This window comes from Mustela putorius, unplaced genomic scaffold (assembly GCF_011764305.1).
Source record: "Mustela putorius furo isolate JIRA1106 unplaced genomic scaffold, ASM1176430v1.1 tig00000196_pilon_pilon_pilon, whole genome shotgun sequence".
NCBI classification, from domain to species: domain Eukaryota; kingdom Metazoa; phylum Chordata; class Mammalia; order Carnivora; family Mustelidae; genus Mustela; species Mustela putorius.
Window position 1 is genome coordinate 12,026,862 of NW_025421310.1, and position 106,678 is coordinate 12,133,539.

The 106,678-nt window shown below is 52.4% G+C and overlaps 1 protein-coding gene and 2 long non-coding RNA genes across 6 annotated transcripts; 2 read left to right on the forward strand and 1 right to left on the reverse strand.

The window, feature by feature from the left end:
- Window positions 1–5,467: 5,467 nt before the first annotated feature.
- Window positions 5,468–81,434, reverse strand: BICRA (BRD4 interacting chromatin remodeling complex associated protein). Of its 4 annotated transcripts, XM_045077097.1 has the most exons (16): window positions 81,038–81,434; window positions 80,190–80,398; window positions 29,904–30,004; window positions 28,672–28,717; window positions 28,543–28,585; window positions 26,612–26,677; window positions 22,792–24,780; window positions 22,044–22,220; window positions 11,808–12,440; window positions 11,447–11,627; window positions 11,026–11,135; window positions 10,097–10,158; window positions 8,707–8,855; window positions 8,437–8,531; window positions 8,094–8,196; window positions 5,468–7,538 (listed from the first exon to the last, which is right to left on the reverse strand). In XM_045077097.1, exons 4-16 carry the CDS (start codon window positions 28,710–28,712, stop codon window positions 6,451–6,453), a joined length of 4,737 nt encoding a protein of 1,578 aa, XP_044933032.1. In that variant the 5' UTR covers window positions 28,713–28,717; window positions 29,904–30,004; window positions 80,190–80,398; window positions 81,038–81,434; the 3' UTR covers window positions 5,468–6,450. The 4 variants fall into 4 exon arrangements, with proteins under 4 accessions (XP_044933032.1, XP_044933033.1, XP_044933035.1 ...); XM_045077098.1 differs by lacking the exon at window positions 80,190–80,398; XM_045077100.1 differs by lacking the exon at window positions 22,044–22,220.
- LOC123391177 lies at window positions 15,120–21,797 on the forward strand. The gene is made up of 3 exons (XR_006605817.1): window positions 15,120–15,467; window positions 17,360–17,495; window positions 20,679–21,797. It is a non-coding gene; the product is annotated as an uncharacterized LOC123391177 (long non-coding RNA).
- Window positions 63,363–65,096, forward strand: LOC123391178. The gene is made up of 2 exons (XR_006605818.1): window positions 63,363–63,599; window positions 64,274–65,096. It is a non-coding gene; the product is annotated as an uncharacterized LOC123391178 (long non-coding RNA).
- Window positions 81,435–106,678: the final 25,244 nt, after the last annotated feature.

The following is a 106,678-nucleotide window of genomic DNA, read 5'->3' on the forward strand; positions in this document are numbered from 1 at the left end:
AAAAAAAATCAGGTCTTATAATCCAGGTCTGGAGCTGAGTTTTCTCTCTCAGCATGGGAGTCAGAGCGTACAAAGCCTTGAGTCAAATCCCAGCCCTGCTACTTGCTTGCAAGAGAACGTCAGGGAAGAGATTTTGCCTCTCTGAGCCTCAGTTTCCCCATCCGTCTTGCTACACAGGACCATTTCCTTTGGGTCTTTGTTCAGATGGTGCCTCCTTTGTGAGTCCTACCCTGACCCGCCCCAACGCCCCCCACCCCAGTTCCTACTTCTTTTTCCTTCCTAGCACTTAGCACCATCAGCCAGAAGAGAGATGTTCCTTATTTTTACTTTTATTTTTACTTCTTTATGAGATTTTATTTTCATGTATTTATTTTCAGTGTGACTTATTTTGAATATTTCCCTACAGGAATGTCGGCTTCTCACAGGCAGTGGCTTGGGTCTGTTTTGTTTACTGTTGTCACCCCAGTGCCTAGAACAGGGTCCAGCATCCAGTAGGCACTCAGTTAAATAGTAATTGGCTGAATTCAGTAAGGTACATAATGGGGAGGGGGGTGCCTGGGTGGCTCAGTTGGTTAAGCATCTGTCTTCCTGGCTCAGTTTGTGATCCCAGGGTCCTGAGATCGAGCCCCCGCATCAGGCTCCCTGCTCAGCCCGGAGCCTGCTTCTCCCTCTCCCTCTGCCTGCCACTCTCCCTGCTTGTGCTCTCACTCTCTGTGTCAAATAAATAAATAAAATCTTTTTAAAAAAGGAGTCAACTGTATTCCATAAAGAGGTATATGAATATAATATATTTTATACATAATTATAATATATAATTATAATACATGATCACATATAATGCATAACAGAATATATATTATAAATATTTAATAACAGGCCTGAGTATAGTGGTGACTAACGTTATTATAGCCAAGAGCAAGGTCCTCTTCTAGAATCTTCCCATGGGGCACCTCCCTTCCCCCTCAGAGGCAACCCCTCAGATGAGTTTCGGGAGGGTCTGTGAATTTGGACAAGGAGAGAAAAATGACATCTGGATCTTTCACTGAGATTTCACGGTTTCCATCAACCATGAACAAAACAAAGCACAATGATATCAGGGGGACTTGTGTCACTGCCATGGGGGGGAGTGTGGCAGTTTTCACCACATCGTGGTTATTTTGGAGATTCCCAGTGATTGTTTACTCGCCGCTGATGAGACCACCACTAGCTCTTTCTAATTAGTGTCTTGATACAAGAGCTCTTATTACCGTGTCACAGATTCATGGTGGGGGGAGCAGGGGCTTTAAATACACTGACAGCTGGATCTCAGGATAATTGGCCCCCTTGTCAACTGCCCTGCCTCCTTTTATTTTTATTTTTATTAATATTTTATTTATTTGAGAGAGAGAGAGCCCATGAGTGAGGGGGGGGAGGGGCAGAGGGAGTGGGAGAAGCAGACTCCCTGCGGATGGGGGAACCTGATGCGGGCTCAACCCCAGGACCCTGAGATCATGACCTGAGCCCAGGGCAGAGGCTTAAAGGACTGAGCCACCCACGCACCCAGGACGATCCTGCCTCATTAAATAGGCTTTGAGCTCTCAGTTACTGTGGCTACTGTCTTGTGTCCCTGGGTCACTGATCTCTGAATCAGGGAGTCTCCGTGTGACAAGTCTCCCTGTGCTCTTACAGCCCCTGGAGCCCTCTTTCCAAGGCATAAGCTCACAGTTTTGTGGGTTTTTTTTTCCCCCCAGCTCTCTCCCTGCTCAGCTGTCAAAACCTGGTGGAGAAATTCTGGCATATTCTACAACACGAAACCTTGGGGACATCATGCCAAGTGGAATAAGCCAGTCACAAAAGAACAGATACTGTCTGATCCCACTGGGGAGGTGCTGAGAGCGTCAGAGCCATTGGGCCTGGATGCAGAATGGTGATGGGCAGGGCTCGAGGAGAGAGAGATGGGGTGTGTGGGGTTAGAGTTTCAAGTTCCGAGGTAAGCCAGTGGTGGTGTTTGCACAACGTGAAGGGAGCTACTTAATGCCACTGGGCAGTATACTCAGAAATGGTTAAAGTGGTCAGTTATATTATGTCGTGTGTATTCTCCCACAATCAAAGAAAAAAAAAACAAAACAGATGGAGCAGGTGGCCAGCCAGAAGTTAGGGATGAACTTTGGATGCTGTCAGTTTAGGGTTCCAATCCTGCTCTGTGCCCAGGTCTCTTTTTTCCCCAGATGCCTCAGCTACAGAAAAGGGGATGCCATACGCACCCACCCAGCTGCTTCTGGGATCTGGGAACAAGGGTCTATGAGGTTTGGTGTCCAGTTTGGTCTCCAGTGAGGGGTGGCTGGGGGTGTGTGGGGGGGTGGGAGGTGGGGTGGTTCTGGCTCCCTCGTTGCCCTCTCAGAAAGGCCTTGTTCTTGCCCCTCTCCCCTCACCTCCCTGGAAGCTGGGAGTGCAGAGGCCAAGATTATGGGCTTGCAGCCAGACCGCCTATGGTGCAGCCCAGCCTGCCACTGACTGCCCCGGGACCCCAGTTTCTTCATCTGCAAGATGGAGCTATCAGTCCCCACAAAAGGGGACTCTGGGAGGACCAGACAAAACATCCTGGGTGAAGGGCTTGAAAGAGCGTCCACGGTTAAGTGTTCTATAGCTAGTCATCGCTGATCCTCTGCTGGGGCTGCATGGAGTCAACCTTCCAGAACCAAGACCCCAAGCCTGGAGAAATCACCCGCAAGCTTTTTTGCGCAACCACGTGGGGTGTCCCGGAGCGCGCGGGGATCCAAGGATGTTAAGAACTGCGTTTTCGCGTGGGGTAGTAGATACAGAGCTAGGAAGGGGGACTGTCTCTCCCCCCACCCCACCCCGAGACCCTACATACCAGCTTGCCCGCCACCAACACTCCCAGGGCCTGCAGAGAAACTGGGAGCATCAACCTGGTCCAGCAGCGTCACTGGGCACCTGGACCTTAGCAGGGGCCTCTTGGGGGTGGGGTGGTGCTCCGGTTCCGCACTCGCCCCACCCCTTTCCCAAGCGGCCGCCAGAGGGCGCTCAGAAAACCGAGTCGGCTCCAGCCCTTGGCTTCGCACCTTCGAGGTGGTTCCCCCCCCACCTCCCCACATCACTCAGCAGAATCATCACCAAGAAGCACAGGGTCCCACACCACAGACCTGCTTTGCTCCCTCCCTCCCACTCTCACCCCCCAGCTTCCAGCCACGTTGGCCTCCTTGCTGTCCCTCAACGCTATAGACATTCTCCTGCCTCCTTCCCACCAAAATCTCCCAGTGGCTCCCTCCGTCACTTCATGTATGTCTCTGCTCACATGTCACCTCCTCAAAGAAGTCTTCCCTTCCCACCTGATCCCGGGTGCCTGAATGTGCAGTTACACAGGTTGTCCACTGCGCAAAGCACTCACTGAAGGGGTGAGAGGCGCCTGGAGTCCACCTCACATTCAGTCCTTCAAAACTCAGTGCCCAGGAGAAAGGGGAACTGCTTTCTAGTTCGCACAAAGGCGTTCTGGTTTGGGACTAGCCTCATCCATTCTTCTACCCCTTGTTATGAATTGTGTCCTCCCCCTCCCCCAAGGGGATGTGCTGATGTCCTAAACTCCTGTGCCTGTGAAGGAGATCTTATTTGGAAACAGGATCTCGGCAGATGTAAGCAAGTGAAGAGGAGAGTATATTGGAGTCCGGTAGGCTATTGTTCCACATGGTCTCTCTCTCTCTCTTTTTTTTTTTTTTAAAGATTTTATTTATTTATTTGACAGAGAGAGATCACAGTAGGAGAGAGGAAGGGAAGAGATCACAGAGAGAGGAAGGGAAGCAGGCCCCCTGCTGAGCAGAGAGCCCGATGTGGGACTCGATCCCAGGACCCTGAGATCATGACCTGAGCCGAAGGCAGCGGCTTAACCACCTGAGCCACCCAGGCGCCCCCTACATGGTCTCTTTTTAAGAAGAGACACCAGCGCCAACAAAGGATGTAGCCACAGACTAGGAACACCTGGAAAGTGGAAAGTCAAGGAAGGATCCCCCTGCAGCGTTTCTAGAGGGAACATGGTGCTCGTGGTGCCTCGATGTGGGATGTCCAGTCTCCAGAAGGGGGAAAAATAAATCTCTGTTCTTCTTCTTCTGCTTCTTCTTTTTTTTAAAGGTGTATTTATTTATTTAGAGAAGAGAGCAGGCACATGAAAAGGAGGGGTAGAAGGAGAGAGAATCTGAAGCAGATTCCCTCCTGTACGGAGTCCAAGGTGGGGCTTGATCTCATCACTCCACAAGCTGAAACCAAGAGTCGGCGGCTTAACCAATTGCGCCATCCAGGCACCCCAAATCTGTCCTTGGAGGCCACCCATTTCCAAGGGCAGCCACAGGAAACAGCCTGCTTTTCCTCCCTCCATCCCACGCTGTTCACACTCATAGGTGATCCTCATTCTTTGTGGATGCCCTATCTGTGAACTCATCTGCTTGTTAAAATTTATTTGTAACCCTCCCCAAACTCAAAGCACCTTCATGGACGTGTGCAGAGAGGCAAAAAATCTGGGTCACCCAACATGTGTGTTTCCAACTGAAGTTGAATAAAGCAACGCTCTACCTTCTGGTTTCTGCTCTCATGCCAAGAAGCGTCCTTTTCAAGGCCTGTTTCGCACTGTGGTTTCACCTTTTTGTGCTTTTGTTGGTGACTTCACTGTTTAAAATGCCCTTGTACTGAAACATTGTCCTGCGTGCCGAAGGGGGACAAAGCTGAGATGTGTCTTATATAGAACATAACTGTGCTGGGGGCACTTGGGTGGTTCGGTCTGTTAAGCCTTGGCCTTCGGCTCCAATCATGATCCAAGGTCCCAGGTTCCAGCCAAGAGTCAGGCTCCCTGCTCAGCGGGGAGTCTGCTTCTCCCTCTGCCTGCCTCTCCCCCTGCTTCTCTGACAAATTAATAAAATCTTAAAAAACACACACACACACACACACACACGTGTTAGATGAGCTTCGTTCAGGCATGAGTTATAGTCTGTTGGCCATGAGCCCAATGTGCACTAATCTAGAATATATTATTAAGGTGTCTTTACAGAAATACACACAACACAAGGTTATGTATGAAAACAACTTACAAAAATGTTGTGACTGGAGGTTTGTAGGAAGCTAGCCCTGTATTTCCTCCAGGAGCGGTATTTCAGTATTCTCCAATTCCGAGTTCACAGAGACCACAGAACCTTATAGGGGAATGCTGAGAACTCCCCATTTGGTCTCGATGTTTTCCATCTGGTTTCTCCACTAAGAAGTCAGCTCCCCTCGGGTAGGGACTTCCATCTGCCGTGTTCAGTGGCACCCATGAGCCCAGACCAGGGCCCAGCACCCCGAATATGTGTTTAACAAATAAGATGTGCAATGAACCCTCACAACCTCCGCCCCGCCCCCGCCCCTGCAGGTAGGGACCCAACCCCCAGACTTCAAACAACTCCCACCCCCTAAAGACCCAAAAGTAACTGGGCTGAGACGGAGTCAGTACAGTTTTAAAAAAAGGATCAGTTTTTAATTTACAAGAGTTCTAAATGTACAGAATTCTCCTTTAAAAAAATTGTTATACACAATAAATACAGTACAAAAAAATTTATCTTACAGTACTAGTTTTGTCTCCGAGATTTCAAAATCTGGCGCGGGTGGCTGGCGACAGGAAGAACAGAGGGAAGACTGGCTGGGGAGGGATGGCGGGGTGGGGAGGAAGACCCCGGTTTCCTGTTTTGGAGGTGCTCGGATTTCAGTCGAGGGGCCGGGAGGGTTCGAAATCTCACTCTCTCTCTCGCTCACTCGAGCACACACACAGGGACACGGGACACGGAACTGGACGCACACATGCGGATGGGACACAGGTGCCCGCGGGCACAGCCCTCCGAGGAGGGGGTCTGGGACGCTGGCTGACGCCCGCCCTTCCCTGCATTTCCTTTTACAGCCTGTGGGGGGCGGTAGGGAGAGGCTGAGCGAGGCTCACAAAGGACCCTCCAGGCTTTGAGCACCTTCGACGCCTCGATCTGTGCGGCCACACGGACAAGCCCAGTACCGGGACACGCGGGAGCAGTGGGAACGACCAGGTTACCCCCTTCCCTGGCAAACACACGTGTGTCCCCCCCCACCCCACCTTCCCCACGGAGGGGCGGAGTGTGGCAGGAAGCGGGAAGAAATAGGAAATGACACACCGGGATTACCCCCACCTTTGGCAGGGGTACATTTTACATTACAGCCTCCTCCCCTCAATCCACGACCCCCACCCAACAACCCGGCTGACGCAGGAAGTGGGGGAGGAGGCCTTTGTGACTCAAATAACTTAGGCAAGAAAAACTGTCAGGGGATCCCCGGCTCGCGTCCCCCACGAGGCTGAGGTCAGGCGCCCAGAGGCCTCCCTGCCCCCGGATGTCCGCGCGCAAACACACGCGCACAACTTGGGAGGTGTGTGTGTCGGGGGGAGACAAGGAAGCGAAGACCAGCCCGGTGTTATCTGTTCAACGTCCTGGCGCCGAGGCCACCGTTGTGACTGGAGGGCGGGTAGGCCTCTGGCCTGTGCAGGGGCGCCGGGGAGGCAGGCGAGACGGCTGTCGGGGCGGCGTGGGGATATGGGGGTGCAGGTGTCCGCCCCGGGGCCTGCTGGAGGTTCAGGATGCTGTCGATAGCGCTCTGGAGGTGTTCCGTGAGCGTGTCGTCCTGCGGGCTGTCGCTGGAGAAGCTGGCCTGGTCCACGTCGGGCGACTCGGACTTGCGCCGCTTGGCTGGGGGCGCCTCCCAGCCGGGGTCCCGGCTGCCGCTGCCCTGCCCGGCGCTGGCCGCGGGCTCCGGGGGCGCCCCCTTCAGCATGCGCTGGTACAGCTCGTCCTCCACCGCGGCCAGCTCGCGGATGAGCCCGCTGGTGGCCTCGTCCACTTTGGTGGGCAGCTGCGCGGGGCTGCTGCCCCGGGCCCTGACGCTCCCGGCCCCCTCCCCGGCCCCGCCACCCAGGGCCTCCACGTTCTCGCGGTACGTCTTCCGGAGGGGCAGCCGGGGACAGTGGGGGGCCTGGGCCACGGTGGGCTTGCGGTCAGTGGTGGCAGGCGGCGGGTGGTCCATTGTGCCGTTCATCTGGCTCGTGGCAGGGGGTGGCGCGGGCGGCCGGGGTGGGGGCTCCGCTGCCTTGAGGGCAGCAGGGGGCGGGGGCTGGTGCACGGGGTCCAGCGCGGTGTTGTGGACGACCTTGCTGAGCCCGGCTTCCTGCTTGATCTTGAGCTTGAGGCCGATGCGGCTGCGGGCCTCATAGGTCTTGATAGGAGGCCGGTTGCGGGAGGGCATGGGACCGTCCTCATCAGCATCCAAGGAGGAGGCAGCGGAGGAGGAGGAGGAGGACAGGGAGGAGGATGCCCGAGCCCAGGTCACCGAAGGGGAGCCACCCGCCCCACCGTGCCGAATCACCAGCTTGGTTGGCAGGTGCAGAGGCGGCTGGGTGGGGACCCCGGACACTGAGGATGGTGCTGGGCCGTGGCCAGGGAGCCGGTGTCCCTCGGAAGAGGCAGCGATGGGGAGGCCAAGAGAGCGCGAGGAAGACACATACTCGTCTGCAAAATGGAGGAGGGGGGCCGGGCAAAGAACAGCCACGGGGGCAGGGAAAGCATGAGACGCCTGGGGGAGCACAGCTAAGAGGAGCCCCGGCGTGATGGGCATCGACCATCTGCCAGGCCTGGGGCCAAGCCCTTGGCTCATCAGACTCTCAGGACGCTTTGCTGGGTACTGCTCTACTCAGCAATTCCCAACCCCCCGAACCTGCAAGCAGGAGCTCACGCCTCAGAAGGGCCCTTAAAACCTGCAAGCACCTCAGTCCTGACTCTAGTCCCCCGCTTTTCTGTCCCCCTGGGGGTGGTGGAATGTCCCAGCCAGGAGACAGCAGAATGGACACACAGGGATGGAGGAGAACCAACTCAGCTCTCTCCAGTCCCAGAGCCCAGAGGTCAGAGTAGACCTCTGCCACGGCAGGAAGGTGGGGGCACGGGTGTCGCCCAGTGGTGGAGAAAGGTCGGGCTCAGGTACCCGTCCTCCTGCACCCAGATCGAATTCCTCAGCGAGGCAGGAGCTGGGGACCCCTCTCCCACCCCTCCTTTCCCCTCTCCTCTCACCGGGCTTCTCCTTGGCCAGCTGTTTGTCCAAGGCAAGGGTGGTCTTCTCCTCCTGAATGAACATTCGGTCGATCATCACCATCTCCGCGGAGGGGCTCACCCTCTGAGGGGAAAGAGGGGCAGATCGGCGGGGGGAAGGAGGAAGGCGGGGAGGGCACATGGGCAACCCAGAAAGATGGGAGCGGATTCCGAGCTGTCCCTCTTGGGATCAGACTTGCACCAGCCTCCTTCCCTTCCTCCCGGAGCTTCGAGGAGCAGCCCCCGCAACCCTACCCAAATGGGCCCTGCGCAGGGCGAGGGGCGAGGGCAGGGTCTCCCAGGGAAGAAGGGGCCAGCGCCCTACCCGGGACTCCTCCAGGAGCAGGAGGCGGTATTTATTGAGCATGGCCTGGGTGCGTTTCAGCAGCTGCGTGGACACGGTCTCAAACTCCTCATCCACTGCGGAAGAATAGGAAAGGTCCCGAGGCACAGACACTGGAAAGTGTGGCTTATCCGGAGCTGAGGTCTAGCAGACGCACTGGGGTGGTGCAGCTGCTCCCCCACCCCCACCCCACGCTAGGGACCAGGGAGGGAGAGTCCTGGGGGAGTGAGGTGGACAGGGTGGAGGGCTCACCTTTGTGGTAGTCGCTGGGGGAGGGGAGTGCACCCTGGTAGACATGGTAGGGAAGGAGGCGATGCAGGGCGTCCTCAAAGGAGGGGAAGGCTGTCTTGTAGTCAGGGTGCAGGACGGAGCCCTGATGTTTGTGCAAATGTTCCAGGAAACTGGGGGGCAGGGTGGGGAGAAGTCACACACACACAGCTGGTGGTAAGGCCAGGAGAAACCAGACCCTGACCCCGACCACCCCCCGGGGCCCCAACACAGACAGCAGGGAAACGCGCTAATGTGGGCAGGACGTGCTCATTCTCTTCCATGGCCTCTGGCGACAACCCAAGGGACCAGGTGCTATCATCATCCCCACTCTGCAGATGGGGAAACTGAGGCCAGGCAGAGTGATGTTTCTCCACCCAAAACACAGAGTGGGGAGGAGGCGGAGCTGGGAGCGGGCAGAGCCGGAGGCCAGGATTTGAAACTCATCCTCCTCATGCTATACCCTCTCCCACCACCTGGGGTCAGCACGTCCTTATTCTGCCTCAAACGGGTCACCAACCCCAGGTAAGGTGGGAAGGACAAGGAACAGAGGGAGGAAAGAAGGGAGCTTGGTCCGCTGGGTGGTACAATCCAGTTCTCTCCCGGTCTGTTTTCTACCACATCGTGGGCAGTGAGTTACGTCTCTTTATTGTGTGATTCTCTCTCTCTCCCCCCAAATATGCTCATTTCCACCCTGAGCTGAAGACTGACCCGCACCACACCACTGGGGCCGGAACCCTGCCTTGTTTCCAGAACCCAGCAGGGCGCTGAGCATTTGCTAAACACTTGATGTGGAAGGAAAGCAGGAGAGGGAGAATGCAGGCAAGCACCCAACATGTACCCACTGCCCTCCCAGACCCCATCCATCCAGACACCCCTCTCTCCACCCCGCACCCAGCCAGCCAGCCAGCCAAGCACCTACCCCAGACCCCATCCATCCAGCCTGCATCCATCCATCTAGCCAAACACCTGTCAATCCGTTTATCCAAATCTACCCATTCAACCGCCCAATCACCCATCTATCCAAACACCCATCCGTCCACCCAAACACCCTTCTATCCAGCCATGCACCCTCCCCAGACCCCCTCCATCCATCTATCTAGCACCCACATTCGTCCATGCACCTTCCTGGACTCCCCTCCACATCCACTCCCCCAAACACCACCCATCTTACCACAGTCACAGGGGATCTGCACCTGTCACCCTATCGTCACTACTATCCTCACCTCACTCTCTAGAAGGGAAACTGGGGGTCTCTGAGGGAAATTATACTGCCCCAAAGCACACAGCTAACAAGAGGCGGCTCCCAGGCCTACCAGAAGGCGCAGTGGGGGGGGGGGGGGGGGGGGGCGGGGCGCACAGTGCTGCGACTCACCAGGCCTCTTTGCTAGGCTGCAGGGCCGGGGTTTTCTTCAGACTGCCCATCTTGCTCTCATACTGCGGGGCAGAGAGGTGAGTGAGAGGCAGAGCCGCAGAGAGGCCTTCCCTTGGCGCCCTGAGCCCCCTCCAACCCTGCCTGTGACCAACAGGAGAGCTGGCCCCCCTCTTCTATCCTGGGGTGGGGTCCTGGCCCCAGCTGCCGGAGGCACTGTCTGGCACACTTTGCCTGGCTCCATGGGGCTTGGCTTCCACCGGACTCTTGGTCTGGACACTGGGCAGGCTCCCTCCCTGCTCATCAGATCAAGGCCTTGGCTGATGGTCCAGCATCTGGCCCACCTGGCTGTCCAGGTTCCCTCTTTCTGCCCGACTCCACCTACCAGGCTGCTAGAGGGGATCTCACCCCGGAGGCTGCCGGCACTGGGTCCCTCTACCAGCTGTGCTCTTGTCTTTCTGCCTCCCCCTACCCACTTCCCTGCAGAAGGTCTCTGCCTCAGTTTCCCCCACACTGCTTTGTCCCCTCCATTCTGGGCCCCCCACCACGTGACTTCCCAGCCCTCCCCCCTCCCCCCGCACGGTCTAGGCTCTCACCACCTCCTTTCTCTTGCCTTTCTGGGCCAATGGTCTCCCCACGTCCCTCCTCCTCCAGCCTCAGGCTCTCCTTGCTCCTGCCCCCAATGATGGCCTCAGGGACCCAGGCGAGCCACTGCTCCTCTCATCACCCTGTGTCTTGGTGTCTGTGGGTCTCCATCTGTCTCGCTCTCTGGTATGCGCCCACCTGGGCTGTCCTAGTGTTTGACCCACTGCCCAGTTTGCTTTCTGATAGCCTTTCGGTTGGCCTGCTCCGCCCCGCTTGGCACGTCCCCAGCTCCCCTGTGACAATGCTCTGACCCTAGGTGCCCCACCCCCATGCTGGTGGCCTCTTACCTGCAGCCCGGAGGACTTCCCTGGCCCGGCGGCGGCGGCCTTGGCCACACTCAGGGTCGGGAGGCTGCTGGCAAAAGCTTTGCCCTCGGCAGGAAGCAGGGGAGGGAGGCCTGAGGGGTGGGTTTGGGGGCAGACAGGGCTCAGGGTCACTGGCACGAAGGCCCCTCCACAATGCGATCCCCAAGCCTACACCCCGCTCTCTTCTAGTCCTCTGGCCTCGGCAGTGCCGCTAGCCCTGAATTGAGTGCCCCCCTTGGATCTGAGGCGACAGCCCTTCCTCTTCCACCTTCCCTGTCCTGTGAGGTCTGGGGGAACCCCTCGGGCTCACGCACCCACAGCTCTGCCCCAGCCCATCCCCCTCCCCCTGCCCGCCCATCTTCAGGCCCCCCCACTTCTCCTGCATGGGCTACCTCTCCCCTACCTGCAGTGGCCATGGGTGCCGGGGCAGGGGGATGGCTGGGGGCGGTGGGGGTCCCAGATGGGGCCTGCCCGCTGACCAGCACAGAGGCAGTGGGGCTGGCGAGGGGCCCCAGGTTGGCGGAGGTCTGCGGGGCGGCGGGGGCCCCCCCGGCCTTGTTCTGGAGAATGATTCCGGACGGCACCTGAGGAGGGGGACAGGTGGTTGAGGGGTAGGGGGCACACACTAGGAGGGGCGGCGGCCAGGCACCAGGGCTGGGGACACAGAGACAGCTGGACAGCTGGAACGTGGGAGGGCCTCCCCACGGGACCAGGAGGGCAGGGCTGGCGGGGTAGGAGGAGGGCTGGTCCCCGCCTCCGATTACCTGGTGAAACCTCTCCAGAAGAGCCTTCGGCTGGGGCAGCGCCGGGAAGGGGGCAGTCACCATCTGGAAGGTCCGAGGAGGCGGTGGGGGGGGCACGGCGGGCTCAGGGACCAGGTGGAGGGTCGGAGGGGGCGTGGGGGACTTGTGGGGCCCCTGGCTGGGCGGGAACTGGAGCTGGAAGTCAGGGGGCGTAGGGGCTGGCAGCCTGGTGGCCGCATCCGTGGAGGCCGCGACAGAGGATGTGGAGGCGGGAGGGAGGTGGGGAGCTGGGGGCAGCGGCCCCTCAGGGGGTTGGGATGGGGGGCGCAAGGGGGGCTGGGGTGGGCCCGGGGCAGCAGGGGCTGGGGTGCTGGCAGGTGGGGGGACTCCCAGCTGGTTCTGGATAACAAAGATGCCAGGCAGAGTGGGGGGTGCCTGGGGCGGGGGGCAAGGGTGCAGGGTGGGCTCTGAGGGTGGGCGGGACAAGCTCTGGGGCTGGGAGGGAGGGCGGGAGTGGGGTCGAGAAGGGGGTCGGGAGGGAGGCCTGGCAGGATGTGGGGAGGGCAGGTGGGGGCTGTCTCCCAGAGGGGCCTGGTGAGGTAGTGACGGGGACGAGGAGGGGCCTGGGCCCTTCAGCGGAGCCGCTGCCGGGATCTGGGCAGGGGAGGGAGGTAGAGGGGAGGGGGCGGGGGTCAGAACCAACCTTGGCTCCCATTGCCCCAAGACACTGGGGACCCCAGCCACGCCCACCAGAAACCCTCCTTCTTAGTCACCCCTGTCTTGAGAGAAAGGACCCCGCCGCCATGGCTCTCCTTCCCACCTCTCGTTTCTGAACTCCCCACTTCGCCTTTCTACCTCTGCCCCCCAACCCCACCCCAGCCCCCATCTCTGCCTCACCCCTCCACCTGCCCCCGCCTCATCTCCAGACCTTTCCCTCTGCTCTCGCCCCCCTCCCCACGTGCCCCCCTCCTCCCCCACCCCCCAGATGAAGGGGGGCTCTGCAGGATTTGGGGGAGCAGCAGAGGAAGCGGTGGCGGCGGCAGGGGGCACCACACCAGCTGCCCAGCGGGGAGGCAGAGGGCTGGGGAGCACGAGCACAGCAGCGGAGGGGAAGGTGGTGGCTGGAGCGGGGGTGGGGGGGTAGCATCCCGGCCACCATCCCCATGGCGCCTGACTGTCCAGGTCCCCCCACCTCCCCCCCAAGAATGGACACCAGCACAGATGGAGCGGCTACAGAAGGCACGGGGCAGGGGTGGGGCCAGGTCCCCCTAAGTGTCCGTGACCTCTGCCTCCCTTTGCCTATGTGGCTATGGCTGCGACTGCAGGCCTCCCGGGTCCCCTGTGAGCATGCAGGTATGGGTATGTGTGTTTGTGTGTGATCAGACTCGCACAAGACATCCGGGCACTAGCCTGTGATCCGTCCCCTGTGACCTTGCTGAAAACACACCCTAGACCTGGCACCTCCGCGCTGCTCTCCCGCAGAGTCCCGACCTCAGCAGCCACAGTTGCCCCAGCGACTACCAGCCAGCTGAGTCCCTGACACAGGGTGGGTTGGGTACCTTTTGATGGTCGCCAAATCCATACCCCGGGGACAGAGGAGAAACTGAGGCCAGGGAGCCAAAATGGCTGGTCCCAAGGCTCCCTGAGTCCCAAGTCTCCCTCTCGACCTCCAAATTGTCCAAGGATGACTCAGGCTCACAGGCCCAAGGCCACCAAAGCTGCCACGCTCCAAAGCTGGGGCTCTTTACCGTGAGCCGACTCACGATACCAAGGTTACGACTTGCCTGATACTTCCAACACCCCGCCTGAGGCTGCCCTTGAATAACTCTGGCAATTCAGAACAAAAGCCCCCAAACCAATCCACCCACACGCATGCCCAAAGGCAGCCCCCTCTAAGATGAGATGGGAGGTGCCCTTGGCTCTCAGAAGGGCTGCGGAGGTTGTCGCCGGGACAGCACTCTGGTAGACCTGGTAACCCGCCTTCTAGGATCAGCAATGAGAAGCACCACGGGGCTCCTCCACTGTGGGAGCATTCAGAGTCAAGAACAGAGGAAAACAACAGGTTTCAGTAAGGGGAAAGAAGACAGCTGGCCACATCATGAAGCCCTGGGCAGCATATGGTGTGGAGAAAGAAACACACCCGAAAGTTAAGAGCAATTGGGAGAAAAACACATGACAGGATCACAGGACGACCGCTGACTTTAGGCTGTGCACAGTGGATAAGGGTATTGTCTCAGGACTGAATCGGCTGAATCTGATGATTGTGCCGTGGTCAACTAAGAGAATGTTCCTGTTTTCGAAGGTTGAGATGTTAAGGAGTAAAGGAGCAGAACGTCTGCAATTTATTCTCCAATGATTCTGAATAAAAATGTGTACGTATCGAGAGAACGGAAGAGAAAGTGAATTAGCCAGACACTGACGGTGGAAAAATCTGGGCAGCAGCCAGCTTCCAAGGCAGGATCCCCACCTCCTCATTATTCGGTCTCCCCCGCACGGTCCCCAGGTTGATTCCTGGGACCAACCGATTTCATGAAAGTGATTTGATACTACTTCCAAGATTGAGTTATAAAAAAGGTGGTAGATCATTTCCTTTGGGGAAACTGACTATGGAGCATGTTACAAGCTGCCCTTTGGAGAAGCCGGCGGAGGGAAGAGCTGAGGCATGTTTTCCAGCCCAGTCGAGCCTTCTGATGACCGCAGCCCTGGTTGAGTAGAACCTCACAAGGGATGACGAGGCAGCACCTGCCAGCTAAGCTGCTTCCAGACTCCTGATTCTTACAAGCTACATGAGAGAAGTTAATGTTTGCTGTTTAAGGTTGCTAAATTTGGGGGGAGGGTCATTTGTTACATGGCAACAGGTAACTAATATATGTGCGTATATTAGGTAACTAATATATGTGCGTAAAGAGTAAAGAACTCCTGTGAGTTCTCTGCACAGCGCTGCTGTTTGAAATTCTAAGTGTTTAAAAATAAAAACTGAAAAAAGTAAGCTCGCACTCATTAAAAGTATAGACTAATGCCCCTCTCCCCCAATCAGATCAAAATCCCAAATGATACACTGAGGGTAAACAGCTGCAATTCACAGCATACACAAAGCCCATTTTCATCATATATAAACAGTCTCCAGAAATCACTAAGAGTAACAACTGGTGAGAAAAAGTGGCCAAGGATATGATCAGACAGTGCAGTGAGAAGGAAACACAGAAGGCTTTGACAGTCCGAGAGACACTCCAGCCTCATTTGTAATATGAGTAATGCCCATTGAAAGCACCCTCTGGAACCTTCTTTACTCATTGCATTAGGAACAAACCATGTCTCATAAAGACACCCTCTTCTACCGCCTCTGAGGGTTACTGGCACAATTTGCCACAACTCCAGGACAAGGCAATTCAGCAGCAGCTGCACAAATTACAAGAAAACATTTGCTTTGATCCAGCAAACCTGCTTCCAGGAAATGATGCAACAGAAGCACGTGCATATGTAGGAAATGACGGGTCAGCAAGTTGTTTACTACAGCTGTGTGGGGAGGGACGGAGCCCGGACGTGGCTGGTGTGCATCTAAATAGCATTTATGGGGGAGAGAAGGACACCGCTCTAACAAGATCAAGGAAACTCTCCACCTGCTGACAAAGCTCGCACGCAATATGCTACCTTCTGGGCGGACAGAAATGGGAGAGAAAGGTAAACCCACTTTTACTCTAGGCTGTGCCTGCGCGAGGAACTGGAAAGATAGATGGCAGCTAAGTAACTTTTTCTGGAGGGGCAGGTGGGCTGGGAACATAGGCACAGCTTTGGGACACTTTCCCCTTTCTAAAAAAATTTTTAAAGATTTTACTTATTTATTTGACACAGAGAGAGAGAGAGAGTGTGTGTGAGAAAGAGCACAAGCAAGGGGAGAGGCAGGTAGAGGGAGAGGGAGTAGCAGGCTCCCTGCTGAGCAGAGAGCCCGATGTGGGACTCGATCCCAGGACCCGAGATCATGACCTGAGTCGAAGGCAGATGGCTTAACCAATCCCCTTACTTTAAAAAAATGCTTTTTGGAGCACCTGGGTGGCTAGTCCATGAAGTGTCCAACTCTTGATCTTGGCTCAGGTCATGATTTTAGGAGAGTCATGAGATCAAGTCCCATGTTGGGCTCCATGCTTAAGGTCCCCTCTCTCTTTCCCTCTGTCCCTCCTCCTGCTTGGGCTCTCTCTTTCTCTCTCAAAAAAACCCCAAAACTGCTTTTTGATGACTGAGTCATGTGAAGGTGATACCTAATTCTAAAAATTTTAAATGTTTTAAATGGCTGGGGAAAAAAAAAATTAGGCTAAAAGAAAACTTCAGGGGCACCTGGGTGGCTCAGTGGGTTAAGCCTCTGCTTTTGGCTCAAGTTATGATCTCAGGGTCCTGGGATCGAGCCCCACATTGGGCTCTCTGCTCAGCCAGGTGTTTGCTTCTCCCTCTTCCCCTCCCCCTGCTCATGCTCTCTCTCTCTCTCTCTCTCTCTGAAATAAAAATCTTTAAAAACAACAACAACAAAAAACTACCACACGAGGGAACTGTTCACCAGGAAATTCCAGCTGCCCAGCTAGAGCTGGCAAGATGTGTTCAGATTCATGCAGAATTCAACAGAAAGCGCAGAGGGGTGCTACCCAGCAGCCTGGCGGGGAGCAGAGTGCGTGCTGATCTGGGGCTGATGAAGCTTCTGGAAGAAGCCTGCACAGGCATAAACCCCAAGGAGGCGTGACAGGGTTCGCACTTTCCACAGACTGTCCGGGAAGCACTTATACCCTCTGAACCAGCCGTTCTGTTTTTAGAAATTTACCCACATGTACATGCAAAAGCCCGGGCACCCGAAGAGTCAGAGGAGGGTTATTTGTTGACACACACAGGAAACCACCTGGAGCGCTCTCCCTCAAGCAGGGAACCAAGTCAGTCAGTCACGGTGGGTCTGTGTAACGACAGTAAGATGGCAGCAAACTTTCCAACTCAAGCCGGTCTGGCCTGCCTGGTCTGTCATTTTGCATGATCCACAGGCTGAAAGCGGGTTTTACATTTTTAAATGCTGGGAGAGAGGGGCATCTGGGTGGCTCCATCGGTTAAGCACCCGACTCTGGATTTCAGCTCGGGGCATGATCTCAGGGTCGTGAGATTGAGCCCCGGATTGTGCTTTCCACTCAGCAGAAGTCTGCTTGAGTTTCTCTCTCTCCCTTTCCCTGGCTCTACCCCCATGTGCATTCTCTCTCCCTCTCTCTCTTTTAAATAAACAAATATATATTTTTTAATGGTGGAAAAGAAATCAAAAGACTAGATTGTGATTGGTGACAACGATATGAAATTCAAATTTCAGTGTCCATAAATAAGGTTTTATTGGTACAGGTCTGTGCTCACTGATGTGTGGTCTGGGGTGGCTTGCGTGCAAAGCCTAAAATGTTTACCCATGGCCCTTTGTAGTGTTTCTCTGGCTTCCTTTGGTTTGAGGCACTTTCAATGTGCCTGACCCTGTTCAAGCACCTTAACCTGTATTAGCTTATTTATTCCTCATGACGACGCTATAACCTAGATGCTGTTTTCCTCATCCTCATTTTCAGGGAAGAAAACTGAGGCACACAGAGGCAGGGGACTTGGCTAAGGTCACTGAGCCTCTAAGTGGCAGAGTTGGGATTTTGGAGTCCCAGTGCCTAATGACTACCCCGGACGGTGGCTTTCAAATCACATCTAGTGTCTGTGAGTAATGGCTCCTGGCATTTTGGTGGGTCACGACCAGCATTTAAGAACAGAGGGGGCGGGCACCTGGGTGGCTCAGTGGGTTAAAGCCTCTGCCTTCGGCTCAGGTCATGGTCTCAGGGTTCTGGGATCGAGCCCTACATAGGGCTCTCGCAGAGAGCCTGCTTCTTCCCTTCTCTCTCTGCCTGCCTATCTGCCTACTTGTGATCTCTGTCTGTCAAATAAATAAATAAAATCTTTAAAAAAAAAAAAAAAAAGAACAGAGGAGGGGTGCCTGGGTGGCTCAGTAGGCTAAACATCTGCCTTCAGCTCAGGTCAGGATCCTGGAGTCCCGAGATCAAGTCGTGCAATTGGGATTCCTGCTCAGCAGGAAGCCTGCTTCTCCCTCTGACCCTCCCCAGCTTGTTCTCTCTCTCTCTCATATAAATAAAATCTTTAAAAAATAATAAAAATAAGAACAGAGGAAACCAAATACAAAATATCAGCGTGCATTGCACACTGTATTATCCCATGGAAGCTGTTTTGGTGATATGCACATGTACATACGCATGCGTGCATCCCATGGGGTGCTGTCGAGTGGGATTCTCATGCAAGTCGGTGGTCCAAGAGATCTGGCCAATCAAACAAAGCGCAGTTCAAAAGAACGGGACAGTGTGCTTCTGCGTGTAAGGAGGGAGCACGTGCACACGCAGGCTGTCACGTCTGGCTGGATCCGAGCTCAGACGAGGGAGGTCTGTCATGTGCACAGGATGGCGGTGCCCCACCCAGGTGACTCCGTCTCTCAGGGACACCTGGCAATCTCCAGCGATCACCACGGCTGTCCCACCTGCAGCAGGACCGCTGCCGGCAATAAACGGTTGGAGGCTGAGGGGTGCTACCATGCTCAGGACAGCCCCCTGACAACACAGAACAACCCGGCCCCAAGTGTCCCTAGTGCCTGTGTGATAAGGACACGGTGGGGCTCCACAGGGAAATCCAAGGGGGTGGGGGTCTACAAGGGGGTGGGGAGGACCAGAAATTCCATGAACAGAAGACTCACTTTCCCTGTGTGCCCTTTGTCTGTAAACCCAAATTTTAAAACCACGTCTGGGTAACACTCTTTGAATCACAACAACAAAGCGTGTGTGTGTGTGTTTTAAGCCTACCGTAAGCCATACACAGCAGGCCTTAAGCCTCCTGAGTAGGACGGTCAGTGTTGCCTCCCTGAAAAGTCAGTCGGGGGCCCCCATCGAGGGCCAATTTCAAGAGCTGGGGATTGACGACAAAACCCATCCCTGGAGTGTGAGCCCCGAGAGGGCAGGGCTGCCTCCCCTGTACCTCTCTGCAAAAGGCTGGGTACAAAGCACGCACCAGGAGAACGGGGGCTGCATGAAGGACCCACCTCCAGTCTGGGAGCAGCTCTAGTGCATGCGCACGCACACAAGTTTGTACGTCGTTGGTATTTATGTGCATCTGTATTCTTTGTTTAATCCACTCACTCATCTGTCCACCTGTCCGTCTGTCCATCCATCCATCCATCGTTCATCTACCCTCCCCCACCCCCACCCCTCCATCCACTTGCTTCCCCAACACTCATCAAGAACTCCCCTCATGCAGCGCGGCATTGCAGGCGCGAAAGGGGCAGCAGGGTGACCACGTGTCTAGCCTGGCGCCGGCCCGCAAGGGGATGACCAGGATCAGCTCATGGGCACAGTTGACCTTTCCTCTTAAAGACCAGTAAAGAAGACAGCTTCTTTACTACTCTTACTGCAAATGCCAGGGATCTCTGCTCATCGAAACGCTGAGGACTCTGTGTAGAGCTGCTGTGAGGTTGGTGGCTCTACTCCCACGTGGCGGACAGGTAGACCAGGTCCCGGGAGCGTTTCATGCTGAGCAGAGCTGGGATTCGTGCTCAGGCCTGGCTTTCTTGAGACCTCAGCTGTTCTGGCCACTAACCATTCAGGTTTAAATCCAGGCCCTACCAGTGGGGTAACCTTGGGCAAGCTACTTAATCTCTGTGCCTCAGTTTCCTCATCTGTAAATTAAGGAGAATATCTTCCACCTGCCTGATGGGAGCTTTCAATGAGACAATGCTTGGAAAGGGTTTTGAATAGCACTTAAAACAGAAATGTTACGATGCACTTTAGTTTTTACCATGATGCACTTAGTTTTTACTGTGATGCCCTCCTCTTCATGCCTCCAATCCCTAAAGTAAGCTCCAGATTACGGCCCAAATCCTCCAGCATCCCTCCATCATTGCCGGGACCACCCTGGTCTTTGAAGCCCTGTCATCTTGACCCACGAGGGTCTCTGGACTTTTTTTTGCCCACTAAACCATTTTCCAATGAAAGCCAGAGGATCGCTGAAAATCGCTACCAGCCCATGCCATAGTCCAGCTGAAAGCCCTCCACTGGTTTGGCGACGAGGCACTGCCAACCTCTCTGATCTGGCCTCCCTCCACGCCCCTCCAGCCTACTTTCCATTCCTTGACAACCCAAGCTTGTCCTTGCCTCAGGGCCTTAACACATGCTATTGTCCCTCCCCACAATTTCTCTTCCTTGGAGCCTGGGCTTAAATACGCCCCCCCACCCCCGCAGTTCCTTCCCGTTTTCCCTAGAGTGGATTCCTCCCATGTCCCCCATGGGGACCCTGCTCCCTTCAATGCTTTCATCTCCTGGGCTCTTTCCCTACAGCTGACCCACATCTCCGAAAACACTCTCTCCCTTTGATTGCACTGCGGCATACTCAGCACGGAGCCTCACGTGTTGGGCGGACTCCTGTGAGTGTGCTTGATTTCATCAATAAATGATTTCCACCACTGATTTACCCAGTTCTACAACCCCCTGGTACAGCTGATTGTGGGAGGCTCAGGGAGGGGAAGCCGCTTGCCAGAGGGACCTCAGCCAGCACTGGACCCACTCTAGAGACGCTGCTTCCAACTTGAGTCACTCAAAGGCCAGGAGACTCCTGACCTCTTGTCCCTCCACTTCTGCTTCTTTCTCCTCCTGGAGGAGAGATGGTCTGAGGCCACCTTGGCCCCGTGTCCCTCTAGACTGTGTGAATCTGGACCAGATCCTGTTCTACCCCACAACAATAATAATGATAATAATAACAAGTATTTCTTGAGGCCTTACTCTGTGCTAGCATACGTTAACTCACTCACTCCTAATAGGCCTCTAAGAAAGTATTATTCCCATTTTCCAGATGAGGACGTCAAGGTCCAACAGTTATGGGGAATTGCTCCAGGTCAGCACAAGGCCAGACACATACTAAGTGCCCTCCTTCCCCAAAGAATCTGTTTAAGGAAACAAGAAACTGGTTGCTTAAGGTCACATGGCAAGCAACAGAACTGGACGGCGAAATCATGGCTGTTTAAAGCCAAAGCCCATGCTGCTTTCTGCCACCCTGACCTTGCTGAGGACATTCCCTCTTCTTCCTTTTACCTACCTCCTCTACCTATCCTTTCTAAAAGAGTATAAAATCCACCCCTGCAGAATAAAAGGGGCTCTCTCTAAACTATCATGTGCTTATGACTCTTATGAGACAAAGGCAAATTTTCCTAATATGTAAAGAGTTTCTACAAATCAACAAGAATAGGACCACTCACACCAAGTTTAAATTTGGCAAGGGGTATGGGCTGATGATTCCAGAGAAAACATAAACAGCTCCACATCTAAGAAAACCTGCCCCACCTCATTCACAGTAAAAGAAATGCAAATTAAAACAAAACAAGGAGCAGCTTTTCACCTTACAAGACCCGCTAACTTCAATACACCACCGAGGTTATGGAAGAACCGGCACAGGCAACAGACTACTGATCAAGGACAAACCCAGTGGTAACTCCCCAGAGAGCAATCTGCAGAGAGCAATCAACACTGCATGTGCAAATGGCCTCCGATGGACCCAGCACTTTCCTTTTCAAAAACAGTGACATATGTACAGTTATCCTCTGCGGCTTCACTCATCACAGCTAAAGACTGGAAGGGACTTAACCACCTGACAGCGGGAGTACCGTGCGGTCACACGGAAGAAGAAAGAAGGAAGTACCGTCTCCAAGATGCATCTTTCAATGATCAAAAGCACAGAGCTGCCTAGTATGTTACCACATTTGTAACAATGGGAGGGAAAGAATCGGTGCCATTCACCTTGTCCATGTGTATGTGTATGCATGTGCCCATGTGCAAGAAACCGCCCTCGGGGAAGGCAAGCAGCTGTGGTTCAGGAGAACGGGCTTTTCAGCAAGACCTCTGGTAGCTTTGGAGATAAGAGCCCTCTGAATGTCCTGCTTACCTGATATGATACGAAAATGAGAATTCTAGCAAACACCTGCCTGCCGTGTGTCCCTCTGCCTAGAGTGTGGGCTCCCCCCAGTGTGGCCTGGGTTCTAGGAGTCCATCACTGTCAGAAGACTCTCAGGAACTATCCGGGGAGCAAAGGAGCACCCTTCCCAAGCCAGCAAGACAGAGAGGCAAGGCAGGGCAGCCAGAGCGGGGAGGAGTGAGCAGGAGAAGGGGTCGCAGGGGCAAGGCTCTGTCTGAGCTGGGACAGAGGCTGCTGGGATTTGTCTACCTGGGGGGCCGGCGCTGGGGAAGCCTGGCTGTCGGGGGCCTGAGGGCCGAGGCCAGCTCCTTTGGCGATGGGGGTGCTCGGGGCTGGGTCTTGGGCGGGAGGCGGGGCGCTGACTATGACCGAGGCGGGCACGGAGAGGTGGGGGCCGTCTGCGGAGAGGGGCTGCTGGCTCCTCTCCTGAAACGGGGAGCCCGCACAGGGTCAGAAGGCCATCCTGTGGACCCGCGGCCTCCCCAGGATCCCAGCCTCCCCAAGGCTCCAGAGAGCAGAGTGGTGGGAACTGGGCTGAGGGGCACCGAGAGGCTGGGCACAGAGGGCAGGGTGGCCAGGAGCCCCGGGATCCAGGCACCAGGGAGGCCGCAACCCCAGCTCCTTTGGCCTGGGGCCCCGCCCATCTCCCAGCCTGCAGACACCCGCCCCATCTGTCTGTCTGTCTGTCCTTGTCTTGCCTGTTCTCTCTGTGATTCTTGTGCCCTCCAGCAAGAGGACGGATGATCAGTCTGTGAGCCAGTCGGGCCCCCTCTTTGCCTGTGTCAGTCCCTGTCACCCTTTGGCTTCCCCAAAGGGGACGCACGTACTGGGCACAGGGGTGCCACCTCGGAGATGCTCTTCAGACCCTGCCAGACCCTCCCCAGTTGCTGCCTCCACCACACATAGTTTCAGCTCCAGCTCTGGCCCCTCTCTGCAGCACACCCCCGTCCCCTGCCCGCCCCCACGCCAATGTCCCTGCCAGCCCATCCCCAGTTACCTGGGGCAGGAACATCTGCAGGGAGTCCTGAGTGAGGATGGCCGTGGTGGCGGCAGAGGGCGGCTGTCCCAGGACGATCTTCTCTGGGCTGGACGCCAGGCCTGGGCTGGGCTGGGGGGTGGTGGCCTGAGGCGGGGCGGCGGCCTGAGGGGTAGGGGCCTGCGGGGGCGGTGGCGGCGGCTGCTGCTGCTGCTGCTGCTGCTGCGCTGGTGGCTGCTGGAGGCCCAAAGGCAGAGGGGTGCTGACCGCCGGGGGTGCCTGGGGGGCTGTCTGCACCGCAAGAACAGGTGTGGCCTCCCCCGTGGCGGCAGGGGTGGCCGGCTGTACCAGCCCGTCGGGGGTGTTGAGCATGGCCACGGCACTGGGGGGCAGAGTGACGCCCTGGAGGACAGTCGTGGCGGCAGGGCCGGTGGGGGCCGGCTGGCTCTGCGTGGGCAGACTGCCCGCGGCCAGCGACACAGGCATCTGGAAGAGTGCTGGCTGGCCCACCTGGATGGGGGCAGCCGAGAGGATGTGGGCGGCACTGTGGGCCCCGGAGTGGGGGGCCAGCACGGGGCCCAGGCTCAGTGGCCCCGCCAGGTTCTGGTTGGTGAGAATGGGGTTTGCGATGAGCTGTCCGCCCGCGTGTGGGGCCGCGGCTGCCAGGATCTGCCCGCCAACGTTGGTGGGCAAGGCCGAGAGCGTCTGGGGGAGCTGGACGGCAGGCGCACCCGGCAGCAGGAACTGGTTCTGGCCCGGCAGCATGTGCTGCGCGGGGATGACGATGCTGCTGCCTTGATTCAAGAGGTGGACGCTCATGGGCTTGCTCAGGGCCCCGGGGGGCTGGGGCGGGGCGGCCCCGGTGGTGGTGGCAGGAGGCTGCTTGAAGACATTTGCCTGCAGCGCGGGTGCGGGGAAGCCCGACAGCACCACGTTCTGGCCGGCCTTTCCTGCTGCCATAAAAGTCAGGTTCTGGGGGGCCTTGGGCTGCTGTGGGAGGCCCCCCGCCTCGCCCTGGATGGTGAGCGTGGTGCCCGCTGGAGCGAAGGGCTTGGGTGTCAGCTGGTAGAGCTTGGGGGGCAGCACGCCAGCGGGCTTCGGCTGGATGGGTGTGGGCGTGCGATGCAGGATCACGTTGGGCGCTGGGACCAGCGGTGATGTGCCAAGGCCAGGGGCCACCGCCAGCGGTTGCCCCGAGGGCGCCCCGCCGGCCGCCGCCGTGGCTGCCCCTGCCCCTCCAAACACCGAGTTCCCGTTGAGCGTGGTGGCCACAGCTGTGGGGAGATTCTTCTGGATGACTAGGCCAGCCCCCTGGGGCGAGACGCCGGCAGACGCCAAGGTCACGGGCTCTGATGGGCCGGCTGCCGAGGCCAGATAGCCGCTGACAGGCACCTGCTTGGCGAGGAGTTGGGAAGTGGGCGGGTTGAGTGCCATGACAGGCTGGCCCACCACCTGGATGGGGGCCAGGCCAAGCGTGGCCGCCGTGGCGCCCCCGGGGCTGCCGTTGGGCAGACCCTGGAGGCCTGGGATGGGCTGCAGGGTCACGTTGCCCAGGCCCACGGGCTGCAGGAAGGGCTGGACACTCAAGGCCTTGTTGACCACATCCTGGGGTGGCACCAGGGCCTGGTGGGTCAGCACGGTGGGCGGGGCCTGCAGTCCCAATAGGTCCGGGCCGCCCGGGAACAGGGCCTGGGGCCCAGCGGCCACGGCAGCAGCCCCTCCAGCACCGGCCGGGCCGGCTCCACCATCCGCAGGCTGGAGGGTAGGCAGCTGGAAGGGACCCAGGTCCAGCTCGGCCTCAGCCTCAAGTGTCTGCTCAGTGATGTTGGCCTCTTGGAGGCTCTGCTGGAGGATGTCACAGGGCTGGTCGGCGCCGCCACCGCCCCCGCCACCGCCCCCTGCGGCCGGTGACCCCAGGATCGCATCCTCCAGGAAATCTAGGTCCACGCTGGGGGCCGGCTGCGTGGGCTCTGGGCTCAAGTGGTGGCCAGAAGCTTCTTGCACGTGGAGCTGGAGGCCGGGTAAGATGGGAAGGGAAGAGCGGAGGTTAGCGAGGGGCTGGCTCCGGGCACGGCTGAACCGACAGGACCTGCACTGCCCGAGCAGTACGGGCAGAGAGAATATTCCATCTGGAAGGGGCTGGACCTAGGTTCAAATCCCAGCTCCGCTGAGCCATACAACCTGGGCTCAGTCTGGCCTGTCGCCCTGTCTATACACATCCGTAGGACGGAATAAAGCCCATCCTTTAAAAAGCCAGAAGGGCCCATAATACTTAATCTGCAATTCCAAAGCAATTTGAGACTTGCAAATGTCAAATTTCAAAGCAATCTGAAAACTGCCAATGTCTTCCTAACTCTTCCAGAGTAAAACCTGACCAAAAGTGACGTAGTGCTCTTGGGGAAGGCTATGCTTTGTCCACATGACGGGACTCTTTTGGACCATGGGAAGGTGAGCGAGTGTGCTATGTGACACTCTGCATCACCTTCCTGGCATCTGGAAAATTCTGAATTCTGAAATGCGCCTGGCCCCAAGGGTTTCGGGTAAGAGACCACGGCTGTGTTAATGGCAGCCGCAGCTATCCCCATGAACTTGGTTTTGTGTGGGAGGCGCTGAGCTGGACCCGTCTTCAGGACCCCCACACTGCCCCAGATCGCGATCCAGGAGGAGCACAATCGATACGCGTGTGACCATTTGAGCAAATACCGCACGAGCGATAATTAATGCTTAGAGCACAGAACCCTCGCTGCTATTCGACCAGAGAACAGATCAAAACTTGGGAGTTTAAAAGGATGGGAGGTCAATCCCATGGAGGGCTGACCGCGGTACTTGACAGCCGCAGGTGTGCGAGAAACCCTCACCTAACATGACGATTATGCCTTCCATGTTGCCGTTGTCAGTAGCCAGCTCAGCGAGGCGGGCACTACCCCGTCCTCCTTTCCCAGACGGAAGGAGGGGGTGCTTGGGAGGAGGGGGTCCCTACGCAGTCCCCAACCCAGAACCAGGCGGTTCTGAGTTCTTCACCGCTAAATGGCCACAACCAAACCCACCTCCCAGGACGGGCGTGACATTTGCTGACCTCACATCAGGGAGAACCTGACCAAGGACTTTACAGGTGTTCATACTGTGAAAAATAAACTGTTCCGCATATATTTTTAGAGTTGTGGGCACTAAATAAAAAACACTGAAAGGGACTTGGCGGCACATAGTAAGTGTTCAGTGAATCCTAGTTACGGTGACCATGAGGGAGGGGGGAGAAGAGCTGGGGGGGCGGGGAGGTGGGAGAAAGGAGGTGGGGGGAGAGAAGGAAGAAGCAGCAGAAGGGAAGGCAGAGGGGGAAGGACAAGAGGCACAGGCAGGCATAGAGTAGGTGCTCAGTTAATGTCCACTGCTGTCCCCACTCTGGGCTCGGTCATCACCCCCGCCCCCACCTTGGTTTTCCAGATGGAGACGGAGGTCTGCATTACTTGATCCCCTTCCCCTAGGTCACACCCCACCGTGGCTAAGCAAGGACAGGCCCCCAGGCCCCCATACTCTCTGCTCCCGAGAACAGTGTCCCCCGGTGAGCCCCAGAGCTGGCACCTGCCCAACTCCCAGGACCCTCACCTCTTCTTGTGGGCAGAGCCAGACCATCCCACTGTGGCTCCCCTCTTGCCCCACACTGCTGTCAGTGACTGACCCCCCCATACCCCAACCCTCCACCTGGCAACATGCCCCAGGGGGACAATCATGGGTCCGTCCCTCTCACCATTAGGACCTCCCTCCCTCCCTCCTGCCACCACCAGGGGCAACTTGAGCCATGACCAAGAGCCTGGGGCCCTCCCAGAACCCCTGGGCCACTTACCCCAGGACCTTCATAGAAGGCACTTTGGGCTTCCCCGGGGTTATCCAGGAGGTCATCACCATCGAGCTGCAACAAGACCCGCCCCCACCCAAGGTCAACAGTCAGCCAGGCAGCCCGCAGGCCTTGCTCTAGAACAAAAACCAATTTAAAGTTACACTGCACCAAAGGAAAAAGACGGGGTCGGGGTGGGGGACAAAGAGTACGGGACATTGCCCCTCTGGAACAGAGGCCCCAAAGAATGGGGCTCAGCAGCATGTTCGAAACCCAAGAATCTTGCCTTCATGCCTTTGCCCAAGCCATGCCCTGTCTTCCCCCTTCATCTCTCCAGCAGAAGGTCTGTCAGGACCTGTCACTGTCACCGCCTCCTCCCAATAGCTACCTTTCCCCCCGACAAAGTCACTCCTTCCTCTGGGCGGCCCAAGTCACCGGCATGCCCCACCGTCCGGGCACCCAACATGCCACGCCACACTCATCTCCAGGAGGGCAGGGACCGGGCTGATTCCCAGGGACGTCTCTAGTGCCAGAACAGGGCCTGGCATCCACATGGATGCCTGCTGAATGTCTGTCTGTAGCAGAGCCTCCCTGGTTTCTCTCTACGTGGACGTCTCCCCAGAACCCGAGCCGGGCACAGCCAACAGCTTTCCTTGGGGAGCCTGCCCCAAACTCCCCACCTCTGGGGACCCAACTCACTCTGCAGCTCAGGCCCAAATCCAGGGGCCAACCTGCCACTCTCCTCCTTGACATCTCCACCACCAGCACATCTATCTGACTCTGCCCCTGGAGAGACCCCAGAGCCAGCGCCTGCCACCCCCTCCATGGCCTGCCCTCACCAGCCTCAGCCCACTGCACTTGCCCCCACTCCAAAAATCATCGACCACTTCTCCTTCTAAGATTCCGTTCACTTCCCGGGGAGTGTAGGCTGGCTTGGTGACCCACTTCTAGTGAGTACAAGGTGACAAAAGGGATGGTGTGTGACTTCAGAGACGAGATCATAAGAGGCACTGAGCTTCCTCCTGGCTCTCTCCTTTGGGTCCCTCACTCTGGAGGAAGCTGCCTGCCCTGTCATGAGGATGTTTGAGGATCCTGTGGAGAGGCCGCTGTGGTGAGGCCCCGAGGCCTTCAGCCCACAGCCGAGGGAAAGGACCATCGGAGAAGCATGGCCTCTGGCCCCATATGAGCCTTCAGATGATGGTGGCCCCAGACAACATCCTGACTGCAACCTCAGGACAGACCCCAAGCCAGAGGGACCCAGCTGAACCACTCCCTGAGCCCCGACCCTCAAAACTGGGAGAGCGCCAACAAGTTGTTATATGTCACTAAGTGCTGGGATAATTTGTTACGCGGCCCCAGATAACCAATACACCTCCTTGTGGCTCAGCACTTCCGCTCCACCCCACTTTGTTCCAGGCCCTGCATGTCCTGTGACTTCTGTTCATGACAGTCTCACCACTACTAGCCTCCCTTCTGTCTGGCCACACCAGTCTTCTTTCCACTCCTCAAATACGGCAAATTTTCCTGCATTTCTACCTGTTCCTCCCCTGCCCAGAGCACCATGGAGGCCTCCATCTGATCCTTCAAGGTCACGTTCAAGGTTACCTTCCTGCCCACGCTAACTAAAGAAGCCACCACCCCAGTCTCCCATTCGTTTTGTTTTAAACCATTTCCATTGTGTGGGCGACATTCTTATCTCTTATTCTGCACTGCAGGGTTCTGTCCGAGATCACCTTGAACAGTTACTGCTATATTTACTAAGGAAACGTATAGGGCGTGAGGGCAGGGATTTGTCATCTCTTCTGCTCTTTCCATAACCCAAGGGCCCAGCTCCCAGAAGGCATGAGGCAGATGTCTACTGAATCAGGGCACAGGTCTCTTAGCCCCCCAATTCCACAGTTCCCTAGCGCAGGAAGGCCCCTGCCTACCCCCGCACTCACCTTCTCGGATCCATGTAGGAAGTCATTGAGGGCCTGAGGGTCACTGAAAGACAGAAGGGGAGAGACACTGAGGAGGTGAGGGGTGGGGAAGCGGGGAGACAGGGAGGGCAGAGGGAGTCCGTTACTCACCAAATCACGTCTAGTAAGCATCTCCCATCCTCATCATCCATCGCCACTGAACCGGGGGCGGGGAGGGGGGCAGGAAGGGGGAGGGAGACAAGGTTAGATGTAGGCAGCATGTGCCAGGACCCTCCCTTCCAGGACAGCTCACTGGAACCAAGGTCTCTGGAAGGTCAGACTTTCTGTTCCCTTGAGCCTATGGGTGTGGCTGAGGCTGGTGACCAGCCAGAGCGAGCTGCCTTTCCCCTCTCCCCCCGTGTCTTCCCAGCATGTGATGCCCACAGTGAGGACATCCACCGAGACAGAATGAGCCCTGATCACACAAGCAGGCCTGTGCGGAGTGCTTCACACACCCATAAATAGGGCCCCAGAGCCTGTCATTCAGCTCCAAGCCAGCAGGGGGCAGAGCCAGGCCTTAAGCCTGAGTCTGGGCTGCCGGGCCTCCCTGGGACTGGGTCAGGCTCAGAGCAAGAGTGTGACAGGGGTCTGCCCTGCATACCAACGGTCCTAAATGGTTCAGGTCATCTCTGAACAGTACCTTGGAGAATCTGACAAAGGCAAAAGACCCTTCTGCCAAAAACATGCAGGTGGGCCAAAACTGTGACACACACTTTCCCAAGGGCCGTGGGACATACATGCACACCCCAGGGACCTTGGGTCAAAAAGCCCAGCCTAGAACATGCCATGCGAAGCTGGTGGGAACATCCCCCTGAACACACACACCAGTGACTCTCCCTTCCAGAGCTGGCCATGGGGACTGTCCCTGGAGGTCCTTCCCAGGCTCTGGCTGCACTTGGCAGTGGTGACAATAGGCTCTCTCTGGCTCCATATCCCAGCCCCACCTATGCTTCCTTCTTCCCGAGTTACCACCAGGTCTGTGACCTACAAGCCCTTCCCTTCCCGAACAGCCTAGGGCAGGGGTGGGGTGGGAGGGGAAGGCCCAGCCAGGGGACAGAGAGGCTAGACCTGCAAAGAATCCGGAAAAAATGGTAAAATGGGAGAAGATCCCACCTGCAGTTGGTAGGGAGGCAGGGGAACGGTCCAGATGACCCCGGGGGCCGAGACCAGAGGGGGAGGGACAGAAGAGTTTCTAAGCCAGTTTCTAAGTAAGGAAACCAGTTTCTAAGCCAGGCTCTGACAAGGAGTGTTCCTTCCTCCCCTGGGGGTCGCGGAGAGCCCAGGGAGGTACAAGTAGGGGCAAGTACCCCTCCGGGCACCAACTGGGACCCTTGGCCCGTTACCTGCGCTACAAACGAATCATGAAGGGAAGGAGGGGGTGTCCACTCCAGGTCTACGCGGGGCCCCCAGCTGGGGACTTGGGGAGTCTCCTTTTGGGGGCCAGCTGTGGAGAGAATAAGAGGCTATAAGAAAGTCCGTGACAAGAAGGATGGGGGAAGGGAGGGAGTGGGGAGCTCAGGACAGGGGCTGACCAGACCACGCGTGAGGAGGTAAGAAAAGAAGGGGTCACACTCAAGTTTAAGAGGAGGTGAGACGACACTACATGTGATCCCATGTGACACCCACACACAGAGCGCCGGGTAGAGCACTACACAGCCGTGTGTGCCCCGGCAATGTGGGACGTCCCATGACGTAATTTACTGACACCTGGACCTCATAAAACACAGTCAATTCTCGTTACCTGAGGCACTTGCATTCCGCACAGTTGCCGTGAGCACGTGGCTGTGGATTCTGGGTCCCTGATCCTGGGAGGGGGACACAGGGGGCCTCCTGCGAGCCTTTGCTCACATGCACATCAACGCAGCGATACACAGCCTCAGTCTACCGTGTCTCCGTTTATGGACACCTCATGTAATATAAACTGTTGGTTCGTTAACTCCAAACCCACCACCAACAGCTCCATGACTCAGGCCTGAAGGACGCTTCTCGAACACACGCGCTCCTTCAGAGGGCGTATCCCGGCCTTCCCGCACTTGGGGACACCAGGGAGCACTTCAGCCCTATGCTGGTAGCTGTTTTCAGCAGCAAACCCCCACAAAGAGCACAGACATGGAAAAACCACGGCACTCGACAATACGGGAGCTGAACCAAGACGGCAAAAAATAGCCTTGTTCCACCCCGGTGGGCACATGCGCTCAGGGCCACTCAAATTTTTCACAAGTCCCCCGGGGACCATGGAAATGCATCCATATCGATCTGCAAGTTACAGGTATTCTCGAGCAGGCAACTTCGCAAATACAGAATCACTGGTAACCACCATGATGATGGTGCCCGCCCACCACTGTTTTTTTGTGTGTGTGTGTTTTTTTAAGATTTCATTTGAGATAGAGTGAGTGAGCAGAGTGAGAGAGAGAGAGAGAACAGAAGCAGGGCCAGGACAGAAGGAGAAGCAGGCTCCCCCTTGATCAGGGAATCTGGCGTGGGGCTCAATCCCAGGATTCTGGGATCATGACCTGGGCTGAAGGCAGAAGCCCGACCACTGAGACACCCAGGCACCCGTCCAGCACTGGCTTTAAGTGTTCTACCTGTAGGAACCCATTTCACCTTCTCTAGATCCCTGTGAGGCTGGCACTTTGATGAGCCCTATTCTGCAGATGGGGAAACAGAGGCTCAGCACAGCGCTCAACACACCCAAGAGCCCTCAACTGGCAAAGGGGCCAGGCTGGGGTTTGAGCCAAGGCAGGCTTGTTCAAAGTCCCTGCCCTTAACCACTGTGCTGCGCAGAATCCTCTCATCATGCTGCTTCTCTCCAAAATCTAAAGCAAATATGGCAAAAATGTCAAGATTAGATGAAGCCGGGTGGCAGCCTTTGTTATCATTGCAAGAATGCTTGGAATAGTTCAGATTTGAAAAAGCGAGAGGAATGGGAGCACCCAGGGTTTCCCCTCTTGCTTGGCAGGCCCAGGCCCTGGAAAGATCTAGAAAGGATCTGCCATGGGATCCTGTCCCAGCTAGATTCCAGATGTACTGCCATGGCTTGAGGGTGTCCATGAGCTTGAGAGGTGGCTTTGCCTCAGCAGCCGGCTTTGTGTGGGGTCTTCCCTCCCCCCTGAACTGAGTTTCAGGTGCGGCCAGGCTCTGCAAACCTTAGGCCAGCAGAATTAGAGCTGGGAGTGGGTGCTTCCTGACCAGGACGCTCCACATGGAGTCTGTGGGTGAATGCCCACTGGGAGATTCCTGACGTCTCTGTGAGAATTTTTTTTATTTGTGTGCGTATATGTGTGCGTGCGTGTGTGTGTGCGCACGCATTTTAAAATTTCTTTATTTATTTGAGGGAGAGGGGCACAGAGAGAGCAAGTCCTCAGGCAGACTCCCCGCTGAGCATGGAGCCCGACTTGGGGCCTGATTTCACGGAGATCATGACCCGAGCCGAAAGCAGGAGTCGGCGCTCAGCTGTGCCACACAGGTGACCCCATTCGTGCATTTTCATTCCACTGAGGAACAGCAGAGAAATGAAGGGGGGGCTTTTAGGCAAGAGGGAAATGCTCTGCCTCACGATGGGGTGCCCGTTCCATGAGGGTTTAAAATGTCACAGCTCAGATCTGCACATTTAAGTTCAAAACATTTAAATCTGATCTTAAAAAGTTCTAAAAAAACCAAATTGTCACCATTAGGTGGTAGTGGGCAGGGAATTGGGGAGGGCCGGGTGTGGCAGGAAATTGATCATGGTTAAGACTGGGTGAGGGGCACCTGGGGGCTTCATGGTACCGTTTTTGTCAGTCTGTACATTCTGGAGAGTTTCCACAATAAAAAGAAAACAATATGTCAACAATCAGCAGGTCTGGTACCTCGGCCTCCCGTGTCTCCCATCAGGTTGATGCTAAGAGGTCCAGCATGAGAGGACAGGGCCTGGAGACTAGGGTTCAGGTCCCCACCCCACCAGGCATGGGCTATGGGACCCTGGGCAAGTGACTTCACCTCTCTGGGCCTCCCTATGTCCACTGGTCAAATGAGTGGAAGTGTAGTCCACATGGCAGCTGCTGGCATGGATTCCAGCCTTGACCTTGCTGTTTTGGGAGTTGGCTAGCCAGAAAAGGTCAGGGGCACAGTGGCCCCCAGCTTCTACCCTCTGCCTCCCTGACCCTTGTCTCATCCCCCCTGCCATGGTCTTCACACTGATCACACTGATTCCCAGGACCTATCCTGGATCTCAGAGGTTGGAAATTGGGAGAGGGGCCAGAGTTGCTACATTTGGAATAAATGCTTCAGATTCCAGCGCAGCTGGATGCCAGTGGCTCACGGTGGGTATCAGGTGCCCCCGGACTGATGAAAGTCCCTTGTGGGATGGCGGGGTGGTATCCCAGCCACCCCAGTGCCCACCCCTGCACTGCCACCTGCTAGCTGTGTGCCCTATGACCAGTTACTCAGACCTCCCCCCGCCTGCCTCAGTTTACCCACCTGGAAAATGCAGATAAAGGTACGTCCCCCCACCCCCCACCGTGGGACTGTTCCATAGGAACGCCATTAATCATCACACATGGTAAGTATTTTGTGCGTCAAATATCCCGCTGTAACAATTTCAACTGCCATTGTGAACATGATCTCATGGGGCAACCCTCAAAGCTTTCCGGCCCAAGCCGAGAAAAAAGTTGGGGAAACTTGGGGAAAAAAGTCCCCAAGCTTTGGCCTTGCCACCTGTTGCCAGGTGCCCCACTGTCACCCTGAGCACTTTTGGAAGGCTTTATATACCACCTGCTTTGGCCCTGGGTTGTGCACACGGTCCTACTTAAACCGCCAGAGACCACATCTCCTCGAATCCTTACAAGCCCGTTCTTACCCCCAATTCTCAGATGAGATAAATGAGGCTAAAAAGAATGGTTATAGAGAAGCCACGGCCAAACACAGTGGAGGAAACATGGCCACGTGGGGCTAAGGAGGTACCCTGCAGCCCTCAGTCCAGCAGGCAGAGGGAGGCTTGAAGGACACAAATGAAGCTGAAAGAGAGAATCTGAACGCTGCCTGGATATTTGACAATATTAAGAAATTGTGATTAAGATTCAAAGCGGACAGGGTGCCTAGGTGGCTCAGTCGGTTAGGCGGCTGCTCTTGGCTCAAGTCATGATTCCAGGGTCCTGGGATGGAGCCCCTGTGTTGGGCTCCTTGCTCAGCAGGGTGTCTGCTTCTCCCTCTCCTCCCTGTTCATGCTCTCTATTGCTAGCTCTCTTGCTATCTCTGGCTTTCTCTCTCAAATAAACAAATAAATAAAATCTTTAAAAAAAAATGATTCAAAGTGGAAGGGTGCCTGGGTGCTTCAGGCACCCCTCTCTTTTTTAAAGATTTTATTCATTTATTTGACAGAGAGAGACACAGCAAGAGAGGGAACACAAGCAGGGTATGTGGGAGAGGGAGAAGCAGGAGCCCTGCTGAGCAGAGAGCCTGATGCAGAGTTCGATCCCAGGACCCTGATATCATGACCTGAGCTAAAGGCAGATGCTTAACGACTTGAGCCACCCAGGTGCCCTGAAGCGTCCGACTCTTGATCTCAGCTCAGGTCTTGATCTCGGGGTCATGAGTTCAAGGACTAAAACAGGCTCCACTGAGAGCGTGGAGTCTACTTTAAAAAGAAAAGGTTGAGGGGCGCCTGGGTGGCTCAGTGGGTTAAGCCTCTGCCTTCGGCTCAGGTCATGATCCCAGGGGCCTGGGATCGAGTCCCACATAGGGCTCTCTGCTCAGCAGGGAGCCTGCTTCTCCTCATCTCTCTCTCTGTCTGTCTCTCTGCCTATTAAAAAAAAAAGAAAAAGAAAAAGAAAAGGTTGAAAGTGTAATAATGGCATCGTGTTATTGTTTTTCTTTTTCACTAGGGCCCTTACCCGGTAAAAACATACCCTGAGGGATGCCTGGGTGGCTCAGTGGGTTAAGCCTCTACCTTTGGCTCAGGTCATGATCTCAGGGTCCTGGGATCGAGCCCCGCATCAGGCTCTCTGCTCAGCAGGCAGCCTGCTTCCTCCTCTCTCTGCCTGCCTCTCTGCCTACTTGTGATCACTCTGTGTCAAATAAAAAAATAAAAAACCCTGAAATATTTAGGGATGAAATGGTAAAATGTCTGGGATTTTGCCCAAAAGAACCCAATTGTGGGTGTTCGGGGCAGGGGTGGGGGCGGGCACACAGACCCACGCGCTAACCAATACAGCTGACCCCAGCCACATGTGGCTACGTAAAAATTCAGGTTAATTCAATGGAACTGGGACAGAGGACTTCAATAAGACATTTCTCCAAAGAAGACAGACAGCCAGCCACAGGCATGTGAGAAGATGCTCAAGATGGTTTATCGTTAGGGCAATGCAGCTGGGACCACAGATATCAGCTCACACTCATTCCGATGGCTACTATCAAACACATACAAAGTAAAACCACCCCAGAAAACACACATTGCTGAGGATGTGTGGACACTGGAGCCCTCAGGCCCTGCTGGTGGGAATGCAGACTGGCGCAGCCGCTGTGGAAACTGGTCTGGCGGTCCCTCCAGTCAAAATACCACTACCTCATAATCCAGCAAGTCTGCTCTTGGGTATATACCCCTGCTGTCCCTCTCCCCAACAAGAACTGAAAAAGGAGGGTCTCGGGCAGATCTCAGGGCATCCCTTGTCACAGTAGCGTGCCCCACAATCGCCAAAAGGTGACAACAGCCCGTGCATCTGCAGACAGATGCACGGAGAAGCAAGACCGTGGTGCCGACTTACAGTATTATCCAGGAAGGACACCCAGACACAGACCCAACACAGATGACCCGGGAGACATCGCGCTGCCTGCAACGAGTCAGTAGACAAAGAGACCCACGCTACACCATCCGACGTGTACCGTGCACAGAGGCAGAAAGCGGAATGGTGGCCACCAGGGGCCAGGGAGAAGGGGGCATGGGGAGTTACTGTTTAGTGGGCGCGGACAAAGGGCAAAGGGTTCTGGAGGTGGACGGGGGCCGCGGCTGCACAACAGGGTGAGCGACCCAATTCCACTGAACTGTACACTGCACAGTGGCTGTAAGGTCGGGGGGTGCCCAGCTGACCCGGCGTCACGAGTTCGAGCCCCACAATGGCAGAGAGAAGACTTAGATACAATGTTAAAAAAAAAATGGCTAAGGTGGCCAATTTTACGTTATGCGTCTTTCACCACGATTAAAAAAAATAAGAAAAATTTTTGGGACGCCTGGGTGGCTCAGTTGGTTAAGCGGCTGCCTTCGGCTCGGGTCATGATCCCAGCGTCCTGGGATAGAGTCCCATATTGGGCTCCTTGCTCAGCAGGGAGCCTGCTTCTCCCTCTGCCTCTGCCTGCCATTCTGTCTGCCTGTGCTCACTCTCTCTCCCTCTCTCTCTGATAAATAAATAAATAAATCTTTAAAAAAAAAAAAAGAAAATTTTTAAAAAGGACAATGAGGAGTATCAGAGATTTTTTAAAATTCCCATAAGAGAGTTCAATGACTTTAAGATGTATCCTCAATCCTGCTTACCTCATTTTTAGTGGCTGGGGCAGCATGGATTGGGAACATTTCCATCATGGCAGCAAGCTCTCTCACTGGACAGAGCTGATCTGTAAGAGGGGCAGCAACTGAAAAGGGATGCAGGTGGCTGACGGACCGGAGGGGGGTCCCTGTACAGCTGTTCTCTCTACTTGGTGCACATTTGAAATTTTCCGCAATGAAAAATGCTTATTTTTTTTTTTAAAAAGAAAAAGACAATTTTTAATACCAAGTAGCGAACGTCTGTCTGATCACTTATTGTCTGTTTTGTTCTCTGCGGGACGCCCGTGCCTGCACGGGAGCAGCTCCGTAAATATTTGGGGAATGAAGAAATGAGCATACCGCTCTCAGACAAATCCATTCATTTGTTCACAGCAGCCTGGTGGTAAGGGCAGTTATGAAGTATGCACGGCATGTCCAGCCTGGGGGATACTCTAATGAGCAAAAGCACACTCAGTCCTTGGCCCTGGGTGGGGAGGGGAGTATGACCCGTGGTTCTCCATCAGGGGTGGCATTACATGCCCCTCTCCTCCACACACACATACCCGAAAGCTATTAAAAATAAAGGTGACTGGGGGCCATGGTTAGTGTGCAAACTGTCCACCTGGGAGTGGAGCGGAAGCTTTAAGAGCTGTCTCACAGCTCTGCCTGAGTCCCACAACAAAGGGGACAGACACATGGACCCATGAGGTTATGACACGAGCCTTTGCCACTGAAAGCCCTGGAGGAGTGGGGCTCCCTTGTTACTGCACAAACCCAGCCAGAGCCAACCGAGGCACCCCAAAGAGTCCGCACCGCCCCAATGCTTCCCTGGGATCGGCCCTCGTGCTGACGTCACACCCCTGACCCCTCCTGGTTGCATGAGGCGGGAGGGACGCTGCCTTGAGCATTACAGCTCAAGCAAGATGCAGGGACTCGGGGGGTCAGGACACTTGCCCCAAACCATACCGGTGGCCACAGTGGTGGTGGGGGTGGGGTGGGGGTGGATAGTCAAGATTCGAACTCAGACCCTGTGATGCTGAAGACCTCATTCCTCACCACCATGCTATAAAAAGCAGGACAAGCCGGGGCTGAAAACCACACGCCGCTCGCGAGAACAGCCCTGACGCAACAATGACAAAGTGTCCTTCCAGAAGATCGTGTGAGTGCCTCCTGCGCTGGGGAGGCGAGTGGAGTTCTGCATTGTCATCGGGAGGCAGGCACGCGCCAGATCGCCCGGCAGGACGCGGGAGTCAGAGTCTGGACTCCAGAAACAGGCTCCTTCAAACTGCCCAGCGAGGGTTTCTAAGCAACCCCTGTGGGGGACGGACAGACAACCAACACTCAAGTCCACAGCCGTCTCCTCCGCCGATGGGGACGGATAGGAAGAGAAACCCATGTGGCAAAGCCCAAGTGTTGTTTTCCAAGCCCCACTTCCCCAGCCCTCCCCTCCCTTACTCACAGAAGCCTGAAGCCTTGCAGGGTAACACTTGCCAATTCCGAGATGTAAACAAAGCCTGCTCTGAGTCAGTCTTTTTTTTTTTTTTTTTTTTTCCAAAGGACGGGTCACGCCTTGGAGGGTTGTGAAATCAAATGAGCAGGTTGTGACCAGGAGTTTTATTTTCCCCTCTTAATTAAATAGTATGGGGCAAAATGGAATGGGACTGCATAGAAAATATTAAAAGGCACCATCCGTGGTTAAGCGTTAAATATCAGTTTGTGAGATTGGTTTCAATTATGTGTGTCTGTATGTGGACGTATTTCCTACTGTGGATTGAGGTCCAAACGGCTTGAAAATAATTAGACTACACGAGGGGCACTCTTATCCCTTGTATCATGTGTTCATTTTCCTAAGCTTCCATGTAGACAGGGCAGCCACGGTTCTGCAACTAGGAAGAGCCAAAGGACACAGACCTGGGGAGAGTTTTTCTTCCAGAATATAAAGACAGAGCTCCTCTAGGGAGAAAATCCTCTGTTCTCCATTTCCAGCTTCTAGTACAGTTGAGAAGACTGGAGCGGTCGTGGCCATTTTGTAACAATGAGGCAATAAACCTAGGGCAGATAAGCCCACCAGCAGAGGATAGCCATTGGGAGGACAGAAGAAGGCTGGGTTCTTAACAACTCCTCATGCACTGCCTGCCTCCGGACTTCTTAATTCTTACAGCTCAAACCACTATTAGGTTTTCCATTATTTGCAGCCAGACCTGAGCCGACCACTTAGCTTGCATTTCTAGATATCTCTGCAAACCACTGCAAGGACTCTCTCTAGCTCCCACAGGTGGTCAAGGACAGTCCTCTGTGTGGGACTGACTGTGAGGGCTCAGCAACATGGAACATGGCTGGCAGAAAGGGGATCTGAAAAAGAGATCAGTCTGATCGCAAAAGCAGCCAGATAGTCTTCTCCCTGGTCCCATACTCTTTGCAGCAACTCCCCCTAAAGGATGGGCTCTGTCACCCACTCTTAGACGTCGGGCTGGCCTTCTGACTCACTTTGGCTAACAGAATGTGGCAGAAGTGATGGTGTGTCTTTCTGAGGCTATACCTCAAAAGACCCACCAGACTTCTGTTCTCTGCCCAGGTGCTGTGTGATGAAGCCTAGGCTAGCTCACCGGGTGACAACAGTCACATGCCCATCACCTCCCATCATCCCAGTAGACATCCAGTCAGGTTCCAGAAGCAGAGCCACCTCGCTCGCCTTCAACTGACCACAGACACCAAAGCAAGACTAAAAATACACAGCTGTACCCAGTCCAGATTCCAACCACCGGGAGCATGGCTTTAACAGTGAGACAAGCAGTCTTCCTGCTAAGTGGGGAGGCAGATGCGGGGCTCGATCCCAAGACCCAGAGACCATGACCTGAGCCAAAGGCAGACACTCAACTGACTGAAGCACTCAGGCGTCCGGTGGCTAATCTGTTAAGCAGCAATAGTTTGGGGGCTGTTTGTTGCGTAGCAGCAGCTAACTGATACAGCCCTCTCCAGAAATGAAGGACCAATCTTGGCCTCACACCTCTGACTCCACCTGAGTCTTATCCATTCACTCACCTCCCAAACCTCCCGGAGCCCTCTCCTCCTCTCCATGGCCACTATTCCTACTCACATCGAGACCCCCATCATTTTTCTTTTCATCTATTTATGCACCCAGCCTGTGCTAATATCCCGCTTGCCCACAACTGACTGCACCTGTGGTTAAAATACTCAAACACAGGGCGCCTGGGTGGCTCAGTGGGTTAAGCCTCTGCCTTCGGCTCAGGTCATGATCTCAGGGTCCTGGGATCGAGCTCCGCATCAGGCTCTCGGCTCGGTGGGGAGCCTGCTTCCTCCTTTCTCTCTGCCTGCCTCTCCACCTGCTTGTAATCTCTCTCTCTGTCAAATAAATAAATAAAACCTTTAAAAAATATACTCAGACATCTCCATTCTGAAATACCTCTAGGACCCAGCAACTGCAGTGTGACACCAGGCACCACCTAATCTGTGCTAATGGTCTACTGCTTGTTACGAATTTTAAATTTATTTTATTTTTATTTATTTTGAGAGAGAGAGTGAGTGGGGGTTTGGGGTGAAGGAAGAGAGAGAGAGACTCTGAAACAGGCTCCACACTCAGCACAGAGCCCTATGTGGGGCTCGATCCCACAACACTGGGATCATAACCTGAGTCAAGATCAAGGGTCAGACACTCAAACAACTGAGCTACCGGGTGCCTTGCTTGTTACAAATTTTAGATGTTACTATATTCATTCATTCATTCATTCATTCAGCACCTCCTATATTTCTGCCGGGCACCAACAGACTGGAGTGGGCAATGACAGCTCAAGTGCATCAGAAAAACATCAGTCAAACCACATACAAACTTCATCACCCTTCCTGCTCCATCACCCTCTTCACCACCAAAGCCAAGGTTTGCAGAGCACTTACGAAGTGGCTGGTGCTGATCTAAGCGTTCCATCTTCCTACATTTCATTCTCACAACAACTCTTGTACTAAGTGCCATGACCCTCGTGCCCATTTCACAGCTGACAAAACCGAGGCAGACAAAGGGGTTAGGTAACTTGCCCAAGGTCACTCAGCAGAATGGTAGAGCCAGGATGTGAACCCAGGCCAACGGGCTCCCAAGCTCGTGGGAACTATGCGAGAGTGCCAGGCTGACAAGGTGCTCTCACCCCAACCTCCAGGGGAACATTCCCTGCAGTGAACTTACACTGCCCCACCTCTTATGCCTTCTTCCCCTTACACTGTCCTGAAGCGCCATAGAAAACTCAGTTCATATCCCACACGGCCTGGTCCAACACTGAGTGATGAGTTCCTGCAGTGGACCTGACCTACCACAATGCCCAGATGCTGCCCTCTTCCGATTTTTCCCATGGCCTCTGTAGCACATTGAATAGTAGTTCACCCAAATGATAGGCCTATGACCCCAGAGCTGTGAATATGGTCTTCCCCATTTGAAAAAAAGGGTCTAGATGTATCCTGGGTATACAATATATATACACAAACAACCATGTACAGTTGCACAGGTTGTTCCCTATACAGAGGAATTAAGTCATGGGGATAAGTGCGGCCTCAAATGCAGCTGAGGCTCTGCTCACACCAGGAAGACCCAGAGAAGGGCAACATCCACCTGGAGAAAGGACTCTCTTCTAGTTCACACAAAGGAGACGAAGGGACTGTGCCCTCCCAGAGAAGGCACCTCTTTCAATTCCACTGGAAAGCTCAATAAGAGCTAGCTTGGCCCAGGCTATGTAGCCACTGGCATGCTGTGTCTATTTCAAAGTAAAAAAAGGAAAACAGGGAAAAAATGTTGATTCCTCGCCCACTCCCACCCCTCTGGGGAAGAGAGAGAAAAAGCAATTTGAAGAGCAATTAAAATCTACACCATCTTTATTTTCAGTGACCTTTAGAGTTCTAAAATCATTGAATTAGTTTAACAACATAAAAGCGTGCCCTATAAAACTTGGATTGCTCATAAAGCGACTGGTGTCTAGTTCCTAAAAGCCTAGTTTAACCAGGTAGTTACACACTAGAATGTTCTGCACCTCCCCCCACCCCCCACTTTCTACCATCCACCACTGTTCTAAATGCAGCTATAAAGCTGCGGGTTTGCCAAGAAAACCAGGTATCTCAAAAGGTTTTACATGTTCTCCTGAACACTGGTTTAAAAAAGAACAGAGGAAACTCCCAAGAAGGTGGGAAACAGGCAGTGGGGTGGGGGAAGGGAACAAAAGGAATAATTACACTGACCAGACACGGGGCCTCCTGTGGCATTGGTCAGCAGGGAAGGCTCCGAGGTCGGGACCAAGTGGAGCTCGGAGGAGCGAAAGGGAAACAAAAACTCCAACAACACTGCGCATGCTTTAGGCCACTGGGTCCTAAACTTGAACATGCACCAGAATCACCCGAAGGGCTTTTAAAGTAAGGACTGGGTTTTGTGCTCAGAAGGGCTGGGGCAGGGCCTGGGAATGTGCCTTTTGAACAACTTCCCAGGTGATGCAGATGCTGCTGGCCCAGGGACCACACTCAGGAGAATCTCTGTTCTAGAAACTTCTCTCTTCATTTTCCTCCCAGGGCTCTTGTTCTCATACTACACAAGCCACTGGTTCCTAGCCAATGACAAGGTTGCGTTTTGGGGCAATGGGCCTAAAGAGGTGGTGGCCCATTATCCAAAGCCACTCCCAGCCTGACTTCCTGGTCAACAGAACTTGCATTTGGTTTCATTCAGCAATGTACCCGCTCACGAGGATGAGTCACTACAAGCATAGGCCTTTGCCCTTTGGTCAGAAACATCCTTCCTCATCCTCTTTGCAGTTAAGTTGTAGACATGGGAAAGATTTTTACATTTGGATAAAGAGAGCCCTACATTGGGAAGACTATTTGCCCCTGCTCCTTCTTCTTCCTTAAAAAACTGACGTGAAGCATGATGTTAATGTCTGGTGCTGTGGCAGCTATTCTGTGCCCCAGAGGGAGGAGGTCAAAAGAGTCAGATCCCAGCAGCCTGGCAATCCTGAGCTGCCCCAAATCCCTAGAATGGCCTACTAGACACCTTGTTCCAGAAGAGAATGAAAAACCTGGCTTAATTTAAGTGAAACATACACCTACTCTATGACCTTAGTGAAAAGAATGTGTATGAAAGCATTTCCGCAAAAAATTTTCACACCAGCCATCTTTACCAGCCCCAGACTGCAAACAGCACAGATGTACACGGCCTGGTAAATGAAAAAACAAACCGTGTAACAGCCCACACAGTGGACAGTAAAAGGGACTACGCCACCGTTACCATACAGAAACACGGATGAATCCCAAACGCATCCTGATGGAGCAAAGGAAGCCAGACGAAGAAGACCACCCACAGTGTGATCCCGTCACGTGAAGTTCTGAATCAGTGACACCCGTGGGAAGAAATCAGAGCTGTGGTGGCCTCAAGGAGGCAGGCGGAGGGACAGAAGGAGGGGGACTCTTCCCCGATGGAAATGTGCTGGATCTGGATCTGGGTTAATGGTTACCTGAGTAAGATCTGTCAAAATTCATCACGCTGTGTACTGAAGATGTGTGCATTTGGTTGCATGTAAATTATATCCCAATAAAGCACAGCCAGGATATAAAGGAGGAAAAAAAAGGCCGTACAATCGATTCTTGTTATTCATGGTAGTTATGTTCTATAAAGTTACCACGATCGCTGAATTAGGGAATCCTGAACTATCGCTCCTGGGGGAAATCAGGGTTAGGTCCCTGTGAGCCTCTGGTCACATTTCCATCAGGCGATCAATACGTAACCTTGTTTTATGTGTGTTTCCGTTTAAATACACCATATTTAATAGATATTACTGACTGGGTCCCAAGGAACTCATGGCCCACAGCACTATAACTCACGTCTGAAAGAAGTTCGCCCTGCACATGTGTTTTCTACATGAGGCACTTTCCAACCTTCTCGCCCTAGGCGGGGGGGCATTTTTAAATGGGGAAATCACCACCACCCAGTGCACTGATGTGAAAAACAGGGCGCTAAAGGTTAGACCACAAAAAGGGCACTCGTTTGCAGTGTGGGAGCTGAAACAAGAAGGCAGACTGTTTTCTTTTTCGATCTGCACTAGGAATGGGCACACAGGAAGACTCGAAGTTTCCCCCCCACCGCTCTGTGCATGTGTGCAGACAACCAAGACAGTGCGGGGAGGACCGATGGCTGGTTTGCAAGAATGAATACAGAGCAAGGGGATGAATTCATGAATATGGCATCTTTAAATAATGAGGCTCTCCAGATACTAATGCATGTATCCCTTACTCACAACTTCACTTATGTACCAATCTCACTTCTGTATCCTGCAGGTACAACATGAGGTATGCAACCTTGTAAATGTCCCCGGCTGTTGTTTATAACAGCAAGATACTAGAAACAATCCACTGGCCATCAGTAGAAAACAGGTTGAACAAAAAACTACGATCTATCCAAACAGGGGAAGACATTTGTTAAAGAAGTGTTGTTTTTTTAAAATAGGAATATTATTTAAGCCATCGCCAGTCAGGTAAACTGTTACTTGTAGCCAAATGTGTACAGACCAAAAGCTACTACTCCACGGTAAAAGGAAGCGCTGGGATTTGAACCCAGATTTCATGGACACTGTGGCCTGGATGGTTTTCTGATGCCTGTCAAACCCCGGACGCCTGAGGATCTGCTGGCAGCGAGTTACTGTCCTCCCCTCCACCCTCCTGCAGTGAAACGCTTTTCTTCCTGGATTCGAGCACAGCTTTCTAATTGCTCATCAGAGCGGAGCTGTCTTCAGGAACCAGCTAAGCCCAGTGGCTCCGAGACACCACGCTTCCTCCTGTTTCTTAATAAATCTGCCATCCTTCCCTGGGTTTTGCAACCAGCACCGTCCGTGTAGAGATGCCCGTGAGTGCTGCCTGAAGTGCTGCGGGGGAGTCGCTCACTGCCTTCCTGCTTCCTCTCCAGTTCCTTCTAAACTCGGTTCCCCACTCAGTGGCCAAAAAAATGATTCCATTTTATTTAAGGTTGTGTCGTTTCCAGCAGCACCGGGGAGGCAGCAGCAAAGACAACAGACATCCCTGCTCTCCTGGAGGGGGCACTCTGCTGGCAGGAGTCAGACCACAGAACATAAGACATACAGCAGAGTGGGCAGTGGCAAGGATAGAGGCGAAAGGTGGTGGGGGAAGGGGGTAGGGAAGGAGGGGGATGCACTCTTAGTAGTGGTCAAGATAGCCTCACAGATAAGAGGAATTTGAGCATATGTGGAGAGAACAGAAGAAACGTGGACACGTGGGGAAAGGCATCCGAGGCAGAGGGTACAGCAGATGCAAAGGCCCTGGGGTGGAAATGCACCAGGGTGCTTGAGCAATGGTAAGGAGATGAAGAGGGGTCAAAGAGGCAAGTTCAAAGGCCAAACGATGGGGGGCCCGGTGGGCCAAGGTGAGGACCTGGACTTTTATTCTGAAGAAGCCCAAGAGATGGGAAGGCTCGAAACATGTGGGCCATGATCTGACTCAGGTTTTCACAGGATCCCTCTGGCTGCTGAGTGGAAAATGGATTTTAGAAAGTGAGGATGGGGCAGGCAGCCCAGAGGCGAGACGCTGGTGGTAGGGGAAGAAGTAAAAACTGGCCAGATTCTGGATCTGATTGTAAAGCAGCAGAGACTACAGATCCACGGGCTAGGGGTGGGGGGGGGGTGCAGGGAGAGAGCAGAATCCAGGACCCTGCAGAGTTTGAGAGGGATTGGAATAAACGGGATAATTGAGAGCAGCCATGTAGGACATGCAAACACAGCCTTATACAAGCTGCCTTGTTTGCTCTAGCACCTTCTTCGGTGAAGACATTTCTCTTAGGTATTCTGATGGTCCCAAAGCTAATAATTACCTGGGTTAACGCACCCTACCCAGGACAAGGGGTGTGTGTGTGTGAGAGAGAGAGAGCAAGAGAGAGAGCACGTGCATGCGTGCTTGGAGCCTCAGAGAGAGAAAGGGCTGCAGGGGAACACACAGGCCAGAGCTGCGCAGCCTTCCTCTCACAGAAATGCCTTTTGTATCTTGTTTCAGGATCTGTGCTCCACCCCAAATCTAAAGAGTTTCTAAGTTTACATCTGACTTTGAATCCGTAAACTATCTTGGGGTATAAATGGTAAAAATGGAAAATGGTAAAAATCCATTTTCCATGGTGTGAGGTAGGGATCCAAAATCATCTCTTTCTATACGGAGGACTACTTTTTTGGCACCAGCTCCATGTACTGTGTCCCCCCCTTACCCACTGGTCTAACCAGAGCCCACTGTGTCTCATGACGTGCTCACACATGCCTGCCTCTCGTCTTGGGCTCTCTGTTCTGTTCCATTGGTAGAACGTCAATTTCTATTTATTCCCTAACCTCAGAGATAAAACCGATTCAGCTGGACAGGTAATCGATATATGGATTGACACTGGGCAAAGGTGACAAGGTGTCAAAGATGACAAGTGAGGTGTCTCAGGGAAGGGCACAGGATCCCCAAAATGGACAGCGGGATGTCCTTTAGCCTGAGAATACACTCCAGACTAAGTTGACTTATATATCTTACACCACTGACCTTAAACTAATCCTCATAATAGAGATGGAAGGCACAAAAAAGGGCTCAAAAAGAGACCAAAAGATTAAAAATAAAGTATAGACACAAAAGCTCACATATCATATAATTCCATTTAAATGAAATTAGATGGAGGTGATGGTCACATAACGTGTATATGTGTACTTTATAATAAACAGATGACAGCAAAGAGCCTGGACTTTGCAAACCGACCTCTTGGGTTCAAATCCCACTTCCGCCACTTAACTGATGTGCTACCCTGGGTGAACTACAACAACCTCCTTGTGCCTCAGTTTGCTTCTCTGTAAAATCAGGTTCCAAGTTGCACCCCTCCCCAAAGAGTTGTGAGTACAGAAATGAGTCGACACGTGCAAATATATCTACATGTAGTCGAATGCTTACGATCTTCACAGCCAGGAGCAGAAAATCAAAAGTACTGTGCTCTCAGTCACAGAGATCAAGGTCAGTCACAGCGATCAAGGTCAGTCTCACCAGTCATAAATCAAGCTGACAGTGTGCAGTACCTTTAATATAACGTGAGGAGAAGTGTACTTCACCACTGTGGTCTTCCTTTCCCAAACCCTAACTGCCAGTCTAATCACGAGAAAAACATCAGACAAACCCCCAAGTGAGGCACAGTCTCCAAGATGATCGACCGGTACTACTCAAAACCAACAAGGTCATCAACAGTAAGGAAAGTCTGAGAAACTGTCACCGCCAACAGGAGCCTCAGGAAACATGATGATTAAATGCAGTGTGGTTTCCTGGACGGGATCCTGGAACAGGAGCATCAGGGGAAAACTAGGCAGATCTGAGTATGTTCTCCAGTTGTGTGATGGCAACGGACAGTGCTGGTTTCACGGTAACACCGTACGATGTGAACATTAGGGAAAGCGAGGCGCGGGCTACACGAAAGCTCTGCACACTTCTGCTGCTTTTCTGATCTAAAACTATTTGAAAATTAAGACTTTATTACAGAAATAAAAAACCTCAACGGTCTTCAACGAACCTGAAAGTGTTGGGGGCGCAGCTCTGGCCAACTTCCTGAGGCCTGAGCTGCACTTCTGAGGGTCCACTTGAATGAAGGTTCAGACACGCTGGGATGTGCCAGTCCAGCACAGCTCCAGAGCAAGGCGGGGCAGCCCTCTGCCTTCCTGTGTGGCCTTATCAGCTTCTGTCCCCTCTGTCCCCCTAACCCTGCCCTCTCATCCCCATATGGCAGTTAAAGGGCTCGCATCAGAACCCCAGTCAGTCTGCGCCCCTCCTCTGCTCAGAGCCCTTCCAGGGCTCCTGCCTTCCCCAGTAAATCTGCCCCTACTTCCTGTTGCTGTCTCTCACCCTCTGCCCCTCATCCATACCCTTCTGACCACACCAGGTGCATGCCTCCCACAGGACCTTTGCACGAGCTGCTTCCTGTCTGGTAGGCATTTGCCCTTACCTCCTTTTCTCTACTGTCATCCCATGAAGACTCAACCCAATTCTGTCTACAGCTACAATCCCTACCCACCCCCTGGGCATTTCCACCTCCTCGCTTTGCTCTCTCTCCTTCACAGCGCTGATTACTATCGGACATGTTGTAAATGTGATTTATCTTATCTGCTGTCTGTCTCCACCAGGAGGGGATGAATGCCGGGTCTGTTTTGTTCACTTTGTGTAAACTCTGACGGAATGACTGAGGGGGACCATTCTCAGTGACCACAGCAGACGCTGGAGAGTGTAGGCGCCTGATTCATCATTGACCAGGGCTGGGGGAGGGAGGGGGGTGGGGGGACCCATGCCTAGGCTGGCCAGAGACCCATGGGGCTGGGCTCAGAATGGAGGACTGGCTACTAGGATGGGAGGGAGGCCCGCGGCGCCCAGAAGAAACCTGTGAGTGTGAGCTGGAGAGGAGGTGAGAGGTCTTGCGGGGGGACGTCACAGCTCGGGTGACAACTGTGGGCTCCTGTGGGCTCCAATGAGCCCGATCTGTTGGGGAGGGCACTGAGTCTGGGCTTCAGCCCAGAGAGCTGCTCAGAGGAGGGGAAGTGAGCAGAAGTAAGCTGGGGTGGAGGTGCGGGAAGGAAGGGCACTCTGGAGAGACAGAGGGCAAGCGAGAGGAAGAGAGGTGGGCACAGCTCCACACGTCAGTGCAGGACACTCCACAGGACTTGTTTGCTTCTCCCATCCTGCGCACTAGCCCAGGAGGCAGATTACTCCAGTCACAGTCTACACCCATGGTTCTTGCCCACTCAGTGCCAGGAGCCACCACAACAAGGAGGGTGACCAGAACTCTGGGCAAATGTGCAGAATGCCCCCTAGGGGGCGAGAGCACCTCCTGTGAACCAGGTCAAACCCAACAGGACCCCCAGGCAGCGCCTCCCCATCTACACTGACCGCATGGGTGTCCAGCGTCTGGGTACCATGAAAGAGAACAACTGTTAAGTCTGTAGAGCAAGTGTGAAGGAGCTAAAACCAGCAGCAAGGACCACAACCAAGGCTTTCAGTCCTCAATGAGGAAGGATTCTAGAACACATGATGTGGGACACGCAGGCATCAAGAAGGGAGGGGAGCCTACAGGTAAATTCTACCTGGTGTCACACAGAGCCTGGGGCTACTCTCCGTGTAATTCCGCCCTTATGAGTAATGGCAGATGGGGACCAGAGGGCACGTTCTAGAATGTTCACAGCACCCCTGGACTGCAAACAACCTAGATGTCCCACCAATGGGAGGATGTGCAAATGCCCTGGGGTATAGCCACATAATGGAATACTACACAGCAATGAAAAGGGAAGGACCCATGACTGATCTACTCACACGGAAGGATCTCAAAAACACGACACGGACTGAAAGAAAACACTACCATAGGATTTGATACATCAGGAACAAACCCAGGCAACACTCATCTGTGGAATTATAATGGGGATGGAGGCTCCTGGTGAGGTGGGCATGCGGGACGCAGAGGTCAGGGAGCAAGGTAAGTCATGCTCTGTTTCTCATCTGGGAGCCGGTTCCATGAGTGCATCCAATCTGTGAAAATTCACGCAGCTGCCCGCTTAGGATATGTGCGCCTTTCTGTACAATTCAACAAAAAGATCCCCCGAAGAGAAGAAAACACTCTCACACCCTTGTCTACTCCTGATAGGATGCAAAATGGAGCAACTGTGTGCCATGCTGGTTGCTCATGCATGTTAAATGTATAGCCACCCCATGGCCCAGCAATCTTACTCCCGGCGGATGCCCAGGAAAAGTAAGAACACACATCCGCAGACAAAGCAGCACGTGGATGTTCAGAGCAGAATGCTTCCTAACAGCCCCAGAGGTGGTAACAAACCAAATACTCATCAACGGATGAACAGAGAAACAAACTGCGGTTCATCCGCACAGCGGAGTATTAGCTGGCAAGGACACAGGAATGATGTCCTGACCCATGCTACGACACAGAGGAACGGAGAAACCGCCGTGCAAAGTGAACGAAGCCAGACACGGAAGACCACCTGTTCTATGACTCTGCCCACACACAATGTCCAGAATAGACACGTCCACAGGGACAGAAACTAGATCAGCGGTTGCCAGGCGTCGGGCAGACGGGAGGGATGAGAGGACAACCAAGGGGCTCAGGGCTTCTTTTTCAAGAGGAAAATGTTCTAAAATTGACACTAGGGATGGTTACACAACCCTGCAAATGTATGAAAAAACCATAGAACTGTATGATTTACATGGGTGAGTTGTATGGCATGAAAATTTTATCTCAACAAAGCTGTTGGTTTTTTCCTTAAGTATCTATGGGGAAGTGTGCCTGGGTGGCTCAGTCAGTTAAGTGTCTGCCTTTGGCTCAGGTCATGATCCCATGGCCCTGGGATCAAGCCCCACATTGGGCTCCCGGCTCAGTGGGGAGCCTGCTTCTCCCTCTGCCTGCTGCTCCCCACTGCTGTGCTCTCTTGCTTGCATGTGCTCGCTCTCTCTCTCTCAAATGAATAAAATATTTAAAGAAATTACAAAAATAAAAGAAGTATCTATGGGGTAAGGGTGGGCAAAATGGGTGAAGGGGGTCAAGAGGTACAAATTTCCAGTTCTAAAATAATTCACAGGGATATAACACACAGGACAGTAACTACAGGTACTAATATACTGAATATTTGCAAGTCGCTAAGACAGTAAAATCTAAAAAGTTCTCATCATAAGAAAAAAAAATTATTTCTGTATGGTGACAAATGTCCACTAGACATACAGAGGTGCTCATTTTTCAGTACACAGAAATAACGAATCAATACCTTGCACATCTGAAACTAATATTTCATGTGTCAAATAAGCCTCAATATAAAAAAAAAGAAAAAGTAGGGGTACCTGCGTGACTCAGTCAGCTACATGACTGGATTTTGACTCTCAGGGTCATGGGATCAACCCCTGCATCAGGCTCTGCCCTGGGCATGAAGCCTACTTAAGATCTTCTCTTTCTCCCTCTGCTTCTCCTCCCCCTCCTCCGTGCAGTCAGGTCTCTTTCTCTCTCTCAAAAAATAAAAAAAATAAAATAAAGAAAGAAGGAAGGAAAAGAAAAGAAAAAGAAAAAGTAACATGTATGATAGTATTTGTGGACCCTTTATTTCACAATTCAAAGAAGGCAAAGTAGCAAGTACTTACTGACCACCTCAAGTCCCCTGTTTATCCTATGTTACACAGTGAAAACTGAGCATGCCCCTGGTCACGGAACAGGTCTGCTTGGAAGCTGGGCTCCCAGCTCTCTCATGGCTGGTTCCTTCCAAGACCCCACTCTGTGCCCAGAGGGAAGCAAGGAGGAACCAGCACGGGGGGGGGGCGGTTGTGGTGCCTGGGAGAGACCTTCCGAAACTCTCCTTTGAGCCTCTGCTACAGCAAATGCCTCCTTCCGCTTCGCTGAAAGCATCCGTAAATTCACTCAAAATTCGTATTACGCCTGAATTTCTTGGATGTTCTCCCCACTGGTCTCTCTGTCCCCACCCCACCTGCATCTGGTTAGAAACTGAGTCGGCTAATGTGCCTTATTGGCTGAGAACCCTTAGGTTCCTGTCTCACTCACAGCAAAAACAAAGTCCTCTCTGGGACCCATAAGGCCCCATTAGATGTGCCATGGTACCTTCTGCCCTCATAACCTGCTCTCTCCCCTTGGTTTGCCCAGCTCCCACCACATGGGCCTCCTCAATATTCTTCAAACTCACCAGGCACCGACCTGTCTCAGGGCCTTTGCACTGGCTCTTCCCTCTCCCTGGACTGCTCTCCCCCCAAACCTTACACAGCCTATCCCCTAACCTCCCTCAGTTCTCTACATAAACATCAGCCTCAGTGACCTCACCTTCCCTGACCACTCTATTTAAAAGTGCAGCCCAACCCCCTGTACCATGAGCCCTCTTATCCTGCTTTATCTTTGTTAAGAACACTTACTGACATCTGACATAGTAAATATTTTACTGGCTTATCTTGTTTACTATAGATCTCTGAAGTAGACACTTGAGAAATATTTGTTAAATATTGGGTAACTGTGCACAGTTGTGCAGGTTGTACACTGCACAATCCCCCTGGCCCTTCCACTCCCACCCCTCAGGGAAGCAGTCCCATCTCAGGACACTGTAGATTTGTGTATACATATGACCACAATTTTCTGGCAGATGGCAGAAAAGGGTCATGAGAAAGGGGCATCTGTTTTTAGTTCCACAAAAGCACCACATGGGCTCATGGAGGCCTGAGTTAAATAAATAGGCAAACTGCTGCTTCAGATGCGGCCAGAAAGCACCACACACTCCCAGACTCCGTGGGCTGAGATCCCCCTCTGCTATTCAAGGATCTGTCTGACCTTGGGCAAGTTACTTCTCTCTGCACCTCTGTTCTACTTTGGGTCTACGGGAACTGTAACACTCCCACGATATGGGTGTGAGGCTTAAACAAATCAATATGTACAGAGTACACGACCTGCAGCTCAGAGGACGTGCTGGAGAAGCGTGCACTATTATCACAGCAGCTATTGTTCCCAAATCCCCAGGCTCAGGCTTCGAAAAATACAACTCCGGGTAGGGGGTGGGGACCAATCTTAGATGCAATGCATTTCTGCCTGGTTTGTGCTCGACTGAGCCGCCCCTAGGTTTTGGGTTCGGAGCCACCTTGAGGGGCTCTGGGGATCCAGCCCTACTCACCGAGGTCTGATCTCCTCCCAGGGACAGTGGGAAACATTGGTGTCCACATAGTGGGGTGGAAACCCCAGCTCCAGGGGCACAAGCTCTCAGCAGGCATCCCTGACCCGTGATGTGTCTGCCTGGCCAGTTCCCAAAATGCCCCTAGACTGAGCTCGACCTCCCAAATGTTCCTCCTCTCTTTAGCTCTCAACACATACTTCACTCTACTCAACTGTGTAAGAATGAGTGCCCCGAGGGCAAGGGGGATAAAGCAGATCGATTGGGAGGAATTATGCCAAAACTTACACTAACGAGGCTATGCTACTCCAAGTGACAGAATTACAAGTCACTTTTGTGTTCTCAGCATTTCTAGAACTTGTATATTCCAATGTCATTTCCCCGCTCCTTTGTTCCTTCTAATGATCTTGTACTGGCTTTTTTTTTCTGTTGAGAAACTGTGTTTTGCTTTCACTTTTTATCGAAACCGCATGCCCCCCAGACGCACGCGTTGTAAGTCCCACAGATCGTCCCCGAAACATGCCAGCTGCTGGGATGGGACCAAGATGAGCTCAGGCCGGCCAAGTGTCCCTTTGACAGGAAGAACCTCAGGGTGGTCAAGAGAGCAGGTTCTGACCATCCCAAGCAGGGATCTGTAACCTGAGTGTCTGAATCTCATGAGGAGGAACCAGAAGGCAATGGAGGTGCCTCCTGCAAGACAACTGTTCTGGATCCTTCCAAAAGGCAATGTCACAGAACACACAGAAAAGCTGAAAAGAGCCTCCCAACTGAAGGGAAAGAGATAAGATAAGCTAAAATGCACTGTGTGATTCCAAACAGCATCCTGTGGGTGGTTGGAGGGGGGGAGATCCAGCTCTTCGGGGAGTTACTAGGACAACTGACAAAACCAGAATACAAAGACTTGTAAACCAGATAAAGAGTGCTGGGTCAATGCTCAACCAGGAGCACCTGATCAGTATCCTGGGCTTACGTAGGAGAATATCCTCCGTCTTCTGAAACACACATCAAAGTGTCCAGGGCCAAAAAAGCACGCAGTCCTGTTCCTAATCTCTTAACAGCTTAGGAAAAGAAAGAAGAGCGTATGTGTGTTGTGTGTGTATGTGTGCAGTTCTGGTTGGACTGGCCCATTTTTCAGATGAGAGCACTGAGACTCATGGGCAAAATAACTTTTGTGCCCCTGGCCTGCAGAGCAAAAGAAGAGGAGGGTGAGGAAGGAAACATGATATAATGCTACACGCCCGTGAATCCGGAGAAAAATTTCTCTGCGTTTTTTTTTTTAATTTAAGATTTTATTTATTTATTTGACAGACAGAGATCGCAAGTAGGCAGAGAGGCAGGCAGAGAGAGAGGAGGAAGCAGGCTGCCTGCTGAGCAGAGAGCCTGATGAGGGGCGAGCCCTGAGATCATGACCTGAGCCAAAGGCAGAGGCTTTAACCCACTGAGCCACCCAGGTGCCCCTGTGTTTGTTATTCTTAAAACTTGTCCAGAGATTTGAAATTTTCTTCAAAATAGGAAGTCCAGCTGGCTCTGGGGCCACACTGCTTAGATCTGCCCCTGGCTCTGTCCTTCTAGGCTGTGCAACCTCGAGTCAGTGACTCCCCCTCTCTGTGCCCCCTCTTCTGCATCTATAAAACGGACCTCACGGGCCAGCAGTGTTCTGCACGAACATGCATAGTGGTATTTTACTGCCAATCTACATTCCAACGGGGCTTAAACAGTCTCACCATCACCCCTGTGTATCCTGTGTATGGACTGTTTTAGGATTTCATGAGTCCACACACCAAAGACATCAAATGCTCAACGTTGTTACCACCATGAGCGAACTAAGGCCACGAAAATGGATGCCTCCTTTGCTTCTCCCTTATCTCTCTGTCCATGGACACCTACCGGGGGGCTGGCTCCTGTCTGGTGCTAGGGAGCTTGGCGACAGCACTGTGGACCATGAGATAGGGCCCTGTGTCCTCGGACATGGGTGCTCCTGCAAAGCCTGGACCAAACCCCATTCAACTGTGTCACTCTGACAGGATACTCTGAGAAGCCCCAGATACAGATCTGGTTTACACAGAGTCCCTCTGTGGCCAAATTTTAGAAAGCCAGAGACATGTTCTGTAAGAGACACCCAGGTTTCCAGCTCTTCTTGAAAAACTGGAATATCAGCCCTAGAACGAGAAGCGAGTGGCACCCGAATGACCCCTTCAGACAAAGGACAGGGGTGCAGTGACACGAAGAAACCGACCACCCGATAAAAAAGATGACAAACAACCTGATTTCAGAACGAAATAAGATCAACAAGGGGCACAGAAGCCAACAGAGACGTTCAACCTCTGTAGTCAGCAGGCAGATTTAAACTGTGACCATAATGAGACAGCACTAGGTACCCAACAGAATGTCTAAAATGAAACGGATGGACGCCAGCATGCAGTGGCTAACAACGTGGACAGAGCCACTGGAACTCTTCAGCCTTGCTGGGGGTGACTCAAACCATCACAGCCTCTTTGAAAAACAGCAGGGGCAGTTTCAACTCCCATGAAATACATCCTTATCTGCCTTAGTCCTACACTGAGGTATTTACCCAAAAGAAATGATAGCATGTGTCCACACAGAGGTTACCACATGGAAGTTCACAGCAGCCACCCTGGTCAGGGCCAAATGCTGGAAACAACCCAAAGGTCCACCAAAAGGTGAGCGGATAAACAAATCATGATCTACCCACATGATGGGAATCTGCTCAGCCACGAACGGGAGCCAACGACTGACAAAGCCATCACAGATGAAACTCAGAATCACTCTACTGAGTGGCAGAAGCCAGAAGATGAAGAGTCCATGCTGTGTGAATCCATTTATATCAAATTCTAGGAAAAGAAAATCAAATCTGTTGTCACAGAAAGCAGATTTCACTGTCTGAGCTCAGGAGGCGGGGAGCAGTGACTGAGAAAAGGCAGGAGGGACTCTTTGGGAAAGGCAAATGTTGTGTCCTGACTGTGAAGGTGGTTTATAGGATGGTACCATTTGTCAAAATGCAGCCAATAGTACTCTCAAAATGGATGTATCACATTGTATATAAATTATATCTCCATAAAGTTCATGGGGAAAAAAAAAAAAAACAAAAAAAAAACAACCCAGACTCTGACTGGTCTGTCTGGTTTCAATCCTGGCTCCATCGCTTACTTGCTGTGACCTGGGGCAAATATCTTCAATTCTCTGTCTCAGGGCCTTTGCACTTGCTATTCTTGTTGCTGGGAACACCCTTCCTGAAGACCACAACAGCCCTGGCCCCCTGGCTTTCAGGTCTTTGCTCCAATGAGAGCTTTCCAGGGAGAGCTAGTTAAAATGGCCACTCACACCACCAGCCCTCTCCTCCCACTTTCCCTGTTTTGTTTTTTCCCCACAGCACTCAGCACCTTCTGAGGGGTCCTAGAGTGGGTCTCCCCACCTCCCAACAGGCCAGCTCCCCAAAGGCAGGGAGCTTCGTCTAGTTCATGACAGCACCTGCCTGGCACATCGGAGCCACTCTGTAAAAAACTGTAGAAGTAAACAAAGGGATACATATTACTCCCACGTGGGGATATGAATTGTAAACAATGATAAAGGGGAAAAGTGCACCTCAAATGGACAATCAGAGCGGTGAAGACACTGACTCCAGGTCACTCAGCAAGTAAGGCAAGGTGTGGAGCTGAGCTGGGGTCCTCCCAGCCGCCCCAGGGCAGTCTGACTCCATCAAGTGCCTTCACTGGATCCTGCAGTCCGCCCCAGGGGAGGGCGTGATCGAGGATCTCCAAGAGATCCAGATTTCATCCCCTGAATAACAGGCAAGAGGGATTGGGGATTTCTGTATCAGAAGACTAGTTCCTCAAGACCAGGCACTGTGAGGCTGAGAGACCAGGGCCAGATTGGAAACTGATCAGAATTCATGACACACATGGGCACCCCCCCCATGGAAAGGCGCCCTACATTATCCGCCGTCAGGGCCTCCCAAATCAAAACCATAATGAGCCACCACTTCACACCCACTGAGATGATTATAATAAAAAAGATGAAAAAATTAGAGTCCTCGTGACTTATTGATGGAAAAATGGAAAATGGTGCAGCCGCTGGAGAAAACATCTGGTGGGTGGGTGGTTCCTCAAGAAGTCAACTGAGACTCAGCGTATGATCCAGCAATTCCGCTGGCAGGCGTACACATCCACGCAAGAGGAAAAACGCAGGTCCACACGTGCGCTGGTATGAGAACATTCACAGTGGCACAACCCGCAACAGCCAGAAAGCAGAAACAGCACATGCGCTCCTTGACCACTGGGTGGGAAACCATAAGCTGCAAATCCACAGTGGAATATTATTCAGCCGGGAAAAGGCAGGCAAGTACTGATCCACCGCTACAGAGCAGGAGAACCCAGAAACACCACGCTGAGCGAGGAAGGCTGGGCTAGAAAGACTGCACGTTGCAGGAATCCACTTACATGAAATCTCCAGGACAGAGGCAAATCTACAGAAATGGAAAGCAGATTCGTGGCTGCCAGCAACTCCCAAGGGGAAAGGCAGGATTTGGGGAAATGAGGGCACCATCCGAGAGCGTGGGTTTCTCTCTGGGGTGATGGAATACTCCAGAATTCGATGTGGTAATGGCCACACAACCCTGTGACTATACTAAAAAAACCCCATTAAACTGTCTACCTCAAAAGGATGAATTTTATGGCATGCAAATTACATCTCCATTAACAAAATGTAAAAAGTAAAACAAAACAAAAGAAAGCACATCCCTTGATGATACCAAACGATTTTAATTTTCTCAGATTTGGTAATGTCATGGTGGTCACGGTAGAAAATGCTTATTGTTCTTTAAACACATACTAAAGTATGTAGCATTGACCTGGGATTTAAAATCCTTTAAAATCCTTCAACAACAACAAAACAGAGATCAATAAAGCCAGCATGGCCAAATCTGGATGTATGTGGAATTTGGGGATATAAGTAACAGGAGTTCATTACGCTGCTGTCTCCACTTTCCGGTACATCTGGAAATTTTCATCATTTTGGTTTTTTTTAATTTGCTCCCAGCGATTCTACCTCTGGGATTTTAACTGAACAGCTCTACTCGCATTCACGCAAATCAATGCTGTACAATTACTCACAGTTGCCTTGTTCGTAAGAGACTGTAGCTAACCTAAGTGTCCAGCAAATGGACACTGGTTCAGTAAGTTAGGGCTCTCCAATGGGATACTATGCAGCTGTGACAGGCCCTGAAGTCAATAAGGTAGAACCTCCAGGATATATATATATATTTTAAAGATTTTATTTATTTATTTGACAGACAGAGATCACAAGTAGGCAGAAAGGCAGGCAGAGAGAGAGAGAAAGGAGGAAGCAGGCTCCCTGCTGAGCAGAGAGCCTGATGCAGGGCTTGATCCCAGGACCCTGAGACCATGACCATGAGCCACCCACTGAGCCACCCAGGCGCCCCCAGAATATGTTATTAAAAGAAAAGAGCAGAGCAGTGTTTGAATACCCTGTTATTAGTGCCTTAAAAAAAAGTGTGTGTATGTATGTGTGTGTGTGAGTGTGTATGTCCACATGCCTGTGTGCAATGCTCACACATGCATGGAACATCTCTTAGGAAAGACTAAAAACTATAACCATTTTACCTCCAGGAAGAGGATAGCTCGGAGGGAGAGAGGGAGACTTTTCACGAGAAATCTTTGAGACCATTCGAGTTTTGTACTTGAGCATGTATACCCACCTCCCAAAAATAAATAAACACATACATTTTTAAAAAGCCCTCAAGAAAAGCTGTTTCCTAAGTGTGGCTGTGTCCCCATACATCCCCCCTGGGGCTGGATTAGAAGGATCAGGTTGTCCCTTCTGCTCCCTCCCTTGGGGTGGGCAGCGGGCACCAGGCTGGGGCCAAGGCCTCCCTCCAGGGAGAGCAGAAACAACCCACGGGCCCACCCAGGGCCCCCCAGGAGCGATTTCCAGATTCATACTCCCTTGGCTCCCTCTGGGGGAGAGGGAGATACAATACAAAAAGAACTGAAGGAAGAGAAAGGAGAAGAAGAAGGAGGAGGGCGAGGGAGGAGGGGGAGGAGGAGGCCTGAGCGCCTGTGAGAACAAAGCAAGGACAGGCCTGGGCAGGAAGCCGCGGGCAATACCAACCCCCACTTCAGCAGAAGAAATGGCCACCAAGAAGCTTTATTCATAAGCAACAACAAACTGGAAAACAATCCAAATGTCCATCGACTGATGAATGGAGAGACGCAATGTGGTAGGTCCATACAACGGAATGTTATTCAGCCATAAACAGGAGAGAGGGCCTGACACACGCTCACAACACGAGTGAACCTGAGCACGTCATGCCAAGGGAAAGCAGCCAGACACAAAAGGCCACATAGTGTAGGATCCCGTGTATAGGAAATGACCAGGGCAGGCAGATCTGCAGAGATGGAAAGTAGATTACTGGCTGCCCAGGGCTGAGAGGTGGGGGGTGGGGAAGAAATTAGGTACAGAGTTTCCTCCTGGGTGATGAAAATGTTCTAGAACTAGATTGTGGTCACAGTTGCACAACTCTGTGAATATACTAAAAACCACTGAGCTGTCCACTTGAGGAAAAAAAAAAGGAGACATTTATGGCAAGCAGATAGCTTAACTGTGAAGAAGAAAATGAAAAGAGAAAAACAACAACAGTGGGAATGAACTAGGGATGAGAGGCAACCGTATAGACGGACCTTAAGAACATTCCACTGAGTGAAAGAAGCCAGGTGCACAAAAGGCCACATAGCATGGTGCTCCACGAAATGTAAGCTTTACATGAAATCTCCAGAAAGGCAAATCCACAGAGACAGAAAGCAGATTAGGGGGGTGAATGGGACTGGAGTGGGGACAAAGACTTCATGACTATAGGATTTCCTTTTGGGGTGAGGAGAACGTTCCAGAAACCAGAGAGTGGTGAATATCCTAGCCAGTGGATGGTACAACTTTAAGTGGATGAGTTTTATAGTATGTGAATTATGTCTCAATAAAGCTGTTTAAAATTTTAAGCAAGGGGAGAAAAAAAAAGAGAGAGAGAGAAACTGGTCACGTGAACCTCTCACCACCCCAACCCATTCACTCACTCGGGGGATCTCCCATCACTATGGCCCCCAACCCCCCAACAGGCCTGGTTAAGAATGGCAGAACCAGGACTCCCACCTCCAGTCCCAGTTGTATCTCCTGGGACCCCCGTACATGACGCAGAGCTCCCTGTCCCCCCACCCCTGGAGCCATCCTGGGTTGCTTTCATTCCATATCCACAGCTGGATGGAGGCACCACGACGGTGGGCACCAAGTTTTGGCTTCATATTCTCCTCCCCCCACCAACCCGAGCCCAAAATGGGCAAGACGACATAGAAACCACAAAGGAATGTGAAATGTGCAGGGTTTGTAGAATTTCCTAAGTGCAAAATGCTGATTTCAGAAGCACAAACGCCTTTATACAGCAACAAAACAAAACACGGACACTTTCATACTTCGCTAGAAAGTAAACACACACACACAGGAAACCAGACTCGAGGGACAAGATCAGAGGGAACCCCCGCTCTCCCCACTCCCCATCTACCACCACCTGCTCTTTCTGGGGCCTCAGGAGGTTAAGTTGGTAAGAGGTAAGGTTTAGGTCTGGTATCAAGCAGGGAGGAAGGAACAACCACATTGCTTGTAAGCAATTCTTTTTCCCAGAGCTACTGGGAAGGGTTTTCCTGGCTCCAGTTTCTCTCCTCCCCAACGCCCCCCCCCCCCACTTTGTCCTGCCAGTGCAATACTTGCGCTTTCCCACTTTGGGGAAAACACCTTTGACTCATTCCCTCCACAACACATACTTAGTGAGCACCCACTGTGCCCTGGGAGACCCCTCCAGTAAAGAGGAGCACCATACCTTCGTAAACAAACTGATCTATAACCTAATCTCTGCTGGTGGTAAATGGCTAGGAGGCGATCATGATACAGGAGGAGGGAATGATGGGGAAGGGGAGGTTTCTATTTTAAAATAGGGTCCTGGACAGAAGTGACACTGAAGCAGAGACTGGAATGAAGTAAGGAGAGAGCCATGCAAATACATGGGGCAAAGCACCTCGGAGAGCTGAGGGAATGGTGCAAAGGCCCTGAGGCAGGACAGTGCCCAACAAGATCACTGTGTGGTGAGGACAGGGCATCAGTAATGATGTTAGAGAGGGAGTTGGGGAGGGGAAGAGGCATGGGAGGGCCTGTGGATTTTGTTCTAAATGCTCTCAAACTGGGGTTGGGACCCATGGGGCATCGAGGTAGTCCTCTCAGGAGCCCAGGAGTTGCCCATACAGTTCAAGTCAAACAGCTAATCCAGATGCCTCATCTGCTAGTACTGAGTCCTTCCCATCCAGTCCACTGCCTTTGCTAGCATCAACAAAAACACATCAACTGGGTGAAAGCTATTGCATGTTCCCCCAAAACCAGGTTTTCCTCCTAGATGCACTGTGGGACTACCTTTCCCAGCATCCCTTGTAGCTGGGTGTGGTCACATGATTACACTCCGCCCACAGGAAAGCAGGCGGAAGCAACATGGGCTCTTTCCAGGTCTGGCACATGATCTATTCCACCATACTTCCTTATCCACGGTGCACCCCACAGACTCAGGGGATGGCAGAACCACAAGAGGGAAGGCATCTGATTCCTCAGTGCCTCACAAGAGGCTGGCCGACCAGAAACACCCTCACTGGTCTTTAATGTGCAAGAAGAAAACTTTCACGCAAATAAGGGCTAGTTGTCACAGCAGCTAGCAGGACCCCCACTGACTCACACACCCACCTAACAAAGGCTGGTCAACCTGGCAGCCTGCTCGAATAAGGAACCTCTTGCAGAAGTTCCAGAAAGGGAAGCAAGGAGAGGGGAAACTGAGTCTCTACGTGCCTTGAGGTGTGCCCAACTCAGAAGAGACTAGAGCAAAAGTTCAGGGCCGCACCCAGGGCCCAAGAGTTTATGTCCCCAAAATGCTCTCAGCCACGTCAAGTTCGTATTTGGAAAAGAAATGCCAGCTCCACAGTCAAGGATCAGCCTCTATCCCAGCCTGACACCACATCAAGGATGAGAGTCCCAATTTATAAACCATAAGGACTATTCCCGAGGTGCCGGGCCACCCCGAAACCCTGCACAGTAGCTCCCTTTATCCCATAGATGAGGAAAGCTGACACCTATAGCCGCTAACCCAACAACCGGAAGTGCAGGCCCCCAAGAAGTGGGAGCCTAGAATAGAAGCACCTCACAGTGCCTGGCACACAGGAGGTGTGTAGGGAATACCTGTTGAATAAATGAACAAACACTTCTTATTTTCCCTTTTTCCAGATGAGGCAACGAGGCTCAGAGAGGGCATGTCACTGACTTGAGGTCACCCATTTGCTGGGTGAGGGGACCAGGTTGTGGGTCAAGATCCAACCCCAAGCACTCACCCTTCCTACTCTGCCAGCCTGCTCCTAATGCCTTTCACCCCCAACCCAGAGCCTGAACCGGACCAGCTAAAAGCCTCAGGGCCTTTTCTCAACTGTTCTCAACTCCCCCCATCACCCCTGCCCCAGTACATTTTCCTTCAGCTCATTCACATCCTCCCAAGTTCCTTGCTCACTAAGTATTCATCCATTCAGCAATTAAGGATGAAGACGCATGCGTGCCAGGCTCTGTTCTAGAAACTGTGGGGGGCGAGTGAAGGGGGAGGACAGCCATGAACAAAACAAAAATCCCTGTTTACCCAAAGCTTACGCTTTTGACCAGCATTAGGGCAGAGACACAAAAGGACAATGCAACCTATCATACCACGTATTTACAAATTAAATTTCCATGTATTTCATTTCTATCTATTAAATAAAAATGTAGGGTGCCTGGGTGGCTCAGTGGGTTGAGGCCTCTGTTTTGGCTTGGGTCGTGATCCCAGGGTCCTGGCATCGAGCTCCACATCGGGCTCTCTGCTCAGCGGGGAGCCTGTTTCCCTGTCTCTTGTCTGCCTTTCTGCCTACTTGTGATCTCTGTCTGTCAAATAAATAAAACCTTTAAAAAAAAAATGCAACATGCACTCTAAATTATATCTATAAATGTTAAAATAGAAATGCCATGTTATGTATGAAATTAGTTCTATTAAAACCATTTACAAATATTGTCAAATATTGATATATATAAAACAATAAAATATCAAATAGATGGTAAGTCAGAAGTTGCTAAGTGCTATGGAGGAAAAGCAGAGAGACAGAAGGACCAGGGCTTTGGACAGTTTTAAATAGGGTGATGAAGGCAGGCATGTGTGAGGAGGAGGGACCCAAAGAAGAGGGGGACAGCAAGTACAAAGGCCCTGAGGTGGACAAGTCAGGACATACTGCCTGACTTGAGGAAGGAGGCCAATGTCACTGAAGCAGAGTGAGCGTGGGTGAGTAGTTAGTGGAAGACGAGGTTAGATTGTAAGCCAGGGACCAGACTGCGTATAACAACAGCCAAACTTGCGTATGAAACAACCCTAGTGTCCATCCATAGAAGAATGGATGAACAAAACATGCTTGATCCATGCAATGGAATACTACTCAAGACTCAAAAAAGAATGGAATTCTGATCCAGGATGCAATGCTGATGAACCTTGAAAACATGAGGCCAGGTGAAATAGGCCAGACATAGAAGGACAAACACTGTAGGGTTCCACTTAAATGAGGTGCCTACAAAAGACAAATTCATGGAGACAGAAAGGAGATTAGAGGCTACCAGGGGCTGGCGGGAGGAGGAATGGGGAGTTCCTGAGTAATGGGTACAGTTTCTGTTTGGAGTGATGAGAACATTCTGGAAATGGACAGGGATGATAATCGCACAACACCGTGAAGGTGCTTAGTGCCACTGGACTGTATACTTAAAAAAGGTGAAAATGGTAAATTTTATGTTAAGCGTAACTTACTGTAATCACAAAGTGGCTGACACTGTACTCACACTGGGTTGGCTATATTGGGCAATGCTCTAAAAGCTGTATGGATCTTAATTCATTTGCTAACCCAATGACTGTTTTAGAGAGGAACCTTCTAGACCAGGGCTGCCCGAGAGAAATATGATGCAAGTCATATACATCATTTTCTAGCAAAAAGAGCATGTGAGTTTCAATATGTTAATTTAATTTAATTTAACTAGGGGAGAAGGGGCAGGGGAGGGAGAGAATCTTAAGTAGGCTCCATGCTGCCCGGCACGGGGCCTGACACAGGGCCCAATCTCACCATCCTGAGATCCAGACCTGAGCCGAAATCAAGAGTCAGAGGCTCAAATGACTGAGCCACCCAGACACCCCTGAATATGTTAATTTTAATAATATAGTTTATGTAACCTGAAATTTACAATCATGATCATTCCATGTGTCATCAGTATAAAAACATTAGTGAGGTCATTTATACCCCCTACCCACTTCATGCTAAGACTTTGAAATCTAGGGTATATTTCACACTCGGCTCTGCTAGTGTTCAAGGGCACATGTGGTCTGTGGCTGCTGCACCGGACAGAGGAACTCGGGGCCACTGTAAGGACTCTGGCTTCCCCTGGGAGTGACGGGAGCCACAGGAGGGACGTGAGCAGTCTCAGGTTACAGCAGGGTCACTCTGGCCATCTAAGGGCGGGGGTGGTGGTGTTGGGGTGGTGGGAGCACCAGGAGGAAGAGAGGCAGTGGCGCAGGTGGGAGGTGACAGGGGCTGGACCAGGCTGGGGGCAGACAAGGCCAGATGCTAGAGACATTCTGCAGGCAGAGCTCCCAGGCCAAGCTGTGGGACTGACCAGGAACAGGAGACAGGAGAAGAAACCACCAATTCGACAACGTGAATAGACTTAACACTACTGAATGGTTTAAGATGGTGAGTTTTATGTTATGTGTTGTTTCCTAGAATAAAAAAAAAAAATTAAATTTAGGGGTACCAGGGGGGCTATGTCGGTTAAATGTCTGCCTTCGGCTCAGGTCATGATTCCAGGGTCCTGGGATGGAGCCCCAGATCTGGCTCCCTGATCAGCGGGGAGCCTGCTTCTCCCTCTCCCTCTCTCAAATAAATAAATAAATAAAATCTTTTTAAAAATAGATTTAAATTTAAAAGAGAGAGAGAAGAGGTTTCAGAGATGCTGCCAAAGTACAGAGCCCAAGGCCACTGGGAGCCTCGTGCTGCCACTGAGAGATGGGTGACAGCCGGGAGGGAGCAGCCTTGGTTTCAGTTTTGGTTTTGGGGTGGGTGGGAGGTGGGGAGTTTGGTGCTGAGGACTTTAAATCTGGGGTGCCTAGTAAACAAGCCAGGGCGGGGATTTCAGCAGAGGGGTACAGGCTGGACACACAATGCCAGAAACCAAGGGGAGAGGGAGTAAGATCCCTGCCCTGGCGTCCCTGCCCTTCATCCTCGCTCCCCTGACATTTACGGGACTTGGCCTCTCTCGCCCAGTTCCCACAGATCTGGCCCCGCAGGGAGCATCGACCTCAAGGGCAGGCTCCCATCCTCTGGCCCATCACTCCATCCCCCACCCTGTCTTCCTCCCCCAACGCCAGCCGCAGCCCGACACAGACTCCAGGCTCCGCAGGCTTTCGGAGAACGGGTTTCCAGAAGCCTCACCACCCACTTGTGCTGCCCACCCTGCTTCCTAGCCTGCAGACCCCGTCAAGGCTTGACACGCCTGCTCATTAGATCGTCTAGCAACGAGCAGAGGAACGCAAGTAGTAAATATAATCCAGCAGACGGCCTGAAGACGCCGAGCTTTCCGTGCACTGCGAGACCCCCGCACGTGGTTGGGTGGCTCCCGATCGCTCCTTCCAAACCCGTGGGGTGAGATGTGCCCTGAAATGCAGCTTTTTGGCTGCCTCTGCAGGAGGATAGCATGCACACGCATCTCTCCTCAAACACCCTTGGCTCCGCGGGGGCACCCTGGGATCGAACACTGATCCTTTTGCAGCCAAACGTGTGAGCAGTCGCAAGCGGTATGACAAAGATGGACCAGGAACAGCCCGGCTTCGGGTCAGGTCCTGCTGCCCACCGGGGGCTGTTGGGGTGCCGCCGTGGGCGTCACTGAGCTTGGGGTTGGCGCGTGGATGGCACATGGATGGCTCGCCAGCCGTCCTAAGTGGGGAGGCATCTTCATGTGCCAACCGGGGAGGCTCCCCAAAGGCCCAGAAGGAGGCAGCCCATGGTTTCTGGGTCGGAAAACCCAATTTCAAATTCCCGCTCTGCCATGCTCTTGACCCCTGGCAAGCAGCCTCATTTCCTGGGGGTCTCGGTCCTGGGGGACAAGGAAGGATCTGGCTGGTGCCGTACAGGCCTTGAATGAATGCTGGTGACAGCGCCGATGAAAGCAAGAGTAAAAGGGGCTCAGCTTTACCAAGCCTGACTGTGGCCCTGGCAGGAACCGCGCTCTGTGCTGACAGCATCTTGGTGTTGAGGACCCTCTCGTCACGCTCCTGGGAGGCAGGGAGCGTTTACTTCTAGCTTTTTTTTTTTCTGAGTGAGAGAGAGAGCAAGTGGGGAGGGGCAGAGGGAGAGAGAGAATCCCTGGCAGTCTCCAAGTACAGCGCAGAGCCTGATGCGGGCCTAGATCTCACAACTCCAAGGTCACGACTTGAGCCAAAGTCAAGAAGGGCATGCCCCGCCGACTGGGCCACCCAGGCGCCCCTACTTTTATCCTCTTTTAACAGAGATCTGGAGTAACCTGCCCAAGGAAGGAACAAGCTGGGACCCCAAGCCCAAGTTTATCTGACATGGGCCTTAAACATTGTCCAAAACTTGGGTCAAGCCTGTTGGGTCTGCCTGTTCTGATGCTGATCTCTCCCCTACTCTGGTAACAAGCTAGTCAAACACCAACGCGTGTACTCTCTGCCCTCCTGTGAAATCCTCCCGAACGAAGCTCCACAAGGGAGGTACTGTTATTTTACCCATCGGTAGCACCCCCAGTATGCCCCCGCACTGATGGGGAGCCCACACATGGAGTCCCCAGACCGCTACAGGATGTCTCCTGGTCCAGCTAGATCGAAGGCCACCTGGGACGTGCCAGACCTCCTCCACCATCTAGAATATCTTCAGGCCTCTCTCCTTTTTTGGTTCCTGTGAAAGCTTCTCCTTCCTTTGAGCTCAGAGGCAGTTCTAGAAGCTGGCCTGGGACTCGACTGAGAATAATGTAAGCAGCAGGACCTGGGCCATTTCTCACCAGTGTCCCTAGGGCCCGGCATGGGCCCGGCATGGGCCTGGCACCAAGCAGCCACTCAGTAAATCCTAGCTGCTGTTTGCAAGGGGTGCGAATGGTAAAGCCTTTCTGGAATGCAATTTGGCAGGACTCACCCAAGTCTAAATGCACGCTTCCCCCTGCCTTAGCAATTCCTCTTCCAGGAATCTGGCCGGTAGAAACACTTTAACACAAGTGACTGAAGAGGTAGATACAAAAATGTTCGGTCGGGTCACTCCCCAGCTCAAAAGCTTCCCATGGCTCCCACCTTAGTAAGAATTGAAGCCCACATGGTAGTTCAAGGCACATAATGAACACTCTAGAGCAACAAAGAGGTAGCATGAATCAGCTAATAATGGAGAAAAGACGGGATACTAAAACACTCATTTAATCTAACAGCAGCAAGGGATGAGAAGAAAAGGCACCAAAACACATAGGCAATAAACAGAAAACAAACGGCAGGACAGGATATTTAAATCCAGCTGCGTCAAAGAGGACAATAAACAGAAGTGGTCTGAAGGGGGCTTCTCGAGCCGAGCAGGTTCACGTGACAGCTGAGCACGTGACATGTACCTAGTCCAAACACAGAGGCGCCATGTGCAAAATACACACTGGAGGGGCGCCTGGGTGGCTCAGTCTGTACAGTACACAACTCCTGACCACAGGGTCATGAGTTCAAGCCCCACACTGGGTGTGGAGTCTACTTTAAAAAAAAAAAAAAGAAAAAGAAAAAGAAATTGGAATCCTTGTGCATTGCTGGTGGGAACAAGAAATGGTGCAGCCACTGTGAAAACCAGCAGTACTTCCAAGTTCAACACAGAATTCCCACAGGATGCAGCGGTTCCACGCCCAGGTGTATGTCCAAAAGAACCCAAAGCAGGGACTCGGATGTACATCAACGTTCACAGCAGAGTACTTGCCACAGCCAATAGCTGGACACAACCCAAACGGCCACTGAAGCATGAACGGAGGAAAAATGGGGTGTATACAGACAACGGACTATTATTCAGCCTTAAAAGGGAAATAACACCGATCCAGGCTGTAGCCCGGACGAGCCTTGAGAACATGACGCCGAGTGAGAGAAGCCAGACACAGAAGGAGGACTACCATATGACTACTCTTCTGTCAGGTGCTGAGGGAAGGCAAATTCATGGGGACAGAAAGGAGAATAGAGGTTCCGAGCGGGTGGGGGGAGAGGGCGTATTTAATGGGTAGAGAGCTTCTGTTTGGAACGAAGAACAAGTTCTGGAATGGACAGTGGTGACAGTTTCACAACTCTACAGACAGACATGCCACTAAACCGCAGACTTAAAAAAACAGTTAAAATGGGGGGAGGGGTGCGTGGGTGGCTCAGCTGGTTAAGCATCTGCCTTCAGCTCAGGTTGTGATCCCAGGGTCCTGGGATCAATCCCCGACAAGTACGCTCTCGCTCTCATAAATAAATAAAATCGTTAAAAAATATACTTAAAATGGTAAATTGTATGTTCCATGTATTTTGCTGCAATAAAAAGACTATAAATATCTCAGTGACTTCTACATTGATCCCATGTCCGTATAAAAATATTTGGGATATATTAAATTATATAAAATATACTCCCTTTAGTTTTCCATCTCTTTCTACCACAGCTACTAGAAAATTTAAAATAACATGTAAGGGGCGCCTGGGTGGCTCAGTGGGTTAAGTCTCCAACTCCTAATTTCGGCTTAGGTCACCATATCAGGCTCGTGATATCAATGGGGGGTGGAAACTGCTTAGGATTCTCTCTCTCTCTGTCCTGCCCCCCCAAGCACCCTCAAGTAAATAACTTAGTAATTAAAATACAAGAAAATAATGTGTAAGTGGCTAGCATTTCATTTCTACTGGACATTGTTGGTCTCAACATTACAACCATCCAATGGACATTGTTGGACTGCAATGGTATCTCCAAGAGACACACTTTCAATGTAAAGATACCTATAGGCTCAGAGCAAAAACTGGAACTTAACTATAAAGGGCATCCTCAGAGCAGAGGTTAAATAATTTAGGGAAGGCTTCCTAGCTGCTAAAAGAATGAGATTCTAGACTACAGACACGGAACCAACTCTAAGATATCTGTTCAATTTAAAAAGTAAGATGTAGGGGAGTGGGGGGGCAGACAAAATAAAAATAATTATAATATGGTAACTACACTTCCTATAATGAGTGGTCCCTAATGCACAGAACTGTCAAATTGCTACATTGTACTAATACAGGTTGAAACTCCTAGGATATTGCACGCAGACCATACTCCCAAGTGGAGAAAGAGGTTCAGATCAATGAACACATAAAAATAAGGTGTGGCGGAATCCACATAGTCTGTGCGATCAAAGGGACAAAAACGTATACAGGGAGAAGAGCAGCGGATGAACCCCAAATTCCTCGCAGAGTCTCCTGTGGAGAGGGAAGGAAGGGGGGGCGGGGACAAGACGATCCAGTAAGCAGTGTTATTACTTACACGCCTTTCTTCCTCGTGTAATAATTCATACACAGCCGCCCTCAAAACCCCAAAAGCTAAGAGTTAAGGAATCCCATTTTAGCCTTGGGGCCCCACATGTCCCTCCCATTTGCAAGCGCCCTGGAAGCAAGTCAAACACGGTCCAGTCTGATATCCGCCAGGCACCATGCTGCCAAATTGCTACATTGTACTAATATCCGCCAGGCACCATGCTGCTCAAATGTGTGGTTCCCCATGTCCCAAACCCGGGTCGTCCCCAGCTCACCCCCAACCCCGCCCACCCCCACCGCCGAGCAGCAGTGGCCTCAATAGGGCTCTTGTCAGAAACCAGTTCAGGTTTGAGAAACTGGATCTCTGGCATGTCCCAAGCTGCCTGCACCAGCAGGCCTAGACTAAAGGCTGGCTGGTGACAGTCACAGCCCAACGCAGGGACAGCAACAGCGAGCAGAACTTACAACGGGCTTACGAGGCACCTGACCGCACATGAGCTCAATCCAACTCCACAGAGGGTCCCCCCTCCCCCACCAGGTATTTCCCATCTCTGACCAGGGATCTCCGGTTCCAACCTTCAGAGGTCTCTGACAACCATCCTTCTCCTTTCTTCCTGACTCCCTTGGGGGCACCGCCAGGCGGTCGGGGGTGTTTCACGTTACTCAGTGTGGGCTCCCTTCTGAAATAGCCAGCATTTCCAAACACCTACCATGCCTACCGGGCACTGCCATGAACCTGGGGCTGCTGCTGATGGTGAGGTCACCGAGCCGGAGGGCTTGCTGACTGATGAGGAAACTGAGGCTCGGAGAACTGGTGGGGCCGGGGGTGGGGAGCTCTGGCTCTCCATCCCCATGGGTGGCTCCAGGCCAGCGCTGCCTGCAGTCCTGACCCTCCAGCCCTCAAGGGCCCGGCTGACTCACACGAGCTCACAAGCAAGCTCTCACACACACATCCGCCGTCTGGAGGAAGCTGGGCGGCTGCCTCGCTTATGTTAATGAAGACACCACAGAGGGTAAAAAGAGAAAGAGGAGGGAGGGATGGAGCCCTGCTGAGCCCGGGCTCCCGAAGGCTGAGCTGAGGCCCAAGCTGGATCTCAGGGCAAACCCGGGGAAGGCCGAGGGTAGTGGTGGGGGGGGAAGGGCAGCTTCCGGGATTGTGGCTTACTCATGGTGTGGGGGGTGGGGGGAGGCTGTAACTAGGAAGTGGCAAGATTGAGGGCTAAAGACCTGTGCTGCAGCTGGTGGGGGGCAAACCACGTGCGGGGGGGGGGGGAATCCCCACTCTGCCCGTTAGCAGCTGTGTGACTGGGCAAGTCACTTAACCACTCTGGGCCTTGGCTTTCTCATCTGTAAAATGGGGATGCTCACTCACTTGCCTCTGCAGGTTCTCCTGTGCAATGAGTCAGTCCTGGTAAGGGGCCTGGACTAGTGCCTGGCACAGTGCTGCTTGTTAGGCTTGTTGCTACACGGACAACCTGGGCAAAGCTCCTAACTGGGTCCACATCCCCCGAAATCTTTGGCCCGAAGCCGCGATGTGGCGTCAAGTGTGCGGATCTCTGGGGAAATGTCTGCGGTAAAAGGTGACTCTCCTGTAATGAGTGGCGAGCATTAAGGCTCACCCCCAGCCACCAGCTGGCAGTACTGTGGGGCACCCCGCACCCCACCCCGGCCACCTCTGTTCCTGTCCCCAAGCAGCCGCACACTGCACGGACCCCCACCCCCAAAGTCCTTCCCAACTGTACCACCTTTCTTCTGCCTTTACGCCCTGCTCCTTCCTCACCTTCTGACCTTCAAGAAAAGGTGACTCCTGAGCCCCACCCAGTACCACCCCCTCCTGCTCTTCTAGAATCTTCCTTGGCTCCTTTCCTTTCCTCTCCTGAGACTGAGCCTGCTCAGCTCCTAAAAAGAAGATCCAATGTGCTCGTCCCAAGACCCACAGGAAGGTCGCCTGGCCCTCACTGGTTCAAGAAACCCTGATCACAGGCTTATTCTCAGTCAGGTGCTGGGGAGGAATCCTAACCCGGGAACAAGCTCAGTGAAGTGAAGGCAATGGGCCGGGGGTTGACAAGGAAGGCTTCCCGAAGCAGGGGGGACCTAAGCAGAGGCCTGTTGGAAACAGAAAGGAGTTGGGGAGGTGGAGGGCACAGCAAGGGCAAAGGTGCAGGGGCAGGAACCAGCTGGGGCACGAAGAAGGCAAGGGGAAAAGGTCAGGGTAATTCAGGCCACCAGACCAGGGTTTTGTCAGAAGAGGGAAGGGGCAGACCTACCTGAGGGCACTAGGGAGCCAAAGAGTGCAGTAAGAGTTTATTTTTTTAAAGGTCTGGCTGCTAGGAGCTCTCGTCTTCCTTCTATCATCCATCCATGACACCATCCTTCCCCTTCCTCTGGCTCTTCACCCTATTCCTGTCTGGGTTCTGCCCCTACCTATTTCTCAGACCCAGGAAGCCCCCCTCAAGTCCATTTAAGCTAAGACCTTTCTGGAAGCTCTCCCTTTGCTCCTGAGACGGGGACAGTGCCTGATCCCAGGCCTCCTCTTCTCGTCCTGTTTTGGCCACGAAAAGTTTCACCAATACACAGTGGAGCTGATTCTCCATTCACTCTGGTCCTCTCCCTGGGGAACTGTCCCCATCCCGGGGGACTGATCACTCAACATCACCGTCTCTCACGCGTGACCCCAACAGTTCATCCATTCTGCATCTCTCCCCTCTGCGTCCCTCAACCCTCCAAGAGGGTGTTAAAGCAGTTCTCCTGGGGTCTGGGAATAGCCTTGAGCCCAAAGCCTGTCCTCAAGAAACCCCCTCCTCCAGGAAGCCTGGCCTGATGCCTCCTCCTGACCTTCCCAAGCTCAGGAGCATCCCTGAGAGGAATTTCACCTTGCAGGGAAGATGGATGAGTTTGTGCCTTCCCTGGAGATAATGCCCCCCTGCTTCAGAAAGGTCTAAATGAGACAGGACCATGGAAGGGAAATCGCAAAGGGCTGGCCATGGTCCAAATGTGCCCCACAGGCTCCGACTCCTGCTGGAGAGCACACAGGGACCACAGATAGGGCTGTGGGGAGGCAGCGATGGCAGGATAGACAATGTGCATGGAAAGGGCATCTGGGGTGGCTGGAAGACCCATGGCTCCCCGTCCCAGGGGAGGGGATTGCAGGCTGAGCCCTGCAACTCTGAGAGGTGGCCTTCTGAGCAAACTGGGGCCCTGAGATGAGCACAAACACCTCTGGTGATTTGGAAGCAGGTGGGTCACTGCTGGAGAACCAGCACACGGATCCCAAACACAGGCTCTGACCTCCCCTTTCTCTACCACTGTGATACGTCCACCATTCAGTCAGTCAGTCAGTCAACAAACATTGGGGCTCAAGTGCATGCCAGGAGCTCAGAACACAGAGCACATTGTTTCTCTCCTACTGCAGTTTAGAGTCTAGGGAAAAAGCCAGGCCTGACGAAGAGCTCACAGGAGACCTACTACATCCCAAGCGGGATACAGAGGGGGGAGGAGGGGCTGGTCAGTGAACTGGGACGGCGTCCCCAGATCAGGGTGCTGGGGGCCCAGGCAGGGTAGCCAGAGGAGGAGTGTTCGGAGGCTGAGACTTCCTGAGGGAAGGCGGGTAGGGTCTCTCTCTCTGCTGAGAGAAAGAAGGTGACAGCCTTCCTGTGCATTCCTGCTCTGTGAGCAAAGGGAAGGCCCACGACACGGCTAAATCTGAAAGCCATGCCACCGGGCCAGAGATGCTCAGTGCCAAGGACCTCACACCGCAGTGTGTAAAATTCGAGAAGAGGCCACGTGGACCCATCTCGAGGGACACAGGCCAGAGCCATCGAGCAGCCGTGGGCAGGGGAGGGCAGTGAGGGGACTTCTGGCCCATGCTGAGAACATTCTGGATCTTGACAGGCATGTGGGTGACACAGGCGGCCACGTATGCCGAGATGCACTTCGACTCCACATCTGATCACATGTAAATTATCCTTCGATGATGGGAGAGGGGGACAGGGGAGACATCACTCATACATATGTACGCATCTTTCCCTCAACACAGGAGGGAGGTCACTGGGCACATTCTGGGGACAAGTCAGGCCCCTGTGGCAAGAGCTTGCTAGGGGAGGGTAAGGAGCTTAGAAGGCCCCTCACCCAGCCTGGGGGGGTGGGCGCAGTGTTCAAGGATGGGTAAGGTCCCACAAAGGACAGGAGGGAGGTGTCAGTGCAGCAAAATGTCACAACCCCTTTGTGAAGCGGGAGCTGGGGGCATCTGCCTGTCCAGCAGGGGACAAGAGGCAGCACCCATCCTCTGGAAAGGGGGCTCCTGGGAGCTACCACTGCAGGTGTCCTGGGGGGATGGGCAACACTTTGCCTCCAGGCTGCAAAGCACTAGGGGCTCCCTCCAGGGCCGCAGGGGTCATGAATGAGGATCTGGGGAGCCACAGACAGACCTTTTCCTCTCGCTCTGTTTCCAAGCCAGCCTGGAGCCTAGGGGACCCAGGCTGTTAAGGAAGGGGGTCAGCCAGAAGTCAGCAGCCCCCTCTAGCTCCTCCAAATATAAGAAGCACTCCGAAGGGGACGTACAGAGGGACGGAGGGGTCAAGAGGAGGGGACCGAGGCGGCTGAGCCTGTCCAGGGCTCCAAGGACACTTCCTCTGACTCTCTTTACCCTGTGGTTACTCTCAGTCCAAGTGCACACAGAATGTCTAATGACAGTGACTGTGACAATGACCGCCACCAGCTGCTGAGCCCGTCCTCTGAGCAAGGCACTGGTAAAACGCTTTCCCGTGCGCGATTCACAAAACGGATGCCAAGGCTCTCAGAAGAAGCTTCTCGTATTATTATATGCTCCTGATTCTCCAACCTGGGTTTAGAGATGGGAAATAACTTGCTCCAAGTCACAAGGCTGGAAGGGGCCGCAAGAGGACACAAACCAGGACAGCCGACCCAGTTGCCCTCACCTCCGGGGTCATCCTGTCCATCACCCTGCCACTGGCCCAACTTCTCCAACTCGCCCGTTACAGGGACATTTCTGTGCGGAACGGCAGAACGGTGGCCCACACTGGACATACTTGTGACAAATCCCAAGCCCATGTCATCAGAAACACCCCAGGATCCAAGCCCCAGGGTAGCCAAGACCAGGACCTCACCAAGGTCCCAAAGAAGGGAAAGCAGAGAAAAGACAACCTGCCAAAGCCCATTCCCCGCCACCTCAGTGTTCCCAACCTGGGAAATGGGCTTCATGCCTCCTCCCTCACAGAACAGGACAGATCCTGGAGGCGCTGGAACAGATTCTGGACCCCAGAAACAGCAGTACCATCAGTAATATAATTGAAATGATATAAAGTCTGGAATTTGCTTAAAAGCATCTAGCAGAATAAAACCGAAAAAAAAAATGCACAGTAGGGGGTAGGGTAACAGACAAAAAGAAAGATCAGCAGAAATCTGCTGAAGCTGGTGATGGGCACAGAGGGGCCGATTATGCTTGCTACTTTTGATGGGTGCTTTAAAGGGGTGCCTGGGTGGCTCAGTTGGTAGGGCATCTGACTCTTGATTTTGGCTCAGGTCATGATCTCAGGGTCATGGGATCAAGCCCTGCATGGGGAAGGGGACGGCCCACGCTAGCAGGGAATCTGCTTGAGATTCTCCCGCTGCCCCTTCTCCCTGCCTCGCTCGCTCTCTCTCTCAAATAAATAAATCTTTAAAATGCCAATATCGATTGCCCACGGTTTAGGGGGAAAGCAGTATGAACCTAGGTATCAGATCTCATGGGAGACTTTCCTACTTCTCTTAATCACCATCATATTTTTTTTAAAACAGGCTCCATGCCCCGTGTGGGACTTGACCTCATGACCCAGAGATCAAGAGTCACACACTCCCACCAGCTGAGCCAGCCAGGCACCCCAGCGCTAACATTTTTTGAGCCCCTACCATGTGCCAGGCACTGTGTTCAGCACTGAACGTCCATGAGAAGCCGGAGGCAAGTCTCCTGTCATTAGCAGTCTTTCCATTGGGGAAACTGAGGCACAGAACAGGGAGACCCAATCCATTCCCAGGGTCACGCTGCCACGCGTCATGCCGGAGCAGTGTGCTCTGTGCCCTCTGCTGCCATGCGGCTTACTATGCCAACGCTGTTCCCCATGTGCCTTCAGGGAAGACAAGGAAGACCTTTCAGAGCCCGGAAGTCAGCCCGGGTCCCACGGCAGAACAGTCATCCCAGTGAATATAAAGGCAATGTCGGTTGCTGGTTTCTGAAGCCTATGCCTGTCCAGCTTGGGGGAGCACAGCCCCCATTCAGCCCTCACGGCAACCCTACAAGGGAGCCATCGTGGGCCCATTTTACAGAGATGGCAACTGAGACTCAGAAGAGGGATCATTTGCTATAATTAAGTGGAAAAGCAAGCCTTCCCTCCCCTGCCTGCCAGTTAGGGGTCACAGCCAAGAATCTGGCAGGCTCCCACCCCAGGAGAAAGAACTGCTGAACAAGGACAGTTTAACACCACCGAGGACGGATAAGGCTACCTACGCACTCTATGCATGTTGTGTGTGTAACCCTCAGGACCTTCCGAAAGTTGGCACTGAGATGAACCCATTTGGTAGAGGGGAACACGGAGGCCCAGAACCAGCAAGCTCCTCGCCTGCAACCATTTGACCAGCAAGAGGTAGGAGTGAGGATTCAAACCCACAGATGGCTGGCTTCCAGAGTTCATGCCCTTGACCTCCATACCAAGTGGCAAGCGCACAACGCAGGCCACGGGCAGAAAGGAAGATACCAAGAGGTCACAAGAGGCCAGGACACCCGAGGAGGAGAGGAACGACTTTGTCCAAGCACAGCTGCAAAGGTTACCTCCAAGGAAAAACTAAATGACAAACCGCAGACTCTTAATCCAGGGACCCCCACCTCCAGGAGTACATCGCACGGGAATACCCAATTCCCACGAAGACACGGGGACGCGTGCTTCCATCCCCGTGCGCCGGGAAACGCTTCCGCATCCGTGTTAAGGACACGAAGGTCCACCCATACCACAGAATACCGCACAGCCAAGAAAAAGATGGACGAAATCCTCCCTCTGCTGTGCAGCCAGGGAGATAAAGTGAGAAAAAGCAACTTACAGGGCAATGGGGAAAGCATTTGAAAGATATCTTTTTTTTTTTTTAAAGATTTTATTTATTTGTTTAAGAGAAAGAGAGAGCATGAGCGGAGAGAGGGGCAGAGGGAGAGGGAGAAGTGGGCTCCCCACTGATCAGGGAGCCCAATGCAGGACTCGATCCCAGGACCCTGGGATTGTGACCTGAGCCGAAGGCAGACACCTAACCAACTGAGCCACCCAGGCACTCCAAGGAATATTCTCGAAGACATACACACGATTATAAATATGTGTGCACGGAACATCAGGACTGGGGAGCTGCCTTGGGGTGGGGAGGGAGAAGGGAAAGACTTACTATGTATTTTGAATTTCTCTCCTTTGCCACTTGAGGGGAGGTGGGAAGGAGAGACAGAATGAAGCTGCTTCCTCCTTGGAGTCTTTGCAGACCACCCAGACAGAATTACTCAAATCCCATAGCCGTGAACCCAGCCCTTGAGACAACACTTGCCTCCAGCCTCCTCCTGGATGGGGTCCCTGACACATAGTAGGCTCTCAGGAAGCTTAACTGGAAACCATTAAAGAACAATAGCATTCTCCCCCGTCTCTCATGCCAACAGATCCCAAGCCACCACGAAGCCACAAACTTGGACACAACACTAATTGTCACCAAACAAGAAATGTCTGAGAAAACTCTCTCCACCGGGGGACTCTTGCGTGTCACCGAGACACAAAGGCTTCAGCCGATGGGAACAAAACCATAATGCCTGGTACGCGAGGCAGGGGAGGATTCGGAAGAAACAAGCAAGGAGGGAATCCTTGGGGACAATTCAGCCAAACATCTCCCATGGGTCTCTGGGTGAAGCATCCTACTCTGGGGAGCCAACTCCAGCAGCCCCTCTGTCTTCCAACAGGGGGGACAAAACTCAGATATAAAGAGGGAATTAGTAGGGAGCAATTCATTCTGGATGGTGGGGGGAGCTGTTTCCCTCCTGGACGTAGCTGAGGTCAGTTGTTTTCATGGAGCAGGTGCCTGCCAGGGGAAGGACCCAAAAGAGACCAGAGCAAGATAACTATGCCCCCTACCCCTCTCCCGGCCGGGCGGGGCAGGGAAAAAGGCAGCCCCTCATTGCTTTCCAAGCGCAGGCCCGCTGGAAAGGAATGCCATGTCTTCCTGTTTCCAATTAACTCCCCCCCCCCACCACCACCAGCAGCCCTCTGCATTCTTGAGACCAAGAGTCAAGACAGCCACAGGGGAGAGCTGGGAGTCCTGGCGGGAACTCCACTGGTGGCTGGGCCTAGGGCTAAAAGGCAGCCCCCCAGAACCTGGGGAACCCCACCCCCACCCCCAGAACCTTCCTACCAGGCCTCAGTGCTTGCCGCTGACCCCCTCCACAGCTCTTGGGGGTGGGAGGGGAAGACCCCAGATCCCGAGGGAAGGCTGGGGAAGGCCCCAGAGGCCTCTGGGAAGGAAGTGGGGGGGGCGGAGCCCAGTCCTGTCCCTCTAGGGCCTTACTCATGCTCCTCCATTCAAAAAAAAAAAAAAATCAGTTCCTATTTTCAGGAAACACTCAGGCTTGAGGGACCAACCTGGATGTTTCCCACAGCCCCTCTCCTCCTGCCCCAAAGGAATTATTATGCCTCAGGAAGGAAGATATTTACACATCAAGGATGGGACTGCCAGATAAGGGACCAGGGCTCTCTCCAAGCATAGTCTCCCCAAGCTCTGCTGACACATGGGGAACCCCTCTCCCACTCTCTTCCAGTCTCTGCAGTCTGGGTTGGGGTCCCCTCCCAGCCAAGGAACGGGCTTTCCCCGGGCTCAGTTTTCTCATCTGTAAAATGGCGAGATCATCCACGTTACCCTCTTCACTGGGCGGGGAGGGGCCTCCCCAGCCGAGGGGCCTCCCCAGTCCCGCTCCCTCAGCAACCCCCCCCCAAGTTTATTCAGCATCAGTCTGTCCTGAAGGGGAAGGGTCCTGTTCAGAGAGCTGGCAGAGGGAATGTCACTGATTTTCAGATGGCCCTCACCGCTCCTCCTCCCCCCCCCCATAGCTACAGAGACCTCCTTCAGGCCTTTTGCTACTGTCCCAACATCCCTTCCCATCCCCTACAGGCACACCTAGCCTGCCTGCTGAATGACAAAAATAACACATTTGGATAATTCCCTCACCCACCTCAAGGTCATCTAAGGGAACTGTAATTATCATCACCTGCAGATGAAGAAACTGAGGACGAGGGACTCAAGGGACCCGCCTAAGGCTACACAGTGGGACAGGGGGTCTGCCACCAGCCGTGGGGAGGATGGGAGAGAAGGTTCTCTGCCAGGGTGCCACGGAAGGTGGCAGCACAGAGTGACCACAAAGGTCCCCAACAGCAGCTCGGCTTGCCTGCTGGTGGGGCTAAGTCCCAGCTCAGCAGGTGGAGGAAGAGAAGGATGATGGTAGGGCCAGCTCCCAGGCGCCTCCCCCCTGGGCCCCCCACCCAGCCAGGCCTGCGGCACCCCTTCCCAACCCACACACCTCTTAAGTCTCAGTTCTTGCCAGTAAGCGCTCTACTCCTAGCCACATGTGAAGTGATTCTGCTCTCAGCCCGACTGCCAGGTATCTTTACTCCTTCCCCAAAACCAGCAAGGAGCGGAGGTGAGAGGGGAGACACCGGGTGACCAGACACATACACACACACGGACAATAGTTCCTTCCAGGTTATTATTACATTTGAGACCAAAGTCAAGTGAAATCAACAGTACAAAGTCCCAAAAAGGGGTACAGGAGAACTTAACAGTCTTGAGCTCAGTTGGAGAAACCGGAAATGGTTGCAAATTGGCACTGTGTGACCCTGGGCAAGTCACTGAACCTCTCTGAGCCTCCATTAGCCTGTCTGCAAAATGGGAATAATCACTGCTCCTACTTCCTTTGGGGACTGTGGCCAGTGTGTAGCAGAAGCCAATCCATAAGGCTCCCCGAGGTAGAGAGATGTTATTTCAGGCTTCTAGGAGTGGAGGATCTACAGGCGAGGGCACAGTCGGTAAGTCCCACTAGACATATCAGCACAAGGGAAGGGGATCATTCCTGAACTGTCCAACTCCCACTGTTCTCACACCACCCCACAGGTCAGAGTTGTCCAAGCCCCTTATGCCCACCCCGGGTGAAAGTGCACAGAGAGCGCGAGCGAACTATGTCCCTGCCAAAGGCATCGGCAGAAAGGAGATGCAAAGGAAACGCAAACACTCGGTCCATCCCGAGTTATTATTCTATCCGAGGGCCGTGTGACAAAAGGGGCTGATTGTCCGGACTTGAGGCTGGGCTCGGACTGCAGCCCACAGCCTGGGAACACCAGAGGGCTGGGACCTGTCACCCCAGCCTCCCTGGGAGAGCTGACACAGGCGGCCTCTGACCCCACCTCCCAGGAAGTTCAGCTGCTCAGAACCACAAAGCAAAACAAAGGGGCGCGGAGAGGAAGGAGCCACCGTACCTTCCGATCAACCGCTGGCCCCAGAGCCTCAAGCCCCAAGCCCGGAGCCCGAGCCCGAGCAGGAGACCTGGCGCGGCTGCTCGCCCGGCTCTCTGCTGGCCGCTGACTAAGGCCGGGGCAGCCCGTGGTCCCTTGTCTCCCCGCGGCTGCCCGTGACAGGAGCCGGGGAAGCAGACGAGGGGCAGCCAGGGATGGGAAAACCAGATGGCTCCATCCCTCCTCCCTCCTCCTCCATCCCTCCCTCCGGGTGCCCGCGGGCCTGGCCGCCCTCCGCAGGGGCCCGGGGAGGCCGCGGGCCCGGCTCGTCCGGGCTCACCCCAGGGAAAGGGTTGCCTTTGTCTAAAGGTCACCACCCGAGCGCGGTGCCCGGGCTGGGCCTGGTGCCTCCCATTCCCAGGCCGAGGGGGTGGAGATGGGGGGCCGCCCCAAATCTCGGGAGGTGACAGGGGTAAGGCTCCCCTCCCTCCCCTCCCCCTTCCCGTAACGGCCCCCTCCGGGACCAGCCAGCTAGCGGGGGAGGGGGTCAACTCCCTTCCTCGCTGGGGGTTGGGGGACCAAGTCAACTCCTTTCATTGTTTAGGGGCGGTGGGGAGGGGGAGACCCAACGGCCTCCTTCCGCATCCATCTCTCCCCAGCCTGCCGGAGGCCCCGTTTCTTCGCGGCACCCCCGGCAGGGATTTGGGGAGGGGGCGCAGAGGACGGCGAGAGGGGGAGATGAAGGCTCGCCACCTCCGGCCGGGATAGCACCAACCGCTGCCCCATTGCCCTCTTCTCCGAAAGGCGGGGAGCAGGGTAAGGGGAGGGGGCCCTCGGGCCGGGGGAGGGGGGGGTCTCCCCGCCCCTCCCCCCGTGGAACGTTAGGTCTCGTTTTTCCGCCGCTCCATTGTATCCCCGGCAGCCGGCGGGAGGGCCGGGGAGGCACCGGGCGCCGGGTTTGGGCAGGGGAGCCCGGGGTGGGGGGGTCCCCGCAGGATCGGGGCGGCGGTGATGGTGGGAGAGACGCGGGGGGTGGGGGGGCTGCCGGGGGTGGTGGGCGCCGAGCAGAAAAAGAGGCAGCGGGCGCTGCGCCCCGGTTGGGGGGCTGAGTGTGTGAGTGTCGGGGGGGTGGGTTCGGCCCCGGCTCCGGCTCCCCCCACACACACCCTCGCCGCCAACCCCCACTCCCCCCTCGCTTTTGCGCCCTGTCACAGCCCCGACTCGCAGGTAGAGAGAGTTAAGAGATTTAAAGAGAAATTGCTACATTGTGAGAAACTCACCCTGATGTTTGAGCAGCCGTCGGCGCGGGGTCTCCGAGACGGCCCCGCACGGGCTGCAAAGGGAGGACCCAGAAGGGGCCGACCGGCCGGGCCGGTCAGCGCACTGCCTGATCGCATGGCGGCCGCCCGGCAGCCTCCGCCAGGGCCCTGCCGCCGCCCCGCGCCGCGGCCCGGGCGCCCCGGACCCGCGCGCGCTCCGGGGAGGACCCCTCGGGTTTGGGAAAAAAAAAAAAAAAATTAATTAAATGCAAAAGAAAAAAAAAAAAAAACCTTGCAGGTTTTGTGTCCGCCCCCCCTTCCTCCTCCTCCTCCTCCTCCCTCCGCCCTCGCCGGGGGACGGGCTTGGGGGAGGCCCCGCCCCGCGCTCCGCACACCAGCCCCGGCTCCGGTCGCCGAGCGGCGGGCGCGGGAGCGAATGGGAGGCCGAGGACGCCCCGGGGGGGGTGCCTTGCGCGCCAGCACCGCCCCCTCCCCAGCCCCAGTCTCGGGGGTTTGGGGTCGCGCCTTCCCAGGCTCTGGTAGAGTCGGCGGACTGCCGCGCACGGCGTTCCGGGTTAGGGGAAATGGCTGAAGGGATTCGCGTTCCCAGACCCCGGGCGTCCAGCCCGCTGGGGAAAGGGGTGCCGTACGCCCGGGGCGCGCGCTGGACGCGGGGGACAGTCGCCGGGCGGGAGGACGCGCCCAGGGCGGGTGCCGAACGTTCGAAAAGGTAGCGGAGTAGAGGATAAAGAGGGGGCGCCTCGCCGTTGGAACCGCGAAGGAGCCGGGAACCGGAGCGAAGAGGGTGGAAGGCGGCGGGCAAGGGGGGGTGTTTGGGGTGACCGGCCCCCAATGGCTTGATCACTCACCTCAATCGGTCTTTGCTGACCTGCGACGGCCCTGGGGTGGGGGGCGCCGGGAACGCGGGGTCCAACTTCAGAGCTTCCTAGAGGCCTCACGGCCGGCGCTGATGGGATTCCCAGAAGCCCCAGGACGTCTCGGTGGTTTTGGGTCCGTTTCCGCCCCACCAGTCCGAGAACGCCCTGCGGGCGGGACACTTAGATTCCCGCGTTCGTTCAGGGAACGCTCGGTGGGCCCCTACTGTGTGTCCTGTGCGGTGCTGGGGGCCCAGCGGGGACCCAAATGGCCCGGACCGGCCTGCCCTTAAGGGGTGCACAGGCCTGGGAGGCCTCTCTATAGGTTTTTTATTACCTTCGGTCTCCTCAGTGCCCTAAAAAGCTCCGTGCACACAGAAGCTGCGTAATAAATGTGTGTTGAATGAATTAATGATGGAGAACTGTGTTTTAAGTTTTAGTATTTATCCTACTATCTTGGTGGTACCCTTCATATTTTTTAAGATATCACGGGCCCTGACTCCAACCGGTGAAGCCCGCGGTTCCCGTTCTGCGTTTGCCGCGTCCTTGCTGTGTGACCTTGGGCGAGTGACTTAACGTCTCTGTACCTCCATTACCTCATCTCAATCATAGGCCTCACTTCACAAGGTCGTTAGGACCAGATACGCCCTTGTGGAGATCTGCACCTGGTAGGAAATGCCAGATCAGTGCTGACCATTTGTGATTATTATGTAGAAAGTAAACTTAATCAGCTTTGGGTTACCCCAAACAGGAGACAGTGGTGAATAATCCATAATAATAATAAGTTACAAAATAATCCGTAACTTCTATTGGGATCGTACTGGAAGTATGAGACCCTTTGGAGAAGGGCCATATACACTTGGACTTGTGCAGCTTGCCCTTCTATTTGCTGCAATTGAGCTCCAGGGCCAAGCACAATGTTTTCAGACCTCAGTAGTGCCCACTAGGAAGAGACCTCTAGCCACCGCCATCTAGAAACCTTGAATCCCAGTTTACAGCGTAGAGAAGTAAATTGGCTTTGAGAGGGGAAGTATTTCGGACTAGTGTCACACAACCAGGAAGTAGGACCTGATTTGAGCTGGGTGGCACTTGGGTCTGTCAAAGCTGCCAGCCCCCACTAGGAGAGCTCAGCACTTGAAGACTGGTTAAAAGTAGACTGCAAAAAAAGACCTAACTTCACTTACCCCCCTGCATTGCACGGCAGGGGGACACTGTTATCTGCACACCTCTCCCCCCCAAGAACACTGCCTGGTTTTTCATGCTCAAGAAATTCTTTGGAACAAAGAGAGAATACCCACCCTTCCACAGTGACCTCTTTGGAAGACAGTCTTGATACTATGCCACTTGGAATGGGCCTGGCTAGATGTAAAGGAAGCCAAGAAAAAGTCAACCCCAAACCTAGCCACAACTGGCCAAGCCCTGGGGGATCAAATGTCCAAGGCCAGTGTAGGGGTCATTATTGGCCCAAACGAGAAGTGACCTGCTGTCTTTTGGGGATGGTACCCATTATCCCTTTGAGAATCCCACATAAGTCAGGAGTTCTAGGTTAAGGGCTAAGTTGGTGGTGAGACCCAGATAGGTTCAGCTCCTTGTGGGGGCCAAGCCAGGACATCCTGGCGTTTGTTCCATCACCAACTGGCTCTGAGTCATCAGATGAACTTGGGGTGAGTCACTTTTCTTCCAGCTCCTCCACTTTCTCATCAGTCCAATGGGAGTGTATAGTCAGACACCGAGAACCCCCCCACCCCAGCATTTTATCATGAAAATTTTCACACGTGGGAAAGTGATGAACACCTAATTATCAGCCACTGAGATCGGACTGTCAGTGTGTCACTCCACTGACTTCATCACACATCTGCAACTGTCCTTCCATCAAATCTGTCTTATTGGTCCATGTGTTACAGACATGTGTTACCTCCCCCTTAATTCGGTTAACCAGGTAATGCTAACTCCCCACTCTGATCAATGCTCTGATGAGCAGAGTAACCCTCTGGGCCAGGTGCTGGCTCTCTTTTAAACCTCAATTCTATCCTCTATATTTGTGAAGGAGAAACCGATTCAGAGAGGGTAAGACACCAGATCAAGGTCACAGAGCTTGGGAGTCAAACCCAGCTCCGTGTCCCCTGGGTCCGAACTTTGTATGAGGATCACAGAGAGGCTGAAACGAGACAAGGATCCTGACGGTCATAGGGACAAAGCAGTGTACAGATGTGAAAGATGAGGACCAGACCTATCCTCAACCAGCAAATAGGCTACATCTCTGTGTTCTGCTGCCCCTCCCCACCCCTCTCCTCCCCTCTCCCCACCTCCGGGTCCTTGCCTCCCAAGTTGGGACTTAATCCCATATGGGTCACAGTATCTCCTCTTTCCTAACATAAGGCTGGGCAGGTGACAGACACCTCATAAACGTTTGCTGAATGAATAAGGGGGTCCAAACAAGTTTTCTGTAAGGAAAACGGCCTCTCTAGGCCCTTGTGGCCCTCTCAACAACAAGCAGACTTAGACATTGGACCTGAGCTTATTAAAACGCCACAGCCCCAACACAAACTTGGATTTCTGCCCTTCATCTCAACACTTAATGGGACTGTTTTCATTATAACCCAGCAGCTGAAAAGGAACAGCAGGAAACCCACTATTGGCCATGGAAGGATCCAGTACATTGGAGGACTAAGCCGCCCTAACCCAGGGTTTTTTTCCACTTCAAGCCCGCTGGTTGCAAGTCCTCTTTGCGTTCCCAATCCTCCAGCCAGGGCAGCTCTCCCCGCCCCCCAACGCCCTCTTGCCCAAGTATCACAGCATTTTCTGTCTCATCCAGTCCCACTGCTAGTCCTTCCTCACCCCACCCTCAGCTCTGCCAACAATCCCCTTTACCTGTAACTGAGGCCTGCCCCTCCTACCAGCCCTGCACTCCAGCTCCCACCTTGCAGGACCCTCACCAACGTCTGGCCTGATCGCCATCTCCCTACAGAGAAGGGGTGGGTTTTCTTGGGTTTGTCCCTCTGAAAGTCAAAACCCGGCCCGCTGCGGCCCGTTGCGGCCGGTTGCGGCCCCTCCCTCGCACGGGCCGCTGCAAAGTTGAGAACTTCGCCAATCCAAGTTCTGTTTCTTGATCTGGGAGGATGCTGGTGTTCTTGGTTTTCGTTTCAGCCGCACACTTAACGATTCGTGCACTTTTCTGTATGTATGGAACACTTCAGTAACAAGAGGAAACAAAAGATTGCCCGATTCTAAAACACACTACGGTCCCTTCAGGTTTCGTTTCAATGGGGTTTGAGAAGAGAAAGTTTCTATCAAGGATCTCTCCAAGGACCCGGGTTTTAATCGCGAGGTGAGGAAAGAAGGGGAAATCAGAGGGCACTGACTCCCACCTCTGCCCTCAGACCGCGCCCTTTAAATATGGCTCGTACAAGGGGAGTGCGCTGCCCCAGCTCCTGGCCCTACTAGTCCGCTCGGAAGGCCGACGCCGAGAGCGAGAACGAAATCAGGCAGCTGCGAGCCCAACCCGGACTCGGGTCCTCAGCGCGGCAAGTGCGGGGGGCGGGGTCTGATCGCCCATTGGCCCAAGCCTGGGGGCGGGGCCACCTCTCTGTCCCACCCCCGACCCCTACAGGGTTCTTTGGGCCTCGCGGAATTATTCATCGGGGGGCGGGGCCTGGGTTTGTTTACACGCTGCCATTGGCTGGATTTGAATCGGCCCGACTGCGGGCCGGCCGCGGGGCGGGGCTTCGGAGGGCCAGGGCCCGCGCCTGACAGCTAGGACCCGCGCTGAACGCGCCGCGGATGCAGTGGGGTTCGGGCTGTGGGGGTACCCTGGGCAGATGCGGGTAGCGGCGGTGGGCAAGTTGGAGCTTACGCTCATTTCTCGACAAATGCTAATCAAGGATCGGGTTGGGGAGCATGGTTTTTGTTTTTATAAAAACGCCTAAGAGGTGGAAAAAAACACAGAACAACACACGAACCAAGAAACAACCTAACTGTCCATGGATGGGGGACTCGTTAAATAAACTGTGGCCTGATCCATAATGGGACACGAAGTAACTCTAAAATGAGGAAGCCATACCCGAATCGACACAGCACAAGCTATATATCCGGTCAAGAAAAAAAAAAAAAAAAAGCCAAAGAGGGGAGCAGAGTGTATAATGATTTAAAAGTGGGGGAGTGGGTGAAAAGAAATACAAGCTTTTGCTTCTCAAAGGCTCAGAGTATCTTTGAAAGCGAAAACAAACTGGTAACAGCATTTGTCCCTGGAGAGGAAGACAGGGTGGGGGAGGGTGGATCTTTCTGTACTTTTGCACAAAAGTTCGAACCTTGTATCATCCATTCAAAGAAATAAATACACTGTAAACAAAAATACTGAGTTCTGAGAACTCTCCCTTTGCACCCTCCCACCTTGCCCCTACTGCCTCTGGGGAAACTCTTGACTTGGCTATAGAGGCTGTGGGCCCCAGACCTGCACCCCCTGTACCCCAACAATGGCCTTGGGGGTTGGGGAGGGCCTGGCTGGGAATGAGTGTCTTCAATAACTCCTGTACTACCGCATAGCCAGACCCAACGAAGAGAGTGCCTTTGTTGTTTTAAGCAATTTAGTAATCACCCTGGGGATTTAACATCCTAAGGGGCTGCCTTAGCTGTGCTTGGGGGACCATGAGGAGAAACAAACCTAACCAAGCCCTTTTAGGAAAGAAGCATAAGAAAATCTAGGAGAGGCCCCTTTAAGAAGGGTAGTCAGCCTCACTGATAAACCCCTTCTGAGGTTGTAGGGATCCACTGACTGAATGGGCAGAGGGGAGCCCTGTCCCTGGTTTTGACTTGCATGAAAACTCCCGTGTTCTGGGAGATCTAGGGAAGAGGATGAGAACAGCTTCCGGCAGCTAATGAGTTTGGGACTGTAACAGTTCTCACTTGCGAAGATTTCCTCTGCATAAATTTCGATGATCCGGGGTTTGTGAAACATTTTAGTTTGCCGTGAAAGTCACCCAAGCCTAGAGTGAAAATTTGCCCATCTACAAGATATAGTTATGGCCAGTCCTGGTGTTTAAAGTCAGTGAATGCCTGATCAAGTTTTAGCAGATTGGACAGTCTAATATCATCCCTGGTTTACACACATGGAAACTGAGTCACAGAGAGGTTACAAAATTGCCAAGATCAGGCTGCGTGGGGACTCGAACCCTGCTCCAAACCTCATACTTTTAACTGCCTTATTACACTTGCCCCTAAAAACTGTTATGTCCTCATGGAGGTGAACTGTTTTGCAACTATCTTCTGTGGTAGAGAGTTTTTTTGTTTTTGTTTTTAAAGGTTCATTAATTTATTAGAGAGAGAGCATGGGGTGGGTGCGGGGAGAGGAACAGAGCATCATCACCATCACGGGGGCCTGATCCCACCAGGTCCATGAAATCATGACCTGAACCAAAATCAAGAGTCAGATGCTTAACCTAATGATCCACCCAGGTGCTCCTGTTTTGTTTTTAATAAAAGAATTCCTGGCGGTTCTTTCTAAAATTCTAACACTAGGGCAAAATTTTTTAAAGTACCGTTCACAGAAAAAATGTTTTGCCCTTGGCCCTTTTACCCATTAAACATTTATTTATTGCATATTATGTGCCAGGCACACTTCTAAGCCTTTCATACACATCAGCTCACTGAATCTTTGCAACAACCCGGAAGTCAAAAGTGTTACTACTCTCACCGATGGAGAAACTAAACTACAGAGAAGTGAAATAAACTGGCCCATGTCCCCACATCTCCCTACAGAAAAGAGAAAAAGAAGAGCAAGGAGAACAGGCAGGACATGGCTGGAGAGAGAGGAAGGTGTCCAAAGTTGCTAGGAGAAAGGAAAGAATGGGGGCTGACAGGTCATGATGTCAGGGATCCCAGCATTGAACCCCATATTGGGCTCCATGCTCAGTGGGGAGTCTGCTTGGAGATTCTTTCCCTCTGCCCCTCACCCCCTCAAATCAATAAATAAATCTTTAAAAAGAAAAAAAGAATGGGAGCTGAGATAAACCTTTGGATTGGCAAACGTGGAGAAAATGGCTTTTAGGGGAGGTGGAATGGGGCGGGGGAGGGGAGCTGTGGGTAGTTTGCAAAAGGTGCCCAAAGTCAGCAGTCACCAGGGAGATGCAAACCAAAACCACAGTAAGACACTCCTCCACGCTCGTTAGAATGGCCATGATGAGAAAAGGGGACAAGAACAAGTGTTAGCAAGGATGCGGTAAAATCAGAACTGCCATACACTGCTGGTCGGTAAAATGCTCTAGTCACGAGTTTGGTGTTTCCCTCTGTAACCAGCACATAGAATCACCATAGACCCACTTCCAGTTATACACCCCCCAAATAATTGAAACCACATGTTCAAACAATAATTTGGACAAGACTGTTCATAGCGGCACTACTCACAATAGCCAAAAGGGGAAAACCCATGCATCCATCAGTAGATAAATGAATAAACAAAATGTGGTGAACCCATGCAATAGAGTAGTATATGGCCCCAAAAAGGAACCAAGTGCTGGCACCTGATATAACGTGGATGCACGCACGATGAAAATATAAGGCTGGGCTCCTGGATGGCTCAGTTGGTTAAGCTTCTGCTTCCAGCTCAGGTCATGATCTTGGAGTCGGGGGATCAAACCCCACGTCCAGCTCTCTGCTCAGCAGGAAGCCTGCTTCTCCCTCTCCCACTCCCCTACTGGTGTCCCCTCTGTCGCTGGGTCTCTCTCTGTCAAATAAACAAATAAAATCTTCAAAAAAAAATAAAAGGTTAAAAATTGTAATATGCAGCTAAGAAGGAAAGCAGTGGTGTTGAGCACAGACGGCTTTAAAAGTAATTCACGTGGCGGTGTATTCAAGGAGAGGAGCCAGAAATAGCTGGAGAGGGGCCAGGTGGAGGGAAAGAAGAGGGACATCGGGGGAAGTGGAAGAGAAGTGGAGTCCAGTCAGTGCACCTGCTCTGGAGGGATTAGAGAGAGCCCAGGGCAGACCTCATAAAGCTCTCCCAGGTCTATGGAGGATACAGACCCATCCCCAGTGTTGTCAGGGCTGGCATGGGGGACGAAGGGGGGGATCTGGGAGCCCGGAGCCCCAGCCTGGGGTTCAGAAAGTCTTCCTGGCAGAGGACAATTGATAAAGAGGAGTTTGATAGGAAAACATAGTGCAGGGAGGAGTGTTGATTTTCTGGGCCCAGAGTGGAGAGAGAGCCCAGAGTTCCTGAAGCACAGTTGAGACTTGACATTCCCGATGGAAACGGTGCTAGGGCTCCCTAGTGCCCTTGGCAGAAGGGCTCCACACCCTGAGGCAGCTCAGCACTGTTCTTTCAACACAGGTTCCCTGAGCCCCTGCTCTGTGCCCCACACTGTGCAGGCGATGCTGGGGACACTGGTGATGGTGACACACCCAGCCCTGCCAGACCCCAGCAGGGGAGGGACAGGAAGGGGGGAACAGACATAAAGCAAACTATTCCCCAAGTGATAGCTATTAATTAGCCTGGTGGCTGCTGTGGAAGGTCAGGCAGAGTTAAGCCGGACCCAGGGGACTTCTCAACTTCTGGGATTCCCAAAGGACTATTTCACAATTTGTGCAGAATACCGCATTTACTGTTTATATTTTTAATTTGTTCTTTCAACCAGCTTGGTTTTTTTCTTCCTCAAATGGGTTCCCATGGGGCTACCTTAGGCTCATCCTAAGCACCAATAGTCATGAAATCGCAGGTGTGTTGGACTGGTTCCTTCCTTCCCCCCCAAGACCCCGCCTCCCTGGCATGCATTAAAATAAACTCATGAAAATAAGTCACCTGGAAATTATCTCAAATGCTACTTTGGGAGCCCAGGACCTGATCTCCAGGGATTAAGGGTGATCTTCTGCAGGAAGTCAGTTGTAAGCTAAAACTCCAAGGTGATAGAGTTTGTCCAACAAGGGTGGAAGGGAAGAGCAGGTACAAAGGTCCAGAGGCAGCACTGGCAGGGTTAGAAGTCAGGTCAGGCTGCTGGAGTGTTGGAAGCTTAGCTGAGCGAGGCCAAAGGACTCTGTGTAGGTATACCATGGATTTGCGGTCTGATCCCAAAGACGATACACAGTCATTGAAAGGCTTGCTGTCAGCATCGTTACTTTTAGTCACTATGCAATTCCCATACCATAAAACTCACTCATTTTAAGTGTACAATTCACTTTTTTTGTGAATTCACATTCACAATTTAAGTGTACAATTCAGTGGTTTTCCGTGCATTCCCGAGGCTGGGCAACCATCCCCCCTACCTAGTTCCAGAACATTCCATCACCCAACAAGAAACGCTATACCCAGCAGCAGTCACTCCCCATTTTCCTTCCCCACCAACCTTAGGCAACCACCAATCTGCTTTCTGTCTCTAGGGATCTGTCTGTCATGGACATTACACATAAGTAGAATCAATCATACAAAGGGGGCCTTGTGTGGCTGGCTTCTGTTACTTAGCATAGTGTTTTCCAAGTTCACCCATGTAGCCAGGATCAGTAGGTCATTCCTTTTTATGGCTAAGTAATATTCTGCTGATTTGGTATACCAAGTATACCACATCTGGTTCCCACGTTCAGGTAATAGTCATTGGGGCTGTTTCCACTTTTGGGGTTTTGGGGTATTGGGAATAACGCTGCTTTGAACATCTATGCCCAAGTTTTTGTGACAACACAGGTTTTCACTTCTCTTGGGTATCTACCAAGGAGCGGAATGAATGTTTTTGTTCTTGTTTTTATTTTTATTTATTACTTATGTGTTTTTCTTATGGGTTTACTTATGGGTTTTTCGTTTAGATGTTAGTTATTTATCTGAGAGAGAGACAGAGAGAGCATGAGCAGAGGAGAGGAGCAGAGGGACAAGCCGACCCTCCACTGAGTGCAGAGCCGGACGCGGGGCTCAATCCCAGGACCAGAGATTATAACCCGAGCCGAAGGCAGACACTTAACGGACTGAGCCACTCAGGCGCCCCCTGTGTGGTTTTGTTTTGTTTTGTTCTGTTTTTTAAAATAGACTCTGCACTGTGCTCAAAGTTTGAACTCTTGCCCCTGAGATCAAGGCCTGAGCTGAGATCAAGAGTCCAGCACTTAACCGGCTGAGCCACCCAGGCACCCCCTGTTGTCTTATTTTTCACCTGAAATAAGATCAAACTATAGAAAACTAGCAGGAAGGGTAAAAACTCTTCCCTCATTTAATTTAATTCATTAATTAATCACATTTTGCCACATTTGCTTTATGTCACGCCTTTCCGAACATTTGAGGCTACTGTGCACCTTGTGTCCCTCGATCCCCATAAACGCCTTGGCATGGAGCTACAGAACAAAGAGATTCTCTTCCGCAACCCCAGGACCATTAATGAAATCAGGAAATGGAACCCTGCCACACTGTTTAATCCACAAATTCAAATCTTTCCATTCATGTCTGTAATGTCTCTTACAGCAATGTGCTGCCTGGTCCAGGATCTCGCCCCAGACCCTGCACTGTTCACAGTCACATCTCCGAAGGGTCTTAGGAAATGGGGAGCCTTGATCAGCTTCCCCTCTTTGACTGTCGTGGGGGGAGGAGATTGGAGCAGGGAGAGAAGAGGAAGCAGGAGGAGAGTGAGAAGGCGGTGCTCACAGCCAGAAAGAAAAATTGAGGAACCAGATGGATCTTGGTTCAAACCGTGACCCAGCGATTCAATGACAGTGGCCCTGGGCAAGTGACTGAACCTCAGTTGTCTCATCAGAAGAATGGGACCAACCCATAAGCTCGCTGTGAGAGCAGAGCCCCGGCACCTTGGAGTGAGCCAGCCCCTGGCACATCCTGTCATCCTCATTCTTTCCCTGCCAGTTACCAGGACTCGGAACAATCCCAGGTGCCCCGGATCTTCAGACGTCCTTTTTGGCTCCTCACAAAAAACAACGGGCTAGAAGCAGGTATTACCATCATCTACGCATTATAGAGGAGACATGTTCATTCTTTCCAGGTGCTCTAGCAGAACACCCCAGACTGGGTGACTTCCAACCAGCTGGAGTCTCTTCCTCACAGTTCTGGAGGCAGGTAAGTCCAAGATCAAGACTCGGGCAGACTCGGCCTCCAGTGAGGACCCACTTCCTGCTTCATAGATAGTCTGCATCTTCCTAGGTCCTCCCGTGGCGGAAGTGGGTCTCCTGTATGGAGTCATTAACTTCATTCAACAGAACTCTACCCTCATGACCCTACTACCTTTCCCCCTCAAAGGCCCGGCCTGCAAATACCATCATTCTGGGGAGGTGGGGAGGTTTTACCCTATAGATTTGGGTGGGTCGGGGGAGACACAAACATTCGGTCTACAGCAGGAGGAAACTGAGGCACAGAGAGGCCACCCAACTAGTCAGCAGCAGAATCAGCATTAACAAGCAGACCACACACACACCCCACCCATACGTGCAGTTGTCGCCAGTCTAGGCAAGAGAAGATGGCAGTCTGGCCCAGGATGGGGATGTGGGGATGGAAACAGAGGACTGACCCCCCAGCCCAGGAAAAACAGTGACTGACTGGGGAGGGGGCTGAGAAAGCAGAAGTCTAGGCCGAACCCCTCCTGAGCACTGGAGGAGAAATACCTTCTTGAGGGAGATGGAAGGAAATGAGAAAAGGTTGGGAAACCAGAGGAAGCCCAATCCTGAAGTATGTCCTGGGGCCTTCAGCGTCCAGGGATGGGTGGAGGTGTGGTTGGGGGCTTGGGGAGTGAGGAATGAGACAGAGTCCCCAGAGGATACCCAAGGGACTCACAGGACAAATTGGAGAACAGAGTGAAGCCGGAAAGCAAGGAGTGTTGGGCAAAGGGTCTGTGGCAAATGGGACTCAGGCCTTAGCAAGCTCAGAGGAAAGAAACCAAGTCAGAAAAAGCAAATCTCCATCTCCCCTACCCCCAGGCCACCCTTATGCACCCCTCGCCAGTGCAAGCCCTTTGCTACAGGACTTTGTGGCTCCTCCCACAAGAGGTGAGCTCTACCTCTTCATGCCCTGACCTGGAACCCGCAGCTTGCTCCGGCCAGCGGAATGCCCCAGAGCGACAGACATGCGTCCCATGACAAGGCCCCAAGATGTCTGAGAGTTGCTCCTCTCTCTCTTGCTCCTTTGCTTTTGCCACCAGAACGTGCCTGGGCTAGCCTGCTGGATGGATGTGAGAGGGATGTAGAGAAGAACTGAGTCATCCCAACCGAAGTCATTCCAAACCAGCCAGCCTCTAGCTAACCTGCAGGAGGAAGGCAGATGCAGGAGTGAGCCCCACCCAGCTCAGCCGAGCCTGGCCCAGATGAGCAGAATGGTCCACGTGAACCAAATATATGTGAGAAAAAAAATAATAAACAGTTATTGTCTTAAGCCACTCTGTTTTGAGATGGTTTGTTAGGCAGCTGTAGCTGACTGATACAAGGGACAGACTAAGAGCTGAGATAAAGGTGTGGGCATCCCCAAGACCCAGTACTTTAGGCTTTATTGAATGACAAAGGAAATCCAGGATTCTCTCTTTCCTTCATACTCCCCTCCAAATTCTTATTCCAATATGCAAGTCTCCTCTTTCCTCTAATAATACAGTATATCCCCCTTCTAGGGATGCCGGATTAACACTTTAAGAGAGAGACAATTGTCAGAGAACGATGGCTTTGGAGCTCATGCCATCTACGAGCTGAGAACTCTCGCGACCACTTAAGTAAAGCATCAGTGGTCTTAATTTCAAAGGAAGTGACGGTCTTCCTGAATTTGGGGCAATGAGCTGATAGGTCCTGGTGGAAGGCAGGCCAGCACCAAACTCAGCCACCTGTATCCCCCGTACGAAGATGGCTTTGACCCATGTCTCCTTGGGTGCATCCCTTCTTTTCAGTGGGGAGTTTGCTTCTCCCTCTCCATCTCTCAAATAAATAAATAAAATCTTAAAAAAAAAAAAAGGTCATTCTGCAAGGCATCCAATGACATTGACTGTCATCAAACAAAACAGAAAACAGAGCAATCCCTTCCCCCTAAAAGGATTGTAAGGAGAGGGAGCTGAAATGACTCACAACACATCTCCGCCCACTTCCCTCCCCCACCGCCATTAATCAAAGACATTCATGGCTGCTTCTTCCTGACGCCAGTCTAGTGTTAAAGAGTGCAGGCTCTGGAAGGAGGCCTCTGGCTTTGTTTTCCCACCTCTGCCACCTACTGGCTGTGTGCCTAGGATAAGTCACCCACCTCTCTGTGCCTCAGTTTCCCCATCTGTAACAACTGTCCTCTGAGAACGGAGTGGATGTGAAGGGCTTGGGGATGGTACCTGGAGCTTTTGTGTCATTCTTAGTGATAAGCCCTGTCGGGTAGGGGACACAGGAACCTAGGGGACACAGGGCCCAGTCCTTACGGAACAAGCAGAGGAGATATGTTTAGTGCGTAGTTACACAGCGAGTGATTTAATTATAGTTAAAACCAGAATCTGATCACCTCTGTCCCTACTAACCGAGTCCAGGCCGCTGTTACTGCCTATATGGCCGGGTGCGATAGAATGTTGCTCCAGGTGAGGCTCACGCAGCGTCTGATGTTAAAAATCACTGGGGAGGGGCGCCTGGGTGGCTCAGTGGGTTAAAGCCTCTGCCTTCGGCTCAGGTCATGATCTCGGGTCCTGGGATGGAGCCCCACATCAGGCTCTCTGCTCAGCGGGGAGCCTGCTTCTTCCTGTCTCTCTCTGCCTGCCTCTCTGTCTACTTGTGATCTCTGTCATCAAATAAATAAATAAAATCTTAAAAAAAATTTTTTTTTATATCACTGGGGAAACCTTGGTGGGGAGCTGGGTGTTCACAATCTTGAGGCATCCCCTCCCAACACGGGCTAAAGAGGAAAGACTCCTTGGACGTTGAACTCCGTCTGTGATTTTCGGGTCCCCCTTCTAACCAGGGTGGAGACATTCCCATCTGCCTTTCTTCTTTTCTTTAAGATTTTATTTATTTATCTGACAGAAATCACAAGCAGGCAGACAGAGAGAGAAGAGGAAGCAGGCTCCCCACCGAGCAGAGAGCCCGACGCGGGACCCAATCCCAGGTCCCCGAGACCATGACCTGAGCCAAAGGCAGAGGCCCAACCCACTGAGCCACCCAGGCACACCCCCGCATCTGCCTTTTAGAAAGGACCGCAGCAGGTGGAGGTAAGGCTGGACTGTCCTGGGAGGTGGAGATGAGGGAGAAAGATAGGGAGAAGATGGAGAAGCTGATGTCAAATAGGGAGAGAAGTGGAAGGAAAGGGAAGAAGAGAGGAGGGGAGGGGGAATGGGGAGAACTTTGATCCAGAGGGGACGCAAGCCGGGGTTTGGGGGCTGAAAGGGAGGGGGGCACAGAAGGGGAAGAAGATGAGGGGCTTGTGCACTGGGGATGGGTAACAAGGGAATCCGGCTTCATGACTTCAGTTTGCCCACAGGGAAGTGTGGGACAGGGTCATCAGCAGGAGGGCAGGTGGAGGGTGTGGGAGGACTGCAAGGACACCTTCCTCTTTTGAGCAAGCAGGCACCCGAGCCTATGGCGAGGATGCTCTGTGCCTGTGTGAGGTCTGTGATTTCTCCGGTTCAGGTAAAACCCGTTGGGCTGGCTGGGTGGTTTCTTCCCACCGCGTTCAGCTGGCGGAGAAGACAGATGGTTGGTGTTTGGCCAGGTGTGTACTGCCGAGGAAGAGGGGGCGAGGAGAGTGGAGGTGCTTGAAGGAAGTGAGTCAAACATGCAAAAAGGGGAGGAGGGCTGAGTCAAGCAAGGGTGGCGGAGTGGAGAAACCAGGGGTCAGGGTGGACCCCTCACACTTTCTGGAAAGGCTTTTTCCTTGGCTTCACTGGGGTTCCTTCCACTTCCCTGATTCCCCCCTTAGCAGTGTCCTCACTGACTGACCCCTCCAATGCCCTACAATTTCCAAGTGCAAGTCAGCCACCTCGCCTCCCCTTTCCTGTGCCTTCCAAGGGTTCGGTGACCACAGATAACTTTGATCCCAAAGTGAGAAGCACTGTCCCAACCTGTTGGAAAGGTGGTCTGCAGGTAAGTGGGGGAGTGGTGGGAGGCGAAAGGACCATGGGGGCAAGCCTGTCCACCAATACCCCAGAGAGAGCACAGGGAGGGTCTGACTTCAGAGACGGGAAGGTTTCCTGTGGCCATTGCAGCGACTTCCAAACCTGACTATACACCAGAGTTGCACGGGCAGCTTAAAAAACGAAAAATGCTGGGGTGTCTGGGTGGCTCAGTCAGTTAAACGTCTGCCTTTGGCTCGGGCCATGATCTTGGGGTCCTTGGATGGAGTCCCACATCAGGCTCCCTGCTCAGCAGGGAGTCTACTTCTCCCCCTGCCCCTCCCCCTGCTTGTGCTCTCTCTCTCTCTCTCTCTTAAATAAATAAATAAGAAATCTTTAAAAAACAAAACAAAAGAATGCCCAGGTCCACAGCTGCCCAATTAGTTCACCATCTCTGGGCCTGAGACCAGGCTGGCCCTCGAACAGTGCACTTGCCTCCTTTGCCATTCTGTTTGGGGTTGGTTGTGCAAAATTTGGTCACACCAGGGAAGAAGCTATTGGAAGGTGGTGATTTTTCCCTCCCCTCCCAGATTCTCCTCTACGATTATGTATAATCAACCTTGGGACAGCTCTCATTATCACCCAGCATATTATTAATATTAATATTTTTAAAAATATTTACTTTATTTATTTTAGAGAGGAGGAGAGGAGCTGAGGGAGAAGGAAGGAGAGAGAATTCCAAGCACACTCCGAAGCCCAACATGGGCTCAGTCCCCGGACCCGAGACCACGACCTGAGCCAAAATCAAGAGCTGCATATCCAACGGACTGAGCCAACTGGGCTCCCCTTAATATGAATATTTTTAAGGTGAGATATTTGGAGGAAAATTGAGGAAATATGAATGTGGACAATATATTAGATAGAAACCACTGAATGAGTCTTAATATGCTCATTTATCTTCTGGTCAAGCCTGACCCAGAACCATACATGGAAGGAAAGTACGAGAAACGAGAAACGGGGCTCCAACAGAGCTAAGCTTCACGGTATGAAGCCACAACAGGCCCAGAGGGGCATTTTTGTAAATGTTAATCAGATTGTGCCCCACCCTCCATGTGGCCTTTCTGTGGATGTGGTGTGAGCTATCCGAACCCCTTCCCAGGGCCCAGCAGGGGCCATCACCTGCCTCCCTAGCCTCAGCCAGTACCCCTGACCTGCTTGCCAGAACCACTCCAGTCCTGGAGTGGCTGGAACTCCTCAGACCTCTTCCTGTGTCATGACCTTTGGACTTGAAGTTCCCTTTGCCTGGAATTTGTGCTCTGCACGCTGCATGACTCTTTCAACCTTTGGGTCTCAATTCACATGCCACCTCCTCCAAGAAGCCTTCATGGGTCGCACTACCCAAGGCAGCATCTCTCAGCCTTCAAGGTACACATGAATCCCATGGGAATCTTTCTAAAATAAAATGCAAGGCCTCCTAAATCAGGGGGTCTGGGATGGGGCTGAACTTGTGCCTTCTAGTGCTGCTGCTGGTGTGCACACCCTGGTTCGAGGAGCGAATGCTCTAAAGCTGTGTGTTTCTTCCTTTCATAGCTCTCACTGTACCCTGGAGTTAACCTGTTTTTTTCTTGCTGATTTACGCCTACAACACAAGAACTTGAACCCAGGAGGCCGCAGAGAAGGTCTGCTTGTTCATAGCAGCGTCCTGGCACAGAGCAGGTGCTCTGTATTCATTAAATGCCTGACTGCAGGGGACTCAAGGATACAAAGAGAGGGTCCCCAACCAGAGGATAGTGAAGGGTAAACTCACTCTTACAGTGAGATAACGGAGGTGTGGCAGAGTACCGGGAAGGCTTACCAACAGGTCATATTTCTTCTTAATTATTTTTTCAAGTAAATCTCTACATCCAACATGGGCCTCAAACTCAGGGCGCTGAGATCAAGGGTCACACGCTTCACCAACTGAGCCTGCCAGGCACCCTGAGGAGGATTATTTTTAAAGAAGGCTAATCTTGACTCTGATACTTAATCTTTATTATATATATACATATATATATATATAATTTTTAAGATTTTATTTATTTATTTGAGAGAGAGCGTGCGTGAGCAGAGGGGAGGGGTAGAAAGAGAGGGAGAAGCAGTCTTCCTCGTTGAGCAGGGAGCCTGATGCAGGGCTCAAACCACCCTGAGACCATGAGCTGAGCCGAAGGCAGACGCCCAACCGACTCTGTGTCTCTTTTTCTCTCTGAAGTCTCTCAGTCATAAAGTTGGAAAGGGTTGTCTTAGCCCATTTGGGCTGCCAGAGCAAAAAATATCATAATCTGGGTAGCTTACAAACAATAAACATGTACTTCTCACAGTTCTGGAGGCTGGGAAGTCCAAGGTCACGGTGCTAGCAGAGTTTCTGCCACTATTATCTCACGTGGCAGAAAGGGTGAAGGAGCTCTCTGGTGTCTCTTAAAAGGGCCCTAATCTCATCAGTGAAGGCTCAGCCTCCTGCTCTAACCATGCCCTGGGTCCCACATCCTGATACCATCATACTGCCAGAGTAGGTTTCAGCAAAAGAATGGAGGGGTACAAACATTCAGCCCAGAGCAGGGTGGGTCCTTTTCTCTCATCTCCTATGAGGTTAGCACATTACTGGAGGCATAACTGGACACTAGTAAATACGTGCTCAAATCATGTTTATTCATTAAGGTACCTGAAGGTCACACTTGAAAAAAATTTAATAGCAAGTGATGGTTGAGCATTGTCGAAGGCAAATATCACGTGATCCTCTTTTAGTGCAATATCGTTGGTTTCCCCTCTCCCCTGCCCTCAACCGTCCAGTTCATACAAACTCCCAGATGCCCCCATGCACAAATCCTGGGGGAGAGGGAAAAGCCTTGGGTCCAGTAGTCAGGACAGATGCACCTGGCTCTGTTTCTGCCACGGACTTGCTGTGTGACTTGGGGCAAGTCGCTTGCCCTCTCTGGGCCTCTGTTTCCAGATCTGTGCACATTGAAAATGTTGGACCCAAATGGCCTCTCTGCTCCTTTCCAGTTCTATGTCCTATTCCATTTTCCTAAACTGAACTAAGTTTTCCCTGGCCGTTTTAGGGGAATTCTGAGGCTGTGCCTGGGAGAAGAGGACATGTCCTCAGGGTGGGAAGGACCCTGGCCTGAGGAGCTGACCCCCTAGAGTCATGCTGCCAGCCAGCACTACGAGAAGAGATCAATGACATACATTCAATATGATTCACTGAGGGCTTTCTACACAGTCTTCCCGTTTCCCTGAGACCTCCTACTCGAATGGGTCGCTGTCCTCAGTCTCTGGGGCAGAAACTGAGGTTTGCCTGAGGCCCATAGAGCCTGTGGGTCAGGGCCTGGGTTCAAATCCAGATCTTTGCAGCCTGACTCGTCCATTTACTAAGTTCAACTTTCTGGGCCTCAGTTTATGCATCTGGAAAATGGGGGTAATAATAGTTTCTGCTTCAGAGGGTGTGTATAAGGACTCAATGAGTTAATATATGTAAAGCATTTCAAAGATGGAGCACGAGTGATCCCAGATCTCATGCCCCTTCTACCAGGCGTCCAGACTCTGGTGGGAGGCTGTTTTTCCCCTATGCTTTGAGCCCGAGCTCAGTCCTATCTCCTCACTCACCCCTCCGATCACCCCTTGTGCACCAGGCACTACGTTTGGTATCTTCACATACGTGTTGCAAGACTTGTCATGATTACAAGGGGATCATAACCATGGAACACAAAGACGGGAAAATGTTATTTCCTTTAACACTTTAAAATTTCACTTAACTTAGGGGTGCCTGGGTGGCTCAGTGGGTTAAGCCACTGCCTTTGGCTCAGGTCATGATCTCAGGGTCCTGGGATCAAGCCCCGCATCAGGCTCTCTGCTCAGCAGGGAGCCTGCTTCCTCCTCTCTCTCTGCCTGCCTCTCTGCCTGCTTGTGATCTTTCTCTGTCAGATAAATAAATAAAATCTTAAAAAAAAAGAAAAGAAAACTATTAAAAATTTTTCATTTAACTTAGCTTTTTATTTTTATACTCTATTTTAATTTAAATACTAATAAGGTTTAATCCAACAGCTGAATAGTAAGTTCACTTTCATGAGCACATTTTCATTTCATTTCAATCAATATTTCCAATTTAATTTTAATCAATGCACCTAAATTAATACCCTTTAATTTAATTTGACAGTATGATTTGATGTAATTGTAATTAACAAGTTTTCATTTATTAATAAGTTTTTGCTTAATTAATAAGTGTTAATGTAACTTTAGTATGTTTTAATCATTATTCATATATGTTAGTGTAATTAACGCATTTTGGTTTCATTTAGTACATTTTATTTAAAATTTTAAAATTTTCTAGAAAATTGAAATCCTTACTGATTATGCTGACGTCCTCCTCCATCCATCTCCCATCCCAGTCCCCTCCTCGGAAGGAACCACCGTCATTTCTGGGTCCTCTGACAGCCTTGTACGCATTCGCAAGCATCTAGCCGCACCCCCCCCCGCCCCCCACACACCCCTGCCAGAGCAAAAACAGTATCTTCAGTCGTAGAGGTGACAGAGGCAGATGGCTGCCCACCCCAGGGCCATCCCCGCCTTGTCTTTGCTTACAGAACCTCAGTTTTGTTTGGGGGCAGTAATCCCTGGACATCGATTCTGATTGGCCCAAGCCAATCAGCTCTGTCCCATTCCTCTTGCTTTCTCAGCCTCCATGCTCCTGTGTTTGGATATATGACCCTTCTTCCACAACCTACCCCTACCCTCTCACTCCCCCACCACCTCCCTGCTCTGTCCAAGACCCCTTGGAGGATTTCCGAAAAATGCAAATCAGTTATCTACCGCCACTGTAATGCTGCATGAAATACCACCACCCAACCTCAGTGGAATGCAGTATTAAGCATCGCTTGCTCATGCTTCCGGAGTCTGCTGGGAATAAGCTAGGTGGTTCTGCTGATCACCGCGGGGCTCATGCGCATGTCTGGTGGCCAGTGAATGCTGAGCGGTGGACACTGGATCAGGCGCCTAGAGCAACTTGACTGCTCCACGTGCCTCTCCTTCTCATCTTCTAGCAAGCTAGCCTGGGCATGTTCTCCTGGTGATGGCAGACGTTTGACAATGCAATCTCACATGCCCAGTTCAAACTTCTGTTGGTGTCACATCTGCTAATATCCCATTGGCCAGGACAAATTCCATGGCTAAGGGCAGAGTGGGAGGGCACTACAAAGTCCACAGCAAGCACACAGGGGAGAGGAGGAGAATAGGGCAGTTGTTGCAATCTGCCCCAGCATATCTTCCCACCTAAAAATATTGAGTCTCTTAAGAAGACAACCATTTGCTCTTGCTCTTTGTCCTTCCCACTTGGGACAATGGAGTGAATATGTAACGTGGAGAGCTACAGCAGCCACCTTGTGACCATGAGGCAACAACAAGGAGGATCAAAAACGCTGGTACTCTGAGGACAGCACACAGCAGAAGGATATGCAAATCTGTGAGGATATGCCCGAGCTGTGGAACCAAGTCACCTACATCCAGTAACTGGTAGCTGAATATTCTTTCTTCTTACAGATGAACTCATCCTAATGGAAATAGTTTGATTCCTGAGTTCTGAGCATGCCCCTTATCGAGAAACACCTACCTCTACCCCGCCTCTACCTCAACACTTGACATTCATATTTTCCAGATATAACCACAACACCACCTACCATCCTACACTCTTACAATCTCTGACAATGTGACTTTTGCTTGCTTCCTATTAACAGTCAGGTTTGTATGTTCCTTCCCTTTGGATCTGGGAAGGTTTAGGACTATAGCAGAAGTGATGTGTTATCCATTGAATTACATCCCCTCCCAAATTTCTCCACTGAAGTCACAACCCTCAGCATCTCAGAACAAAACTTTACTTAGAAATAAAGTTAGGGTGTGGTTATACTGGAGGAGGGGTGACCTCTAATCCAACATGACCAGTGTCCTTATGAAGAGGAAATATTTGGACATAGGCATGCACAAAGGGAGGGTACTATGTTAAGGTGAAGGCAGAGGTCAGGATGATGGAGAAGCAAGGAGCACCAGGGATGTCGGCAAACCCTTGTGGTCCTTCCTTACACCAGTCCTAGAAAACTAATACATGGATCCATGGGACTTTTGGGGAATGGTCATAAAAAGGCAAATAATATTTGTTTAGCTCTCTTGGGATGTGGCCTTTGGAGCCCTGAGCTGCCATGTACGAGGTTCCAGTGTCCTGGGGCCGCCATATTGGGAAGAAGCCAGACCACATGGAGAGGAAGTGTTGGTGTTCTGGGCCAACAGCCTCGGCGGGTCCTGGTCAATGCCAGCATCAAACACCAGCTGGCAGTGATTAAGCCTTGGAGACAACTCCAGCCCACCCACCATCTGACTGGAACTGCATGAGAGGCCCCGAGCCTGAATGCAGCCAATCCCCCCCACATAAGACTTGTGAACAAAATAAATGATTGTCATTATTTAAGCCACTGGTTTGGGCAGTTTTTTAATTCGGTAATAAATAATCAGAACATTGGCTATCTCCTAGACTTCCTTAAAATGTCACTCAAATATCCCTGGCTAAGAAAACCTTTCTTGACCCTCCAGTCTTGACCAGATTCTCAAGGCACACCCTCTCCCTCTCATGGGTGCTCAGTTTCTCCTTTGTAGTGCTTGTCACCATCGTGATCAGCTGCATGATTATTTGTTTAATGTCTGTCTCCTCTGGGGGCTGTGTGGGCAGAGTCTGACAGACCTAATTATTTACAACTCCAGGACCTAACTCATTGGGTCCAAACATGTCCAAGACTGAGCTCATGGCTGTCCCCCACTCTGCCATCTGTTCCCCACCTCCTGCTAGCACTCCCCTCTCTGTGGCTGGCACTACTCTTCACTCACCCAATTGCTTGGCTCGAAAATTCTGGAATCAGCATTGACTCATCTCATTCTCTGTCCTCAGCAAATCCTCTACCTTCGAAACCAGCCTCCCCTAGAAGTTAGAAGCAGAACTTCCATGGGACCTGGCAGTTCCACTCCTGGGTGTATGCCCAAAAGAATGAAGACAGGTGTTCAAACAAACACTTGTATGTGAATGTTCATAGCATTGCTCTTCCTAGTCAAAAAGGCAGAACCAACTCATTGTTTTGAAGGATCATCCATGTTGTAGCGCGTATCAAGCCTTCATTCCTTCCTATTACCAATTAAGACCCACTGTATGGTTCCACTGTGTGTGTTATTCACTTATCAGCAGATGGCCATTGGGCTGTTTCCACCATTTGGCTTGGTTGAAAAACACTGCCATAAACATCTGTGTACAGATATATGTAAGGACATTACTAGGGGTTCTTAAATAGGCAAGAGTGACAATATCAGGCCATGTTCTTAGATGAGAGGAGATGATGGATCTCGAAAGAACTTTCGGTGGCGGGTGCCATAGCTAATCAACTTTGAAATTCCAGGTCCCAGCACTGGGGGTACTCGGTGTATGATGGCGGAGGGCACTAAAGTCCAGAGAGGGGTGCATGAGCCTATAAATGACTTCAGAACCATAGACTATTTACATATCAGAACTCCTTCTGGGTGCCAAGCATCTCGCAGGCTGCCCCCACCCCGCCGTGGAGAAGTTGTGGGGGGCTGAGCTAATCTGACGTCACCATAGGTGTCGAGACTGGTGAACAAGGAAAGGATGTTTGTGTTGTTGCTGTGGGTTCAAATTGTACTTTGGACCTATTCACACAGGCACAGGGCTGGAGAGGAAGGAGCCTGGATTAAAAGACCGGAACACGGGCTCCAAACCTTGCTCTGTTCTTGTATGGCATAGACTTAACTCGGTAGCCTGGGATGTTGCACGCTGTACAGAATAAAGGGGGATTTAGCTCTTGTCCCTGGCTCCTAGGAGGTAAAACCTTTAAGCCCTTGGTCTGTCTGGCTTCAGGTTTTTTGTTTAACCGCGGTCTTAGCTCACCTGGAGGTAGCTTGACCTCTGGAGGAGGTGGAGACTGAGGTCAGGCATCCAGGAACGCTGCACGCTGAGGCTCAGTGGAGCTTTCCTAGTTGGCAACAGCTCATGCCTGTTGTCCCACATCGTGCCTGGGAGAAGTAAGCCCTGTCTGTTCCATTGCAAGGGACAGCTGGGAGTTCGTGCCTGGTGTCGCTTGGACCTGAGCTCCTTTTACTTTTTGCCTCTCCCTTCTACTGTCCCATGGTAACCATGGGTACAACAGGCTTGCTGGGTTCTGCCATCCTTCCAGCCAATCGTTAAGCCTGAGAGTATCCTTGGGGACTCCTGGAGTCCAGTCCAGTCCTTAACATGCTGTGTCATCTCTTTCCCATTCACACCTGCCCATCCCACCGTCTCCCCATCCCCAAGCCCTGTGAGAAAGCTCGGAGTGATTTTTCCCCCCCTCAGAAGACACTTGGCAAGGTCTGGAGGCAATATGCTTGTCACACTGTGGGGAGAATGTGCTCCTGGCCTCTAGCAGGGAAAGGCCAGAGATGCGGCCAAACATTCTACAGGACAGTCCCCAAAACGAAGAAGGATCTGACCCCCCCCAAATGACAACAGCACTGAGATTAAGCGCTCTGCTCAGGGAACTCCCCATGGCCTACAGAACACGGTCTGCAACTCCTCCACCTGTCGCTTTCCATGCAAAGTCTTCCCTTCCATGAAACAAGGTGAGTCATGGTACTTGCATCTCGAGCTTAGTGGGAGGATGAAGTGAGATTTGCATATTAGAATGTAGAGAGGAAGGCTTGGTCCATGACACGCACTGTTGAAATATTTCTTGTTACGATTGCTGCTGTGGTTACTATTTATTATTATTACTATCATTGTTATTGTTATTATCATACCTTCAGTCTTGGAGCATCAGTTTGCTGCTACCAGATCTAAGTCTGGCCAGTCTTTGAGTTTCCCAGCCTCATTTTCCCTTTCTTACCCTTTGTCCAGGGAGATTTTCCCTTTCCCCCCAACCACACATCCTCCACGGACATGTTTCAGCCAAGTGTCTGGTACATGGGAAGCAACTGATAGTTGTTGGGCCCACTGATTCCATAATTCACTGGTCCTTTAAGATGCAGATTAGGTCTGGGACTTTTTTTCCCGTTGGCTTCAGTCCTCATAACATTGTCTTTCCTCCTACAGCCCGTGGAAGCTCAGCTCCTCTGTTAGCAGTTAAGCAAATGCCGCTGGTGTTGTTCTTTGAACATTCTGAGCTGCGCGACATCACATTGGTTTACGACAGGCGGGCGTGCCCAGCCCTGCACAGATACAGAGATACAAAGATGAGTAAGAGTGTGTTCACTCTTCAACTAGATTTTATGGTCAAGTATGAAGGTACTAAGGATTCTCGATTTATTCTCTCAGTTGACAAATACTAAACACCTGTGGTGGTAAAAAGGATGGGTTTATTCCTGTGACTGCCTCTTCCTAGCTGTGAAAACTCGAGCAAATTACTTAACCTCTCTGAGCCCATTTCCTCATGGGAAATGTTGTGAGGGTTACATTAATACAAGCAGAGCTTGATAAATGCTTTCTATTTATATTATTCATTATAATTTGGGGGACCAATGGTCAAGCAAATTCCAGTTTGCTTGGAATTGAAGAGCTTCGGGAGGACATGTGGTTTTCAGGGCTAAAATCAGGAAAGTTCTGGGCACCTGGGACTGAGTTGGTCATCCTGATAGAATCCTGTATTTTTAATAATAGTATTCATTATTATAGATGATAATGTCTAAAATAGCTTATATTTATTTATTATTATAGATGATAATGTCTGCTGAGTGATGCCAGACCACACTTTCAAAGAGCATATAGTCTGGGAGGAGATGCAAAAGAATGACAAAAATAACACAAAATATTTAGTAACACATGAAAAAAGCTAGAAAGGTTACTCAAATAAAAATACCTACCCTAGGAGGCACCCCAAAGAGTGTTTCACTCGAGCAGAGAGTCGAAAGTTATTTGTTGAATGACTTGCAAGATGGTCGAGCACAAATGGAGGGCTCCATATTTATCGGGTCAAAGAAGCTGTTCTAGTCCCCTCCGCCCCGCTTTTTTTTTAAGCCAGAGGAATAGTGTTCTATTCCCATGGACTTGGATTTCCATGGCTAAATATTAAGAAGCAGGGATGTTTGCTTGCTTTTTTTTTTCCCCCTCTCTTGGCATTAGGGTTGTTCAAGTCCTCATTTCAATGAGAAACATCTCGCCAGTATCCCCAAGTACTGTGTTTCAGGGTAGGGGAAAGCCAGTCATTTTGATCCTACAACAGCCCTCCCACTGATTCATTCGCTTCCCAAAGGTGAATGTGCGTTCAGAGTGCAGCCACCCTTCCCTTGAAAGTGTCTAACGGAGCACCCCCCAGTGTTAGTAGATTCTTGGAACAAAAATAGTGATTCTCCAAGTGTGGCCTCCCACCCAGTAGCAGCCACATCACTGGAAAACTCATTAGAAATTTGCATTCTCCGGTCCCACATCAGACCTCCCGAGTCAGCCCTCCAGATTCACTTTTGAGAAACACTGCGTGAGACAGAAGAAGCCAAAGGAAATCTTCTGTGAAAGAGATGTAGGGGTGCTTTTTTACTCTCTAAAGCTTAAAAATACTGAGAAGTTCAGTTTTTATTTAATGACTTTTTTTTAAAAAAGATTTTATTTATTTATTTGACAGAGACAGAGACCGGGAGAGAGGGAACACAAGCAGGGGGAGTGGGAAAGGGAGAAGCAGGCTCCCCGTGGAGCAGGGAGCCCGATGTGGGGCTCGATCCCCGGATCCCAGGATCATGACCTGAGGCGAAGGCAGAGGCTTAATCTACTGAGCCACCCAGGTGCCCCAGTATGTTCACCTATTTTAATAGGTTTACCTATTTTTGATGAATGAGTTAAGTAATGGTGCTTTAAGGTTAAGCACTTCACTCCTTGTATGGCTGGATCTTATTCCATTACCAGGATCTACCACGTTTAGCTTATCCACTCATTGGTCCTTGGACATTTGGTTGTTTCCACCTTTTGGCTATCCTGATGAGTGCCCACAGGGGCTTTTTAAGGCATCTTTATCTGGGAGGGTCATCTTGACAGGAAATGCCCTTCCACACACAAACTATAAACATCAGTCTCCACTAGAAAATGGGGACAAAAGGCCATCCACCCAGATGCCAGCCTCTCCCCTAGAGAGAAGACAGCCATTCTGAGACGGGCTCTAAAGACCTTCCTCCCCTTAAAAAAAATGATTTGATAAAGACACAGTGAGAGAGGGAACATAAGCTGAATGAGTGGGAGAGGGGGAAGCAGGCTCCCCACCAAGCAGGGAGCCTGATGCAGGGCTTGATCCCAAGGCCCTGAGATCATGACCTGAGCCGAAGGCAGAGGCTTAACCCACTGAGCCACCCAGGTACCTCACTTTAACTGTTTGTGAAAAAAATGAAATGTATGTCCTAAATTGAAAGCAGGTGTTTAATTCCTGTCTTTGCAAATGGAGCCACATCTTCCTGCCTTAGGGCCTTTGCACTTGCTCTTCCCCCAAATATTTTTATAGATTCCTTTCCTCACTTCCTTCAGGTCGTTGCTCAGTGTAACTTCACCAGAGAGACCTTCACGGACCTGTATCAAATAGTATCCTCTGACAATCTCCATCCTCTTTCCTTATTTTTTCTTTCCACACTGCATTCTGAAAGTATTCAC

Excerpts from the sequence above, each read along its gene's own strand:
- BICRA (XM_045077098.1), bottom strand. The coding sequence starts at position 28,712 with ATGGATGATGAGGATGGGAGATGCTTACTAGACGTGATTTG. Across the intron at positions 28,586-28,671 it reads TGCTTACTAGACGTGATTTG|TGACCCTCAGGCCCTCAATG; the intron begins GTGAGTAACGGA and ends TCTGTCTTTCAG. Across the intron at positions 7,539-8,093 it reads GCTGGCCAAGGAGAAGCCCG|ACGAGTATGTGTCTTCCTCG; the intron begins GTGAGAGGAGAG and ends TCCATTTTGCAG.